The following is a 144,179-nucleotide window of genomic DNA, read 5'->3' as shown; positions in this document are numbered from 1 at the left end:
TCCCTTTACTGTACCCAACACATTCCTGTTTAGAGTGCTTTCAATTATTCACGACCATCCTTTCTTTTTGCTAGTTCCTAGGATATATCAACTTATTCCAATTTGCTTCCATATTCTATGATCCATTTCATTTTATCTTTATGTCAAAACTTGTAAAAGAGGGACAAATACATCCAGAAGTTGAGAGAGATTTTGATTGTAAAAACACCACACACATTTTTCCTCTCTATTGCAAAATAATAGTGATAATAACAATAATAGTAATAATAACAGCTAAAGTATACTGATTATTTACTATGTGCTAGACTCTCTGCTAAGCAGTTGATACATACCTCATATTAAGTCTGAGTTGGTTACTATGATATTATTTCATACATGAAAATAAAACAAGACTTAGTGGGTATAAATATAATTCATGACTGTCTTAAAATAAGAAATAGCTAAGTTGAGGCCTGACTACATGGGCATCTATTTCTAACAATTGTGCTAGTAACTCCACTCTATGCTACCTCTTCATGTGAAAATACTCTGTTTGTTTATTTATTTATTTATTTATTTCATTTTATTTTTGAGATGGAGTCTCACTCTGTCGCCCAGGCTAGAGTTCAGTGGCGCGATCTCGGCTCACTGCAAGCTCCGCCTCCTGGGTTCATGCCATTCTCCCGCCCCAGCCTCCCGAGTAACTGGGACTACAGGCGCCCACCACCACGCCTGACTAATTTTTAGTAGAGACAGGGTTTCACCATGTTAGCCAGGGTGGTCTCGATCTCCTGACCTCGTGATCCACCTGCCTCAACCCCCCAAAGTGCTGGGATTACAGGTGTGAGCCACCGTGCCCAGCCTCATTCATTTATTTTTTTCAGGACATATTACTTGAGCACCTACTATCTGTTTAGCACTGTTTTAAGTACTGAAGATTCAGCATTAAGTTGACAAAAATCCCTGCTTTCACAGAGTTATATTTTCAGTTTTATGTGAATAAATTGATACCTACTTCAATGTTTGTGTCAATTATTTTGGGGGACTAAAACAATCTTCTCCATGAAAATGTGTATTGCCATATGCAACAAAGCTGATTTTCAGCTATTTGGAGTTGCTGACATTTGGCATTGGACTATACATCCTATATTATTCAAATAATTTATCATATTACATTCCCAGTGATTTGTCAGAAGTCTGATCTGAAATTTGCTTTGATAACTCCTTTTTTTCTTCAAATAACACTCCTTTTTATAATTATTCTATCAAAGGCTTCATCCTTATTGTTAAACAGTTATTTGTATTCTATTATACTTGTGTATATTTATAATTTAATGGCAAAGTGACATAGTGGAAAGAATGTGAGCTTTGAAACTAGAAAGAGGTAGATTCCAGTCCTTTGAGGCTAGATCCTTAACCTCTCTAAGCCCTAATCTAAGTTCCAAGTATGTAAAATGGAGGAAATAATTCTTACCTGACTGGATCCTTAGGAAGGTTAATAGTGATATATGAATTGCATCAAGTTTAGTGCTTAGCACAGAGTAGATCCTCATGAATATAACTTATTATGATTATTTTTGTTGATAGCTCAGGTTTTCAGGAGCAATGATTCTTCTTTAATTGCCTGTAATATAGAGAACAATATTTATACAACTAAATATCTTCCAACGTAGATCATAAGTCAGTAAACAGCAGTATCCAGGAGGCTTTTCCATATGTACTGATGTTCTAGTTCATGAGTTCTTCTGCCTTTGCTGTGTATTTCAGCCAGAAGCCAGGGCTTTGTTATGAGGACTACTTGCTTTGAGCGTTGATCCTAGGTAAGGGAATCATTTGCTTAGGAACCAGTGAGAAATCCAGGCCCCACCTCTGTGTTTGGCACAATAGGTACAGAGCCTAGCAGCCACTAGACTATCAAGGGCTCCATGAAAATATCTTAATTTCTTTTAAAATTAAAAAAAAGTGAGTGTAATCCAGCTTATATTATAGTAGTCTTTATACCATTTCAGTAGGGGCCCATAAGAGCAAAAGTATCTAGGACCCACAAAAGTCAACTGTGGCTCTGTGGGAAAACTCATGTGTTTTCACAGAGTCACCTTCCAGGTGTCTCTGAAGTGTGTCCTGGATATGCATTCATTTATTCATTCAACAAATATGTAACAAAGGCCTACCATGTTCGAAATATTGCTCTTGATATTAGCGACACCGTAACAAAAAAAACTTCTTATCTTGTCTTTTAATAACCTTGGGTAAAATATTCCCAACACCCCAAATTCCTGACCTTAGAATAATTTTCTTGTGATCTGGGTATTGCTAGGCCCTAGTGCCTCTCTGATGATGACTTGTCTTTGCTACCAGGCTCAGAGAGCTACCTGTGGGCAGACAATGTCAGTCACTCATCCTTGTGTCTCCAAGTGACAGGTAGAGCTCTATAAGGTTGGTAGAATGATTATCGAATGTGTCTCTGTGTTTCATTTCCGGTTCATTCTGCTTTTTTTTTTCCCCACCAACTTGTCCCAAGTCAATACAAGGATTATCATCAATGGATGTACTTGTTAACAAAACATTCTTTTCTCTGTGCTTCCAAATATAAACAATGTACTAAAAATAAGAACTCCAGATATTTATATCTATAGCAATTTTGAAATTTCAGAAATAAAAGAAGCCCTTGCCATCTTATGTAATGTTCTTCGAGATAGCCCTAATTAGGAGCACACAGGCATCACACTCAGGTGTAGTAGAACTTGTGATAAGTTCTTTCACAAGTTATTGACAAGATTCTGCCACTCAAAATTTCTTCTCATCCCAAAAGTAACTAAATGGTGTCTTAAGTGAAGCTGACGGGGTGCTTTCATGCTATTTTTTCCTCTCGTGATAATTAAAATGGTCTTTGAACAAAATATGCATTGCATTTGCCCAGAAAATGGTTCAAGTTATTTTCTCTTGTTCTGTGTCTGAAAGGAGACAAGCTATTCACCAGCACATTCATCCATTCAATCATTTACAAAACATTTATTGAGCAGCTACTATGTTTCATGGAAGGAGTTTGGCGCTAGAAACAAATTGGTGCACAGACGTTGCCTTTCTCCTTAAGGAGCTTTGTGCCAGTGTGGGGAAGATAGATGATGCTGTCAGAAAGCATAATAGGAAAAAATGACTTAGTCAGAGGCCCCAAAGGAAGGAAATGGGAAGGGGAAGAGTATTTCAGATGTGAGCACTGGCTGGTCCAAGACTGCAGAGAGGAAAATGAGCTGGCATGCTGGAGGCTAGCATGCCTGGAACACAAGGAGTGAAGGGATTGTGGTCAGAGATGAGGTTGGATGAATCAGTGGAGGCCAGACCCCGAGGGCCTTGACACCTTGTTAAGGATTTTTATTTTCTTCTAATAGCAATGGAGAGTCACTAAATGGTTTTAAGCAGTGGGATGGGCTCTGAATACAGAGCAGAGTAGATTAAAGCAGAAGCAAGCAGTCAGCCTATAGGCCATGCACTGTGGTCCAGAGAAATGATAATGGCAACTTGGACCAAGATAGTGATTGTAGAAATGGACAAATGGATTCGTAGATACCGTTCACTAACTTTGGTGTTCTCTGGCAGCACCTTACTCCATGCTGATGTGATATACTGATGACACGCAAAGGCGCAGGATAAAATGCTAGGAAGCTTTTATAATTCCAGATGGCAATTTAAAAATTGTTTTATGTTAAAAAAATAGAATACAAAATAGAACAAAACATTCATTTGACATTTTAAACCTAAAACAGAAGACTTCAAAGACATTTTCTGTTTGGTCCAGGATCTGTTAGGCTAAACCTCTTGGTTTCCCTTTGTGTGTGTGTGCATGTCATTTGCCTCTGACAGTAATTTCTATGGAATAATTTGAAAAATGCTGTGTTGAGGTGCTACCATCCTCTGGACCTTGGGTGGTTCTTGTCTCTTGATAAATGAATCTTGAAAAATCCAAAGGTTTTCAAAACTCAGAGTGTCTCTTTCATGGGAAAATACCAAAAATTGGAACAGAGGACTCGAGAGTGCCACTCACATTACATTGCAGTAGCAGGTGTTCACCTTAAAGACAAATTAAAGCTGACCTTCTGCTTTACATACTTTAACTAGAGTCCTCATCTCTTTTTTTCATTGTACAAATCACCATAATAACAGCATATAGCCATGTGTTGCTTAATCATGAGGATCTGTTCTGAGAAATGCATCATTAGGCAATTTTGTTATTGTGTGAACATCACAGAATGTACTAACACAAACCTAGATGACATAGCCTTCTACACATCTAGGCTAGGCTATATGATATATCCTATTGCTCCTGGCTTATAGACCTATACAGCATTTTACTGTACTTAATACTGTAGGCAATTGCAACACAATGGTAAGTACTGTATCTAAACATAGAAAAGGTACGTAAAAATACAGCATTATAATCTTAGAGGACCTTCATTGTATAAGCAGTCTGTCTTTGACCAAAATATTGTTATGGAGCACATGACTATATTCTTGGTATTTCTCCCATTTCACTTCCTCTCTCATCTTGCTTTTTAAGACAACAAGGTCTTTATTTATTTGTTCTATTATTTAGATTTGTTTTATTTGAGGATTTTCTTTGAAGTTAATGTTTAATGCAGGTACCAATTTAACTTAATTACCTTACAGAATCAGAGACTCCTTAATAGTCATTACATCATTTAGAACTCTCGATTTTAAATGGACAGAAGTGCAACTCTAATAAACATAACCAAAGAAGAAAGCTTATTGGCTCACATAACTCAAGAATACAGGGATAATTGAGGCATGGCTAAATCTAAGAATTCAAGAAATAATCATGAAATTTCAGGATCTCTCTTTCTCTTGCCCTCTTTCTTTCTCTTTTCTCTCTCTCTTCATAGTCTAGTTGAGTTAGTTGTGTGCTTTTTTTTTTCACACTAGCAGGAAACAATGGCTCACACATGTAATTCCAGTGACTTAGGAGGCTGAGGTGGGAGGATCAATTGTACCCAGGAGTTTGCAGTTGCAGTGAGCTATGACTGCACCACTGCACTACAACCTGGGCAACAGAGTGAGACCCTCACTTAAAAAAAGATACATTAAAAGGCCAGGCACGGTGGCTGACACCTGTAATCCCAGCACTTTGGGAGGCCAAGGTGGGCAGATCAGGAGATCAGGAGATCAAGACCATCCTGGCTAACATGGTGAAACCCCGTCTCTACTAAAAATACAAAAAATCAGCCAGGCGTGGTGGCGGGCGCCTGTGGCCCCAGCTACTCTGGAGGCTGAGGCAGAAGAATGGCATGAACCCAGGAGGTGGAGCTGGCAGTGAGCCGAGATCGTGCCACTGCACTCCAGCCTGGGTGACAGAGCAAGACTCCATCTCAAACAAACAAACAAACAAAATATTAAAAAGAGAGAACAACAAACACATCTGGATGGTACAAAAGTAGCATAGAAGAAAAATTATAATTCCCATATTTATACTTATTCATTTTATATAGAAAGACAAGGAGTACAAGGGTGGAGTAGGTGAAAAGTCATTTGGAGTCTTCATTTTACCTCTCTCAGACCTGGAGATAATCTCAATTCTCTTCCCAAACATTAAGATTCTTGCAATTCTGGGTAAAGAATCTCGTAAATGTAGAATTACTCTTTCAAATAGACATCATCTTAGTAACTGATTACTTGGATAGAAAATCGTACAGTCACCTCAAATATGAAGTATTAGCATTTTATTTCTATGTAAACTTCAACTGTCAGTTTAGTTCCTCCAGGGTCTTCCTAATCTACCTCCCTCTTACCCTCCAGCAAGGTTGAGTTAGTGGCCTTTCCATGTAGAAGAGTAGTTCAGCATTTGGACTTTGGAGATAAAGATTTTAGTGTTGGAAGTCCACATTTTCCTCTTAGTGGCTGGGTGACCTGCAAGTCACTTTCTCTTCCCTTGGTATCAGTTCTCACTCCATGAGCTGAAGAGAACAACTCTTATCCGTAGGTTCATGTGGTGGACTAAATGGGAAAACCTTGGTAATATCTTAGCACCATGCTGACTGCTCAGAGCAAAACACTCAATAACAAATAGTTTTCATAATTAGTATTATTTATTTATTGTATTTTATCCTCCCCTACCATTCAAGATTTTTTTTTTTTGGAGATGGAGTCTCACTCTGTCACCCAGGCTGGAGCGCAGTGGTGCAATCTCAGCTCTCTACAGCCTCTGCCTCCCCAGTTGAAGTCATTTTTCTGCCTCAACCTCCCGAGTAGCTAAGATTACTGGTGCATGCTACCATGCCTGGCTAGCTTTTTGTATTTTTAGCAGAGATGGGGTTTCGCCATGTTGGCCAGCTGGTCTTGAACTCCTGCCCTCTAGTGATCTGCCTGCCTCGGCCTATCAAAGTGCTGGGATTACAGGCATGAACCACCGCACCTGGCCCCATTCAAGATTTGAAAAATGAAATATAGCTCTTTTCTGTTGTTGTTGTTCACAGCACAGACCCTGTCACTGGATTACATGTGAATCCCTGCTCTACTACTACAATCTATGTGATCCAGAGCAAATCACCTAATCTGTAAAGCCTCCAGTTCCTTGCCTACAAAGTGTGGGTAATAGCAGTATACACTTCTTAGGTTATTGTAAGAATGAAGTGAGGTCATATTTGTCAAGGGCTCAAAAGAGTATATGGGACATTGTACATATTCAATGTTAATTATTAATATTACTGTCGATGTTGTTAAATTCCTAATGCCTCTATCAGTGTTCAGTGAACAGTTGGGCATCAATAAATGTTTCCTGATCAATGAATGGAAATTTTATACTTACCCTGTCATATGCTTTTACTTCCAGTCTTAGTTCCCATGTTATTAGCCTAAACAGAGCACCATGAAAGCAGAAAACCTGTTCTCCAATTAATTACAACTTATGTCTAGGTTACCTGCTGTCTCCATGCCATGGTGTCCCACCTTTCAATACAAGAGAGAGAAAGCTGGACTCTTTCTCCTGCCTGTTTTCAAACCCATAAGAGGCATCAGCTTTAACATTTCAAGCTAGCGTTTCAGGAAGAGTAAATTCATCTTCAACCACACACCTAGTCATTATGCTGACATCTCATTTCCTGGTCTCTCATGACACTGGTTTTTCTCTATCAGTGATTTCTGACAGGAACAGTGAACTAGCATGTGTGGGAGGTGAGTTCCTGGGGAAACCAATTTTGTTAGCAATATTTCTTTCTGCCAGCTGTAGCTTCCAAACATTGCCTATAGTTTTGCTTTTATTTCTATATTTATTTTATATAAACATAGTACAACAATATATACATCAATAAATATATAAATACATATACACATGTATATTTAATAGCTTTATTGAGATATAATTATAATAAAAACCTTGCATATATTTAATGTATACGTTTTGATGGGTTTGCATACATGCGTACATCTGTGGAACCATTACCACCATCAGTGTAATAAACATCCATCACCTCCAAGTTTCCTCCTGCCCATTTGGTGTGTGTGTGGTGGGGGAGGGGGGCAGTAAGAACACTTAAATTGAGATCTACTTTCTTAAGAGCATTTTAAGCATACAATGAAGTATTATGGACTATAGGCACGATGTGGTACAGCAGATCTCTGGATCTTATTTTATCTTGCATCACTGAAACTTTATACCTATTGATGATGGAATATTATTCAGCCTTAAAAAAGAAGGAAATCCTGTTTTAGGTAACAATGCAGATAAGCCCAGAGGAGATTATGTTAAGTGAAATAAGCCAGGCACAGAAGGACAAATACCGCCTCCCACTTACATAAGGTATCTAAAGCAGTCAAACTCAGATGCAGGGAGGAGAATAATGGCTGACAGGAACGTTCAGGAGGGGAAAATGTGGAGTTTCTACATGCCTATTCATCAAAACTTGGTTGTCAGGTGCACTCACAGTGGTAGTACTGAGAGAAGGCATTGGATTTATTTTGGAGGAATCGCTATTAGATTCCTTGGAAGGAACAGGCCGAAAATACTGAGTGAGTTTCCCCACTTAGAGTCCCTGTGAAATGTCGACGTTGCTATTAATACATGAGCAATGGAAGAGGAGCCTGTGTTGTTCACCTCTCCTGCCTGCTGTTTCATGTCAGCACATACCAAGGGGCGATGAGACCACTCACCCAGCTCACCTGTGCTGACTGGCAGGTGCCACCTGGCCAGCCACAGCCCAGTGCAGGAGTGGAGATGAGCTGTCCCCATTTTGTCCCAGCAGCTCTCCTCAACACAGCCCCTTCTAACGCTTCCGGCATCTCCCTTCCATATGACTGGGCAGATCGCAGCTCTACCAATCTCTGAACGCTCGGTCTGCAGTATTACACTCCTGGGCTTTTTTTTGTTTGTTTCTTTTTGCTCTTTTTCCTATCTTACTGGAGAAAAAATAGATGATTTTTAAAGTGTATTTTGGTTCAGTGGAGGAAAAATGATTTCTAAAAGCATCTTTTGAAATCAGCTAGTTTCATTTTCACAGAAAATCCGCATCGCTAAGGTGGATTTAAAAAAAAAAACCCTTAATATCTGGTAGACATAGCCCCCATGTTTGCTCTTAATCTCCGGTAGACATAGCTGCCCCATTTTTGCTCCCACACCGTATTTGTTATTTGAGTACCCTTTTTCTAAGGTTTTCATTTTTGAATCAAAAATCTTGATGAAATTCTGGGTGCAATTCCTTTTTTTAATACATTGAGCAATTTTCAGGAAGAAATTTACTTTTAAAAATGTTACGTTATTCTATCCATGAATGTGATTTATTCTTCAATTTATTTAGGTATTTTCTTTATCTCTTAATATAATTAAAAATTGTGATCATCGGGCACGGTGGCTCACGTCTGTAATCCTGGCACTTTGGGAGGCCGAGGCGGGCGGATCACGAGGTCAGGAAATCGAGACCTTCCTGGCTAACACAGTGAAACCCAGTCTCTACTAAAAATACAAAAAATTAGCCGGGCGTGGTGGTGGGCGCCTGTGGTCCTGCTTGCTCAGGAGGCTGAGGCAGGAGAATGGCGTGAACCCGGGAGGCAGAGCTTGGGTGAGCCGAGATCGCGCCACTGCACTCCAGCCTGGGGCACAGAGTGAGATTCCGTCTCAAAATAAATAAATAAATAAATAAATAAATAAATAAAAATTGTGCTCATCAAGGTTAGATGATTTTCTATTATATACCAGTGGTTCTCAAGCGTAATCCAGAAACTACCAGAGATCTCTGATATCCTTTTAAGGAGTCTGTAAGATCAAAATAATTTTCATATTTACATTAAGAAATTATTTAACTTTTCATTCTCATTTTCCAGAAGCTAAATGAACCATAATGCAGAAGCAGATGCGATAGTTTAACCAAACATTAGAGATTTGCAAAAATGTAACATAATGCCATTCCTCTGTTTAATTTTTTTGGAAAATACAGTTATTTTTCATTAAATAGTGTTATTTATGTTATAGATTAATAAGTTTATTATAATTTTTGAATTAATGTACAGTTATTCTTTCTATCCCTCTTTCCATATGGTCCTTTTGGAAGGAAGTCACCATGGGCAGGCCACACAGAAATTACAGGGAGCTGTGGTTCTTCACCTTGAAGAGTGAGTATTGGTTGGTATGATTTTGCTAGTGTAAGTTATTGATTTTTTTGTTTGATTTTGTGTCCAGCAATCTTCCCAAACTTGGTTAGTACTAGTACTTTGAAAAATTCCTTTGTTTTTATTATAAATAATTATACTAATTGTAAAAATTTTATTTCTCTTTCAATCCCTTCTCTAATTTTTAAAAATATTTCAAAAACTAGCACTAATCTCAACCCTACTTCAAGTCTCATCACCAATTGACCTAAAAGTAAAATTAATTATCACATATTATCAATTCTAGAAGGAGGATGAGGAGCACTAAATCAAAAATACCTATGAAAAATCCTAACCTGTCCATCAATTGCACAAATAGACTGAGTAACAGCCATCCTAACCTACAATGCACTGTATTGGTCAGCTTTCATTATGTTATGATAAGATAACAAATCACATCACTCCCAAATCTCAGAGGTTTGCAAGATCAAAGATTTATCTATTTTTTGGTCACATTTACCTACCCCATTGGCTGTGGTTGACAGCAGCTTTGTCTCCTTTCTTTGGGATCCAGATGGAAGAAGCAACCCCTAGCGGAGGCATGGCCTTCTTATGGCAGAGGAAAAAGCATAATGGCAGAACCACAGGGTAATTGTTAATGCTTCTCCCTGGACAGCGGATGGTCATACTTGCGAACAACGGGATGGGAAGTTCACTCTTGCAATGGGGAGAGTACCAGGGAAGAGGTCTCTAGAGGTGGGCCTAGTGCAGAGGGTGGTAAGTAATTATGAAGGACGAATATTAGAATCTTCCACAAATACTAGGAAGAATAATAATTATGGGAGTCATCAACTTTGTTTGTTTCCATCCTTAAAGAAAATGAGTGAAAAGTTTTTTCATTAAGTATAATGCTTGTTGTAAGTTTTTGGCAGATAACTTATTATCATGTTACAGAACTACTATTTGCACTTTTAACTTTTTAAAACACATATTACCTTGACATTAAAATTTATTAAAAGTTTTTCCCCTCTTTATGTCTACTAAGGTGGCTATGCAATTTTTATTTTTTAGTACATTAACATGAATTAAATGGAATTTTGTTTTCTGGAGACAGAATCTTGCCTGTCACCCCGGCTGGTGCAGAGGCACCATCACAGCTCACTGTTACCTTGAACTCCTGGACTCAAGAGATCCTCTCACCTCAGCCTCCTGAGTAGTAGGGATTACAGGAGCATGCCACCATGTCCGGCTAATTTATTTTTATTGTTAATAGAGACAATGTCTCCCTATTTTGCCCAGGCTGGTCTCAAACTCTTGTCTCAACCTCCCAAGTCGCTGGGATTACAGGTGTGAGCCACTGTCCCAGTCAACAAAATGGATTTTAAAAAAGTTTGTCTGTCTTGTTTTCCTGAGTAAAAAAAAAAATCCTACTTGATCATAATACTTGATCAATAGTCCACTGAATTCTGCTAGCTAGTATTGTATTTAGGATTTTACACCTATTTTATCAAATGAAATTGGCCTATAAGTTTTCTCTATTTATATGCCCTTCCTTAATTTTTGGTATAAAATTATAGCCTCATAAAAGGAATTGGGCTGCTTTTCTTATTTTTCTGTGTTATAGAGCAATTTATCTAAGGTCAGGATTACTTGTTCCTTTGAAGTTTGGCATTAAACTATCTCAGCCTTGTTTTTAGAGGGGAGAGAGAGGATGTTGTATATTTAATTTCAATGTATTTCATAGGTTTGTGCATTTAAGATTTTTGTTTCTTGTGTCAGTATTGGCTTTTTACATTTTTTTCCAAATTTAGTATAGGTTTCAAAATTATTGGTGTATAGCTGTTCCTGATACTCTTTTATAGTTTTAAAAACATCTGTATACAATTTTTTACTAATTCTATCAACCTGTTTTATTTTTCCTTTTTGTAAGATTTTTTCAGCAAAATCAGTATCCCTGAAGCTTTTGAAGATTATTTACTCATAGAAATAAGGTTCTGCTTTTTGGGTTATTGACCTCAGGTTGGTTGTAGTAGATACCAATACAAATATATATTTGGTATTTAAGGATTGAAATTCAACTGAATTTAGGCAATGCATTTACTACAAAGCTTGTAAATAAAATATCGATGGAAAAAAAAGTCGTGATTTTTTTTCCTCCAAAGGTTATCTCTTTTCTCATGAATGAAACTTTAAAATTACTAAATGTGGATAGAACCAAGCAGTGAAGATATCAGGAGGAAAGGTAATTCAATTCTGGCATATCAGTTAGGAGCTTGAAAACTAAAGGAAACAAATTTTAAAGTGAGCATAAAGTGTTTGGCCAGATTGAAAGCATAGCAGCTGGAAACTTCTGTTTATCAAAGTTAAACAAGCTGTATTCTTTTTTTTGTTTTTGTTTTCTTTTTGACAACAAGTGCTGAACCTTGAGAAGGATTCATTTATTCAGTAAATATGAAAAAAAGGTGTAAAACAAGAGCATGTTCATGTGCATGCATACTCACACAGACATGCACAGACAGACAGACACAAACACTAGAAAAACAAGATACCTTTTTCTATGCCCAGGTGAATCAATGTATAATAAACTAGGTTCCCAAAATCAGCCACAGTGAGAAAGGGTAACAAATGAGGAATATCTATAAGAAGAATTCTAGCTCTATAGACTGAGAAATGGAGAGATTTAAATGGAGACTTCTAAGGGAAAGAAAAAAAATTATTAAGCCCTCCATATATTCTAAGTATTATATATATTTAATGCTCGCTACAAAACCTAGGGAGGTAGGGTTTACTGTTCTCAGTTTAAAGATGTACCCACAGTTAACCATCTCATCTGGGAAGGACACAGGAGCAACTGATTCCAGAGTTCCAAGTCCGTGTTTAGGAGCACAGACATCACAGATAAACTGTCTTGAGTTTGAATCCTGCTCTGCTGCTTGACAGCCCTTGGCTATATTACTTAGTCTCTCTCTGCCTCAAACTCCTTTTCTGTAAAGTAGGATTACTAACAGTACTTATTTCCTAGGGTGTTATGAAGATTAAATAAATGAGTACATAATAAAGCACTTAGAGGGGTTTCTGTCCCTGAATAAGCCCTTAGTAATAACTTTTTGAGTGCCTGAAAGGCAGAGAGGAACTAAAAAAGCAGGGCAGGGCAATAGGAGTGCGCTTGGGGGAATTTTTCTTGACCATGGACAGCACACTGAGTACTTACTGTGAGTATGTGAAAAGCACTTTTCTGCTTTCCCTCCATGGACTTTGGCTTTCTAGGTTAAATAGCCACTGTGAGGAGACCTACTGTGAGTGCATCAGTCTGAAACTGCTGACATATTAATGCTGACTCAGACCCATGAAGTCATCAAGTAAAAGACAAGGGCTTCTCTTTCTTTTTCTCTTCTCTTTCTCCTCCTCCTTTTCCTTCTTCTTTTCCCTAATTTCTGGTTTCCTAAAGTAATTTAATTGTGCTATACTCATACCGCCTTCTTCTTCTTACCTCTTGGGTCTTTAGACAAAACATCCTGTATATTAGTAAACTTGACATGGTATTAGAAATTTAAGAGTCCAGATGAGATAATACCAGGAGAGTCAGATGGTGGCTCAAGATTACGGAGTTGGTGGTGGAGGTAAAACTACATAAATGGAATGTGTCCTCTAGTAGTTGGAGTGATTTACCCTCCATTACAGTCTAAATTGGCCAATATACAATGCTGTGTTTATTCTTAAAAAAGCTATTTAAAGCAATCATTATGTTCATTAAAATTTTATTTATGGTTTTAATTATATAGTATATACGTATACTCAAGACATTCTTATGATTTTGTTATTTTTAAAAAAAATCATAGTGACCCTACATGAAAAAAGAAGGCCACATTCCTTCTTCTTTCATGAAACTGAACCTAGGCAAAGGCCTCCCAGTGGTCACCTAACAGGTCATTGGTGGATCTAGGCTGAAAATATGGATTCTAGCTCCCAGATGGTCCCAGACTGAGTCATATCAGCATAGAAAGAATGACTAATATTGTAACAGCTAAATGTCATCAGGGGTTGAAGATGTGGGAGGAAAACAACCTGTGTTAAAAATGTTCTTCTACTTCATGTCTATTAGGGAACACACAGCATAAAAATAATAACTGGAACAAATGAGCAAAGTAGTCTTTGGTGTGAATATAATGAACTTGTGATTTACTGGAAGTGGAGAGTCTGGAAAAGTACTGAACAGAAAACACACCTGGTTGACATTCAAGAGACAGAAAAGCAGATCATGTGCTAGTTAGGAGGCCTGAGCATTCCTTCTTGCCGTAGCCTCTGACTAGCTGCATGTCCTACAGACTTAAGTTAACCTGCCTCCCTGGGTCCCAGTTTTCTCCTGTGTGTTTGGAAATCTTCAGATTTGCTTGTTTCTAAATTCTCTTTAGAAAAAGAGACTTTCGGTGATTCAAAGTCTAAAGTTCTGTCTTGCACTATTTTCTTTGAGCCCATTTTCATTGAAAAAGAAACACATTACCATCTCTGTATCAGGTGTCAGAGGGAGTGCATTAGAAAATAAGGATGCTCTTTCTTGAAAATGTATTAAATGAAATCTAGCTTTCAAAACAGTTTCTCATGAGGGGCAGCTCAACATAATGGTTATGTCCTCAAGCCATGGAGGCAGATACCAGTCAGTAAGAAATCGAATGATCTTCATCAAAGAATGAAATTGTTTTATGCGCCTCAGTTTGCTCAGTGGTGCTGGGTAGGGAGTAAATAATTTTGCACAGTGCTTGCCATATGGTAAACATTAAGAGCTCCTGTCATTCCCTTTCTTGGTCTAAACATGTTCAACTGAGCAGATTGCCTGAGTGGCTCCTTTAATGCCAACATAATTATGATGCTAGAGACCTAGATATAAGGCTGCCATGGTCAATGTTTTGCCCCAGGAGAGTGTATTCCTCTTCCTACCTGTGTTTATTTCACCACGCTGTCTAAAGTAATGCTTAATTTAGTGACTCTATTTCCATATGACCTCCTTGTTCTCACCTCTTAGATCTTTAGGCATAGCTTCCTGTGTATTAATAAACTTGAGAGTTGGCCAATCATGTAAATGAGCAGTCTAGATCTTTCATTTCATAGATGAGAAAACATGCCAAAGATTTAAATGATGGGTCCACAATTACAGAGTTGGTAATAGAGCTAAAGTTACATTGTTAGCACATGCTCTCTAACAGTTGGAGTGATACATTCTCCATCATAGTAGAATGCAGCTAATATCCAGTGCTGTGTTTGTTTTTTAAATAATTATTAAAATCTGTCAGCAAGGTAAAAGCCAATCAAACCATTAAAATGCATATGTTGAAGATGAGTAATGGTTGTAGCATTTGAGTGGGGGAACAGAGGCCCCAGAGTATTATATCCCTCAGTGTCTTGTGTCCTTAGCCTTACTCTTCAGGGTCATAGCTTGCTGTCATTCTTCTAGAGCTTCCATTTACTTAACGTTTTTCTCAGCTTCCATCACAGTGCTAAGTGCTTTACCTACTGTCTCATTTACTCCTAATAAAAACCTAGGGAAATTGGCATTACTGTCCCCATTTTACAGAGGGGGCAAACTAATGTTAAAAGGGAATATCTTGCTGGAGTCACACAAGTAGTGAATGGCAGAACCAGGATTACAGTTGATAGGTCTCACTCCTTCCCATTGTACTTTCCTGCCTCTCACCCTGTATGAAAGCCACTGTCCAGGGCCTCCTGTTTGACATAGCTACATATGGAAATTCAAAGGGTTGTCTCTTCCACTAATGAAAATTGCATCTAAACATTGTATCTTCCCAAAGACAATTATTTCATAGTGGTTTGTTTGTGAGGCTGTTGTGGTTAAGCTGCTGTTGTACTTGAAGTATACAATAACTGATTCTTAACTTAGGGTGCACACAAAACACCTTAGGTGGGTAGGCGCTAAACCTCAAATCCAGAGGAGGCCTCCCAGTGCCCCACTTTACAAGGGCCACTGTGGCTTGCAAAAAGTCACACAGATGTTGCCTGATACATAGCAAGATGCTGTCCTGCTATTTTGGAGCTGTGAAAAAATTCCCAGAATTACTGCTTTGCCCCTGGCAAAGCAAATCATATAATTCATGTTTCTGGATTATTGGTTTTGTCCTCTATTTCATAATTCTTTCCTACATTGTTCTGGGAAACTGTCAAAATTATCCCTGATATTTTGATATTCTGGTATTATCATAACTGAAGAAGGTTATTATGTTATATTTTGATAAAGTGAGAACAGATTACAACTCCTTTATCAATCTGACATATTTTGGATGTTTTTCATTTTATAAGACCTAGGTGTTTTAGATAGTTAAAAACAAAAAATCAATAATAAAAATCTAAATGAAGTCTACATCGTCTAAATCAAATCAAGATTTTCTTTAGATTTTCACAGCTTTATTGAAATGTTTATAATTTTCCTTCTTTCCTTCCTTCCCTCCCTCCCCCCTCCCTCCCTCCCCCCTCCCTCCCTCCCTCCCTCCCTTCCTTCCTTCCTTCCTTCCTTCCTTCCTTCCTTCCTTCCTTCCTTCCTTCCTTCCTCCCTCCCTCCCTCCTTTCCTTCCTTTCCCTCCCCTCCCCTCCCCTCCCCTCCCCTTCCCTTCCCCCACCTACTCCTATCTAGTAGAAATGCTCTCCATTCCCTTTCTGCCTGGAAACTCCTATTGATCCTCTCAAGCTCATCTCACATGTGGCTTCCTCTGGAAGCACAGCCTTACCCTCCTCCTTTTCTGTGTTTCTCTAGTACTTAGGTCATGTTTTCAGCACAGTGTCCACTATGTTGTACTGTAAGTATTTGCTGCCAGATGCTATTTGATCATATGGCTCCCCTGCTCAAAATTCTTTAGGGACTTCCCATTAGTGTCAAAATAAATTCCAAACTCCTTAGTCTGAAACCCAGAATCCTTTGTAGTATAAACCCTGAGACTCTTTCAGTTTCATATCTTACCATCCATATGTTCATCCTGAGTTCTAGACACAAAGCTGGAAGGTTGTAAATGGCTGCGTTATTCACATCTACATCTCTAGCTCATTCTTTCCCCCGTGCCTTGAATATCCCTCTCCTCCATCCTTTGCCATTTCAGATGTCATCACTCCTAGAAGCCCTTTCCTGCACTGCCGAGCTTCTCAGGTGAGTCTTCCAAACTCTCCTGTGACACTCGTTGCATCCTTACCATAGTACTGAGCACACGGCACTGGATTTGTCCCTCTCCACTAGAGCATGAGTTTGAGGGGAGGGACTGGGTCTTCTATCTTTATATCCCAAGCACCCCGCTGAGTGCCAGGTACATTTTAGGTGCTCAAGAAATTCTTGTTGAATTTAATAAATTAGGAATAGTCCATTGCCAGTGGTGATTCCAATCGAGTCACTGATGAATATTAAACACTGATTGATCCATTTGTAATAAGATAACAGAACAATCAACCTGCAGGCAGGAGATATTAATGAAATAGACTGATTCCAAACACCATTATTATGATCATGACTATTGTTATTCTTTTTACTCTTCTGAGTTTTGGAGGATGAAACACAATATCAATATGGCCCTGTCAATGCGGTTGATCTGGGGCAGACTGCTTCCTCTAAGTAGAGCCCAGGTGCTCCCTCCAGTGAAGCTGCAGCCACACTTCACCTCTGCTTTACGTCATTTGTCTACTGACGTCATCTGCTTCCTTCCTCTGAACAGCCCCCTCTCAACTCTGATTTTTAAATTTGAGCTCAGCAGATGTAATAGAATATTTTGAGGCAGTACATGATTGTTTTAAAATAGCACTTTATTTTGTAGGTTACAAAATGAACAGAGATCCTTAAAATACTACAAAGATAATGAAGACAAAAAGTAAACATCTCTGAAGTTGTCATCAGAAGTCATTTCCCTCCTTGTTTCTGGTTACTCTCCCTCACAGTTCCTGGCAGCCCTGTGCTTGTTGAGCTCTGGTCGCCAGCACCAAATGGTAATTTATCATCTTTCTTGGCAGGTTTCCTGCTTCATCCTGCACCTGCCTTCTTGAAAGAAAACAAGACATCAGATACTTATTCAAATAATGGAATAGCTGATCAACAGGGTCTCCACACAAAAGAGAGTTATCCATGATAAAAGAACAACTTTTTCATGCATTGTATGTGACATATGCATGCTTTCTCTTAAGATTTATGAACCCATGACTATTAGTATTGTTAATATAACCAAACCTTTTACAGCCTCACTCCAAAGCTTAAACTTATTATCAATTGACTTCTAGAGGGGAGTCAATCAATTTCATAAGTGCTTAAACACCTGCACTCTCTTTGAATCGGGGAAAAATCAATACCAAATCCTCATTTTCTCCAAGTATATAGTGCAAACAAATCTTGCTTACAAGTTCAGGAGGACTTGTGATTCAACAGTCACACTTTAAAGACGTCATGAGCTTGATCCTGAGTGGTGGTGGGGTTTTGTTTTTTTTTAATGAAAAATTATTAATTCATTTCTGGATGCTAATGAAAAAACAGGTCACTGTGGGGAAAAAAATAAAACAGACTCTGCTAATACTGCTTAGGAGTAAGTCCTCTGCTTGTGGTCTGTGTAGGTGTGTTTTGCAACAAACACAAATCACATACCATTAACCAGGCATGGTGCCAGTCTCTGAATATACAGAGGTGGCTAAGAGAGGACCCCTGCCTTCAGGACGGTCATGATCTATTAATGGAAAAAGATGTAGAAACAGCTTACTCCAATTGTTATACAAAACAACAATTTAATTGCTGTGTAGGGGGATAAAGAAGAGGAGACAGAGAAAAGGAAAGAAATAAGAAAAGAAAAGGACAGTGTATTAGATGCTTATTGCTACTAGCCAGGCTAGAACTTCCAATTCTATAATCACTCTTGATTTTTACAATATGTTGTAAAAACACAGAGGAAGGCATATTTTCAAAATACTATTAATTTCTTTTTTGTTATATATGTTTCTTCTCTGTTATTTTGATACGATTTTGAAAAGTAGAGTCTAATATAGGAAGGACTGTTTATTTATCACAATAACTCAACTAAAGTTTATGTTTGCCTTCTCGGCTTTAGATTTTGTTCAAATATAAGAACTAGAAAACCACAGGTAAATTCGAAGTCACATTTGTTCCCATTTCCCATTCCATTCTACTTCCTCACTCCCTGTTAGATGTTACTCCTTTCTTTGATTTTTAAATTTATCCTTCCAGTTTATGTGTTTATAAGTTTACCCCACTTGCTCACTCCTCAGCTTTGTCATCTGTAAAACACCTTCACTGAGAAACTAAGTGTCCTTCTCATCCCATGGGGCTTTTCTGGACATCAAGTAAGATACTGATACAAAGTGTTTTGTAAGTTATAAATTAATTACTTTGAAAGGTTTATTATTATTTTATTAATTCTAATTGTATTTATAATCAATTGCTTATAATTTACATAAATTTACATAATTTACATAAACTGACATACACATATAATTTGTGTAATTTCACATTTATACATATTACATATGTATACGTGTGTATACATGTATGCTACAATTGTCTGTTTTTCTCAGAACTGAGTTTTGATACTTACATAGATTTGTAGGTATTACTAGAATAGTGCCTGGCCTACACTGAGCACTCAGTCAGTATTTGTCGAATGTGTAGGGTCTCTCTTTCCATTAGACCCTCAGCAACTTGAGGCCAATGTCTCTTTTCATTGCTGCTGATCCCTCAATTCCGGGCACAGTGTTGGTGAACAATAAATATTTATTGAATTGACTTGAACCAGAGAAAGCTTCCTGGAATTGATGGCTTTTTATCTGACACCTGAAGGGCATGCAGGATTTACACAGGTGGGTGAAGAATGGACGAGCCCTGCATGCTGAGGTATAATGTGAGCCAAAGCAAGAGATGGTGAAAATAGGTGCCCATGCTTCTGCTTTGCTCCCTGTGTGCTTGTTTCTGGATTTGGAAGCTGTGCCTAATTAGCACATATCTTCCTAATACTCATAGTTTTTTTGTAGTCAAGTTTTAAAGCAAAATGTCTGCCATAGGTTAAAATAATCACTGTCTGACCTTTCTTGGAATTTTCCCCAGATACCCTAGAAGGTTATTTTTCCACTTTTTACACCTGGTGTGCTGTTTGATAGTGTGACACCTGGTGACTGGAATTTTCTAGCTCCCCACCTGCTCACAAAATATGTTATTTCTTTAATCTAAAAATACTCTACTTTTTAAAAAAGATGTAGAACAGAAAGGAACCAAATTAAAAAGTTTAAATAGTCAAATTAAGCAAGAAATATTCAAGGTTAGCCTGGGCTCCATCTGCCTAGTTTGAGTTTTTGTACAACCTTAGATACGGTTTAAAAAAAAAATGGAAGAGATAGCTCCCACTTTTACACATGCTTACCTCGACCAAGTTGACACTCCTTTTCTTTGCTTTTTGCTATTTCTTTTAATTCTTCAGAATTTAAAAACCACAAGGGGTACAAATTTAGCTACTTTAACTGTAGAGAAAAAGGGGACTGAATAGATCAAATAATATAAAAGGTATTCTCCAATTCTCCATTTCTGACTCTTCTGATAACAGAGTTTATACACATTTTCCTAAATGATATCATCAGCTAGAAAGTCCAGGGCTGGGCCGTCCACTTTCTAAAATAAAGATACAGATACAAATACAACCAGTCTTGGGCTTTTATTTTATGTATCTTTCTCTTTTCCTTCTATTTTGGATATCTAGTTCTTGGAGTGCTGGTATCATTTCCAAATACAATTTTTCTTATACTTTGACTATCATAATTTGATATTAAAGAGACCTCTTCAATAATACACTTTAAAAAATGCTTTTAGAAGCATTTGAGGAGGCTAATAAAAAGAAGACACATTGCTTGTCCTGAGAGAGCATAAACAGTACCTCAGGTGACACTGGTAAACTTTTACAGGCAATGATTTTGTTCTCTCCTTGCAAGGGTGTCTAATCCAGGGGTAGATTATGCTGTGAAAGAGGCCTTCCCACTAAATGCCCGTGAGAAGGTTATCCATTTAAGAAGAACATCAAAGGTGAACTCGATCAACACACCTCAAGACAAAAGATTCAAGCATGGCAGGTAATAGTTATTGCAGCAGTATGTGCCCATTGCAAACAAAACAAAACAAAACAACTTAAGAAATGTCCAAAGCAATCATGAGCAGTGTGCCTGAACTCTATTTTCCCATGAGATGCTGGCTGCTACCTTCTCTCCCTGACAGTTTCCAGGTCCCCCAACCCATGTGAGTCTGTTTCTACAAGTCCTTGGAATGGCTCCTGCTAATACCATGAACATTTCAGCGTCTTGTCTTTGTCATCTGTAAAATGGCATTAGAACTAGTCCTTCTTCCTATCCTATTGAGCTTCTTTGAGCATCAAATGAAAAACTGAATGTGAAACTGCTTTAATAATTTTAAATTGCTAAATATTATTTTTATTATTATACAATTCTAATTCTATTAGAGCAGAATAAAATAGATTCAAAGTAGGTAAAGGAGTTTTCTATAATTTCCATAGAAGGAAAGCAGGTCAGGGACATGATCAGTCTTGGTTATTGTTGCATCCTCAGCACCTACCACAGTACGCAGCATGTAGAAGACATTTGATAAATACTTGCTGAAAGAAACCAAGTACTGCAAGTAATCTGTTATGGACTGAATGTCTCTCCTTTTCTCTTCCCTTATTATACATGCATATATGTTTATTTTATAAAGTTGAGTATACAAAAAATGAATAAAAAGAAGAAAATAAAAGTACTGATCATTGTAATACTCCGAAATAACTAGAGTTATAAATCTGTTTACTTTCCTCAGGTTGGAATGGACTAGTGCACACATCCAATTTCAATTTACAAAACTGGAATTAAACCATATGCAATGTACCTTTTTAAAAGTTAACATTATACTAAATATATTTTGACACATAATTACACATCTTTGAAAATGCATAGAATTCCACCATAGAGGTATATCATAATTTATGATTAGACATTTTGATTAAAGGCCAGCAATGCAAACCTTTATGTGTATCTCTGACTGTTTCCTTAGGATAAATTCCCCAAAGTAGAATTATTGAGTTGAAAGGTACAAATAATTGTAAGTTTCTTGACTGTGATCTTAAACGTTTCTAATACAGATTTATTTCTCTTCTATTAAAGTAGCACTATTGTGATAAGTAGTGACTAGTAACCATTTCCAGGTGCAAACCATGACATATTCTTATGAACTTCATATCTATAACTATACTTAAAATTTTAAAAAATAACTCATGACAGAGCAAGTCCTGGCAGCAAAGTCAACAGGTTTGGCTGTTAGTGTTAGTTCCCTTCTGCACCAACCAGCTGTTTTCCCTTCAGCTCCGCTATTTACTCTTGCAAACTTACTTTTACAAACTCTTGCAAAATTTATTCATCTTCTCTGAAATAAGTGTGTTGAATAGTAATCCTCAAGTCTCCTTCTAACTGTAAAATTCTATTATTTTACTCTTTGTAATTTTGTCATAAAAATTGTTTCAAAAGAAAAACAATGTTAATATATTTCTGAAACAAAGTACAGGCTCAATAAATATTTGTTGAATAAGGGAAAATGAAAATTATAAAATGAGATGTATAAAATTAAGTTAAATATTTAAAGAATGTAATTAAACAAATTTAATTCCACTAGAAGAATAATTTACTGAGTGTCTCCTTTGGGAGATGATCTATGTTAAGTATTATGGAAGACTGAAATATAAATAAAAAAATAGTTCCTGCCCTGAAGTATTTTTGCAAGAAAAACTATACTTTCTTTTTTTTTTTTTTTTTCAAACAGAGTCTCACTGTCACCCAGCTGGTTTGCAGTGACCTGATCTCAGCTCACTGCAATCTTCACCTCCCTGGGTCACGTGATCCTCCTGCCTTAGCCTCCCCAGTAGCTGGGACTACAGTCATATACCACATAGCCCGGCTAATTTTTGTAATTTTTTTTTTTGTAGAGATGGGGTTTCACTGTATTGCCCAGGATGGTCTCAAACTCCTGGGATCAAGGGATCTACCTGCCTTGGCTTTTCAAAGTGCTGGGATTTCAGGCATGAGCCCCTGCACCTGGCCCCATACGTTAATTTTGATGGGGGAAATTTATAATAAGTAAGAATTATACCAGTTGCTCTTAAGGTGTTTAGTCTCATAAAGAGACCCAAAGTTTGTGTACTCATATGAAATAACACTAATAAAATGTCAAGAAAAATTTTAAGCAATTTTTAGCAAAAACAATACAACTGAGAAATTTCATAGGAGGTGTTATGTTTATCATAAGTGCAAAATATTAGGATAAAAATATCAGAAAAAAATAATAGAAAAACTGTTCTCAGTTTTGGTAATGTGACTACTCAGGGGACAACTAACAGAGCCATAAATCCTATATCAGAGTTTAGTACTATTCCTGAGTCTGAAAATACACCTTCACACTTACAACTATATTAAAGTGGCAAAACTCACACTTTACGCATCTTGGAAATGGTTTCTGCGTAAACTATGCAAAAACATATATGCATTTGCATGGTATGCCTAATTGTCAGTTTCCTATTTTGCCATCACTCTGAAGATCAGAGCGATGTTTTCAGTGAAAACAACATGATATTCAGCAAATTAATCTTCTGGATGTTTTAACTTGGGCTCTTGTGGTTTATTCTTGTTGTTAATAATTTTTAATTTGCTAGGTCACTTTGTACTCTTTGTCACTAGTTAGCATATCCTAGTTTTCCCAAGAAACACTTGAGTACAAAACCATTACTTAAGACCCAGCCTTAATGCCCATGACTTAGAAGGTTCACTTGGAAGCCAAAAGAGCAGAACTAATATACAAAGCTTGGTGTATCTGGTTGCCTGGGCAAGTCGACTTGCCTTGCATATGTGAAGATATTAAATTCCTATCCAGTTAATTAAAAAGAGCTTCTTCATGTGTCAGTGCAAGACCTTCTCCATAAACACGGCATTAGGAGTTTACTCTTGTTTCAGGAAGCAGCATTCTCTCCAAGTTTCTCACACATTTCAAATTTGTTGTTTTTTAGAAGTAGCTACTGGTCCCCTGTATATTTCTTGTTAGCTGACTAAATTATAAAGAAGCCAATTTATTTTATAAATATGTTTCTGGGAGATATAATTAGTTGGTTTTAATTAATTCAGATTGTACAATTTTTTTTCTTCTATTTTAAGACTGAAAATTTACTAATTCAATTTCAAGCAGGTTAATGACAATATTTTTTAGAGAAACATTGTGGAGTAGCTATTAAGAGCTCAGGAGCTACTATTCAATAGATACAAATACAAGTCCTAGCTCTATTTTTTTTACTATCTGATTGACCTGAACCTTGGATAAAGTTATTTAACTGTTCTAAACGGGAATGTGCCAGACATGAAATGAATTGTACCTGCCTATATGGTTGTTTCCAGAATTAATGCCTACAGTCCAGGTACTGCAAGGTGTTTGGTACAGTGTCTGGAGCATGAGAAAGGCTCCAATAACAGTTATTATTATTACTTATAGAGGAGTATGTGAGGTAGAGGGGTATGTGTGAATTTTTATAGTGCTTTTATGAACATTATTCATCTTATCCTTAAATGAGAAAAGAGGGGTGGAGTCACTCACAGTGAACCACTGACAAAAGGCAACACTGACATTGACATTTCCTGCCTGCTATGCCAAGGTTTTCTCACGCTGTCTTATGAATAGTTTAAAAAAAAAAAGTGTATATAAAAACTGAACATCCTGAGATTTAATGTTAAGGTAAGATGGCCAGGTACGGTGGCTCATGCCTGTAATCCCAGCACTTTGGGAGGCTGAGGCAGGCGGATCACCCAAGGCCAGGAGTTCGAGACCAGCTGGCTAACTTGATGAAGCCCTGTCTCTACTAAAAATACAAAAATTAGCCGGATGTGGTGGTGGGCACCTGTAATACCAACTACTCGGGAGGCTGAGGCAGGAGAATTGCTTCAACCCGGGAGGCAGAGGTTGCAATGAGCCAAGATTGCATCATTGCATTCCAGCCTGGGCGACAAGAGTAAAACTGTCTCAAGAAAAAACAAAGGTAAGATAAGAAATTGACTCCAGGAGAACCGTTCTTGTTATAATCCAATTTCAGTTCAGAATCTTAGTGTAGTGAAATCTGAGCCCTGACAAAATATTGAATTAACTAAAACAAAATCTACTAAAATATAATTATGGCTTAGGCTTTAAATTTTTCAGATATGTAGTTCTCTTTCTAGGTTCTTTGCCCTATTCAAATGGTGTGTTTGCCTATCCATGTTCCAAGAACACCTTATCTTAATTACTACAACTTTCTATGTCTTATAGGGCAAGAACACCACCTTGTTTTTAAAAATTGCTTGGCCATTTTTTCTGTTATGAGAATTTTATAATCAGCATGTTAGTGGGGTTCAACTTAAAATTATGTCAAATTGACAGATAAATTTGAAGAGGACTGATATCTTTATGGTGTTGAATCTTCTCGTCCATGAACATAGTATAATTCTCACTATTTCAATCCCTTTTGTGTTTTTTGATTTTTTCTTCATTAAAATCTTGCACAACTTCAGTTATATTTGTTCCTAGGTATCATATAGGTTTTGATGCTATTTGCAAAGGTACCTTGAAAGAATACATATTCTGATTGTTTTTGTTGATATATAGAGACAAGTTTTTTTTGTTCATTGATCTTATATACAGGACTTTTTTGGATCTTTGTTAGTTCTAATGGTTTGTATAGTCTCTTGGACTATCATGTCTGAATTATAATATTTTATTCTTATTTTTTTATTTATCTATATGTTTTCATATATATATATATATAAATCAAAAAACAAGAGAAATGTTGTAATTCAATATAATACCTTTGCACTATTGTGCTGGCTTGGACCACTGGTAAAATGTTGATGTGGTGATGGGGCATCTTTGACCTGGTTATTACTTTAAATTGAATGCTTACATTATTAATTATACATTTGCTGAAAATTTTTGTTAGATGACATATCTATTTCTACTCTGATCACATTTTTTAGAGCAGGTTACAATATCTACATGATTACAGCATTCATCCATTGGCTGCTCTACTCTCTTCTTAAGCTATTATTTAGACTTAGTTCTCTATTTTGACTGTTTAAAACTTAGTTCTCTAGTTTTAAACAGTCAAAACTAGGAAGGGCTCACTAGGATAATATTCCATGTGTTCTTGAATGTTGATGATAGTTTGCGTGTTTCTTGTATTCTCTAAAGTCTGTTTTAATGAAAATAAAACCCTCAGTTTATGCTTCCTTGTTTTAAACAGCTTACTGATGCTACTCTATTTTCTTCAGAAATAAAATGTTGCTGTTAAAAGTCTGGTAGAAATCTAATTTTATTTTCTTTAAAAGCCACATGACCTTTTTTTCTAGATGACCATAGGATTTTTTAGAAATCTTTACTAATTTTACTAGAATTTTTTTGATATTGGTCATACTGGGTCAATAGTCTCAGGTAGTCAGTATGTTGTTTCAATATGTCGCTTTAAATCTTTTTTTAAATATCAGGAAAGTTTTCTTTAATTATAATTTTATTCTCTTCTTGCTTTGTTTTTTTCTTCAGGGACTCCTAGTATCTTTATATTAGATATTCTTTGCTATTTTTGTATTTGTTACTTTCTCTTGAACCCCTTTAACCTCATTATTCCCCTTTGACTTTAAGAAATGCTCCTTTCTGCCTTCTGTTTCCCTTAACTATGTGTTTTTCCACACTGTGTCCTAGTTTAGTCTTCATTTTCAAAATGATATGTTCTTTTATCTCTAATTATTTTCTATCACTTCAATTCTCATCTTTTAAAAATCTGATTTTTATTCTTTCTTCATATCTTGTATACTTTTCTTTAATGTCTTTGAATTGATTTTGAAATGGAAGTCGTATTTTGTTTTGTTTTGTGGTATAACTTTTCAGCATGCTTTAATCATCTCTGGAAATAATATTGAGTTCCTTATTGGCTCATTTCTTTTTTTAACTTTATTTTATATTCAAGGGTGTATGTGCAAGTTTATTAAGGTAAATTCGTGTCATTGTGTCATGGGGGTTTGCTATGCAGATTATTTCATCGCCCAGGTATTAAGCTGAGTACCCATTAGTTATTTTTCTGATCTTCTCCCTTCTCCCACCTCCACCCTTTGAAAAGCTCCAGTGTGTGTTGTTTCCCTCTGTGTCCATATGTTCTCATCATGTAGCTTCCACTTGCAAGTGAGAATATGCAATATTTGGTTTTCTGTTCCTGCATTAGTTTGCTAAGGATAATGGCCTTAGCAAATGCAAAAGACATGATCAAATTCTTTTTTATGGCTGTATAGTATTTCATGGTGTATATGTACCACATTTTTCTATCCAATGAAAACTACAATGAGATACTATCTCACACAGTCAGAATAGCTATTATTAAAAAGTAAAAAAAAAAAAAAGATGCTGGTGAGGTCGTGGAGAAAAAGGGAATGCCTATACACTGCTTGTAGGAGTGTAAATTTTATGTAATGTTGAAAAAAAAAAAAAAACTGCTTGTTTCTTGATATTTCTTGGTTATCTTCCCCAACCAAAAATCTTCTGTTTTAGGCTCTGTTTTCCCCAACTTGTTCATTTTTATTCTAGTTCGAGTGGTTTCTCCATAGGTGTTTCCTGTATTAGAAAGGAGCCCATTTTGGTTTTGAGATTTCACAACAGTTAACCTGCCCACCTCTTTAATCCTTACTTCATGCTCTTTGAACTTGGTATTAGGAGAGAAAAATCTATTTTCAGTTTCATAGGTGTTCTCAAATTGGCCCACTGTGGTTTTCAGTAAATAACTGTTGGCTCTTATGGGGATCCATTCACCTTCAGACATGGCACCATTTGATTTCCTCTACTTTCTCCTGCACAGATGCCAACACCATGTGGGTCCTGGGGCTCTTGGTTGTTTGTTTCCATTTGTTTGTATTAGGGCGCATACCTTGTTGCCTAGTCTTGTTGTAAACATTGCTCATGGATTTTTGGTTTTGCAATTTAATTGCTCTATTTTAAAGTGAGGATTCAAAAAGATTGGAAACTATACTGTCACTATCATCACGATCCTCCCAGAATCTCTAGATTGGATTTAAAAAGCAGAAACTACAACTACTACAATAAATTTAGTTATATATTCTTTATAATAGATATAATAATGACATAGTTAAGCAGAAACTTTTGAAGTAAAGTGATAGAAAAAATGTACTAGGCAAGTTTAAATCAAAATATGGGTGGTTTAACATATTAATTTTAGACTAGTCTCTAAAACAAATGATAAATAAGTTTTAAAAAGAAATAAAAAGAAATAGTGTTATTAAATAGAAAATATTCACTAACAGTATATATAATAATGAACTTGTGTACTCCTAGGAAAATAGTTCTTAAAAATATATAGAGGAATAAATGGATAATTTCAAGGAGAAATAAACAAATCTAAAATTTAAATGGGAGATTTTAACGTGCCATTCTTTTAATTATATATACATACACACATTTTTTTTGTTTTTGTTTTTTTTTTGGTGAGACGGAGTCTTGGTCTGTCGCCAGACTGGAGTGCAGTGGTGTGATCTTGGCTTACTGCAACCTCTGCCTCCCAGGTTCAAGTGATCCTCCTGCCTCAACCTCCCGAGTAGCTGGGACTACAGGTGCGCACCACCACACCCAGCTAATTTTTTGTATTTTTAGGTGATACGGGATTTCACCAAATTGGCCAGGATGGTCTCAATCTCTTGACCCCATGATTTGCCCTCCTCGGCCTCCCAAAGGGCTGGGATTACAGGTGTGAGCCATCACTCCCGGCCCACATATTCTTTATGATAAAAATTAGTAGGGGAACAGAGAGCTTGACAATACAATAGTAAAAGTTGATGTAATGACTATATAAACAGAATCTTGCATAAAACACTTACAGAAAATGTATTTTTTGAAGGGTGCATGAAACATTTATAATTTTTAAAATTTTTTTATTTCTATTTTAAGTTCTGGGGTACACATGCAGGATGTGCAGGTTTGTTACAGAGGTAAAAATATGCCATGGTGATTTCTTATACCTATCAAACCATCACCTAGGTATTCAGCCCAGAATACATTAGCTATTCTTCCTAATGCTCTCCCACCCCCACACAATCCCCCAACAGGCCCCAGTGTCCATGTGTTTGCATTGTTCAGCTCCCACTTATAAATGAGGACATGCAGTGTTTCGTTTTCTGTTCCTGCATTAGTTTGAGGATAATAGTTTCCAGCTCCATCCATGTCCCTGTAAAGGACGTGATCTTGTTCCTTTTTATGGCTGCATAGATGGTTGTAGATGTGCTATATTATTCCTGAGTTCCCAATTCTGTTTCACTGGTCTATGTGTCTGTTTTTGGACCAGCATCATGCTGTTTTGGTTACTGTAGCCTCGTTGTGTAGTTTGAAGTGAGGTAATATGATTCCTTCAGAGGCCAGCATCATCCTGATACCAAAACCTGGCAAAGATGGAACAAAGAAAGCAAACTTCAGGCCAATATACCCAGTGAACATTGATTTTTTTAAAATTACATTTTACTTTAAGTTCTGGGATACATGTGCTGAATGTACAGGTTAGTTACCTGATCTTTGACAAACCTGACAAAAACTAGCAATGGGGAAAGGATCACCTATTTAATAAATGGTGCTGGAAGAAGTGGCTAGCCATATGCAGAAAATTGAAACTGGACTCCTTTCCTTTCTTACACCTTATACAAAAATTAACTCAAGATGGATTAAAGACTTAAATGTAAAACTCAAAACTATAAAAACCCTAGAAGAAAATCTAGGGAATACCATTCAGGACGTAGGCATAGGCAAAGAACTCATGACAAAATCACCAAAAGCAATTGCAACAAAAGCAAAAATTGACAATGGTATCTAATTAAACTAAAGAGCTTCTGTACAGCAAAATAAACTGTCATCAGAGCAAACAGACAACCTACCGAGTGGGAGAAAATTTTTGCGATCTATCTATTTGACAAAGCCTAATATCTGGAATCTACAAAGAACTTAAACAAATTTACAAGAAAAAACAACCCCATTAAAAAGTGGGCAAAGGTTGTTTATCAGCTTAAGGAGTTTTTGGGCTGAGACCGTGGGGTAAGAATTTGACTGAGGGGAATAAGGCAGGGGAGAATGAGGCAAGTTTTAAAGCGGGAGTGAAAGTTTATTTTAAAAACTTTAACTTCAGCAAAGTCTCAGAATACAAAAATCAAAATCACAAGTGTTCCTATACACCAAAAATAGACAAGCAGAGAGCCAAATCATGAGTGAACTCCCATTCACAATTGCTACAAGTAAAATAAAACACTTAGGGATACAATTTACAAGGGACCTGAAGGACCTCTTCAAGGAGAACTACAAACCACTGCTCAAGGAAATAAGAGAGGAAATCAATGAATGGAAAAAAAGTCCATGCTCATGAATGGGAAGAATCCATATCATTAAAACGACCATAATGACCAAAGTAATGTTTAGATTTAATGCTGTTCCTATCAAGCTGCCATGGACTTTCTTCATAGAATTAGAAAAAAAAACTACTTTAAATTTCATATAGAACAAAAAAGAGCATGTATAACCAAGACAATCCTAAGCAAAAAGAACAAAGCTGGAGGCATCATGCTACCTAACTTCAAACTATACTATAAAGCCACAGTAACCAAAACAGCGTGGTACTGGTACCAAAACAGATATACAGACCAACGGAACAGAACAGAGGCCTTAGAAATAACACCACACATCTACAACCATCTGATCTTTGACAAGCCTGATAAAAACAAGCAATGGAGAAAGGATTCCCTATTTAATAAATGGTGCTGGAAAAACTGGCTAGCCATATGCAGAAAACAGAAACCAGACCCCTTCCTTATACCTTATACAAAAATTAACTCAAGATGGATTAAAGACTTAAACATAAGACCTAAAACATTAAAAAAAGTCCTGGAAGAAAACCTAGGCAACACTATTCAGGACATAGGCATGGGCAAAACCTTCATGACTAAAACACCAAAAGCGATGGCAACAAAAGCCAAAATTGACAAATGGGATCTAATTAAATTAAAGAGCTTCTGCACAGCAAAGAAACTATCATCAGAGTGAAAAGGCAACCTACCTGTTGGGTAGAATGGGAGAAAATTTTTGCAATCTTTTCATCTGACACAGGGCAAATATCAAGAATCTACAAGGAACATAAGCAAATTTACAAGAAAAAAAATAACCCCATAAAAAGTGGGCAAAGGATATGAACAGACACTTATCAAAAGAAGACATCTATGCGGCCAACAAACATATGAAAAAAAGATCATCATCACTGGTCATTAGCAACATGGAAATCAAAACCACAATAAGATACCATCTCACGCCAGTTAGAATGGCGATCATTAAAAAGTCAGCAGACACCAGATGCTGGGGAGGATGTGGAGAAACAGGAACGCTTTTACACTGTTGGTGGGAGTGTAAATTAGTTCAACCATTGTGGAAGACAGTGTGGCAATTCCTCAAGGATCTAGAAACAGAAGTACCATTTGACCCAGCAGATCCCATTACTAGGTACATACCCAAAGGATTATAAATCATTCTACTGTAAAGACCCATGCACACATATGTTTATTGCAGCACCATTTACAAAGACTTGAAACCGTCAATTATAGACTGGATAAAGAAAACATGGCACATATACACCATGGAATACTATGCAGCCATAAAAAAGAATTTTTGTGGGGAGAGAGAGCATTAGGACAAATACCTTATGCATGCAGGGCTTCAAACCTAGATGATGGGTTGATAGGTGCAGCAAACCACCATGGCACATGTATACCTACATAACAGACCTGCACATTCAACACAGGTATCCCAGAACTTAAAATAAAATAAAATAATTGTTTATAAATATATCCCCTGCCCCAAAATAATTTCTGTCTTAAAAGACACCTTGGTGGTCACTGTTAAGAAAATTTATATTTTTATTTCATTACATGGTGAGGGTCTTATATGCTTATATATAGTGTCTGATCTAGTGCAGTGTATACAGTGTGTAGCAATAAACAATCACTTGTAGCAGTTGTGAAGATTAATTGATATATATGAAAACATTTAAAAATTATAAATCCCTGTAAATGTGAAGGATTCTCATGATCAATACTGGTACTGTAAGTCCTAGTAGATGTCATACTATGCAGGCCATGTTCAAAATTAGTTAAGGTAATGAGAGTATATGGTCAAGTTCCTCTTCCTGTGTTTGAGCAATCTCTTGTCCTTTCTATAGAAGGTATAGTGGGGGATATAAAACATACTATTAATATATAAAATCCTTGGGTTACAGACTCTGCAATTTTCAATCAGGGTTCAAACAAGGAAGCAGAACACTGTATGAAGAGTACAGATTAAGGAATGTATTATAGAAATTGGAATTTCCCCAATGCAGAAAGAGCTGGGCATTAAAGTTTGTGTAGGGGAATTACAGGATCAAAGAAGAGGCACTAACCAGCCATCTTGAGGAAGAGATGTCAATGGACAAATCAAAGCTTGCAGAGAGTTCTGTAAGCTAGGCACATTTAGGTGCTATAGTGGGGTTGGGAAAGGGGGATGGTGTAGAAGCTGGTTGCTGTTTGTGGGCACTGACTACAAATTTGCAACCAAGTGTCTGATGGTGCCAGGCTTTCATGCCAGAATGACTACTCCATGAGGTCAGGAACCACTTCTTGTGTTTGCTTTGTTGTCATCCTAGCATATCAAGTAGTGAATGGCATATCACAGTTGCTTGATAAACACCAGGTGAATGAATGAATGAGTGATTGTCACTTAAGTGCCAGAAAGGGCTGGTCTTTGGGATTACCAAAGAGGGGTCTGAATTTGAAATATGAATTTGAGTAATGGTTGAAGTCATGGGAGTAGATGGACTCATTCAGACACACACACACACACAGAGTGATAAAAGAATCTCAAGGGCAGAATCCTGAAAGAACACACTTACACTCAAGGGAACAGGTGGGAAGGAAAAAGCCTGTGAAGGATTCTGAGAAGAAGCGATTAGAGAAAGAAGAGAACCAAGAAAAAGTGGCATTGGAGAAAACAAGAAAGATAGAAAATAAAACTTTCTATTGAAGTCATGTGACTGCTATAAGTCAATATCTACAGGAATAGTGATCTTTCTCACCTAACATTTTTTGAAGATCAGTTTAATTTGCTTTTACTCTCTCCCTCTGTCCTTTGGGGGAGCTCTTGAACAATATTTCATGAACAAGAGCACTGGACATTCCTTGTTTGCCTTTCCCTTCCCTGGGTTAGCAACATTTTGCATCCCAGTGGCCATAATGATTGGTTTATTCAGGATGGGCGCAGTTCAAAGCTATACCAATTGTACTGCATCTCTGTGCTTTAAAATGTAGGTGCTGTTGGAGAAAAGGTTTGTGCTTTTATACTGGATGTGAAGGTGAAAGATGTTAGCTCTGGGGCTGTGGAAGCTATCTTGCAACCACAACATGAGAAAGGAGCCAACATGGAAGACAGAAAGAAAACCAGGGTCTCGTGATGTAATTGGAACCCCCAATTAAAGCATTCCGGAAGCAAGGCCTATCTTAGTTATATGAGCTGATAAGCTTCTTTGCATTTTAATCTCAACCTAAAAAATCTTCGCTGACATTCCAAGAAGTAAAACATACTAGATTCCTTTAGAAAGTCAAACATATATATAGACATCTTTGATTTCTTAAAAGTGGAAAAAAATTATTTACATCAACCAAGATCATGAGTCTAACTGCAAAAACTGATGTTCTACAGGGAATATTGTCATAACTTGAACAAAAACCTTAGTGGGAAAAACATAACTTTCTTTTTGAATAACAACCAGCCCTGGTGAGTCAATGTTGACATTTGTAACTCTTTCCTGGAAGGTTAGAAAATCTAAGGATTGACTGGTTTGCTCACTCACCCTGGCTTTTGTTTCCTAACGAATGGGTAATATTAGTCTTTCAGCATGATAACATAAAGCAGACTGATTTGCATCACTAGGTATTGTCAGCCCTGTGTGTTTGAGTTTGTTCTCTTATTTAATATGTGCTGTACTGAAACTGGGTAGTCCCTGTTTGTTCAGCAGCCTCTTGTGAGTGCCTGCCTTCTCTCTCGGGTTGAATTGAACCAGGGAAAACAGATATGGGATAGTGTAAGAATACGAGATTTTCTTATTTATTCCCAAACTTTTCACCACTCCAAGGACTTCCAATAGGATCTTTGCTATCTTTAGAAATGTAGACTGAGTCTAGAGTTGAAACTAAAATTATTTTAGTTTCTTCCTTCACTTATGTTGAGATTCTGGACCAGCTGGTCTTAGTCAACCATCATCTTTTGCTGTTTTTGACTCATGGTAGCATACTATTGTCATCTATATTTATTTTCTGGTATTCATATGTATAAAAATTAACAATTACTCTTTAAGTCCTGCCTTTTCATTATCTGGAAGGTAAGAACAGTTATATGTAACTCGAAGGGTTATTGTGGAGTTTAAATGAAGAAACATAAGTAAAGAAAACTTGCTTACAATCTCCGCGAGTATTCACAGGCTTGGATTGGCTTCCCCAAACTCACTCCAATCCTCTGAACTTTTAAGACCCATCTTAAGCATCTCCTTCAAATATGACCTCCCTCAGGGCTCCTACTCGAGTCTGATTCCTCCCTCCACTCTGTGGTCATCTCTATGGCAACACATCTAATGTTGCATTTTATTAGTTGGTTTTCTGATCATTCTTACGCACTAAACTGTGGACCATTTTGGAGGCCAAATTCTATCTTCGATCTATGTATTCGCCAAGAAGGAACCATATCTAGAATATTAGTTGGGGTTCAACAATTGTATGTAAAACTTTCAAAGGAAAGGAATTAACATTTAAAAAAAATAGTCAACCATATACTAAACACTGTGAAAGTCACTTTCACATATATAATTGCATTTAATTCTTTCCAGAAACCATTTTTACAGATGGAGAAATTAAAGACACAAAGAAGTTAAGTGGTTTGTGCTAGGTCTCACAGCTAGAGGGTGTTGGACCAGGATCCTATTCCATTTCTATTTGGTTCCCAGAAGGCTGTCTCAAAGTACTACAAATTCACTTCCTTAATGACTTCTTTAATCTTTGGAATTTTCTCAATCACTGTCATGTCTCTATGTTTTTCAAAGGGGTCAGAAATATATTATGTATGTAATATATGTATAAATATAACATAAATATGTTTAACAGCACTTGAAAGACAACTTGATTTTTGAATTAAAAATGTTTTCTTCACATAGAACCTTTAAATGCATAATTGCCTTGACTTGAGTGGATTATCTGAATTATTGGTTGGCTCTGAACACTCTGCTTTAGAGAGTTTAAGTCAAATTATTTTGAGTACTTTACTATTGACTTGCTGTAATATCAGGCCATAATGTTTGCATTGTGAGTGTTAAAACATAATCATGTTGATTTCCATAGATGTAAACAAATAATGGTGGTGTATGCCGACAATTCATTGTATAATGGCTAAACATTTGCTAAGAAAAATGGATTTATTGTTTTACAAAGAAAAGGAAGTTGTTTTCTTCTCATAAATCCTTCTTATAAATTTCAAATTTACAACTCAAAGGAATTTTAGGTCTTAAGCACAGAATAAGACCCTAAGGAAAATAAGTGCACCACAGTAATTAAGGAAACAGACTGAAGGCAGAAAGACCTGAGTTGAAGTGCTTTCTCTCTCTGCTAATTACTTGCACCATGACTTTGGGTGTATTACTTTTCTTTTTCAAGCCTCAGTTTCCTCATTGGTAAAATAGGAATAGTAAGAGTGCCTACCCTATAGGATTATTGGGAGAATGGAATGGCATCCATGTAAAAGGGTTGAGCATAGTGCCTGGGACCCTGCTGAGCATTTAATAGCTATTAGCTACTGTTTCTCTTCCTAACTGTCTTACAGTTCAATTATGGCTACCTGATCATTTAAAAAAGCTTTAAATTCCAACCAGTATGGCCAAGCCTAACCACTAGAGACATGTACAGAGGAGTCAGGAAGTTTGACCCAGCTAGACTAGGGGCAATTAGGGTGAGTCTCGTACAGAAAGCAATGAGTAAAGTGAATCTTAAAGGGAGGAGAACTCCCTTAGAAGGGAAAAGAATAATTGGTGTGGGTGTGAGGAGGACAAGCTGGCCTAGGAATACTCCTGGGCACTAGAGGGTCAGAGATTTACTTTTGCTTATTTGTTTCAATCTTATAGCATTCAAACATTTTATCCCTAAATAGAATGATAAATAGTTCCTTTTTGAAACTGTACAAGAAATATTGATGTCATAAACAATATCTCATTATGTATAAAATTTTTGGACATAAAATGCACAGACTATTAGACAAATTTATTTACCAGCCTTCATACTGTTTTATGAGGTCTAGAACAAATAAAAAAGTTTGTTCTTGCTCTATTTTTTTCAAGCAGGAATGAGTCTGAAAAACTGCAAAGAACTTTGTTGTTTTATGTTTTTCTATAATACTTACATTCTTATTATATTTTCCCAATATGATCTTAATTAAATATTAACTCGAAATATTAAGGTGATGACTATTGATAATGATTTTTTTTGAAAAAATGGTACTTGTTGCAGTCAGAACCAACTTGAGAATTCATAGTCTTGAAATTTCTTATCAAATGTTGATTTTATACTTTGTTCCTTTTTAAAAATCATAAAACTTTTTCATTTCTTACAAAACAGATTTATAAAAATAAAATGAAATAAATTATTACAAATAGAGAAAATAAAATATGAAAATCTTATTTCAGTTTTTATGAAATTAACTATGCATATTAAAAATGAAGTATACCTACTAGGAATAAATAATATAGACTGATAAATTTCACACCCAAAGGATTTTTATGTTTCCTTCTACCTGTAATAATGAGCCTCTGGGCTCACACTGAGTAGGGAAGAAGGCTTTTAAAAACATAGTCCAATGGTCATTTTAAGCTCTGCATTTTTATTCTTCTCTGCTTTCTCCTTCCCAGATTCAAAGCCTCCATCTGTTGGGCCCCAAAGTGGATTGTTTACTCTGACCATATGAACAGATAATCCCTTTCACTCAGGTCTGTCTTTAAAAAGATATTAAATCTTTGCACGGTTGAACTACTTTTATGACTTCATTTCCAATATTTGGAATGTTTAGGTTCCAAGGGTTATATCCACACCGTAGGCAAACAGTGACATCTTTTTTTTTTGAAATCAGTTTAATTAAGTTTGTTCACATATGGTACAGAGTCATATGGCATAAGATCATTTGAATATATTTTGGTATTCTTCCAAATCCTTTAAATCCAGCCCTCTTAAAATAGAATTAATTGCTAAAGAGGTAAATTAATGTATGGGAAATGTTTATCCAGCAAAACTTCCCTCAGTAAAAGTCACTTCGATTTCCAGTTGGGTTTACTTGAAAGAAATCGACAAACAAACTTGATTTGGTATTGAAAGAGTTGATATTCTTAATGGCATGGCGTCTTTCTGCTTCAACTATTTAAGGATAACATTTCTTGGAGTTACATGGAGTGCTTCCATGTTTTGATTTTTAAAATATTAGTTTATTTCCATTTACTATTATTGAATCTGTAAGTTGGAACCAAATTAGCAACTTTGTGATAACTCATAATAATTGGTTAGCAAGCTAACTACTGCCAATCACTTCTATTCTGTAAAAAATAATGTGGCCAAATTAAATGAACTTTGCCCATTATTTTGGCTACTTTGTTAACTAATTCACGTCTGTCACCCCTGGGTGTCCTTCACTCATATGTTGGCCTGTCCAGCTCCTTCGAGGTCCAGCTCAAAGGCCACCTCTTCCCTCTGGCCTTTGTGTTGCTCTAGCTAGACACTCCTTCTAGTATCTTAATGTGCTTGGTTTGGGCAGGTATCAGGCACTTGATAGCCAACAGACTGCTTGGTCCAATAGTTAGGTGTATACGTGTCCCATGACTCATTTAATCATAACTGATTTAGGGCAAAGTAATGTTTTATACATTTGTTTATTTCTGCACATTGGCTTCTATGTATCAAGGCTTAATAAATGTTTATGGAACAAATTAAGAATTTTTTGGCCCAGTATTTGGCTCTTACAATTAGTAATCTTTGTGGCAGCTCCTAGTGTTCTGAGAAATAATAATCAATATCAATTATAAAGTGCTTAGAGTGCTCCTGGCATCTAACAAGGCATTTTATTTATGTTATCTCATTATTTTAAAAATAACTCTCTATGTTAGGGTTTATTTTCACTCTTTTTTCACATGAAAAATGTGAAGCTCAGAAAGGTTAATCGATTTGCCTATGATTACTCCTCTGGTGTTCAATGTAAGTGGAATTCAATCACACATCTTTCTGATTCCATGGCTTGTACTTATTTTGTGAACAAATAATGTCCCTTAAGAATGATTACCATGGTACAGGTAAGAGAACTGGAACTAAGAGAGTTTAATAATTTTGCCTAAGGTTATATGGAAAATAACCACCGTTGAAGCTTGGGTTCATTTATCTTTCCTAGGTGAGTTTTTCAATGCCTGTTTCCAACTGAATTTTCTTAACTCAACATAATAGTATTAGTCACCTTTAACACTGTTGGATGGGGCACAAATTTTGAAAAGTACATTATTACTGTTCATCCTTTGGGATTACTTAAACAATTCTATTCATTTTAGATGTTTATTTGTTACATTTGTTCCTGATGCTTGGTGAAAATAGGATAATACAACAATATCCTCTTTCCTTGTTTTCCGCCTTTGCTTCTGTTGACTCTTTATTATTAAGTATGTTCTTTAAAGAGATGAATTAAGATATGTGCTTCTGATGTCACCACAAATAAAAAGACCTACAGAGATGTCCATGTACCTCAGAATCATCTTTGGTTATTTAGCAGGAATATTAGTTTAAACATGGTGTGTCCATGGCACACTGGATAGATTTCAAGGAGGAAGTGGAGAGAACATTAATGACAAGATAGGGGGTCAGGAAGGAAGTGAGAAAAGAAAGTAAAAAATACATTGTGTCCAAGTGAAAAATAAGTTAGATGTATGGCCTTGGAATCAAGATAAAAAAGAGAGGAAATTCTATATGTGGTTATTTATAGTATAGTTATACATGTTCATAGCAACATTGTTGCTCAGAATGCTACTAATTTAGAGATTTTATACTAATTTAGAAATTTTTCTCTTCTTTATTTTTTTCTTCAAAGAATGTTGAACACTGCTTAGGGAAAGAGGCATATTTGCACTTGACAGAGAACTGTCAGAACAGGTCTTCAGGGACTCAGGCTGAACATGGGGGAAGATTCCTCTAGTACACGGAGTACTTAGAGTAAGTACCATCACTGCCTATGTCTAGGCATCTATTCCCGAGCCAACCTATGCATCGACAGTTGATCTCACCTTGAGATCAACACCTTGAACAGTTGATCTCAGAGATGCCATACTGTCAATGTGGGTGCTTGAAGCAGTTATCCCTTGTCTTTTTAGAGGGTATCTGCCAATCACTGCAAGAGCCCTTGTTAGGTTGACATCAGCCCAAGTCTCCAGCAGACCAGGGATTCGGACCCGTGCCTGTTATAAGACTAGAAAGTTCATGTCCAGAAGATCCAGGTGGCTGAATGCTTTCTTTGGTAACATCATAAATGTGACCTACTGGAAATGAGACATATAAAGGCAGTCTGAGGTCAGATTCCTATTTTTCTCTTGCCTACCCTGTAGCTCCAGTTCTTAACCCTGGCTGAACATTGGAATCAATCTTGGAAAATTTAACAAATGATGTTGCCTAGGCCACACTGCCGGATATTCTGATTTAATTGGAATGAGGTGTAGCTGTAGAATGGGATTTAGATAATCTCCTCAAGTAATTTTAATGAGCAATGAACACTGAGAGCCTCTGCCCTAAAGGACATCTTCCTTCCCAATATAACACACATTTATTTTGCTTACCTTCCTTGCTGGCACTGCCATGGACAGCATCCATTTTTCTGACAAAACACAAGTGACTTGACTTTGTCCCTACAGCTGAGAAAAAGGGATAAATCTGAGCATTTTCATAAAATTAAATGTAGCAACTATAAATAATTACCAGTACACTGTTAAGCTTATTGTGGATAGAGTTTTGCTAACAAAGAGAAGTATTTTGTACTTACGAGAAAGGCATCATCAAACATTAAATGTATAATTATAATATTAATATGCCTTTCAGGAAAATGCAAAAGACACTTAATAAAACAGGGCATTACTTTCTGAGTATCTAATTAAAATTATTTTTATAATTACATTGAGGATACAATTATTTTAATAATTACAATAAGGATACAGATATTGTGAATGTATTTGTGAAGACTGGGGCATATATAGCATGGGAATGTTGTCAACTACATATCACTTTGATATTTCCCCATTTTTACTTACTTTCACATACATTATATAATAATATTTTCTGGCCAGGGACAGTGGCTACCACCCTTAATCCCAGAGCTTTGGGAGGCTGAGGCTGGAGCATTGCTTGAATCCAGGAGTATGAGATCAGCCTAGGCAATATACTGAGACCTCATCTCAAAAAACAAAAACAAACACAAAAACAAAACAAAACAAAAAACAACAAATAGCTGGGCATGGTGGTGTGTGCCTATAGTCCCAGCTACTCAGGAGGCTGAGGCAGAAGAATCACTTGAGTCCAGGATTTCAAGGCTGTAGTGAGCTATCATTGTGCCAGCCACTGCACTCCAGCGTAAGCAACAGAGTGAGACCCCATCTCTTAAAAAAAAACTTCCCATGACATTCGGAGTTTAATTATGATTATATTAAAGTAAACGGCAAGTAGTAAAGTAATAGTCATGATAATAATGCTGGAGATTATGATCTCAATATTACACAAGTGCCATGAAAATTGGATTTAAGTAGAATTTTTATTAGCAAACTTCCTTTCAATGTACTAGGAAAATCTAATATGAAATATATTTTATTTTGAGTATTTTTGTAAAGTGAATTGTTAAAAATATATTTTTGCATTGATTTGAATTTCTATATACTTTTTTCAAAGTAATTATTAAAATATTGTTTTTCCTTTCTTAAAACACATGTTTAATCACCTATTCCAACTTGAATGCCATTTATTTCTATTCCAAATATTAGGGTGGCAATATCTTGTGAGTGCACATCTGATGCTTATTTTATTACAGATGGTTAGTGGGATAAAATGACTTCTCAGAAATTAGAATTTTGGTGTTTTGTGACCTTTCAAAATTTTTTTTAAGCAGAAAAAAATAATTTGAAAAGTGTAATATAGCACTTTTTAAAAAGACAGGGTAAAGTATTAAAAACAATATTTCACAGACCAATAAACTTTTTGTTCAAACCACTATTTATTTAAATAAAAGATACTGATGTGGCCTTACCAGTGCAGAAAACACAACTTAGTTATTATTCCAGTAGTTTTCACTGTAAAAATTAAGGCTGAATTGAAGTCTGAGAAAATGTTTCATAGCACAACTGAAAGAAAATAAATTTAGGCCAAACACAACTGCAATCTAGAGTGTCCTTACCTTTTCCAGTCTTACAACAGGTGGGTCTCAGAGCTGGGTTCTGGTGCTGAATTTGGAAAGTGCTTAAGAAGAAAGTTAACAATTAGTTTCTTTCTAGGCTCTCTTAGACAAGACAAGATTCATGTTCTGAGACTTGGAAGAGTAGTTGACTCCATGAGCCAATGAATGAAAAGGAAGAGAAAAAAAAGACACATCCACCGTGAGAAAATGCTCCTCTCACAGCTGTCACTTTACCTTGTCCTTGGAAGAGCTTTCCAAATTGCTTAGAATTCAGCAAGTGTTTAATTAAATAAATGTATAGGCACTAAATCTAGAGGTCTTAGTAATGACATTCAGGTTTAGTGCCTATACATTTATTTTAAAATCATTCTTTGAAAAAGACTAATAACACAGGCTAAATACACAGTCTTAAAACAAATGAGTGGAACACACATGTTTTCAGGCTTCCTTTTGATCCTCTGTTTAATCCCAAGAGGTGGGGAGAAGCCATGTTGTCTGTGCCTCTCTTTTTCCCACAATGCCTTGCAAAGTGTCTTAGACTGGGTCTTGAGAGAATATTTATCAAATGAATGAAGATACAATTTTAAGGTTGGAAGGACATTTATAAGTAACTTAGTCCAACTCTCTTATTTTAAAAGCCAAGACAATGAGACCCGGAGAGGAAAATGACATTGTACTTAAGATCAAAGCTATGGCTGTGACCTAAATTTCCTAACTCATGTTGCAGTGCTGTTTCTACTCCACCTTTATAAGGTAAATAGGAAAATTTGCCAGATATTTTTCAAATTGCCCATGGAGAGTGGTCCAAATGGCAGGTGCAGCCACCGGACGTGGTTACTCGATCTGTTCAGTTGTATTTACCTTTCAATATGTTTGCTTTCCGAACAAGAGAGGCCAGCTCCATTAGGTAAATGACTAATCCACTAAAATGGAATCTAAATAAATGAAGTGGCATCTTAGAGCTGCTTGCTGTTTTGGGGTGGGGGCTGTCAGGGACAGGAGAAGGAAGACTCAGGAAGAAAAACCTAATAAAATGTTTTTTTTTTTTTTGTAAACAAAACAGTTATGCTTCTCATAGAGGTTTGAAAACAGTGCCATTGTGTATTTTGAGAACAAATGGTTTTTATAACTTCTTTGTCAATAAGTATGCCCTCTTTTTCTAACAATGTAGGTTACTAGAAATCTAATTAGACATTTGCAATTCTTTTACAATAACTTTATCTGACTGTCTCTTTACAATGATTAAAAGATATTAGAGGATTGCATTCTGCTATGAGCAATTTGTTTCATCAACCATTCATTTATTTTTTAATTCATTCAGCAACACATGCAGGGCATCTACTGTGTTTTAAATATTATATTAAGTACTCGGGATACAGAGTCAAGAAAGTCACAGTCCCTGACTTCTAGGACCTTACAGTTTTCTTGGGGAAATGTATATTCACATAATTTTAATGCAATGTAAAGTGCTCCTTGTATTAAAGATAGTGTGACTTCAACTCTGTGTATCATGCAGGGTAGAGACACATAGGAAACGTTGCAAAAAATATAATGTTCGAGTGAATTTTGAAGTAGGAATTGATTAGCATTTTGTTTAGCCTGGGACACAGAAACAGCGGTTCTGGCATTAAATAAAGACTCCAACTATAAGCCTACACACAGTTCAACTACTCTTGTATCTGGTGAGTGCACTATTAATTCAGTTCTCATGACTTCAGGAACAAGTGTGACTCTTCGGAGCTGTGGTGTTTGTAGGTAGGCTATGAGAACTCTGAAACCAGATGGTCTGGCCTCAAATGCCCAGAACCATGACTTGCTAGCATGTGTTTCTCCTTCTGTGTTTTAGTTTCTTCATTTACTAATGGTGATGACAATAGAAGCTATGTCTAGAGCAGATGTCAAGCTCATGTGCCCTTGTATGGTCTTATGTATTTCTGGCTGGCATTTGTTTAGGTCACTTGATGTCTGGACTATATAGTTGTGAGGCATTTTGAGGATCTCTATGATTGACTCATAGAGCTACTGTGAGATATAAATAAGAAATACACGGTGAAGATTTACCTTAGTGCCTAGCACATGGTAACACCTAATAAATGTTGACTTTTATAATATTAATGGTAATAATATTTATTGTATGTAGTATATTAGTAAATGCTTAGTGGTGTTAATAATTCTGAATATGAAGAATTCCAATAAGGCATCTTTTGCACATAGTAGAAGTTCTATAATTGTTTCTGTGTTGAATGTCTCATTTTCAGAGCTGTGTTTACTGGTAATATAGTCTCTTTCCTACTTCTGATTTATTTCTACAATTCTTCCAAGATAGGACCCCAGCCAGTCTCCATCTGGAAGTTCAGGGGCACTTTGTCTCTAGTTCTTTCCTTCCTTCTGATAATAAAGCCATCACCATCTGCATTTTCAGTATCTCCTTCCTTATCCCCAGACCAACATAGTTTAGAAGAGTACTGAGTAGACCAAGTCTCAATACCTATTCATGCACACCGCCTTCAAGGGAAATCACCCCCTCTTGTCCCCCAACAGCTGACTAAACCAAATATGGATACCTGACTCATGGGGAACTGATCCCAGATTAACCAGCTAACCACCTGCAGTCTGATACAGAAAGATAGGCAGGGCCCCTGAGATTCTGTTACGGTAGGAAACATGAAGGGAATTTTCTAGCTGGTAATATAGCTGAAGGAGCAGGTTGACTCTTAGAATGGTAAGCCAAGGCCAATTGCAACAAAAATTGTGAAAGAGCAGAAAACACATGGATTGGAAGAGGTGGAAGATGATATGCAAAAACAGAAAGACATCCTGAGAGTGGTGCAGAGAGAAGACAGGTGAGACATGGGAGAAAGATAAGAAGGAGTCTGATTGTAGCTGATGGCAAGAGCTACCTGGGACCATAATGACTTTGAGTTTTTATTCTGATGGTGATCATGATGATGACAACAAAGATGATGCTGCTGACAATGATTATAACAATTTAATGAACGTTTCATGTGTTTTAGGCAGTATTTTAATACTGCCTTTATAGGGATTAACTCAGTGCTCACAAGAAATCTCTGAGGAAGATTTTATTTTATCCAAATATTATAGCGTGCCTATTTGTAGCCTTACAAAACTCCCCATATGCACTTATTCTTACTCATATACCCTTGAGAAAAAACTAAAACCTGAAGAAGAAAACTAGAGAAGAGACGGAGCCACACTCCCAAGCGCAAGCCCAATGGCCCAGCCACAGTTGCCCACAATTCTCCTCGGCTGCCAGCCATGGTCGACATCTGCAGTACCAGCGTCAATCCCTGAACTGGAATCCCTTATCCCTTTTTGACTCCATCGAGCTTGTAGAACTGGCTGCTACCACCTTGATTCAGACCATGTCACTGGCTGTTCCCTGGTCCCTCTTCCTTTAGTCTCTCAGGAATCAGAGCTCAGTCCTGGCCAACTGATTTGACTGGGGCACCCTACAGCTTCATTCTCACCGGGCTGCATTCATAGGGCCTTCATTCCCTTCTGTTTTCCTAGATCAAGGGCATAATCTCTCCCAAGGATGGACAGAGCTTCTGGAAGCAGCACAACAGTCATGCTGGCTCCAAAGAAACAACAGTTGTTGTGTGTTCCAACTGTAGTGTATCCTTTCAATAATTACCACTGGGACTCTTACACTCCTCAGATTATATCCAAGCAGTGTAGCTGCTCTCTGGTTCAGTGGTGCTCAAACTCCAGTGTGCATTTTCTGGGGAATTCTTGTTAGAATGAAGATTCTGGTACAGTAGACCTGAGATTCTGCATTTACAACAAGTTTTCAGGCAATGCCAAAGCTGCTGATCCACAGACAATACTTGGAGTATCAAAACTCTAGAGAAGACTCCTTCTCTAAAGAATCATAGTATTTTAGGCTCTGCTGGCCATGTCATCTGTGTTGCAACTACTCAGCTGTACTGTTGTAGTGTGAAAGCAGCCACAGACAGTAGATTAAAAAAAAAAAAAAAAGATGCAGCTGTGTTCCAATATAATCTTACTTACAAAATCAAGCCATGGCCATATTTGTCCCATGTTCCGCTCTACTCTGGGGAGTTCCAATAGAATTTTACTTAAAAAATCAAGCCATGGTCATATTCGTCCCATGTCCCTCCCTACTCTACTCTAGGGAGCAGATTTGTCTTTCTTTCTGGATTAGCCACAATCCACCACGTGCCTCCTGCAGTATATTAATCGCATTGATGGCCTCCCTAAATCTACATTCATTGCAGTGTGATGTTGCATATTTGTTCTTCAGGAGGTAGAATCTCTTTCTATTTTACTTGAATCCAGGATTTCCTGTGACTTTCTTTGCCCAATAGAACATGATAGAACTAACGTAGTGGGCCTCAAGAGGTCTCCCACCCTTTAGCTCTCGTGGAGTCCTTCCTTCCCCAAAGGAACAAGTCTGCACTAACCAATGAAGGATGGGAAAGCAAAGGGGGAGAGTCAAGGCACCCCAGCAACTGCAGAAGCAGAGCTGTTGACAGATGCATGGGGGAGTCCAGCCAAGACCAGAATTGCCATGCTGAGCCCAGTCTAAATTGCCACATTTCAGATTCACAAATAAACAAGTGAATTTTTATTTTATGTCACAGAGTTTGGGTTGGTTTGTTATGCAGTAAAAGCTAACCAATATACCTGCTATGTAATAAACAGGTGAATTATCAAAGATCTTCTGAACTACCCCATACATTCAGTATTATGTCTATTTTACAAATAATGAGCCAAGGTTCAGCTAGTAAACTTGCCCAAGGGAGCATAGTGGGTAAGTGACAAAGCTGGGATTCTAACTGACTGCAGACCCTGGGACCTTGTCACTGTGCCAATATTGTCTGTCATCTCAGTGAGGTGTGATACCCCCTCTTCATTTCCATCCTCAATCCCAGCATCTCCCTAACACACACCACACGCACACCATTGTTGAAGACTAGAAGTTCAAGCCCAACAGGAAAAACAGCCAACACTGATACTGAGGGAGTTTTGAAAAGCAACTCTACAGTTGTGTTATACCTCTTAGGCTGGATTGCCTGTGATATATTTCAGAGCAGGCAAGATTTAACCTCAAATATAGCCAAATGAACATGCTAACAAGCTACTTAAGAAATATTGTATACTATTTAAAACTTTAAAAAAGTATAGTGCTTCCTTGAAAGGAATATTAATGCACCTTTTGCAGAGCGCAGACATTGGATGAGGATGTAATGCTTCCCTAGACACCCTACCTACGATATGCTGCTGAATCTGCCAAGTCCATAGTCCTCTTTGTGAGCAGGATTTTTGGTCTCATAGATTTAACAAAAGATTGATTTTCTTCCTTCCTTGACAAGGATAAACCTCATGAAATGGTGATTTAATTCACAACACAAAAGCATGAAAGCCCCCCTTAAAATTAAAAAGAAGTCCTCACACAAAAAAGCAGGTTCATTCACAGTAATGGACCACTTTACTTTTTTTTAAAGGCAATAGAACTTTGCTAATTCTCACTAATGACAGAGGGGGCCCATTGTAGAGGAACCAATTTTACTGATTACTGAATCGTATAAAATATTCTGAGAAAGAAATGAAATCTTGGTCATTCAAGACCCTCCATGTGTCTTGCTGAGAAATATGCACCCACTGCTGTTTTAATAGGGAGAATAATCAGGTTTGCAGTTTAGTGAACTGAGATAATCACAAATACCATCCAAGTGCAAACCTACATTTCAGCCATGATTAAAGAAGACACTTTCAGGTGATAAAACTGAGCAGCTCGCATGGGGTAAATCAACAGCTCATTGAGTTCAAGGTAAGTGTTTTCAGAGACGTGTTTAACTTTTCAAGTCATTGAGGGAACAAGATTTTCTGTTGTTATTCAAAGAATTTATTCATCTGGCAAAATCTGACCCCCAGTAATTTATTATCTCAGTTTTACACTTAAGCGTCTGAGTGTTAAAATAGCATTCTGACATATAAGATCAAAACCAGTTGTTGACTTAGAATACACACCAGGTTCACAACGCACTTTGTAGATGACTAAGATTCTGAAAAGTGACAGGTAATTAGAATATTTAAATAAAATTTATTTGTTCATAAAATAAAGAAAAACAATAAAACATTTGGAAAATATAGAAGTTCCTAAAGTGCAATCTCAGAGCATTTCACCAATAGCAACTGGGCTATAGATGTGGCAGAGAAATTACCTTGCATGACTTACCTTATTTCCAGAACCACAAGGAGCATTTCTGAGCTATTTTGCCAACATAAAGCACCACCATAATTGGCAAGAATTTTAAACTAAGTTATTCCAAAGTTAGTGCATGCATATGTCTTAAGCTCAAATTTCTTCATGGCTTTATTTTAAAAGCATAAATTCAACGTGTAAATGGGAGGTAGTTATAGTTGGATCTCCAAGCACAATATTAATACAGTGGTAGTGGTTAAACACCTACCATGTGAAAGGCACTGCTCTAGAAACTTTGCATATATTAACTCCTTTGATGCTTATTTCAACACTATCAGACACAGACTGCAGACTGTTATTAAAGCCACTTAGAGATGAGTAAGTTGAAGCGCAGGGAAGTTACATACATACATGTAACACGATGCATAAACACATAAGGAAGTTATACAGATGGACCATATTATGAATCATAAAATATGTGTTAATAAGTTTCCAAAAATTGGTATACCAACAATGGATTAAATTAATTACATACCATGACCGATTGGTATTTACCTCAGATATGCAAGACTGGTTCAACATTTGAAAACATCTAAAATAATGGGGATGTGGAATAAGAAAATTTTAAGTTGGAAAGAAACAATGGAAACAATCATTAGGTTATAGTTTTCTTGACCCTCATATTGAATCTCTCCTGGTTTCTTTATCTTTAGTTAGTTCAAGTTAACAGAAAATAGGGATAATCTAGCTAAAAAGGAAATGTATTTTTACTTGTCCCAAAGCCTACCATGGGTGTAAACTGAGCTGCCAAATTGATTCAAGTTGTTTTAGCACAACAACTCCGGAACATCTGGGTCTTGAAATACATAACAATTAGTATAAAAATGTCAGAAGTATTTATGGAAGTCTATTCATATCCAACTATTTGCTGTAACTCAGAACATTTATGATGTTCAGGCAGATAGACAGTTTCAAAATAATTTTTAAATGATGCAAATATTGCCATGAAACATTTTGCATTTGAATATGGAAATTTGCATATTATTTTAACATTTATATATTGAATTCTTCCTCGGTAATGTTGGGACTACAAAAATGAACAAGATTAATTTCCAGACGTCAAGGTATTCAATAATCCAGTAGGAGAAAGAAAGTATGTTCATGAAGATTATCATGCAGTGTAAAATAGTACAATTCATAATTGAGCAATAAAGTAAGTGCTATAGATGTTCAGAAGGAGAAACCTGAAATGTCTCATAAAGGACCTGGTGGGTTTTAATATGTGTCTGTGGATTGCGGAAAGACATTATACTAGAAGAAGAGGAGGGAACTGAAGGAACAAAGGCAAGACAGGGTTAGCAGACAAAGCAAGTTAAGTGGTCCAATGTATTAGTGATTTTTGGAAAAAATTCCAATAAAGTAAATTTGATGTAAGATGTAGTTAGATCCATGATCCCCCAGTACACTAGGCAGTAAATGGGATGTGCTGTGTACCAGTGGAGTAGGCATTAGCGGGGTGAGGATCCATTTGGCATTGTTCTTACCCAAACAATTTTTTTTCAATGAATATAACAGTAATACTAAGAACTCTTTCCTCTGTCCTCCCGCTTCCTCAGTAGCCACAATTCACAAAAAAATCACCATGACATATCTCTTTAGAACAATAATCACACACAAAATTATAAGACATAGAAAATGAGAAGAATAAAATTGATGCACTTATTCTAATAGGCATAAATGGAATATTGTACCTAAGCACATGAAGAACAGTTATATAGATGGATCATATCATATATCATAAAGAATAAAGCAACAAACTTTTAAAAATTAGTATACCAACAATGTATAAAGAGAATTATACTCCATGACCAAGTGGGATTTATCCCAGAGATGCCAAGCTGGCTCAGGATTCAAAAATCGATTAATGTAATCCATTGCATCAACAGGCTAAAAGAGAAAATCTACATAATCTATCAATAGATTTAGAAAAAGCATTTGAAAAAATCCAATACCCATTCATCATAAAAACTCCCAGTTTCTATTTATATGAAAATATAAATAGAGAGGAACTTCCCTAACTTGTTGAAGAACATCTACAATTTAACCTATAGCTAACATTGTACCTTCTCACTAGTAGCAGGAATAAAGCAAGGATGACTCTTTTCACCAGTTCTTTTTGATATCATTAATGAAAGTTCTAGCTAATGCAATAAGAAAAAAATAAATGTATACAGATTGGGAATTAAGAAACAAAACTGTCTTTCTTTGTAGGTGACATGATTGTCTCTGTAAAAAGATCTGAAAACGTCCTGAACAAAAACTCCTGGCAAAAAACTCCTGGAACTAATAAGGTTGCAAGGTGGAAGTTTAATATATAAAAGTCAATCACTTTTTTGAACACCAGCAATGAATAAGTGAAATTTGAAATTAAAAACATGATACTATTTACATTAGCAGTACCCCTAAATTAAGTACTTAGGTATAAATCTAACAAAATATGCACAAATTCTTTGTGAGAAAAACTACAAAACTCAGATGAAGCAAATCAAAGAACTAAATAAAGAGAGATATTTCATGTTCCTGGATAGGAAGACTCAATATTGTCAAGATGTCAGTTCTTCCCAACTTGATCTATAGATTCAATGCATTCCTAACCAAAATCCTCAAAAAGTATTTTATTAATATTGACAGACTTATTTTAAAGTTTACATGGAGAGGCAAAATACCCAAAATAGCCTGCATGATATTGAAATAAAAGAACAAAGTTGGAGGGCTGACACTATCTGACCTCAAGACTTACTACAAAACTACAAATCAAGAACAGATAAACATAACAATGAAATAGGAGAGACCAAATAGAGCCACATAAATATAGTCAATTGATCTTTGATGAAGAGGCAAAGGCAACTCAATGGAGCAGAGAGTCTTGATAACAATGTTAATTTATAGTTCAAAGTCGCTAGAAGAGCAGAATTGGAAGACAGATGTTTGAGGTGACACATATCTCAATTACCAGATTAGATCATTACACATTTTGTGATGTATCAAAATATCATATGTGCCCCCGCAAATAGGTACAACTATTATGTATCAATAAAAAAACTAAAAACTTCGAAATATTTTTTTAAAGAAACAATGGTGTTGAACCAACTGGACATTCAAATGTTTTCGAATGCAAAAAAAAAAAAAAAAATGAATCTAGATGCAGACTTTACACCCTTTACTAAAATTAATTAAAAATGCGTCATATACATAAATGTAAAACACAAAATTATAAAACGTTTTTGTATTTTTAGTAGACACGGAGTTTCACCGTGTGTTAGCCAAGATGGTCTCGATCTCCTGACCTCGTGGTCCTCCCGCCTCGGCCTCCCGAAGTGCTGGGATTACAGGTGTAAGCCACCGCGCCCGGGCAAAACTTTTGAAAACTAACATGAGAGAGGCCGGCCAGGCCTCTCTCTCTCATATAAATAAATAAATAAATAACATAAGAGAAATGTACATGGCTTTGGATTTGGTGATGACTTTTAAGATAAAACTTCAAACGCACAATCCGTAAAAGAAAGAGTCGGTTAGCTAGATTTGATTGATATTAAAAATTTCTACTCTGCTAAAGATACTATAAAGAGAATAAAAAGAGAAGCCACAGACTGGGAGAAAATATTTGCTGGGAGAAAGGACCGTTATCCAAATATAGAAAAGATTCTTAAAACTCATTAATATAAACCAAACAATATTATTTAAAATTGGCCCAAAGACCTAAACAGACCTAACAGACTTATCACCAAAGATACCTAGGTGGCAAATGTGCATATGAAAAGATACTTCACATCATATGTCATCAGAGAAATTCAGATTAAAACAATGAAACACCACTACACACCTATTAGAATGGCCAAATCTGAAACACTGACAACATCAAATGCTGACAAGGATGTAGAACAACAGGAACTCTCATTCATTCCTTGTGGGAATGCAAAATGGTACAGCCACTTTGGAAGACAGTTTGTCAGTTTTCTACAAAACTAAAAATACTCTTACCATATGATCCAGCAATTGCACTTCTTGATATTTACTCAAAGGAGTTGAAAACTTATGTCCACATAAAAATCTGCACATGAATGTGTATAACAGCTTTATTCATAATTGCCAAAACTTGGAAGAAACCAAGTTATTTTTCAGTAGATGAACGGATAAACAGACTGACACATCCAGACAATTGATTATTATTGAGTGCTAAAAAGACGTGAGCTACCAAGCCATCAAAAGACATGGAAAAAACTTAAATGCATGTTACTAAGTGAAAGAAGGCTGTTTGAAAAACTGCATACTGCATGATTCCAACTATATGATACTCTGCAAAAGCAAAAACTATGAAGACAGCAAGATTATCAATGGTTGTGAGGGATAGTAAGGAGGAAGAAATGAATAGGCAGAGCACAGTGAATTCTTAAGGCACTGAAACTACTTTGTATGATACTATAATGGTGGATATATGTCATCATAAACTCGTGCAAGCCCATAGAATGTACAGCATCAAGAGTGAACCCTAATACAAACTCTGGACTTTGGGTGAAAAGGATGTGCCAATGCGGCTAATCAATTGTAATAAATGTACCACTCTGGTGGGGGATACTGATAATGGTGGAGGCTATGCATGTGTGAAGGCAGGGATATATGGGAAAGCTCTACACTTTCGGCTCAATTTTGCTATAAAACTAAAATTGCTATAAAATGTGAGGTCCATTGAAAACATTACATGTTAGATCACAACAAAATTAAGAATCAATTTTTAAAGGATAATTTAGAAAACCCCATAGATTTGTAAATTTAAAATGTGCTTCTAAATATTTCATAGGTATAAAAGAAAATATACTGGAAATTATACTGTAAACATTATATAAATAATACAAGACAGTATGTGTAAAAATTTGTGGTATACAGCTAGAGCACGGCCTTGAATGCTTAAATCTAGATAAAGAAAGGTCAAAAATTATGAACTAAAAATCCAACTCAAGTTATAAAAAGAATGGCATAATTCCAAATAATTTTTTAAAAATTATATTTAATATAAGAGCAAAAATAAATGAAATAGCAAATCAATATATAACTGAGAGAATCAACAAAGTAATTCACATGCTGTTTGCAGCCATGTGAAAACCAAGCAGAGAACCAAGCTAAGCTGTGCCCATACTTCTGGTTCATAGAAATTGTGAGATAATAATTGTGTGTTGTTTTCAGCCAATATGTTTAATAATTTAAATTCAATGTAACAGATATTTGGTAATTTAAACAAATCACTTAGCCAATAATTTGTTTTGCAGGATAGAACAGTAATATATGTTCAATAAACTCAAACTTTATCAAATTATCAGGTTTACAAACTTATTCATGAGCTCTGGCAAACTTCATGGGTGTGCCTCAAAACTCTCACTCCTCAGATGTGGTGGCTTCTTGGCATTTCCCACAGGGTTTGGCTGTAGCTAATTTGTGTAATAAAATACTATCTGTTGCTGAAAACAAATGAACTGTAGCTATATGCATTAGCATATATGAATCCTAGAATACTCTGTTAGAGAAACAAATCAAGTCATAGAAGAATAAAAGTCAAAAATGAGATATAGAATTATTCAATTTACATAAAATTCAAAGATTCACACACTTCCATACAGTCATTCCCTCTGAGAGTCTGGATGGAAAATAAAAATGTGGAAGGAAACACAAGGGACTTCAGAAGCACTCTTGATTTGGGTGTGGTTACAAATAATCATTGTATTAATGTATTTAAATCTTATGTTTCTTTTCACACAAAATGGTAAGACTAGATTAAAGTATACCCAAGTACCCACAAACCAGCTTAAATAAATAAATTATAAATATAATTGAAGATCCCTGCTTACTGTTCCATTCCCTCTCTTCCCTCACCTTCCCAAATACAACCACTGCCTAGCTTTTGTGTTTCTGAATCGCTGAGGGAATCTCATAGGAAAGCAACAAGAGCCTTGGTCACACTCTGCTTGGAGCCTGTAATATCATTGGATTTCCTGCTATGTGAAATAATACATTTCCTTATTAAGAGGCATGCTGAAACCATCCTAAGTGGTAAATGAAGACCAGAAATATCCTCCTGTAAGACAAAAGTAAAGAGGCAGGAAGGCAGGCAGATGTGGAGAATTATAATGAAGAAAGGAATACTGAAGATATTCTCATCAATTCACTTTGATCTCAGTGAGAAAGAAGAAGAGGATATCTACTTAAAGTGATAAAAACATATGTTGTTGAGGGTGATGGTTAATAATTTTATACATTGTGTATAATAGGTGTTCAATTAATGTGAATGACTGAATAAAGAAATCAATGAATGAATGGGATGAGATTATGTTTGCAGACTGAATGGAAGGAGCCAGTGAAGAAGAAGAGACTGAAAGTAGAGGAAAAGATGAGAGAAATAACAGAACAAGATTCCCAAGTGAGAAGTGAGAGTGGGGCAAAGCTCCTGGGCTTGATCTAGAATGCTTCTTATACCCTACCCAGGGTGAGATCATTATTATATTAGTGGCTTGATGTGAGACATCTGCATGGGGACAGAGTAGATCCATCCAGACAGAGATAGGAAAAATTGCTCTTATAGAAAAAATATAGTAAAATGTACTCAGTACAAGGTAAATATGTAAGTTTACATTTGTATAGAAAGTATTTCAAGATATACCAAGACGGAAGCCTCCCCTTCATCCCCAATCTCACTTCCTATACTGTCACTTGCAAGGCCCTGATGAGACTGTCCACTCCTATCTACATACCCCATGAACACGGTGGCTGCTGATAAACTCAAAAATACGCATATGACATCTTGGGCCTGCTCTCATCTTGCCCTTCCTATGGCTTACCTCCCAGGACCATGTTGATGCCTACCAAATTGTTTCCTTTTCTGCTTCACAAACTCCTAATTTGAGATCCTTTCAAGTGTGTAGACCTTTACTGCAGGACACTATGCTTGTTGACACAGGGGGTTCAATGAAGAAGACAGATCCTGTCTTCAAGGTGGTTAAAATTGGGCAGTGGTCCCTCAGCCTTGCTATTCAGCCTCCTTGCCCTGAGGTCAAGGAATCACTGACTTTGGCATTGGAAGGAACAATGGAAAAGAACTCTCCTCGCATTATAAATGCTGAAAGCCAGAGGCTTACCAGAGGATGGGTTTGTCCATGGCCATAAAATGAGGTAGAGCTGGAGCCAGAGCCCCTGATTCCAAACCAGTGCCTTTCTCTGTATCATGATGCTTAAAAGGAAGAGATGCTCTTGAGTAGCTAACATTTAGAAGATTAATACAAAATAACACAGTAAGGGATGGTAGAGAAGGAAGACATAGTCTTTGTCCTTCAGGGTCTTGCAAGTAACACAGAGTCATAAGTAATTTAATTGCTTTTTTAAAAACGATTAAATGCTGAAATGGGCATATAAGTGAATGCAATAGAAGGCTTTTGAAAACTGAGACTGGACTTGATTCTGGCACAGTACTCAGCACCCAGTAGATATTCAGTAAATGAATGCTATGAAGATTTGTAAATTACAATGTGCTCATCTCATAGAGTTTGGCATTCAAATAGACATTTACAGATTTTTCTTTGGGAAAGGCAGTTGACCAAAATATAACACTTTAAAAAATAATGGTGGCATAAAAAACAGCAGAAGTACAAGTGTTGATAGAGTTCTCAGTTGCTCATGTCAAACTCCATCTCTCTGAAATGTTCTATAATCCTCTCTGTGTGGTATCTTTCTCTCAGCTTATTTCAAACATTTATATGGCTTTGGACAAAATAAGACAAGTATTTCCTGAATCGTTTGACATTCAGCTGTTGCTGAAGATGTTAAAACTACAAGCAAACCTGCTAATCGTCAGCAACAAAGCAGCTTAATCCTGGCTGACTGGCGATTTGTTTGGGAACCTTTGGAGCAACAGAGAGATTCAAGTTTATAAAAAGAGGTAAATAGTCAGTTAGAGATTAGAAATGAAAAAAGGAAAAGACTTCTTTTCCCCAGACCACACACTGACAGGGAATCTTCCTTGAGCAATTGTTCAAGAATGTTTCATGTTCTTCCCCTCTCCCGTGCCCTTGGCTTCTCCCCTGCTCATTCCTCCCCTTCCCTCAGCCACAGAAGGCTTGATTGGCAGTTGTCACCACTGATAGAGAGAGGAAGATGCTTCAGAAAAGAGGGAGGGAGCAGGGGGAGGCCGACTCGTCAAAAGCAACGGTCGTCAAAAGATGATTCCTTCTTTCTGTGTGTGTTTTGTCTCTCTTTAAATTATTCCAATCTGGGTGGCATTTAGGATAACTGGCATTTTGACACAGCTTAAAGGATTGTCTCACGAATGCTATTGAGCTGAAGCTGCCACCATTTAAAAAAATATATAAAAAGAGATCTTTGGTATAATCTGATATGTCTACAAATGAAAGGCAGTTTCATGCAAAAGTCTGTAAATATATATATTTATTGGCCAGTCTTTTCCCCTTTTCTACCTATTTTTTATTATACTTACAGTTTTGGGATACATGTGCAGAACATACCTATACATAGGTATACATGTGCCATGCTGGTTTGCTGCACCCATCAACCTATCATCTACATTAGGTATTTCTCCTGATGCTATCCCTCCTCTAGCCCCCCACCCCTTGGGAGGCCTTGGTGTGTGATGTTCCCCTCCCTGTGTCCATGTGTTCTCATTGTTCAACTCCAACTTATGAGTGAGTACATGTGGTGTTTAGTGTTCTGTTCCTGTGTTAGTTTGCTGAGAATGATGGTTTCCAGTTTCATCCATATCCCTGCAAAGGACATGAACTCATCCTTTTTATGACTGTATAATATTCCATGGTGTATATGTGCCACATTTTCTTTATCCAGTCTATCATTTATGGGCATTTGGGTTGGTTCCAAGTCTTTGATATTGTAAATAGTGCTGCAATAAACATATGTGTGCATGTGTCTTTATAGTAGGATGATTTATAATGCTTTGGGTATATACCCAGTAATGGGATTGCTGGGTCAAATGGTATTTCTGGTTCTAGATCCTTGAGGAATTGCCACACTGTCTTCCACAATGACTGAACTAATTTACACTTCCACCAACAGTATAAAAGTGTTCCTATTTCTCCACAATCTCACCAGCAACTGTTGTTTCCTGACTTTTTAATGATCGCCATTCTAACTGGCGTGAGATGGTATCTCATTGTGGTTTTGATTTCCATGTCACTAATGACCAGTGATGATGAGCTGTTTTTCATATGTTTGTTGGCCACATAAATGTCTTTTTTTGAGAAATGTCTGTTCACATCTTTTGCCCACTTTTTGATGGGGTTGTTTGTTTTTTTCTTGTAAATTTGTTTAAGTTCCTTGTAGATTCTGGATGTTAGCCCTTTGTTAGATGGATAGATCGCAAAAATTTTCTCCCATTCCGTAGGTTGCCTGTTCACTCTGATGATAGTTTCTTTTGCTGTGCAGAAACTCTTTAGTTTAATTAGATCCCATTTGTCAATTTTGGCTTTTGTTGCCATTGCTTTTGGTGTTTTAGTCATGAAGTCTTCACCCATGCCTATATCCTGAATGGTATTGCCTAGGTTTTCTTCTAGGGTTTTTATGGTTTTAGGTCTTATGTTTAAGTCTTTAATCTATCTTGAGTTAATGTTTGTATAAGGTGTAAGGAAGGGGTCCAGTTTCAGTTTTCTGCATATGGAAACGGGCTAAATGCCCCTATTAAAAGACAAATTGGCAAATTGGATAAAGAGTCAAGACCTCCGTGGGAATGGGATCCGCTGACCTAGACCCCTTGGCTCACTGGCTTCAGCCCCCTTTCCAGAGGAGTGAATAGTTCTGTCTCGCTGGCATTCCAGGTGTCATATGAAAAAAATCTGCAGCTAGTTCAATGTTTGCCAAAAGAGCCACCCAGTTTTGTGCTTGAAACCCAGGGCCCTGGTGGTATAGGCACCTGAGGCAATCTCTTCTGTGTGTTCAGAGATTGCATAACAGGGTTGTGGTAACAATTCAAATGTAAAATGGCAGTTAATAAGATTCTTGCTAAGATTTTTTTATTATTTGATTTTTTGCAATTCTCATTCTTTAAATTGGAAAGGTCAATCTATTGTGGAAATGACCAGAAAGTACAAATAGCTTTTCTTATTTTCTGCCTCATATTTTTCCTTTATTAGTGCCTGTAACAGAGATGGTTGTATATTTTCTCCTTTTGAGCCAAAATCCTGAGCCACTTGTCACAGTCCACAGCCTGACTCCTCAATTCAAATAAAAAGTAGACACCTTGGCCTCTGCCCTCTGTGTCTGGGTAGTACCAGAATTACCTAAGACAGATGCAAGAGTCCAGTGAAGCATTGCCCAGAATACCAGGATTTTGCAGTTTGCCAGTGGTATTTAGTAGCCCCAATTCAAATCCCTATTTTCAGTACTAGAGAGGTCAAAGAGTATACAGGGATTAAATATTCATAGGACATCACTGTCAACTTGAAATTATTTTATTAAGTGCCAACATTGTGCAACCATTGTCTGTAGCTAAAACCAGGTTTAGTCTATTTTTCCTGACCTCAGGAAGTATATATTCTAGTGGGAAGAAATAAAGAATTTTTTTTTTTTTTGAAATGGAGTTCATTCTTGTTACCCAGGCTGGAGTTCAGTGGCGAGATCGCCGTTCATTGCAACTTTCGCCTCCTGGGTTCAAGTGATTCTCCTGCCTCAGCCTCTCGAGTAGCTGGGATTACAGGAGCACACCACCACACTCAGTCAATTTTTGTATTTTTAGTAGAGACGGTGTTTTCCCCAGTTGGCCAGGCTGGTCTTGAACTCCTGACCTCAGGTAATCCACTCACCTCGGCCTCCCAAAGTGCTGGGATTACAGGCATGAGCCACCGTGCCTGGCCAAGGATTTCGTTTCTGTAAGTGAAAAGGGATGATGAGCAGAGACAAATGAATGGTACAGACAAGAAATGTGTCAGGATTTCAACAGTAAGTGAGGTAACCAGGGGCTCTGATAAGAAAGATGTTAGCAAGGACACCCTGGGACCACACCAGGAAGGGATAGATTGATGCAGCATGGGAATAAGGGGGGCTCTCCAAGGAAGGAAAGGTTGTGAGCAAATATATATAGTCATATATAGAGAGGAATAGCAGTTCTTTCTTCGTGAAAAACATTTCACTGCACACTAAGCTTCGGAATGAATTCTGTAAGTAGCAGCAAGGCTCTCATGAAGGTTTTGAGTAGGAAAGTGGCTGGCACAGCATGGGAGGTGTGTCAGTGATCTGTAGGGTATTCTGGAGTAAGCAGTAACAGCAGAAAAAAGAGTTATATCTAATTTTTTGGAAGTAGCTTTTTTTTTTTCAAGGTCTCACTCTGTCACCCCAAGCTTAAGGGCAGTGGTGTGATCATGGCTCACTCCAGCCTCGACCTCCATGGCTCAAGGGATCCTCGTGCCTCAGCTTCTCAAGTAGCTAGGACTACATGCATGCACCACACCCAGCTAATTTTTTGTTTGTTTGCGTGCTTTTTTTGTAAAGACAGGATCTTGCTATGCTGACCAGGCTGGTCTTGAACTAGCCTCAAGTCATTCTTTCGCATCGGCTTCCCAAAATGCTGAGATTACAGGTGTGCGCCACTGCACTCATCTAAGAAGCAGCTTCTTTTAACAAGCATTTTTCAGCACTTCAATGTGTTCTGGACCAGAATTTTATAATCGTGTTAACCAGAGAAATAGGTCTTGTCAGCCGAGAATGGTAGCTCATGCTTGTAATACCAGCACTTTGGGAGGGCAAGGTGGGCAGATCACTTGAGGTCAGCAGTTTGAGACCAGCCTCACCAACACGGTGAAACCCCGTCTCTACTAAAAATACAAAAATGAGCCAGCAGTGGTGGCACGTGCCTGTATTCCCAGCTACTTGGGAAGCTGAGGCAGGGGAATCCCTTGAACCTGGGAGGCAGATGTTTCGGTGAGCCAAGATCTCACCACTGCACTCCAGCCTAGGCCACAGAGCGGGACTCCATCTCAAAAAAAAAAAAAAAGAAAGAAATTAGGTGTTGGCTTACAATGGAGGACTTGGTGTTTGTCCTCTGTGTGACCTTGGGGAATAGACACAATCTCTGGGTTTGGTTCTGAATCTCAAAAATGGGACCAAAATGACATACCCTGCCTTCCTTATTGGATTCTATATTGTAAAGATAAACTTCAGTGATCTTAAAAAAGTATTGTTTTCCAATCCCAGCACTTCGGGAGGCCAAGATAGGTGGATCACGAGGTCAGGAGATCGAGACCATCCTGGCTAACAAGGTGAAACCCCATCTCTACTAAAAAAATACAAAAAAAATTAGCTGGGCGTGGTGGCGAGCAACTGTAGTCCCAGCTACTTGGGAGGCTGAGGCAGGAGAATGGCGTGAATCTGGGAGGTGGAGCTTGCAGTGAGCAGAGTTCATGCCACCGTACTCCAGCCTGGGTGACAGAGCAAGATTCTGTCTCAAAAAAACAAAACAAAACAGAACAAAAACTATTGTTTTCCACCAGAGAGAATTCTGGGTCTGAAATTTCACATTTTAAAGTGTAAAAAGAAATAATAGAAGACAGATTACTATACATCTGACCCCAAACCTGCAAAGAAGCCAATCCATACTCCCTAGAGCTGTCACTTCAGAAAGAACGATATTCCTAGAATCAAATAATTGTGTTGCCAAAGACCATAGGCTCGTATTAGAGAGAAGAAGGAAAGACAGAGGGAAAATTTATCTTAGTTTCTTGGTCAGCACGTATACCAGAGAGTCCAGACTTCTCTCTGAGTCTGTGATCTGCGGCTTTGACCACAACTGGGAGAACTCTCCCTTTGAGAAATTAGGTCAACATAATTTTTGCCTTTTAATATGGTGGGCTGGCATGACATGCGAGAATGCACTCTGTTAGAATGAACTCTATTATCTCCTCTCCAAGAGGGAGACATTTGAGATAGTTCTGTCTTCTTAGAAGATTTAGAAATTTGCAGCAGAGGAAACCTTATTCCCAGGTTTTTCTTTCTCATCCAGCATGTTCAGAAAGTCTCATTTCTGTTTCCCTTTTGAGTACTGTGTTCCAAGGCTCAGGCATTTTCATTCTGTCTAAGAGTGGACATCACAGCATCAGCTTTGCTATGGATAGAGCTAGGTTGGAGGGCGCACTTTCTTGATCGTTCAGATGGGCTGGCTGGCTTTCCTCTTTGAAGGCACCAGCCCTGAAATCCTGGCCTTTACACAGAGTGTGAAGGACAGAGCAGACTCTGTTATCCAGGATTACTGCCTTTTGTAGATGGTGTCTGGGCAAAGAGAGATGAAAAGAGAATAAATCTTCAGGGATTGTTGCCTTTTAATTGATCAGAGGCTGTTACCCATCCATTAGGTTACTCATTCCTTCTCTGTGGTGAGGGATACAGAAGTGATGGGGTGAGAGGCCAGGAGGGATACTCAAGTGGAGGTCCTTCCATGCAGAAAAACCCTGAGAAATATTTTATTAGTACCAATGTAAGTATCAGATTTGTATTAATACTTGTATTAGTATATATATATATGAGCTTTGGTATTAATATTAGTATATGTATTTACATTTGTATTAGTATTGGTGTAATCATTATTATTAGTATCAGTGTCAGAGTTAGTGTCAGTATTAATATAATAATGTGTTGGTATTAATATGATAAACATCTAGGACAATATTATGGCACAAATTGGGGTTCAAGGCATGTTTATTTTTTCCCCTGCACTGAAATTTCCCCCTTTGTCTTTTGGGAAAGATTGGTACTTTCTCTTCCATGCAATAAATATGTATTACGAATCATTTTACTAAATCAAATGAACTGCCACTGCAGAGTATTGTCTTTGGTATAAAGAGAATATTCTTGCCCGAGAGGAATGTTGCATAGCAGATTTATTCCTGGGAACATGGTGCAGCCTTCTGCAGAGAAGGTAAACTACTTTGACAATTTTGGTGAGGTTTGATCTAGGAAAGATAAGAGGTCAGGATGTCAGGGGATGGTGATGGTGGCACGGCATGAACAAAAAGTCCTTCCCTCCATGGGCCAGGCTTGGAAAGATGCAACAGAAATAGTGATAGGCAATTCAATAGACTCATCCAGCGAAGTTAGAGAAAATCTCTTGGGGTTTTCAGTGGACTCCCTTAACTATGACAGTTATTTCCACACAACCAATAAGGGCAATGGAGATGTTTCCCCTTAAAATATCTCCCCTGGGGAGAACTTGCTTTTCTTGGGGTGATGTTGATTTGCTCTTACATCAGCAATCTTATTACTCAGGATAAATTTTTAAAATAACAGTTTGTTGACCCGTTTTTGGAATTAGGATGCCACTTGCTGGATAAACCAGATCTCTGTGTGGGGAGAACTGAGCTGGTCCCACTAACGTGAGGTGGGACCCAGTCAGTAGAAACTGCATTTGTCAGTAATTTGGAAAGGAGGATGTTCAGACCATTGTTCTGTGCCTCAGTTTCTTCCTCACAAAGATAGACATCATTCAACAAGCCTTCATGAAGCATCTCAATAGCCCCAAATCATCCCTACAGGACAAAAAGAAAAAGGAGAAATTACAGACTTGTACTAATGGACTGTACAATGAAATTTTTCTTTTTATCTTCTGTGATACTAGACAAAGCTAATATTCTAAGGCACAAGCATCCAGTCATGAAAGCTATGGTGTAATTATTCAGAGAACAGGCTCCTTGTTCAAACTTGATGGGACCAAGTTCAGTATTCAAGTTAAGCCACCTGAATATTAAATGGGGTATTACATACAAAGTGCTTAGAAAAGTGCCAAACTCTGTTAAGGAAGTACTTAAAGAGCATTAGTGATCGTTGTCATTGTTAATAACGATCATTGTCCTTTCATCTGATCATTGTTGAACAAACAGGACTTAAAAATAAGCTGGTCCACTTTTTCTCAGCTCATGTGCTGTGTATCAATCCATGGAAAATGAGATTCATGAAATTCTGTCCTATTGACAACCCCAGACTCAGTCCAAAGGGAGAGAACTCAGATTTTAAATACAAATTATGGGGAAACGACAGCTGGGGGACTCATAGTCCATGGTCAAACATGAAACAGTAGAACTGCAGCAATCGGAAACTCTCTGGTGAGTTTTCCTCAGCTACCTAGATTCCTCTGGACAGGTTTTCCTATTTGATTCTTGACTTTCATTTTTTTGCACCTGTGTGTTGAATCTCCTCGAGAAAGCTAAAGATGGTACAACCACACGAAGATCCAAGGGAGAGGAAGGAGTGCTGGCTTGTGTTCCTGGGATGGCTTCTCTTTTGCTGGCACTGAGGCCATATGCTTTGCTATGCTAGGGAAGCATATACACTTATGCTTTAGATACGCATGCTTCCCTTTGGACACAAGAACACATATCCCCAAATTAATTCAAGCCCCCTGGAGTCTAGCTAGCTGATTTGGGGAGAGATGCTTAATCTCTTTTCAATAAAGAGATTTACAAAAATTTTTGTGTGATTGAAAGCAATGATAATCTTGAGTAGGATCTGGAGTTAGACACCATAACTTCCAATCCTGATCCTATCACTTACTTGAGCTTGGGCAAGTCATTCTCCTGGCATCAGTTCCCTCCTCTGTGAAATGGGAATGATAGTAGCACTGTACTATTGTTAAGAGGATGAGATCTCTTATGGAAAGTACTTAGTACCTCGCACATCGTAAACCTAAGGATTCTTCAGCTTTAAGCAGTACTGCCTTTGATTGTGACCTAATTTTTTTTTTTAATTCCAGCATTTTAAATTGTGACTTCATCCTGAGATTTGGTAAAAATGTCCAAAGTTTGTATAGTATTTTCATTATTGTATAACTTTAATAATATAATCACTTAAAGTAGTATAATTATCTTTGTTATATATACACATACATACACCATATATAGTGTGTGTGTGTGTGTGTACGTATGTGTATCTAACTGCAGAATAGTAGGTTACCAATGAGTTTCAAACATATCTGGAGCCAAATGTTTATTGTTAAAGTCAGGAGGATGCCTACGATAATCATACATACTGTGTTTCAGGATAGCCAAATTTGATAGGTAGTAAGGACAAGTGTTTTTTTTAATGGAAGTATGATAATAGTGATAAATAATGATAAAATAATAGAATTAACTATGATAATAAGCATAAAATAATAGAATTAACTTTCTATTCTGTCTCAACTCCTAATGATTTAAGGAACACAGACAATAACTTTTGGTAGCACTAACATCACAAAAAGAGAGACAAACAGATGTCATTTGCCTTCTGATGGATATACCCAACACTATCCATGAAATCGTTTTGCCCTCCCCACAAAATCTGAACCTGAATCTGGTCAGCAAATTCACTAAACATATAGGGACCTGAGGAACATATTCAATACCACCAGAGAGATGTAGCCAGCAAAACTCAAACTATTTGAGACAATAAAGAACAAATAACCTGTTTCTTCAACAACATTAAACAAAAAAGGTAAAAGGAAAACATACAAATGAAAAGAGGAAACAAATACATTCGTTAACTGCATTGTATGGACCTCCTTTTGATCCCAATTTGAACAAACAAACTGTGAAAAGGAGAAACACATTTATAAGACAATCAAATATCAATGTTGACCAGATATTTGATGATATTAAAGAATAATTATATTAAGGAATAATTGTTAATTTTGGTGGATAACAAGAATATTGAACTTATGTTTTAAAAAGGCAACATATGGTTATCTTTGTGGAAAGAAAAAGTATAGGTAATAAACATTAACCCTTATCTCACACCACGCATAATATTTAGTTCAAAATGAATCAAATATTTAATTATAAGAGCTACAACTGTTAAACTTCTGGAAGAAAACTTAAGAGAAAATCTTTGTTTAGGCAAAGTTTCTTATATAGGACACTAAATGTACTCTTTATGAAAGAAAAAATTATAAAATGTACCTTAAAATTTAAAAAAAAGCTTTCAAATAATAGTTGGGAAAGCAAAAGGGACTGAGAAAAATATTTGCAACATATATATCTGACAAGTGCCATTGTGTATTAGTTATCTATTACTGTGTACCATTATTCCAGAACATAGTAGCTTAAAATAAGCATTTACTATTTCCCACTGTTGCTGAGGTCTGGGAATCTAGGAATGATTTAGCTGGGTTGTTCTGACTCAGGGGTCTTTCACTAGATTGCAAGCAGGTTGACTTCCTCAGCCTTAGCCTTGTGATTCTCAAGGCTGGAGAACTGACCTTCCTGCTCACCCTCATGGTTGGTGTCAGGCCTCAGTTTCTCTCTGGATGTTGGATGGATACCTTCATTCCTTAGCACATGGCCAGCTTCATAGGTTGCCTGGCAGCTGGCTTCTCTTGCGGCAAGTGATTTGAGAGACAAAACCTAAGATGGAAGCCACAGTTTTCATAACTTAATCTTAGTAGTAACAGCCTACTGAACAGGATTCCTCTAAAGTTTATATGTTGAAGCCTTGACTGCCAACATGACTGTTTTTGGATAGGGCTTTTAGGAAGTAATAGAGGTTAAATGAGGTCCTAATGGTGGGGTCCTAATTAAATAGGATTGGTGGCATTATAAGAAGAGGAAGTGCCACCAGAGGTTGCATTAGTTTGTTAAACATTTTTAGATAAACAAAATCTCCACATGCACAAAAAAGCTTTTTGTATACCTTCTGTTAGAAATAGAGGGTGTTACACCAAGGTGAGGATATTAACAATGGTAGCAGAAGAACAGTGTTCATGAAATGCGATATAGCCCATAAAAGAGGCAAAGGGGCAACGGGCTTTCTCAGGCAATGGCAATGAGAAGTCCCCTGATGATGACTCCGTAGAGTGAGAAAGGAGGCAGCCTCGAGGTGAGGAGAGATGCACGTGGTAGAATATGTACGTATCTAACTGTGTGGGAAAGAATATTAGGAAGTGATTTACAGTTCAGTGGTGAGTTTGGGAAGAATTACAATTATAGAAATAAAAAAAATTGCAAATGGAAAAATGAAATGGTTGCTTCAAGATAAAGGGTAGGCAAACAGAAAAATAGAATTGTTTCACAATTTGACTCAGGAAGGAACATTGACCTAGACACAACAATGTAAATATCTCATATCCATTTAACCAAAAATTGTGATAGAATTATAATTCGGAATAATAGGAGAGGAAAAATAGGCAGGAGGAACATAAAAGTGGAAAATTGTCATCTTTCACTTTAGAAACACAATAGAAAATGTCTAAAATTGACATAATAGAAGACACTTTTTTTAAGAAGTATGGAAGAAACAGCTAAGATGCCAGGGAAGTGCTGTCTTTAAAGAGTGGACTGAGAACAATAAGGCAGGAGATTTCCAGGTTTTGTTGAAGCACATTTATTCTATTTATCTTATTAAACCATGTGTGTGTGGTTCTTTGATCAAAGCAAAATGTAATTGCATTAAGAAAGAATTTGTTTGGAGGATACAAAGTGAAAATCAAAATGGAGAACACTCCTTTCCACCCTGTGCATAGATGTGTGGGTGCTGAATAGAAAGTTCCAGCCAGACCAGAAGCTTGACTGGCCATGCACAACGAGGAAGAACAAATCGGAGGGATCATCAAGGGAAAAGCTGAAAGACTGAGACTCTCGAATCTGCTGGGAGATAATTTTAGGAGTGAGTTTCGTCCCCAAGGACTGCCTTTGAGACCTCTCCTTTGAAAACAGTCCTAATCTGTGTCTCAGTGCTGGCCGTTGTGTGAGTATGAGTCAGATCAAGGGCATTTTAGAATAGAAGGCACTGGCAGAATTTTCTTGGTTTGCAAATCACCTTTTATTAATATCATACTTTAAGGAATGTGTAACACACACTAACAAAGAGCAATCAGAGAAGGAAACTTTGCTGAAAAGGTGCTGACTTACACAGCTTTCTAATTAATTATGTATATTTTAAACACCAAAGCAGGAGTCTATTTTGTTCTCTGTTGTGTCTCCTCAACCATGTTACAATTAAGACGCATGTATTTCTCACGTAATATAATCAACGAACTGGAAACTATTGACATTTGAGGGAATCCTTGTGAGTGAGGTAAACAACTTTCCTATTCAAATATACCTCATTACACATTATTTAAGTCACATCATTTTATAAATAGAGATATTAAGAGTACATTCTGAAGAAAAATTTTATTTTTTTTTCTGAAATTGACATTTCACATTCTGCTGGTAATACCTCACTCCCAAACCACATTGGAGTTGCATTAATGATGCTCAAATTTGAATGTTTATTCATTCTACTGTGCTTTTATCAAACTTGAGGAGAAGCACTGTGAAGGGAAATTTCTTGATGAAATTGGTTTAAGACATTAACAGTCAATCGGGACACTGATAAAAAAGAATTCGACTTTGTTTCTGTGAAAATGAGGAGATTAGAAAAAGGAAGAAACTGTTCATGAGGATAAGTCTCACTTTAAGAGCTGAGGGCTTTTATAATGAGGAACACTAAGCTCATTTTACATCACACAGAATTTAGCATTGCACCTGCTTAGAGTGAGAGCAAACTGAGCAAAAATAACAAAAATGAATGCAAGAAGTTACCCTAAAACACAGGCCTGCTCAAAGATTAAAGTGGGGGAAATAATAACACATTTTCTTTTACTAAAATAAGGGTGAAGAATGGAATTGCTATTGTTCTGCATGTTTTTCTAAATCAAGTCTGACCAGAGTCCAAGAAAAATTTTTCTAAGATAATGCCAAAAAATTGCTCTTTCTGGGCAAAAATCAGTCTTAATTCCCTTTGCCATAACATAACGGTTCCTCTGTTACATTTTTCTTTAGTCAACAATGTAAAAACAAATTTATTGTCGATCTGAAAATTGTTTTGTGGGGCTCAAAAACACTTTGTGGTTTATATAAATGTAGTAATTCTCTAGATTACCATTTCATGGTACACTGCACACCAAAGAAAGCAACCTGTGTCTTTTACGCAAGAGTGTGGGTGGGTGGGGAGATCTGAAGGGGGGCAGTGTGGGGAGCCATCAGCCCCAGAAATAATCAGATAAAGCTAGGGGCTTGGTATTAGTGTGTTAGCTTTGTCTAAGTCCCAGCATCTTCAATGGGCCAGCCCCTCTTCATTTGTCACCCCAGCGCACCTTTTGTGCAAATAATTTCCCATTGGTATTACCCAGAGCTTGGAGTCGATAGCCGACTAGCCTCTTTGCTTGTACCATTATTTCCAGCAAGCTTGCTACATCTGCAATAAATCCTGGAGGATTTGTGGGTGGACTGAGGAAGTGTGAGTGACAGAATGAGGTGATAAGGCCTGGATTCGGCTGAAACAAAAGCTTTTCCATTCTGGCCTGATGTGGCAGAGTCACAGCATCTGAAGATTTGATTTGATAAAGTTTTTGCCAGCTGTCACAGGGAGTTCAAGGAAGTTAAAAATGAAGCCCATGATCCTTTCTCTTGTATTCCATTAAGCTTGGCTGTAAGCACCAGTGATGAAGATCTTCCTCTTTTCTTAGCCTTTTCATGTTGTGGTAGTGATAGGGAACAACGGATCTTCAAGAGGATGGGTCAGATGTGCCAAGGAACTGTTTTAAGTGATAGGCCCAGAGGAAAAGGCAGTCTCTGTATTTAGATAGCAGTCACTGGCAATTTTCAGGTGTTGGGGCGAGAAATGTGGTTTAATCAAAATTTCTCAGCTTGGTTGCAGAGGGGCTACGATGAACTTTTCAAAGCAGGGTCGTTTTCCAACAAGATCAAATCCATGGCTGTCATTTTATGTACACTTTTGTCCTTCTGGGTTTTATTTTCTCTTTTATCCAGAAAAGCTAAACTTGGAAGTGATGTCTATTTATCAGCAGTGGCTCATTATGTCCATGAACGTGTGTGTATGTGTGTGTGTGTGTGTGCACGTGTGTGCGTGTGGGCATTTCAACATACAAAGGAAGCTTCTGAAAAGCATATTGCATGAGAATCTGGGCAGTTACTCAAATATTTCTGTGTGGTGCTTTGGTATCAGGATCCCCGGTTAGGGCTCTGTATCAGTCAGCCTAGTCTGAGTTATGTCTTGATAACAAACAACCCTAAATTTTTATTATAACAAAAAAGGTTGGTTAATCATGCTATATGTCTATCTGGGTCAGCTGTGCTCTCTGCCATCTGCCTGCACTCTAGAACCCAGGTGGAGGGAGCAACCTCTGAGACTTTACTTTCTAATGGCAGAGGGACAATGACAAATCGTGCACTGATTCCTTTTTTTTTTTTTTTTTTTTGTGAGACGGAGTCTTGCTCTGTCGCCCAGGCTGGAGTGCAGTGGCGCGATCTCGGCTCACTGCAAGTTCCGCCTCCTGGGTTCACGCCATTCTCCTGCCTCAGCCTCCCGAGTACTTGGGATTACAGGCGCCCGCCATTACGCCCGGCTAATTTTTCTATTTTTAGTAGAGACGGGGTTTCATCGTGTTAGCCAGGATGGTCTCGATTTCCTGACCTTGTGATCCGCCTGCCTCGGCCTCCCAAAGTGCTGGGATTACAGGCGTGAGCCACCGCGCCCGGCCCATGCACTGGCTCTTAAACCTCTGCTTACAGGAGGCACATATCGCATTTCCTTAATGAAAGCATGTCACAGAGCTACCTTTTCATCATTGGAATGGGGAGAGATAAGAATTCCACAAGAGGGAAACAGAACTGGTTGGAGGCACAGTGACATAATCTCTGGCAGCCCTCAGTTTCCCCTTCTGTAATGTGAGGGAGTTGAAGGTCTCTGATTCCATTCTGTGGCACTGTGAGGCAGCAGTTCTAGCTAGGAAGATCTGCTGGAGGTGCTCCAGTGCAGAGAATGCTCCATGACCATCATACTATGGATGGTGAATATGAAATTCTCACTTGGCTGGATGAAACATGTGTATCATAGCAGAGTAGTAGTTGCAGAAAAAGAAGGAAAAACTTAGTGAACCTAGGAGAAACTGTTTTCAAATATTACTTACACTTTATTTAAATTAAAAATAGTAAGCTCTGATTCTGCCACTGTACTCAGCTTGGGTGAGACAGTGAGACCCCATCTCTTAAGTTAATTAATTAAGTTTGTTTCTCTGTCTATGAGGAATGAAAGTCACTTTTTAATCATTGTGTGTGTGTGTGTAGTAAATATAGAAAAGATCCAAACAGATTAATGTATTACAGAGATAACACTTATGCAACTACCACTCAAAATATAGAACCCTGCCAATATTCCAGAAGCTCCTAAGTGTCCTTTCCCAGTAGCAGCTCCCTCATTTTTCCGCAAAAATAAGCAGTAAAAGTTGTCTTAGAGCTTCCTGCCAATAGACTATAAGATGGAAATTGCAGGCAGAGGATTTACTGGGGAAATCCTTGGGAGAAATACCTGTAAGAACATTAGGAAGGCAAGACGAGGAACACGAATAGAGGAGGTTCACAGTGGTTCCATCAGTGGCTGTGTCAATTCTACATGGGTTCTTTGATTTGGACTAGCCCTTTGGCATTGAGCGCTGGATCTTTGTATTCCCACATCAGCCAATCACTAGGCACTAGACCCTAGTCACCCTAGGCAAACCCTGAGAGGGGGTGTGGCCTTGAGTGAAGAAGTTCCCTGTGGCCAAGAGTAATTCCCTGTTTGTCACTCAGGTGTGAGCCGTCAGCAGAGAATATTCTCAGCAGCTGAGAATGGAACATGGCATGTGAAGAGGGGATCCTGGAACCACAGTATCCACAGAACTATTATAGCTCCTTGTTTTGTATACTTTTAAATTTGAACACTTAACGTATGCCTCTTATGTATGTTTTAAACACCTGGTTTGTTTTACTCAACATTGTATTAAGATTCAACATTGTTGCCTGTGGTTGTAATACACGTTCATTTTCATGTCAGCATTGTATTCTATTTTGTGATTAGACCCCAATTCACCCATTGTACTGTAGAGATACATTGGACTGCCTCCTACCTTTGGCTGTATACATAATTCTGCTATGAATACTGCTATAAATGTCTTTTGGTGCACATGTATATGTGTATGTCTCAGGTAGATAAGCAGGAGTGGCACTGCTGAGATAAGGGCTAATATGGTTTTGCTGTGCCCCCTCCCAAATCCCATCTTGAATTGTAGCTCCCATAATCCCTACAAGCCTTGAGAAGGACCCAGCAGGACATAATTGAACCATGGGGGCAAGTTTTTCCAGAGCTGTTCTCAAGATAGTGAATAGGTCTCATGAGAGCTGACGGCTTTATAAAGGGGAGTTCCCCTGCACATGCTCTCTTGCTTGCCACTATGTAAGATGTGACTTTCTCTTCCTTGCCGTGATTGTGAGTCTTCCCTAGCCCTGTGGAACTGTGAGTCCACTAAACCTCTTTTCTTTATAAATTACCTAGGTTCAGGTATGTCTTTATTAGCAGTGTGAAAACGAACTAGTACTCGGGCTATACATACTTTCAACTTTCCAAAATAACATCAAACATCTTATTTCCAACGAATAGTGTTTGTGTTTCCATTGTTCCACAGCCTCATCAACACTTACTATTTTTGCTTGTCATCTTTTTTGTTGTTTGCTTGTTTTTAATGTAGCCATATGGTAGCTATTCAGTCATGTCTCATCATGGTTTTTTCTTCCACTTCTCTGATGACTAGTCAATTTGAGCACCTTTTCAAATATAGTTGTTATTTGTTAAGATTTCCTTTTTGTGGAGGAGCCTGTTTTTGCCCATTTTTAAACTTTCGCTTTTTCTTAGTGGATTAAATAAGATCTTCATGTATTTTAGATGTATAAGTATTTTAAATTAGGTCAATATTACAAATATTTTATTCTACTTTATGGCTGTCTTTTCATCTTCTTCATCATGTGCCAAAAGTTTTTAGTTTAAGGTAATCAAAATTTAAAATTATTTTTGTCTTGTGAAATGCTGTGACCTTGAGTTTGCGTAAGTAGTTTGGATTCAGATACATTGAAATATACAGATAAAGTGAAATATACTCTCTCATTCAATTGTGTGATGAGAAGATGAAGATATCTTGTGCTACTTTTCCTAAAAAAGCATTTTGAGTGTCTGGAAAGAGAAATGATTTGCTTTGTAAGATAAATTTACCTTCATTTTAATTTTAATTCAGGTTCTTTTCATTTTGACCATTGAATATACATGGATATGGAGCTAGTTATTTAAACAAAAGAGATCTGCAAATATATAAAAATGTACAAATTCAAATTCAACTAAGTTTTCAAAGTTGCAATCTCTTTTCAGTAGACATGATCATTGCAGTAGTTGAAGAAAAAAATTAACTCGGCAGGAGGCAGAAAAGAAAATCTGTCATGTACAAGCTGGAAAAATGAAAAGGGTTTAAATGAGTTAATGGACTGATGGTTTTGTAATGGGATTATTTAAAGAAGTTGAAAGTTTTAGGTTCTGTCCATAACCTTTTAAGAACAATGTCACTTAGGGCAATGACTCCCAGCAGTTCCTTAAAGCCATCTCATTGCTCATTAGCAGGGCTATTTGACCCTGACATATTTCAAACTGCGAATTTCCCTTTCCCCTATGCATCTCCCAGGGCCAAGAATGTAGGCGCAAATTTAAGATGGTGGAGATTGAAGCTGTGCCTGCATAGTGGGAGTTTGACTTGTACATCTTGCTGGTTTTGCCAGCTGAAGAAGTGATTTTATCATCATAGAAGCTGGAACTTATAGGGGAAGGTAACCTGTTCCTGGGACTGGGCTTTTCCTTCAATAATGTCATTCCTATCAAAAATAAGTTTCTGCTCTTCTCCTTTACATCTTTGCCGTTCTCTGGCCTAAAATGTTGGGTGCTCATCTTTCCTAGCATTACATCTCAATTTTTCAGTAGACGTTTGGTTACACATATCTGCGCTGTAACCCAAAGTTGAGAGTCTCTGATATCAAGCAACCACACCTCTCCTTTTGTCGCTAGCTAGATACTTGGTACTATTTAGTGACCGGCCACAAAAGGGGAATTGCCATGCTCTTATGTTTGGGAAACCCAGTCTGTCATTGTACTGCAGTATTGCTATTTGTGATGTCTTACCTGTGTGTCCTTGTGCCAGGAGGAGGTCACATCTGAAAAGTTAAATTTCTATTTCTGTCTCAAGTAAGGATGTGAACAACCCATAGCTTCCAATTAATTAACCCAGAGAGGATGTTCTTTTTAAAGTAATTATGAGCTTTAACTGCTCAAGTATCTAAGTTTTGATAGGTTAACCCACTTGGCTTCAATAAACACTCAAAATCAACATTTTCTTAGGAACCTTCGCATAGGTCCAGTAAACATTATTCTTTTTCACTGCATAGGTTTTGATCAAAACTGAAAAAGTAAAACAAAACACTAAAGGAACTATGACAAAAATCCTGTAATAACATGCCCTATGAAACCACGGGATTGGTGGTCAGGGGTAATCCCCTGTCCAGCTCCGTCTCTCAAGTTGCAGGGGATGAGTGACACAGAGGGAAGGGCAAAGCTAGGTGAGGAAACTTCAGACAACCACATCTTGACAAATGGGGAAGTGAAAGGTGGGTCTCCATATCCCTGGTATTCTCCTGGCCCAATATCCCTGAATCAGTATGACAAAACAAGTATCAAATATCTGGGAGAGCCTGAAGTTGCTGCCACTACCCTGCAAGTCCTAGTCAGGCACAAAATCTTGAGTCAGTCATCCTCAATGGTGTAGTGCCAGAAGAGATTTAGATCACAAATTGGAACACCATAACCAGGTGCTGGGACAAATTTAGATCACAAATCGAAATACCAGCTAGCTATACAGGTGTACCTGATTATTCCATCAATCTCGTAATAAACTGACTGAAAATCCAACAACTGAATTGTTTGGCCCCCTCACCACTTACTATGTCAATGCAGGGTCTTTACTATCTGTCCCACGTTACCAGTGAAAGCTAAGTTGAAGGAAGTCACTTAGCTTGAGACAAAAAGCTTGCTGCCTGAGCCCTAGAAGGAGACAGATTTATCCACCAGACAGAAGGAATGCTACTTATATTGGAGTCAGGGAAAGGGCAACTGGAATAAAACTTATGGCACAGAAAAGCAGAAAACTTCCCGGTGGCAGCTTCTCCAAAAGGGAAAAATGGAAGAGCTGAGGCAAACATACATACACAGTTTATTCTTCCCAGATTTTCCAATTAGACTCACTGTTAACACTCAATGGTCTTCTGTTAAGTGGAGATATACTAACTCCTTTCCAAGTATTTTCAGGGTGCATGATCTCAAATCCTTGTCCCTCTACACTTACAAAATCTTGGAAAGAAGCAGTATTTGTAAAGATTCATCTGAAGAATGGGTAGACCCATTCTTTTCTCTGGGTAAATGGATCTCAAGAGGCTTTTGTTTGGACTCTTTAGCAAAATACTTTATTTCAAGTCAAGTATGTAAACAGATCCCAAGAAGATACCGTAAATGGAATGGAACTCTGGGACAGAGATCCACCTTTACTTGTCCTGATTCTTGCCAACCTTGGCAAGTTCTAGAGATCACTGGATCCTTTCAGTACTCCACAGGAAATCATAAGTTTCAAGAAACAAACATTTTGCTGGATTAATCCAGGGCTACGGAAAGCTGGATTCCCAGAGTCTGTGGCTGTAGGCCCTGGTAGAGTTACTTGGTTACTAGGTTTTTGCATTGTTGAAGTTTACCATTTGATATTGGAATATATCTTAAATAAATGTGGTAATGTTATACATTTTGATGCACATTTCTTGCTTTATTTTTTTTGCTAATGACTTATTACTTGCTTATTTTATATTTATTTTAGACTACAAAAATGATGTTAACAAAAAGCAAACTTGAGTGATTTCCTTATTCAACTTCAAAATGGGTCATAAACCAGCAAAGACAACTCACAACATCAACTCATTTGGCCAAGGAACTGCTAATAAACTTACAGTGCAGTGGTGGTTCAAGAAGCTTTGCAAAGGAGACGAGAGCCTTGAAGATGAGAAGCATAGTGGCTGGCCGTCAGAAGTTGACAATGACCAATGGAGAGCAATCATCGAAGCTGATCCTCTTACAACTACGTAAGGAGTTGCTGAAGAACTCAACCTTGACCATTCTATGGTCGTTCAGCATTTGAAGCAAATTAGAAAGGTGAAAAAGCTCGATAAGTGGGTGCCTCATGAGCTGAGTGAAAATTTGTTTTTAAATTATCATTTTGAAGTGTTGTCTTCTCTTATTCTATGCAACAACAATGAACCATTTCTTGATCGCGTTGTGACTTGAGATGAAAAGTGGGTTTTATAGGACATCAGATGATGCCCAGCTCAGTGGTTGGATGGAGAAGAAGCTCCAAAGCACTTCACAAAGCCAAACTTGCACCAAAAAAATGTCATGGTCACTGTTTGGTGGTCTGCTGCCACCCTGATCCACTACAGCTTTCTGAATCCCGGCAAAACCATTACATCTGAAAAGTATGCTCAGCAAATCAATGAGATGCACCAAAAACTGCAATACCTGCAGCCAGCATTGGTCAGCAGAAAGGGCCCAATTTTTCTCCGTGACAATACCAGATGGCATGTCGCACAGCTAATGCTTCAAAACTTGAATAAGTTAACCTATGAAGTTTTGCCTCGTCTGCCATATTCACCTGACCTCTCACCAACTGACTCCACTTCTTCAAGCACCTTGACAACTTTTTGCAGGGAAAATGCTTCCATAACCAGTAGGATGCACAAATTGCTTTCCAAGAGACCATCGAATCGTGAAGCAAAGATTTTTATGATGCAGGAATAAATAAGCTTATTTCTCACTGGCAAAAATGTGTTGATTTTAATGGTTCCTATTTTGATGAATGAAGATATGTTTGAGCCTAATTATAATGATTTAAAATTCTAGGTCTAAAACTCCAATTAGTTTTGCACCAATCTAATACTTAGTTATACTTAGTTGTAATGTCTTCCACTTCCACTAAGAGAAGTTATTGAAAAACAAACAGGCATACAAAACTAATTCTACTTATTGTAAAGATGTTATTGAGAATGTTTACTGCATTAAATAATGTCATTCTGTTTTTCAAATTCAACATACATAATTCATGTGTATAACTTGATGAGTTTGGAGCTGAGTATACACCTGTGAAGCCATCACCTCAATCTATGCCATAAACCTATCCATCACCTCTAAAAGTTTCCTCCTGCTCTTATTTATGATTTTTTGTGATTATAACACAATATAATATATACCCTTTTAGGGTATATACACCATATAGTATTGTTAACTTTAGGTGCTATGATATACAGTCAATCTCTGTAATTTGATTAAGTTGTATAACTGAAACTGTATACCTTTGGACTAATACCTCTCTGTTTTCCTGTTTCTCTGTTTCCCCAGTTACTGGCAACCACCATTCCACTTTCTACTTCTATGAGTTTTTACTATTCTAGATTTATCATATAAGGGGTATCATGTAGTATTTGCTCTTCTGTGTCTGGCTTATTTCATTTAGCATAACGTTCTCTAAGTTCACCCATTTTGTTTCAAATAAGCAGGGTTTTCTTCTTTTTAAAGCCTGATTAATATTCCACATATGTGTATACCATATTTTCTTTATCCATTCATCTATTAATGGACGTTTAGATTGTTTCCATATCTTTGCTATTGTGAACAAAACTGCAGTGAACATGGGAATGCAAATATCTCTTCCAGATCCGGATTTCAATGTGTTTGCATCCATACTCAAGAATGAAATTCCCGGATCATACGGTTGTTCTACTTTTAGTTTTTTGGGGACCTCCAAACTGTTTTCCAAATTGGCTGTATCAATTCACATACCCGTTGACATTGTAAAAGGGTTCCCTTTTCTCCAAATTTTCACCAGTGTTCATCTTCCATTTTCTAAAATAAAAGCCATCATAACAGGTATAAGTTGGTACCTCATTGTGTTTTTGATTTGTATTTCTCTGATTATTACTGATTCTGAGCAACTTTTTATGTATCTGGTGTTCAATTGTGTGTCTTCTTCAGAGAAATATTTGTTTATTATTTGTTTATTAATAGTTTCTTTGCCTATTTTAACATTAAGTTATTTTTTTTTGTTATTGAATTGTAGAAGTTCTAGAATATCCTATTTTGTGTATTAACCCTTTATCAAATATGTGACTTACAAATATTTTCCCCCATTCTGTCAGTTGCCTTCTCATTTTGTTAACTGTATCCTTGGCTGTGAGGAAGATTTTTAAGTTGACTTATCTAATTTTGCCTATATTGCCTGTGTTTTTTGTGTCATATCCAAACAATTATTGCCAATGTCAGTGTCCAAAAGCTTTTCCTTATGCTTATTTTCAGGAATTATATGGTTTCAAATATTGTGTTTATAATGAATTATTATTATAATTCATTCTGAGTTGATTTTTAGGTCTGGTGTAGGTTGAGGGTTCAATTTCATTCCTTTGATTATGGATATCCAGCTTTTCCAACACTTTATTAAAGAGACTATTCTTTCCCCATTATGTATTCTTAGTACTCTCGTGAAACATCAGTTGACAATTTATTCCTGGATTTATTCCTGTGGTCTCTATTCCGTCCCACTGGTTTATATATCTGTTTTTCCACCAGAACCATACTGTTTTGATTACTGTAGTTGTATAATATGTTTTGAAATCAGGTAGTGTAATGTTTCCAGGTTCACTTATATTGCTCAAAATTCCTATGACTATTTGGGGTCTTCTAATATTATTTTTCTATATCTCTAAAAATTGCTATTGGGGCAGCAAGATGGCTGACTAGAAGCAGCCAGGAAGAGCTGCCCCCACCTAGAGACCAGACCATCAAGAAGACTGGCACATTCTGAGTAAATCCTTGGAAGGAAGGCATTGAGAGTGGATGGAGGGAAGATGCATATCCTGGGATCATGGGGGAGGAAGCTAGGAACCTTGCATGGGATTGCTAAGCACTGGGACTTGTTCCTGGTCCTGAGCAAATCCAGGGAAGGGGTGAGTTAAGCAGGTGTGGAGTAGCACTCTTGCCACAGACCTCAGGAATCCTAGCTGCAGGGGGCCCCATGAACCCCATGGACATTTAAGCTGGAAGGGAGAGCTGCTTTCAGAGTTGGCAGGGACAGGACTGCAGCCTGTGTAGAGCCCAGATGGTTTGGCATGAGAACAGTTACAGTGGAGCATGGCCAGGAATGCCCATCTCCCAAGGATCACCATGCTCCGCTAGGTGGCTTTGGCCTTTGGTGACTGTTGGACCTGGGCAGAGTAGAGTGGTCTTGCTTGTGGAGTGGGGTCAGTCTGATCTGAGCACCAATCTGTCTGCCGGCCTCTCCCAGGGTTCCTACCTGGCTGCACTCAATTTCAGTGCAGTCTCAGATGCCCAACCACAGTGCTTCCCAGTGCCACTGCCATAGCTCCTTCACTGGCAGAGCTCACCTAACTGTCAAAGAGCTTCTGCAGGTGAACCTCCACTAGTGCATGCTTGCCTGCAGCCTCTCCCTCTGTTTTACTGGCACTCACTCACCCACGGCCATCCCCCAGTGTATTACTGGAGTGTGTATGCAGATCCTGTTGCTCCACCGCCACCATTGCATGTGTGCAGACCTCACTGCCACTGCCTGCTTCTGTGTGTGTGTATGTGCGCAGGTGCTGCTACTCTACTGCTGGCAGCATACACATGTGACCATGGATCCTGTTGCCTCTGTCCCAGTGAAACATTTTTCCTGGGACCCCTCCCCCATCGGAATGTTGTTGTCAGTGGACTGGGAACACCTGGGTCTCTTCAGTACAGCAGGTGTTCAACCTTAAGGGGCCAGAGAACAAAGCCATGAGTCTGGTCCCAGCCCCCTACAATTACATCATGCAGCCCAGGAGTGCTGAGCTGAGGCGTGGCTCACTGAAATCATCCAGAAACTAAGCCAGTTGACTGAACCTAACTCATACAAAAACCAAACCCTCACAGCCATTAAAGAGTATAAAAGCAAAAAGCTCTATCCAAAGGAAGCAACTTCAAAGATTGAAGGAACATCAGCCAAACAGATCAGAAAGAATCAGTGCAATAACTCTGTCAATTCAGAAAGCCAGAGTGTCTTCTTACCTCCAAGTGACCAAACTAGCTGTCCAGCAATGATTCTTAATCAGACTTAAATGGCTGGAATAAAAGACATAGCATTCAGAATCTGGATGGCAAGGAAGATCATCGAGATTCAGGAGAAAACTGAAACCCAATCCAAGGAATCTAAGGAATACATTAAAAAAATACAATATCTGAGAGATGAAACAGTCATTTTATGAAAGCACCAAACTGGTCTTAAAAGGCAAAAAAAAACTCACTACAAGTATTTCATAATATAATCGGAAGTATTAACAGCTGAATAGACCAAGCTGAGGAAAGAATCTCAGCACCCCACGAAGGGAACCCCATCAGGCTAACAGCAGAACTTTTTAGCAGAAACTGTACAATCCAGAACAGATTGAAGGCCTACATTCAGCATCCTTAATGAAAATCAATTCCAACCAAAAATTTTATATCCAGCCAAACTAAATTTCATAAACAAAAGTGAAATAAAATCTTTTTCAGACAAGCAAATGCTAAGGGAAATTGTTACCACCAGACCTTCCTTAGAAAAGGTACGTAAGGGAATGCTAAACACAGAAATGAAAAAACATTACCAGGTACCACAGAAACACACATAAGTTCGTAGACTGATGACACTGTACATCAACTATACAGTTAAGTCTATGTAACAACCAGCTAAGAACATGATGACAGGATCAAATCTGCACATATCAATATGAATCTTAAATGTAAATGGGCTAAACACCCCACTTAAAAGGCACACAATGGCAAGTTGGATACAGGAGCAAACCCCAACTGTATATTATCTTCAAGAGACCCTCTCACATTCAATGACACCTATAAGCTCAAAGAAAAGGGATGGAAAACAATCTATCAAGCAAACAGAAGACAAGAGTAGAGGTTGCTATTCTTATTTCAGAAAAAAACAGACTTTAAACCAACAATGATTTAAAAGGGCAAATAAGGGTATTGCATAAAAATAAAGACCAATTCAACAAGCATACTTAACTATTCTAAATATGTATGTGCCCAACACTAGAGCACTTAGATTTATAAAACAAATTCTTAAAGATCCACAAAGCGACATAAGAGTGGCAGACTTCAATATCCCACTAATAGTATTAGGCAGATCATTGAGACAGAAAACTAACAAAAATACTTGGGACCTAAACTCAGTACTTGACCAAATGGACCTAATAGACATCTACAGAACATACTGCCCAACAACAACAGAATATACATTCTTCTAATCTGTACATGGCATATAATCTAAAATCAACCACATACTCAGTGATAAAACAATTCTGAACAAATTCAAAAGAACACAAATGAAATCATATTAAACATACTCTAGACCACAGCAATAAAAATAGAAATCAACAGCAAGAAGATGTCTCAAAACAGTACAATTATATGGAAATTAAACAGTCTCCTCTTAAATGACTTTTGAATAAATAATGAAATTAAGGAAGAAAGCAAGAAATTATTTGAAACTAATGAAAACAAAGTTATAACATAACAAAACATCTGAGATACAGCTAACACAATGCTAAAAGGAAAGCTGATAGCACTAAATGCCCATATCAAAAGACTCCTTATACAATAAATGATGTTGGGATTCAATAATTGGCTACCTATGTGTAGAAGATTGAAACTGAACCCCTTCCTTTTACCATATACAAATATATACTAAAGATGGATTAAAAACTTAAATATAAAACCTACAACTATGAAAACTCTAGAGACAAATTTGGGAAATACCATTCTGAACATAGGCCCTGGCAAATATTTCATGATAAAGATTCCAAAAGCAATTACAACAAAAACAAAAATTGAGAAATTGGATTTAATTAAACTAAAGAGCTTCTGTACAGCAAAGGAAATTGTCAACAGAGTAAACAGATGACCTACAGAATAGGAAAAAATATTTACAAATGATACATCTGACAGAATCTGATAGAATTTATAAGTAACTTAAAAAATTAATGAGCAAAAAGCCACCCCATTAAAAAAATGAGCAAATGACACGAACAGACACTTCTCAAAAGAAAACATACATCTACCCAACAAGCATATGAAAAAATGCTTAGCATCAATAATCATAATATAAATGCAAATCAAAACCACAGTGAGATACCATCTCATACCAGCCTTATTAAATGTCAAAAAATAACAGGTGCTGGCAAGGTTGCGGAGAAAAGGGGATCCTTATACACTGCTGATGGGAGTGCATATTAGTTCAGTCACTCTGGAAAGCAGTTTGACAATTTCTCAAAGAACTTAAAACAGTGATTTATTACATATACAGGAGTCTCCATAAGACTATCAGTAGATTTCTCAGTAGAAATCTTGCAGGACAGAAAAGAGTAGTTTGAGTATATTCGTAGTTCTGTTGGAGGGAGAGGAACCTGCCAACAAAGAACACTATACCAAGAAAACTGTTTCTAAAAATAAATAAAGATAAAAGGTTTCCCAGAAAACCAAAAACAGAGTCCATCACCACCAGATCTGCTTTACAAAAGAAGTGTCAAATACAGTTTTTCAAATTGAAACAAAATGACAATAAACAGCAACACACACACACACACACACACACACACATATATATATATATATATATATATATATGTATGTATGTATGTATATGTACACACACACACATCCTATTGTTCTGTACCCCTGGAAAACCCAGACTAATATGAAGTAGTTACCTCTTTCCATTCACGCTGGGCTTGATAGAGAAAACCCTTCTCAACTCAGTCTGGCCAAATATTTTGAGTAAGTTGGCTGGCTAGGATTGTGGGTGGCCCTGCTGCTGAAGTCCATAGGCAGGCAGGTCTGATACCTGGGTCTGTGGGTAGGAAAGCCTGTTGCCTAGGCACATTGGCGTGGGTCCACTGGGGTGGGCCTGGTGCCTGGGTGTGTGGGTGCAGGCATGAAGCCTGAGTCCTCAGGAAGTTGGATGTTCACTTTACCCTCTTTTCCCCACTGGAGCTCCTAGGAGGAAGTTGTCTTTCTCAGGCCTACACTGTGTAGATTTGGGGAATGAATGGAGTTAAACTGTCCTTCTTACCCTCTTCAATGTTCTTTTCTTTCTGTGTCCCATTTGGAAGCTGTGATCTGTCACTTGGATTTCGGAGATCTTGTGAAGGTATTTACATGCATGGTGTTGTCAAATAGGCTCACGTTTCCTTAAGGAGATGTGAGCTAGAATCTCTTATTATGCTATCCTGCTGACATCTCCCAGTAATGTCTCTTTTGTGGAAGCCCATGAGAGAAGTTTCTCTCAGGTTCCTGTTTCTAGGAACACTTGCTCTCTTTAAAGCATCTGGCTTGTTTTATTCTACAGACACTCTGAACCCTCAAAATAACTTCATATTTCTGTCTTTGTACTGACTGCTAAAAAGCTCAGACCTAAATCAGTGGTCTACCTGAAGTAAGTAGATGCATTTTGTGTGTTAATCCCAGCCTTGTTTTTGTCTCATGTTTTTTATTTTTCTTTTGATATTTGTTTCTATTAGGAGTCATTTCTTTTGTAAGCAATATAAAACTCAGCTAAACCTATCTTAACCAATCAGACAAATGGGAAAATCCAGAAGGAATTCTCAAATGCTAAAGTGATATCAACACACTCACTTTTATACTCAGCTCTGTTGTTTTCCATGAAGCAACTACATTTTAAGACTGACTTCTCTCATATATTAACCATTTTTTGTTGCTATAAAGGATTCCCAGAGACCGGGTAATTTATAAAGAAGAGAGATTTATTTTGGCTCACAGTTTTGTAGGCATGAAGATTTTGCAGGAAGCATGGTGCTGAAACCACATCTGGTGAAGGCCTCAGGAAGCTTACAATCAGAGCAGAAGGCAAAAGAAGAGCCAGAGTATCATATGACAAGAGAGGAAGCAAGAGAGAGGTGGGGAGGTGCCATGCTTCTATAAGCAACCAATTCTCATGTGAACTACCAGAGCAAGAACTCCCCCCTTATCATGTGGATAGCACCAAGTCATTCATAAGGGATCCACCCCCATGGCCCAAACACCTCCCCCTAGGCCCTCCTGCAACACTGGAGGTCATATTTCAACATGAGATTTGGAGGGGACAAATATCCAAACCATATCACGTAGTGAAAACAGACCTGGTGGCTTTCTTGACCTAGTTCCACAGTCTATATCCTACTCTCCTCTATCAAGAGATGGTAACTATAACAAAATGTGGAAGTAATAAATAACTTCTTTTGTATGTCTAGAGCTGTAATTATAAACCTACCATGCCCTAGGACTCATTTCACATGGGTCCCACTCTGGACCAACTTAGCTTCTTAAGGAAGGGAGCAGGTGAGGATGGCCAAATAGAAGGCTTTGGCCATTTTATCACACGAGGACTTGAAAGACTATTTCTCAAGGGACATGTTGTATTAGTCCATTTTCATGCTGCTGATAAAGCATACCTGAGACTGGAAAGAAAAAGAGGTTTAATTGGACTTAGAGTTCCACATGGCTGGGGAGGCCTCAGAATCACGGCCTGAGGTGAAAGGCACTTCTTACATGGGGACAGCAAGAGCAAAATACGGAAGATGCAAAAGCAGAAACCCCTGATGAAACCATCAGATCTCATGAGAATTATTCACTACCACAAGAACAGTATTGGGGAAACCGCCCCCATGATTCAAATTCTCTCCCACCACATCCCTCCCACAATACACAGGAATTATAGGAGTACAATTCAAGATGAGATTTGGGTGGGAACACAGAGCAAAACCATATCACATATCAAAGAGGCTGAGATTTCCAAGAGCCTGGCAGGAGAAAAAAGAAGGAAAGAAGGAAGGAAGAAAGGAAGGGAGGAAGGAAGGAAGGAAGGAAGGGAGGGAGGGAGGGAGGGAGGGAGGAAGGAAGGAAGGAAAAAAGGAAGGCTCTGTAGTAGATATTGTTAATGCTCACCCATATGCCAATGGTCCACACCTAAGTTCACCTGCAAATACAGTGGACAATGAATGATCAAGCACAATCATAGCTTCCCACCTTCAGTACCTGTGACTCTGCTTATCTGCTGAAGAGCTTTCTCCAACACCATGGAAGCTAGCTTAGCCCAAGCACAGGTAGTCCAGAAATGTCAGGAATTTAACACTTCATCTAGGAGTAGCCCTTAGCCAATGAGGGACGGAAAAATTCAAGAGTAAATCCTAAATGCCTACAATAGAAAATCTCTTATGAATGCACTCTTTATTATTTTTGTCCCTGATCAACTCGTTTATCCCATTCCCTTAGTTACTGTATTAGTTTTTTAGGGCTACCTTAAGAAAATACTACAGATTGGGTGACTTAGACAATAGAAAACTATTTTCTCATAATTTTGGAAGGTAAAAATCTAAGATCAAGGTGTTAGTGGGTTTAATTTCTTCTGAAGCAACTTTCCTTGGTTTGCAGATGGCTTCTTTATTGCTGTGCCTTCATATGGTCTTTCCTCTGTACATTCACATGTCTATATCCTAATCACCTCTCCTTACAAAGACAATAGTCATATTAGGCTAACGATCACTTATATGACCTCATTTTTTCTTAGTTACCTCTTTAAAGACCCTATCTTTAAATATAGTCACATGCTGAGTTACTGGGGGTTAGAACTTTAACATATATATTTAGGGGGGACACAATTCAGCCCATAGTACTTATGTTTTGTGTAATCATCTGCCCTATGTCTTTGACTTGGGGTCTTCCTAAACTAGAAGAGAAACCAAGAATCAATCTACCACAGAATTTTCTTTGTTTCTCATATACAGAGCACTACATAGCCATTCCCCACCCTCATCTATACCTTTCAGTTCAGATCCCTGTTCTCTGATATCCTTATCCCCAATTCTGCTCTATCTTTCAAAAGGAAGTTTGACAATTATATGCTAGTTACAAAATCTTATTTCAAACTCAATGACATACGTAGGTTAAAATTAAAAGGATGGAAAAAGATATACTATGAAAACATTAATTTACAAAAAGCACGAATTTACTATATTAATACCTGATAAAATAGACTTTAAAGAAAATTACTAGAGACCAAGTGGGACATTACATAATGATAAAAAGGTTAATCCATCAGGAAAACATAAAGATCTTAACACATATGCACCAAACAACAAAACCTCAAAAGATGTGAAGCAAAAATTGATAGAACTGAAAGGAGGTAGACCAATCCTGAATTATAGTGGAGGATTTCAACACACATGTCCCCAGAAACTGATGGAATTAATAGACAGAAAATAGGCATGGTTATAGAAGACCTAAACAACATAATCACCAATGTGAGACATTATATATCAGCAGTGGCAAAATACAGTTTTTTCCAAGCATCCCAACCAAGATAGACCATATCATGGGACATATGACAAACTTCAACAAATTAAACAAAAAATGGAAATACAGAGCATATACTATAACCATAATGGAGAGAAACTAGAAAACAATGACAGAAAGACAATAGGAAAATCTCTAAATAGTGGTTATTAAAAATACATTTCTAAATAATCCATAGATCACAGAGGAAGACTCTATAGAGCTAAATAAAAATGAATATATAAAATATCAAAACATGTAAGACATAGTTAAAGCAGTGCTGAGAAGAAAATTTGTAACACTAGAAGTTTACATTAGAAAAGAGGAAAAATCTCAAATTAATAATCTTAGTTCCTGTTTCAAGAAACTAGTAAATAAAGGGAAAATCAAACCAAAAGAATAAAAGGAAATAATAAAGATAAGAGCAGAAACCAATGAAATAAAAAATGTAAGACAATAGAAACAATTAATGAAACCAAAAGCTGGTTATTCAAAAGAAATGATACATTGATAAATATCTGGCAAGACTGACAAAATAAAAATAAAGATAAAATTCACCAGTCTCAGCAATAAAATAGAAAATCTCACTATAGGCTCTATATCTATTAAAAAGAGCAAGGGCCAGGTGCGGTTGCTCATGACTGTAATCCCAGCACTTTGGGAGGCCAAGGCGGGTGGATCACGATGTCAAGAGATCGAGACCACCCTGGCCAACATGGTGAAACCCCACCTCTACTAAAAACACAAAAATACAAAAATTAGCTGAGCACAGTGGCACATGCCTGTAGTTCCAGCTACTCAGGAGGCTGAGGCAGGAGAATCACTTGAACCTGGGAGGCAGAGGTTGCAGTGAGCCGAGAATGGGCCACTGCACTCCAGCCTGGCGACAGAGAAAAGATTCTGTCTTAAAATGAAATAAATGAAATGAAATGAAATTGCAAGAGAATGCAATTAAACCAATTTTATACAATTTCTTTCACAAAATGCAAGAGGAGTACAGTGATTGTTATAAAAGGGCATCCTTGTAGTGATGGAATTGTTTCCTGACTGTGATGTTAAATACTTGAAACTACATATGTTATAAAATTAAATAGAACTAAATGCAGAAATAAGTACAAGTAGAATGGAAAACTTGAATAAGTTCAGTGGATTGTATTAATATCTATGTCCTGGTTGTGATATCACATTGTTTTACAAAATGTTACTATTGGAAGATGTCAGCAATAAGAAACAAGTTTTTGCTTTACATATTTTGAGGTTCTATTGGATCAAAGCTCTAGGGTATTTTTCTGTATTATTTCTGACAACTTCATTTAACCTACAATTATCTCAATAAAAATTTATATTAAAAATAGAAACATGGGAGGGGGGAGTTGCGGGTAGGGTATTAGTAAAACCCCTAGCGGTTAGTGTGCCATGAACTAAACCTTTATTAGTAACTGTTTCTGACCCAATTCTTGCCTTAGGGTACCCACTACTGAATTCAATGCCATCACATGGATAGAACTGGGTGAACATTGTTCTCTTGACCTTACCATTCCTGTTCTGCTCCTCCTCTGTGCCATTTTCTTCAGAATTTACCTATTCCATATCTGTTTCTTTGCAGCTTTGCCCTGAGCTAGGATGGGTCAATCAGATAACTAATCCCTTCTCAGCTGGTAACTTCCAGATAACATAATGCCTTAACCTCATTTACAAGTCCCTTAAAAGACCAATAAATGCCATGGCTCTGGTATATATTTTATTTAAGAACATAAAATGGAAGTAAGAACGAGGCTAATAAAAACACACATAGTATTGAGTCCCTTCTACTTGCTATTGGGAATGAACAAGTCTGGTTTTTGCTTTTTTAGCAGCTTAAATTAACAGGGGGGGAATAAAGACCAGCCGTATAATTCTCAGTGTCCATGAATTAAAACAAAATAACTTGAGAAAAACCCTACTATTACTAATCACCTAACAGAAACAACCACCAGAAGAGTGGTCATTCTAATTACTAGACAATGTAATGATCACACTCAACATCATTCTTACAAGTGACATGGTGGCAAAAAGGAGTCTTTCTTCCTAGGGAAATACAATATAAGCTTATGGCATTTCCCAAAGTCAGCCTAGTATTCTATTAAATGTGTCTTAACTTTTTTCCCTACCTGTGAGACAGTGTAGGGGTAGGAGTATAGGTTATAGATGAGTGGATATCTTTCAGGCAATCTCCATAAATGCTATTTCTCTGGTGAGTTTTTGATGGATATAGTATAACTCCAGAGGTTAGGCAGTACCTTCTGCAGAGTAGAATTTGTTGGGTGAATGAAGAAGATCATTCTGATACTTTCGCAGTTTATGTAAAACTAACCTTGTTGGGGCTCCCATGAGAACTGATGTCTGCCAGTGGATTCAGATTAACTTCCCCTTTTCAGCTTACACAGGCTACTGGTGTTTCAAGCTGAAACAACTACAGCCATGTTGCCAAAGCTACCTCCACCTCTGTCTTTCTTCTTTTTGTAGAGTGACATCTATTCTGTTGTTGTTGAGTGACCCATTTCAAAGTTTGGAAAGTGAGACCCAAGCTCCTAAGTTCCATTTATGGTATGCTTACGCTTTTACGATTCTTCTTCTCTTGAAAATTTCTCATCCACCATTGGAATATTGCTTCCTAATTCAATCTCAGATCCTTGAATTATTTTTTATTTTATTTATTTATTTATTTATTTTAGATGAAGTCTTGCTCTGTCACCAAGCGGGAGTGCAGTGGCACAATCTTGGCTGACTGCAACCTCCGCCTCCTGGGTTCAAATGATTCTCCTGCCTCAGTCTCCCAAGTAGCTGGGACTACAGGCATGTGCCACCACACCCAGGTAATTTTTGTATTTTTAGTAGAGATGGGATTTCCCCATGTTGGCCAGGGTGGTCTCAATCTCTTGACCTTGTGATCCGCCCGCCTTGGCTTCCCAAAGTGCTGGGATTACAGGTGTGAGCCACCGCGCCAGACCGAGATCCTTGAATTTTTGAATTAGTTAGATCAGAGTATTAAAAGCAAATTAGTGGGCCGGGCATGGTGGCTCATGCCTGTAATGCCAGCACTTTGGGAGGCTGAGGCAGGCGGATCACCTGAGGTCAAGAGTTCAAGACCAGCCTGACCAACATTGAGAAACTCCATCTCTACTAAAAACAAAAAATCAACCAGATGTGGTGGCACATGCCTGTAATCCCAGCTACTCGGGAGGCTGAGGCAGGAGAATCGCTTGAACCCAGGAGGTGGAGGTTGTGGTGAGCCGAGATGACGACATTGCACTCCAACCTGGGCAACAAGAACGAAACTCCATCTCGAAAAAAAAAAGAAAAGAAAAGAAAATTATTTTAAGTGAAGATTCCTGGGCTCTACTCATATGAAATTCTCAATCAATACCACAGAAGGTGTGAGTCCTGGAATAAACAGCAACCTGGAAGATCCTGACCCAAGAGAACGGTGCTAAGCTGTCCAGGGGCTTTTTCTCCAGTGCAAATAATTGCTCCAAACTCCATGTTAGCCAATGAAGACAACTCTCTTTGAGTTTGTAACAGCCAACAATAAAACCATAGATTTAAGTCATTGTTTCTCAATCTTTAGTTCGTTATTGCCATCCTAAGGATCATTTTCAGACATGTTTTTTTCCTACTTGCCACCTAAATTTCTCCCCTCCCAGCCATGAAACTGTAATAGCATTATAGAGATATAGGTATGTGTTTGTGACCCTTTGAAGGGCTACAAACCATTGTAATATGTAAGAGCTTTTTGCTGACTCCTCCCACCAAAAGTAAATTTTCACCTTTTCTTTTTGAGGGAAATGTTGACTCCATTGGGAAGTCATGGTTTAAATCATTGATTTTTGGAAGCTCATTCTACCTGTGTCTGACTGCCTCCTAAACTCTGTCCCACTGTTCCAGGAGGCACCAGAATTTGTCATGCTCCCTATTTACTTCTCTCCTCCTTCACCTTCAGACCATTCTCCCTGGAGGCCCTCTCGTGGTCAACAGCACTGCCACCATCCTGTTGTTTGAGCTAGAAATCTGGGAATTATGGTAGCCTCTTCCTTTTCCTGATCCCGCTAATTTTGCCTGACATAGATTTTACAAATCTGAATTTCTTCCTCAACTGGACCACCAAATCCCTCATTCTGAATTTTATTCTTTCTTCCCTAAATTGTTGTATTAGTCTGCTAACCATTCTCCCATGGACTGTTTTCAACTCCATTTACATGAAGATATAACTAAATTTAGATCTGATCCCCTCATATTTCTGATTTGGCCTTTCAGTGGCTCCCTGTTGCCCTTGAGACAAAGTAGAGATGCTTTAAAATGGTGGCTGCACTCTTCACGATACAATAATCCACTATTCTTTTTCTCCATCTCATCCCCTCTTTTTCTGTTCTCACATTTTATTCTCCAGGTCTACTGAACTGCTAATCTCACCATTTTGTGCCTCTTTGCCTTTTCTTACATGGCTCCTTCTCCAGAAATTTCTTTCTCACTATGTTAATTGGTTTATTCCTCCATATTCTTCAAATCTCAGCCCATTCTTCACTGCCTTGAAAGGTCATTCCTGAAAGTCCTGGGTTATGCTAAAAATCTCCTTTCCAATAGCCCCAAACCACTCTGGGTTTCTTTTCATGACATTACTTTAAATCATGTCTGTCTCCCACGAAATCTCAACTTTTTGATAGCAACAATCACCTCTTTTTATCTTTCTATCTCCAGAAGCCAGCAGAGTGCTTGGCACATGACAGATGTTCAATAAAAATGTTCACTGAACTAAACTGAAACCGCTTCTCAAGTTTGGGGTAAGAATTGGTATTAAAATGGGCCCCCAAAAGCAGGTGCCTAGAAAGAAAATAGAAAGCACAGGCCTTGATTATCCACCCATGGGGTAATTACTTCTAAATAATTCAGATTGAAGCAAAGTTATTCCTGAAAGATGCCCAGACAACTGGTCAGTTCATTGGAAAAGTCAGGCAGTTGGCATCATGGAGATCAAAATACTCGGAGAGTCATTTCGCAGGACTTGTGACTTTCCAGCAGGTGTCTATGCAGCCTGTGATGGAAGAAGTTACCGACCACTCTTTGTTTATTTCTACTTTCTCCTCCTCCTACCCTCTCACATCCCCCATAATTTATGCTGTTTTTTAAACACCTACTTGAAAATATAAACATTGAAAAACAGCCATATATGAGCAAGCTTCTCAAAATGCCTAGAGAACAAATATTGCCCACATGGAAAATCCCACATATGAAAAGGCAAGTTTAACCACGTTGCTCTAAAGCACTAGCCCCTTTCAGGTTTCGGACACGTGGCCTCTTTGGCTGAATGGACAGAAAGTCTGAATGTGTAAAAGCAGCTCAAAACAACAACCACCCAAACAAGACAGCCATTCTCGCTCCTCTCAGACCACTGCTCCGAGAGGCTTGCTCTCCGACGGGTCCTACATGCTAAATAACTCCTATTCTTAGTTCACGTTGACTTGGTGGCTCGAGCCAGGTGAAAAGACAATTGACCCAAACAGCCAAACCGAACTCGAAACTTCACTAACGAGGCAGCTTATTTTCTAATCCCAGTCAGCATTGTAGGGCACTGAGTGAGTGCCACTTTCTAAAAATGTGTCTTTTATGCAAAAGAAAAAAAATTATTAAAAGAAGTTGGGGGTGGGTAGAAAAGGAGTCCTTTAATGGACTGTTTTATACTTTTGTTGTGTTGTGTGCTTTCTTGCAGGCGACTTCTTGGCAGATACTGCATCTTCAGCCAGGAGAAGTTGGCTTAGTACAAAAGGGCTTTTGAAGTGGTGAGTGTAAATTCAGGCTCCTTTTCTTTCTTCCTTCCTTCCTTTCTTCGCTCTCGCTCTTCTCCTGTGTCTGGAGACCACTAACAAATAATAAGCACCATTGCTTGCAGTACACGTTTCATGAATTACCCAAACATCAAATGTAACTTTAGAAAGGAAACACGCTTTATTCTTTCCTGCAAAAGTTTCCTATCCATTCTTTATTTACATGTTGTCATGAGACTAAGTGATGCACTGCTAGTTAGCGCGCGCGCACGCACACACACACACACACACACACACACACACACACAAGGCCATTAAACAAATTAAAAGGGATGAGGATGACTAATACAGTACTCTTGGAATCCCCAATTTGATTAGTCTGAGTTTAATACACAAAAGCAGCGTCGGAGAAGGAGGGGAGGCAAACTGCTATTTAATAACCTGTACAATTAAATTATGTGATGAATTTAACTATTCTGTACTTCTTAAAGGAGTCTTATTATCTGATTGCTTGTAAAATAAAGTCAGTTTTTCAGCAGAGTTTCTGGCCATGCCCCTGGAAGGCCCATGGTGGCAGTTCTATGCTTTAACAATGATTTCTTTCCCCCATATAGAACTGCTTTTCTGTTTTTCAAGATTTGTCTCAAAAAATTATTCAAGCAGTTTTAGTTTCTTGGGGTCCCTTACCTTTCTTTAGCTCTTTGGAAACCTGGAGTCAGAAAGGGTAGTACAGTGGCTAGGGAATGGTTCTCTCTTTGGTAGTTCTAGGTAGATACTTAGGGGTAACTTTTGGTCAAAGGCCTTTACATAGCTTAGATTGTGGGGAGCATTTTGTTCTTACTTTATGGAGGCTCATTTTGTCTCAAAAATTTAATCACATCGCTGAACATCCAAGGGCCATGGTGTCAGAAAATGAAATGGTGTGGTTTGATTTTCTAGGGATCAGGCTGCCATATTTGTTTTCCTCTTGGGAGTCATCATTTTATTATAAAGCAAGGTGTGGATATCCTTCCAATAGAATTGTTTTTCCATTTGCCTTTACTTAACAGTTATAGTTCAGGCAAGTGCTATCCTAACAGAAGAATACTCTGCAGTTCAGGATACAGTCTCATAAGCTGCTGAATAATGAACTAAAATGGAGCAAGGGTCACAGACAGAAAGTATGATGAGATTTTTTTTTTTTTTATGGCTGGCTTCAAACATAGCTTCTATTAGACCTCAATTCCTTTTAGAAAATCAGATCTACCTGTTTTCACTAAAGTGTAAGTGATGAATAATAACTATTCATGGGGACATAATTTTCAACTACAAATGGTCGCTGTGTCTTATTGGCACCTAAGTTCTGAGAGAGTCCCATATGATTTTCCTATGTGGTTGCCAGATTGGACTTTGTTTTGAGGTAGTACAGCATGAAGATGAAGAGCACAGATCCTGGAGCCAAACAGCCTACCTTCAAATCCTGGTCCTGCCACAACTCTCTTCAGGACCTCACCCACGGGGTATACCTCTCTGTGCCTCAGTTTCCTTATTTCAAAATGGGGATAATAGTGATACCACAAAAGGTTGTTATGAGAGTTAAATGACACATACAATACCACAGAATGGGACCAGAAAATTAGAAATTGTGCCAGAAAATTGGGACTCCATTCATTATTGAACATTTACCAGTGTGCCAGGAACTCCAATAAACCCTTATGTGCATTATTATCTCATTTTACAGGAAACTAAAATGTAGTTGCTGTTTTCTCTGTTTTCAAGATGAGAAATTGAGGCATAGAGAGACTCGGCTGCCTTCCCCAAGGTCACAGGGATAGAAGTGGTAACTCACAGAATTAGGACTATAAATGTGGGAAGTCTGACTCTAAAACACATGTACTGAGACGTTTTTATACGATGTATGTTTGAGAATATTTTCCTGATCCCCAAGAGTGTCTAATCCAATCGGGGACAGCCAGTAAGCAATTCCAAGGAGTAGTATTGAACTGGGGGGAGGTGGAATATGGCATGGTGGGAAGAAGCAGAATAAGAGAAGTGCCACATGGTGGATGAAGCCTGCAGGACAACAGGCCTCTGGCATATGGAGCAGGAGCAAGCAATTTCAGTGGTCTCAATGGAGGATCAGTGTCCAGTGTCCAGCATCCAGTGTGCTGATCTAAGGAGGTCAAAGCTTAATCATGGGGAAATGTGCCAGCTGTAGTTATCCTGGCTGCTTTGTCTTCCCTTTCATCTCACTATGTACTTATTAATTGGCTGATTTAATCATCCACTTGGTTTGGGTCATGGTGCCCGGTCACCTTGCCAGAGATCAGCATTAAGAAAATATTGCAGGGCAGAGTCAACTGATAAATGCTGCCTCTCTCTCATTGTCATATACCCAAATACAGCCTGAAGAGTTGTGCAATGCTTTGTTAGATTTCTCACTATTTTCGTAATCCATCTGGAGAAGTTGAAAGTGGAGTGTAAAATATAATTATTCCGTTTTTTTTCCCTTTGGATTCTAAAACTTGGTGGATCCCTGAACTTCACTCCACTCTTTTTGGCAGTTGAGGCCACATAAGCTCCTTGGGCTTTATTTTCACTGTGGTGAAGATGAGCGCCCAATTTTTAGGGCATGTCTATTTTAAAACTTCTAGCTTACCAATTCTTGGCTAGGATGAGCTTCACAACATTTTCTTGTTCAACTGTCCTTTCATTGTGATTTGTTAGATGCAATGTTGAATAGTAGGTTTGTCCATGAATGGATTTTGTTTTTACCTTGTATTTATAACTTGGGATCAGAGTGACTTTGCAGCTCATCCCACCACTATTAAGAAAATAAAAGGGACAGCAGATAGACTATTTATAGAGATTATATATAGAATATGGTCTGGTCTGCCATTTTATTTTTGAATAAAACTGGTTATAGATTCTCATGCCATAGGACATATTTCTCTTTACTCCATAATAAGCTTAAAGTGTGCCTTTGATTACCTATTAGGAGAAAATATCCTATAGCATATAATATCCTTGCGTTTTGAGCATATATAAATTATAGTGCATCTAAATTGGTTGGATATCAGTAATTATTATTTTATTTGTGCTACCGATTTGTCAAATGGTAACCAGAAGAATTTCATACATTAGTGTATGTGTGGCAAATCATAATGCAATTTACTTTTCGTTGGATACATGAAGTAACTATCAGTAAAAACAATATGTACGTTATATTGGTTCATTTGGAGTAAAATTCAAAGTTCTGGGAACTTTGACATCACTTGGTGAGATTTGATAGCACTTTCTTACCACTAGTCACTGAATGTTATTAATATCATTTAAAACTGTTAGAAGATGTGAATTTGAAAATAAATTAGGTATGCCTTTTAGTTTTGCGATAGAAAAATGAACCATAATTTTGATATATTTTGATTGTTTACAAAATGGCCCTCGAATATTTTAAACATTTGAAGATTGCTGTTAACTAACAGATTTTAAGAGGGAAAGTTGATTGGTGATTAGAAGTCAGGCTAAAAAACACACTCCCTGAGTTTGAATCCTGTCTCTATTACCTACTAGCTGTGTGATCTGGGGCAATATACTTCTCTCTACCTCCACTTCCTCATCTGTAAAGTGAGAATACTGATGCTAGTATCTACATCATGGGTTGACTGAAGAATTGTGTTACTTAGCACATGTAAAATACTTAGACCAGTGCTTGGCATGTGGCTCCCAAATTAACCCTGAGACTATGTTCTTTTGGCACAGTTTGAATCACATTGGTCCTTTTGTTCTAAACAAAATCACTACTTCTGATATACATATATGTTTAGTTGACCCTGAATTCAAGTAAGGGCTCTGCCATAGGTTGTGTGACTTTTGGCAGAGCGTTAAATTTCTGAATTATTTCATCTATGAAATGGAAATCATAATAATTACTTAATGGGATTGTTATAGTAACAAAATCAGATAATGTGAATAAAGCACTAGGCAGAATGCCTGAAACACAGCAAATATTGAACATATGGTAACTGTAGCATTTATTAGCCAATAGAGGCAGTGTTGTTTCAAGAAATGAGCAGTTATCTGCAAGTCTAGAGAGATAGCCTCTAATTTGGATTCATGATCTCTTGTATGTGGGGCAAGTTGATTGAACACCTTGTCGTCTATGTTTAGGAATGCAGATAGAATGTCTTGTATTTAAATCCATCATCACTGTCCGAATCTGTGAATACCTAGAGTGAGAGCAATATGAGTAAATACAGGGTATGCTTGAGTTCCTGCAGTGAATGAGTCTGGTAGAACAAGATGAGAGAGACGTGGGTGGTAGACAAAAGTGGAGAAGGAAACACAACATTAATCAGGAGACAGAAGAAGTGAGGATCAAGCACTGTCCACCAAAGGAAAGAATCACAGGGAGAGGACTTTTAAGAGGGAAGGGTGCATTCGTTTAATGCAAGGCATTAATACAAGAACAAGGAGTGGAGGTCTAACGAAAGTTACAAAGGACCTTTGGTGATTTCTCCATAAAAGTCTAGGATACAATGAAAGACAAAAGTTGTCTTGTTACAGTATGAGGCACTCAGACCTGCATGAAAAACTTGGTAAGAACTCAGAAAGTCTGTAGGCAGGGGCTTTTAGATTCCTCAAATAACACCAGAATTCATGGTTAGGAAGTCTAGAGTGGGAAGAAGATTTTCCTTAAGACATGAAGGTGTCCACGAATCTCTATTTCGAGAAGCACTGTCCCACATGAAATCTCCAAATAGGGAATTGGGTGTTCAGCTTTTCTGCTGCTTTCCCAAGTGAACTCAGAATTATCACTTAGACTCTCTGAGCCTCTGTTTCTTCATTTATACAATAAAATAATAAACTGGATATTTTCTGATCAATTTTACTTCATGTTTCATATACAGGCTATATAGATGCCAGCAAAAATAAATAATATGGATTTAGTAAAATGCACGAACAACTCCGGGCCCCTAAACAAATCACTAAATTCTTTGGTACCTGAGATTTGGTCTCTAATTAAGGAGCCTGGACTGGCTTATCTCTAACAGCCACTGTGGTGCTAATGTTCCCCCCGCCCTACCAAAACATTTATTTCCTGGAGAGAAGTGGACACACACTTCAAAACCTTGTTTGGGAGAAGCTTTATCATTGGAGGTAAATTATTGGGCAATATAAACTAACAAAACAAACATACCTCTGGAGGTTATGTGGTAGAAACTTTAATTATTAACTCCTAGGATACGAGTTCAAGAGATACATCTGATGAAATTTAGATTCTAGGCACAAAGGAAGCTTATGTTAGCTTTAGTATTGTGTTACTACACTATGTTCTTCTTTTGGATAAAATTCCAGGAAAAAATATCTGAAACTGTTGGAAATATTTTGTAGAAATATCCTTGAAAGAGGCCGATAAAATCTGGGTATGATTTATTAGGAAATACAGTGATGTCAGCAGAGGACTTTGTGGGGTTGCCACATGACACTGCAGTGAAATAGCTCACCTCCAACTTAGAGTTTGTCTAGGGAGTGTGACACATTAGGCAAATCTTTTCCTCATCCATAAATAGTGGGGGAATATTATATACCCTATATAGCATTATGAGGAATGAGATATATCAGCAAGGGGAAAAGGTAGGCAGACCAAAGGAAACTGACAGCTCTATAAAAATATTATAATTGCTAGTATCATCATAATTGTCCTACAACTGTGGGCTGCTCATCTCTGGCTCATTCTGTCGACTTCCTGACACCATCTTGTCACTTAGTTTCTTCACCACATACTCATGAGCTAGACTTCCTTAGAGCTATTTCTTCTACCCACTCAACTCCCCACCTTTCCTGCTTTCCTTTAGGCATATTACCCTCTTCTGTTTTTCCTGCTATCACAGACTGGGAAATTTATGAAAGCAGGAGGCCTGTCTTATTCATGAATTTAGGCAGGAGGAGCCTCCCTCCTGCCTAAAATTTGGGAAATGAATGAAGGAATGAATGAATGATGCCCATTCTTAGAAACAGAGTGGACTTGGCCTTGGCCTCTGGACTCACCATTCTGCCCTATCTTGTGCCCTACTTAATTCATTCTGGTTCTTCGAGCAAACCGTTTTCTTATTGTAAGTTCCTACAGTGTTCAACATAGAGACACTGGCCTTTTACATTTTCTCCCTGAGTTATCCCCACCACTTTAGGCTTTCTGTGCCATTGATGCTGGGTTCCCTTTGTCATCCCTGGCCCACTAATTAACTCACCTTCAGTCTGGTACATTCTTCAGTCCTATAACACCAACTACAGAGAAGAGGGAAGGAAGACTTGTCTCTTCTTCCCCAAACCTAGGCATAGGTGGGCCCCAAGGCTTAATCTTTGACCTTTGTTCTTCTCCTGTTTTGTTCCCCTACTCTGAAATCTTACGGAGTCCCATACTTCAATACTACCGTCTCTCTAATGCCTTTAATTTGCTTCTCTCAGACTTACTTATGTTTCCCAACTCTTCAATTTGTTAAAAATGCTATTCTTCCAGCTCCTGCGACTCAATATCGTGGTGTCCTCTTTACCTTCCTTCTTGATTTCTCAGATCCAATCAATTGTGAGAGTTTTAAAATATTCCTTCTTAACAGTCCTTCCTTCTATTTCATCCTTTACTTATACTTTTAAGAGTTACTTCTCATGCCTATCCATTTGTTTATTCACTCACTTATCCAGTCTTTTATTCAACAAATATTTATTGAGGGCCTCTGAGTGAACAAGGCAGACAATGCCTCTGCCCTCATAGAAGTTACTCTCTAGGAAGGGAAGATAGACAATAAACAACTAATAAGCATATACTGAGGTGTTTATATAATCTCAGTTATTGATAAGTGATATAATGAAAGATTGTGCAGGGTCAGTGGATAGACGGTATTGAAATGGTTGCTATTTTAGCGGTCCTTTTGAGTTAGTGATATTGTAGCAGAAATCTCAATAAATAAAGGTGGCAATCTGGGATGAGTGTTATCTAGAAAAGCTAAGAAGTCCCAGGAGAGAAGGGACTTGGTATATCCTAGAAACAGTACAGAAATCTATGTGGCAGGAGCATATAACATAAAAGGCAATTATAACATAATGGGATGAGTATAGGGTAAAAATATAAATGATACAACTTCTTGTCCTGATGTGCAACCTCAAAAACGTCGCTTTTCTTCTCTGGATTGAAAGAGTTCCACTAGATGATCTTTAAGATATCCTGGTGCTCTAAAATATCTTATCAACTCAACCACATTGTCAGTTATTTTAAGACAAGAAGCCAATTTATATTTACTAATATATTCTTCACAGTTCACAAAGCAGTAGCATACACTGAATTGAATCGAACTGAGTATGTTGGGTGTAAATGGAGCGATGAAAAGGGGTTGGAGAAGAGAGAGAGAGATGGCAGGACACAGCTCATGAAGGAACTTGTTGAGGATCACAATAAATCTTGTATTGTACTGGGTTAGATAATCAATGGAAAATGGCAGGATTTGGCTTTTCTTTAAAGGATCATACTACTATATAGAGAACAGAGTATGTGTATGAGGAGAGGAGAAATGGACAATTAAGTGAGAAAAGTGGAAGGCTGATGGAAGCTTGCACTAGAGTATTGGGGAAGTATTTTAAAGTGGTCAAAACTTGAAAATAGATGTAATTTGCTGACAAGGGTTACGTAAGGAAGAGTCAAGACTGACCTTGAGCCACTGAATGAAGAGAGGAGGAGCAAGTTCCAGAGGAATACTAAAATGTCAGGTTTTTATCTGACTACATGTAAGGCTAGACATTCAAATGAAAATACTAAGCATGCATATGCAGGCTATTTAATGCCATGCATAAAGGTATAATTGCACATAGAGAAAAACAGAGATTTGACAATGGAAATCTGGGACACTCCAAAATTTAAGGGACAAGATGATGAAAAGTACCCTGCAAAGGAGACTCAAAGGCACAGCCAGTTGGTTGGGAAAAAAAATTAGTGGAGTGTTCACCACTCCAGCCTGGAGTACCACACTGGTGTCTTGCCTTTTAGCTTCTTGACTTTCCAAATTTTTGATGTCTTGCTTTTGGTTCCATCCATTTACAAAATTAAACATCCTTTATTCAATGTCAATTCTCAGTTCATAAAAGCTCAATGGGAGCTCCTTAGTCCAATACCAGAGCTTATTTATATTTCCCTTCTGAACCTCCTATTCCTCTCAGCATGAACCATTGCTCTAACCTTGGTCTGTTCACTAATCTATGTCTTGCACATTCACTTTACTCACGTTTATTCATGCTCTATCCTTTTTTATTTTTATTTTATCCTTTTAATTTTATTTATAGCCTTTCAAAATTTTATATGTATATCTTTTTAATGATTGATTAGAGAAGGTGTTTTGGATGAAATAGAATATATCATTAACAATGTAATTATTTTTGCCCACTATAACACTGTAGTAGCATTTATTTTCTGAGTAATCTACAGGTTTTGAAAAAAGTAATGCATCATGTTTAAGAGCACTGACACTGGAGGTGGATTTTCTAGACAAAATTCATTTCTTATACATACTAACCATATGATCTTGGATAAGTTACTTGTCTTCTCTGTACCACATTTACTAATTTGTAAAAAGCATGTTATAATAATGTCTACCTCCTAGAGATGTCCTGATTTTTTTTTTTTTTTTTTTTTTTAGTTTAAGAATGGAAGTTTAATAGGCAAAAGCGAAAAGCTCCCTTGTGCAGAGGGAAGAGGTTTGGAATGGGTCTTCCAGTTCCCAGTGAGTTGTGGTTGGTTTCATAGATGAGCTGGAGGAGGCACAGTCTGATTTACATAGGGAACAGAGGATTGGTTGGAGTAGGTGTTCCATTTACATAGTGCACAAAGAAGCTGGCTGCTCCAACCTACTGTTTTTAAATTTTATTTATTTCTTTATTTATAGTATACTTTAAGTTCTGGGATACATGTGCAGAACATGCAGGCTTGTTACATTGGTATACACAGGCCGTGGTGGTTTGCTGCACCCATCAACCCGTCATCTACATTAGGTATTTCTCCTAACGCTATCCCTCTCCTTGTCCTCCATCCCCCAACAAGCCCCAGTGTGTGATGTTCCCCTCCCTGTGCCCATATACTTTCATTGTTCAACTCCCACTTATGAGTGAGAACATGTGGCATTTAATTTTCTGTTCCTGTATTAGTTTGCTGAGAATTATGGTTTCCAGCTTCATCCATGTCCCTGCAAAGGACATGAACTCATTCTTTTTCATGGCTGCATAGTATTACATGGTATATATGTGCCACATTTTCTTTATCCAGTCTAATATTGAAGGGCATTTGGGTTGGTTCCATGTCTTTGCTATTGTGAATAGTGCTGCAATAAACATACATAGGCATGTGTCTTTACAGTAGAATGATTTATAATCCTCCAGGTATATACCCAGTTCTGATTTTTAAATGGGTTAATAAATAAACTTAGAATGGTGTCTGATACCTAGTAAGCATTCAATGAATGGAAACTAATGTTGGTTTTATAATATCTTAGCCCTCATCCTATACTGCTTTGCCATATTGAAATTTTCATGTAAGTTTAAGCTCAAAACAGAAAGCAAGTATAACATAGTGAGAATAATGTATTTAGGTAATAAGATAGGGATGTGACTCCTTATCCTGATATGCAACCTCAGGAAAGTTACTTTATCTCTCTTGATTGAAAGAGTTGAACTAAATAATATCTAAGATATCATCAGGTTCTAAAATATGTTATCAGCTCAACTAGTGTGTCAATTATTTGAGGGGAAAAACTGAGTCATATTTATATTTCCCATAGTTCACAAAGCAATATTATACACTGAATAAATTGAGTACATTGAAAATAATTTCATGTATGATTGGATGAATTGGTGTAAGCAGAAGAAAAGTGGGAGGAATCTTCTTTAGATGATATGCTCTGGGTCTTGCCTCTTAATGTACATCAACTTTATGTTTAAAGACTTCCATTGTGGCGAATAAAAGTATCCACAATAATGTAATCATTTCCTTTTTTCTCCCATTCTCACTCACCAATAAAGAGATGCATATACATATTAACATAGACACAATTAAAAACATGGAAATTATTAGAATTCAGTTGTAAGAGACTGGTATTTCTAATCATTTGCAGTACAGACACACACACACACACACACACACACACACACACACGCCCACCCCTCAGTGAGAGTATGTTACATATTTCTTTCTGTTTCCAGCTTACTTTTACCTCCATTTAAAGCACTTTTTTTTTTCATTTACTGTTGGTTTGTCTCACAACTTTAAAAGTTTCTCAAGAATAAATCTAATTTATTTTTTGTGCTGTTAAGTGCTTAAGCTAAGAAACACTTGATACTAAATGCTTCTTGAAATGAAATGTTACTATCCCTTTCAGTGGATGGAAGAAATGCAACAGGAGATTTTGGTCAATAGCAAATGAGGAGCAACATATTTTTTCCTGGAAAAAAGTCTACTTGGTTGAAACAGTAACCCAGCCAGTGGCTGGGGCTCCAGGTTGAGGGAACTGTTAAAAGATAGGCATTTATCAGGGCTTCAATGAGTTCAATAAAAGACTCAGCTTAGAGAGATGACTAGTGTTCAAATCAAGGACTGGAGATTTGTAGCCTGAGCCCAGGTAGAGGGGATTAGTGGGAGAAGCTTCAATATGGGGGAACACAAAATTGTCCAGTGAATCTCCAGGAACCCTATAGTTCAGGCTTAGGAAAGTAAGCCAAATATCTGCATGAATTTCTGGAGGAGATGCAGCTCCTAATCTCCTGCCAGACTTGGTTCTCTTTGGAACAGGACTTTGGTGATGCTGACTTGGGTTTGAAGGTCTGTGGTACCTGGGGGTGGGCCAAGTTGGAGCAGGCCAGAACACACACCTGGGAGGATCTAGATGTGAAGAACATGATTGTGCAACCACTAAGACTCTCAGGGTCAGAGAAACCTGTCTGATCCGAGATGTAATGCGACGCACAGGCCACACATACTAGTGAGAAAAGCAATTGATTTCAAAAGCATGAGCGTTTGGATAACAGCAAGGATAAATTTAATTTAGGACTGGAAATATCAAAACGTTGTCAGGTAGATGTTTTAAAAGAGTCAATAAAGATAAAGACTAATAACAATTATAATAAAAGTTAATTTTCTGAGCCATTAATAGATGCCAAGCTCTATTTTGAGCTGTTTGTATTGCAGAGCAACTTAAGGAAAAAAAAATGGATGAAATTTTGCCTTAAGAAGTTAATTTGCAGGTTGAGAAGAAAATATTTACCTGTCTCATCATAACACTAAATCAAATGGGTATGAAGAGAAAGAGTAAAGACAGTACAAGAAGAAAGAAAAGGATAAATATGAAATGAAATATCTCACTTTAGGCAAGAATTTTAAAAATGAAGAGAGGTGTTTATTGCCTTTGAATTCAATAATTTATTAAATCAGGATCGAGTAGTTGAAAGAGTATGACTTTGGGGAAGAAATAGACATGGATTCAAATTCTGACTCCATTTATTATGTGACCATAATTAGGTTTTTAAAAAATCTCTGTATTCTTGTCCATAAAATGAGAATAATAATACCTACATCATTAAGTTGTTATGAAAATCAAGTGGAATAAAATAAAATACACAGACTATTTATTAGAGTCTCATTCTTGAGAGTAAGAACATCCCCTTTCTTTAATAACAATAATAGCTAACATTTTTGAAGCATTTATCATTTAATAGGAGCTCCACTAAATTCTTCCTCTATTTATCTCATTAAATATTCAGAACAACCACCCTATAAACCGAATCCTATTTTCTTCACTGTATAACTGGAGAAAATGGACCACAGAGACATCCATATTACTTGCACAAGGACTCAGGGAAGCTAGGATTCAAACCTAGAAAGGCTGACTTCAGGGCCTGTGTTTCTACCCACCTTTCTTGTGGTTTCTTTTTCTTTTTCTTTTTCTTTTTTTTCTGAGACGGAGTCTCCCTCTGTCACCGAGGCTGGAGTGCAGTGGCGCGATCTCAACTCACAGCAACCTCCGTCTCCCGGGTTCACGCCATTCTCCTGTCTCAGCCTCCCGAGTAGCTGGGATTACAGGCGCCTGCCACCATGCTCGGCTAATTTTTGTATTTTTAGTAGAGACGGAGTTTCACCATGTTGGCCCGTCTGGCTTAGAACTCCTGCCCTTAGGTGATCTACCCGCCTCGGCCTCCCAAAGTGATGGGATTACAAGCGTGAGCCACCCCGCCCGGCCTGGTTTCTTTCTTTATGCGCACTGTGATGTCTTCAGATTGAAAGCTTTTTAAGGTCAGTGATTTTGCCTGGCTTTATGACTGCTATTTCCACAGCTCTTGATACAGTACCAGGCACATGATTGTTAAAAGACTAACCTGTGTGATTTTTTAAATGGCATTTGTTAAAGACAAACAGGAAGGAGATAGTCCATTAGTTGGCTAAGTTATGTGAGTTTGAGTCTCTACCTGGCACTGTTTCCATATGCCACCTTGAGACCTATCGTTATCTTTGGCATGTCTTTGCAATCCTCTCCCTCACTTCACAGGTAAATTTCATCATGAAGAAAATTGAACCAGAATCCACTGAAAATAATTTTCTTTTAAAAAGGGGAAAGAGACTTTATTACAGCTAACAGTTTGCAAACGTGGGAGATGCAGCCATGTTTCAAGAGAACAAAGAGAAGGCCTGTCTTTTATAGAGAAATTTCCTGTCCGGTTTCCCACTTTCGTTTGCTTACGCGGATAAAAAAATGCAAACTTGCTTAGTTTTAATTGGTTGATGCTTCTTGAGTTCTGATTGGCCAATGCAGGTCATTGTCCATTGATTGATTCCGGTGGCATAAATAGGAACAGACAGCTATACAAATCCCAAAGTTAAGCGAGCATGGGGGTTTTCCAGCAACACAGAGTATGTGTATGACCTCTAGTGAGCAAATGGCCATTTCACTCTATTTTGAATTTAGGCCCAGTTAGCCACTCAGAATCCAACTTTACAGACTGGCTCTTTCAGGGTTCACATATGTGACAATAAACCTTAATTTATTTGTCTGAAGATATTTGTCCTACCTAAGGATTATGGGTTTCATTAAATTCTCTCAACTCTGAGCATATTTTATCCTAATATCCTAATATTCCACATTTGTGAGTATACTGGTACACATGGGTTGCTTGCCAATTTGTCTCGTCTCTCTTACTGAACTGGTAATTGAATTCAACATGACAAAATCAAAGCCTACTCTTGTCCAGGGTGTTACATGGAATAAATAAGGGAGTATTCATCGTGGTTTCCACTCTCCAAGAGCTTAGAGTCTGGATGAAAACAAAAGGTTTACAAAAGTAACACAAACAACAATGCAAACTTGATCAGTATGATTATATGGAAAATATTGATATGCTATATAAATTTCTTCAGGACAATGTCTTTTATACTGGCACCTGCCCCCTGTGCCTTAGGCAGAAGTTATGCAAGCAATGCCCAATTCTTTCCTGGCAAATAAAGAAATGTACTCATTTATTCAGTAATTCATTCATTTAGCATCTATTTGCTCAGAACTTACCATGAAAATGTTAGGCAATATTTGCATCCAAGGGGTTACTGCCCAGAAGAAGAAAGAGCCATATATAAATGTATAATTTCTATGAAGGGGATAGGAAAGTCTATAAGTATACAAACAGCTGTAATGTTACAGAACAAGAAGTGGCTACTGAAAGTTTCCTAAGATTCAAGCCTGGTAGCATAAGATATATGGAGATATGAATAGGATTGTTGTTGTCTGAAGTGACACAGAGCATCTTTTGGAGACTCTTATTCCACTTATGGTTGGCACCATAAATTAGTTGCTTTTGAGAAGAGAAATGATATATTGGATTTCCTTTGCCTTTCCATTTTACAGATCTTAGAACAGAGCATACAGCACAGGGCATATAATGATTGCTTCTGATCATTGCAACATGACCTGGTGGAAGGTGCATGGGCCTTGGTGTACAGTAAATCTAGTTTGGAACCCCCAACTCTGTGACTTATTAGTAAGGACTGGGATAAATTCATCTCTCTGAGCCTTTTGCCCCAGATGAGAATAAGAAGCTCTGTAACAAGTGCTTGTTAAATAAGTATCACATTTAATCCTCTCCATGACCCTATGAAGTAGGCACTTTCACTATCCCAGTTTCACAGATGAGAAAACTGAGTCTCAGAGAGCTAAACTGACTCACCCCATATCACACAACTAATCACTGGGGACTGGGTGAACATCCAGGCAAACCTACTCAGTTATACTTGTATAACTGACTTTCCAGGCCTGCAGTATTAAAACTATTTTTTGTAAAAGATCTAGTTCAATGCCAGAAACATAGAAGGTCATCTCTGCTTTTGTTGTTTAATTAACTGGTGATGGAGGGTCAAATACAGACTTGTCAAGCTGTGGACAGAACAAAAGACACAATGTCTAGATTAGATTTCTCTAGTTCTCTCTTTCTGAGCTTACTGCCATGCAGCCCTCAGCTCAAACACAAGGGCAGTCTTGAAACACAAAATTCAAGGGCACTGGTGTTTAGGGGGTAATAAAACCAACATGAAATGGAAGCATTTTTACTCCTTAAAGCCAGACTCCTACCCTAGAATAGTTGGCTGCCTGATTCCTTCCCCTCGTTTCACATCACACCTCAATATTCCATTGATTGGATCTAGATGAACTACCCTTTCTATGAAGCAGGATCAATTTAGCCAATTTGTCCAATTTAGATGCTGCTGAGATCAGTTCCTTGAAGCCCAGGATTGGCAAAGAGCAAACTTCTTTATGTGATTTTGTATTTAATTCAACTGCTCCTTGTTCAACTAGTAAAATTCTTCCCCTAGTTGCCAGACACTGATGTGAGCAAAAAGTGAACTCTGAAGTTGGGCAATTGATGTTAAATGGTGCTACCAGGCAAAAAGAGGAGCTCCTGGGAAAAAGAAGGATTTTACCTCATTCAGTAGAAATGGATTTCAAATGTAATTTACTGTTTCTACCTGGTGAAAGCGCATCTCTCCTCATGAATCCATGGGATGCTGAGAGAAGTGCCATTTCTTTCCAGAAGGCCATGTTTCCAAATTAACTTGTTCAGATGCTAAGCAGAAAAGCACCCGGGCTGCTAGGAAGAACAATTACTTTCCCTGGGTTGCCTACAGGCTGGTTCATTCAGCTCACTTTATGTTCCAAACCTTGGCTGGGTCTGGAATGGTGGTTCAATATTGTGGGGGCTTTGAGTTTTTATTTCAGCCAAACTAGTGACACAAAAAAATGAGAGCCTGATGAGAATCTTGTAAGATGCCAGGTTTGTGCAACCTGTCTTTGGAGTCATGCAGGTTGACTTCCAAGAGGAGAGCTAAGAAATATAGGGTAGTTATTGATTGGCTTCTCTTTTCTTAGGTGTACAGATGTGTGGTTATACATGCTCCTGCACACACACACACATACACACACACACACACCGCCTTGTTGGCTTGATATCTATATACCCTCACAGTTGTAACTGAAGGTGCCTTTAAAAAAAGGGCCATTTCACTGTGGCTACAGCTTCCCCCAGCCAACCTTGCAAAATGGGCCCTGCAGGGGATTTGGACTTGAGCACTCTTTCCATGGTATTGTCTGGTGAGGCAGCAGTCTGCCCCAGTGGGTACTGAGCTCAAGGTAGAGGTTGACAAGGGTGGGGGTGGTGGAGAGGCCCCCACAGGCTTGCTCCATACTGTCACTGTCACTCCTGATGTACTAAAAAGTGCTGCCTCTTTACCGAGTGCTGCTGATGCCAATTCATCCTCAGGGGACATAGGACAAAGGCGCATGCTGGATCTTCACAATTTAGAATCAGGGTCATCAATCTTACTCTGTGTATAGAACGGAGCCAATGTTGGGGAAGAGCAATAAACCCTACCAGCTGCTCTGGGGCATTAGGAGGGAAAAGGGAAGTGGGGGCTGGGGGATTGTAGGCTTCTTTTATTCCCCAAACCTGTGGGAACAGAGTCTATAGTAGATTACTACACAAAGAGAGTGCAAGAGGCGAAAACAAACTGGTATGGAATGGAGTTCGATGATCAGTTTTCTAAGAAAGACACATTTCTTCTGAAAAATCAAAATCAAACTCAAGCTATTTGTGTTTAATAAGTACAAAAAGTTCTTCACAAACAAATAGGTCATCTTTGTGTACATGACCCTTGTAACCATGCCAGTGTGAGCAAGACCTCAGGTATGCAGGCCCAGGTAAGATCATTTTGTGAAAGGAGAACTTAATTGTGCCCAGTACTAACTACAGTGCAATTTTTAAGATATTATTTTAATTTTTTTAGAATTTGGCAAAATGGAATGCTAGGTGTTTCCAGAACCATATTTATTATTGTCCTTGACAATCTCCTCCATTTCCAATGTGTTTTTCTAAAAACACGAGTTCCAAGATATTAACAAAGTATCTGCAATGAAATAAGTGGCAGAAATACTATGTGAAATGAAGTGGAACAGGTTTTTTCTTCTGCATGATCTTTTCATACTTTTAATATGTTGATGTATATAAAAACCTATGAGAGAGGGAGATGGTAGGTGGTAATTTTTTAAAAATGTATTTGCTCATGGGAGGGTTTTTTTTTTTAGCATTTTGCAGAACTAGTGCTAGGCAGAACACACTTTGGGACATGCTAGTGAGAAGGCTGATGCCCTCAAATTACTTTAAAAGGACACTTTTCCAATCCCACCTTTCAATGCTTAACTATTTGGAAGTTATAAGTTCCCTCTTGTAGTTTGGGATTCAGGATTAAGCAGTGAAGATTTTCCTCAAGACTTGGGTATCTCCAAGAGAAACTCTAAGATTTAGAATTTGTGCAATTGCAAGAGCGGAAAGCCTGCCCCACTTTGGAAGGATATGGAATCCATCACACGTTTTGCATCTGAGATTCAGTGGAGTGGGGCAAATAATAATTTACTGAGCACTCAAGCATGCCAGACGTTATGCTCAACATTTCACACAGGTTGTCTAAATCAGTCATAAAAATAGCTCAATAAAGGTTATTTCTACCATTCCACAGCTGAGGAAACTGAAGTTAAGCAAATTACTCCACAAGGTGACTGTATAGTGAGTGGTGAAGCTGGCACTCAAACAAATCCAGCAAGTCCAGAACAAAATGAGGCAATCTGACTTTTAGCCACTACACCATGTTGGTATGTCTAGATGACCTGCCTCATCCAGGGTCACAGTTTAATTGTGCTCCAGAACTGTATTTTCCCAAAAGCATGGAAATCATCTGTGAAGTCTAGCTTAGAAGGAGTCTAACTGTCTTGGAAAGTATGAGCTGGGATTCAATAAGGGATTGGAGTGTTGCACTGTTTAGTGGCTACTCAGCAAGGGATTTTATTAGCAAATGTAGAGAGTCTGCATATGCTGTAGTCTTGAGGGCTCTTCTTTGAGGAATCCATCCCATACCTTGTAAGTGGTGATTTCAAGTCCCACTCCTGCTTATCCTTTGCTTTACTTGGCGGAAAAATTTACTTGGAGGAAAAGTTGTATTAAAGAACAATGTTCTCCAATACAGGGCATTAGATTGAAAGACATAAAGTCATTCTAAAATGTGAATACAGGGTATTAGAGAACAGGATAATTCTTATAAACCTTTCACATTGACCTCTGAAGTAACTGGACACCTTTCTAGGAAAGGAGGACTGGGAATGGAATAGCACTTGGTAGTTTTGCTCATAAGAATTCTATTTAATTCTATACAACTCTCTGTGGTTCTAGGAATTATTCCACCCTACTTTGCTGTAGAAACTCTGGAATTTTTGATGTTAGGACAGATTCTGGGAAGGATCAATGATTGAATTTTCATTTAATTCATTTGAATTTTTTTCTTACAGAATTAACTTTAGCAAGGGAAACTCAATGCTCATTATCAGTTACTCTTGGCAAACTCTTGGCCTGTGATTACACGTCAAAAACAATGAGCTAAATACCCCCATTGAATAGTGTGCCCTGTTGTTCCACCTCAGCTGACCTCATCCCAGAGAAACACTTCTGGATTAGCCAATCTGTTTTGAAATATGGAATAGGTAGTCTCAGAGTTATTGAGTTAAATAGTCAGTTGACCAATAATATTTCCTAAGCTAAACTGACTATGCAAACCAAGTCTGAACAAGGTATTCTAAGCATGCACTAACTAAAAGTGAGGGGCCCCTGTCTTCAAAGAGTTGGAGAGATGATGCATGTGCACACGCCTGTTCCTAGGATACAACTGGAGGGGCCCATGAACATAGGGACAAAAGGGACAATGAAAAGGAGAGTGTGAACTCGAGTATTGAAGGGGAAATTAAATGGATGGCAAATTGTGTTTGTTGCAGAAAACACGTGACTTGTTAAATAAAGGTGCAGGGAGGGTGGAAGTTGGGGGACTGTTGAGACAGACTCCTTCTCAAATGGCTTGATCCAAGTAAAACCAGTGATTCTGCAAGTAGTCTATGGATTCAGGCAGCTCTGAGGTGATTTTAAGGGTACTGGGCCCCAAATCCATTAGTGACAAGACTGGAAGCTTTCTGAAGGCAGGAGAAATATCCAACTTACCATTGTAGCCTCAGCATCCAATACATAGAACATCTGGTATATATGGCAGGCACTCAGTGAATTTTTTATGAAGAACTAAATTAATCTGTGTCATCACTAACATTAGCCCAGGAACTGCCTCTGTAGACATGCACCATTGGAGTGGAAGTAAAAGTCGTGTGACTGTGGGGAAGAGGTAAAGGGGAAGAAGAGGTGAGGGGAGAAAAGTTTGTCTATAATGCAATTCTATCAGTCTAATTTTTGTCTTTATGTATGTTTTAAAAAAAATCAGTGTAAGTAGCTTTACTTCCCTATCTTCTTGCAAGGAGACAAATAAATCCATCCTCTCTTTTCTCTACCAGGAAGGTTTAAAAGTTCTGTCGAGAGTTCCACATGATAGTCAAAGAGGATCTATGTTTTGTGACAGATTATTGATGAAAGATTATTTTTTCTCTTGATAGATAAAACTGTATCTTCTACCACCTTTCACTCATGTCTCTTTATTTTATTTACTGTAATTGATGTAAAAAATTAGCTTTAGGATGTCTAGACTATCAATCCATTCTTTTTCAAGTCCCGCTCTTTTGCCCAGGCTGGAGTGCAGTGGCATGATCTAGGCTCACTGCAACCTCCACCTCCCAGGTTTAAGTGATTCTCCTGCCTCAGCCTCCCAAGTAGCTGGGTTTACAGGCACCTGCCACCACGCCTGGCTAATTTTTTGTATTTTTAGTACAGACGGGGTTTCACCATATTGGCCGGGCTGGTCTCGAACTCCTGACCTCATGATCAGCCTGCCTCAGCCTCCCAAAGCACTGGGATTTCAGGTGTGAGCCACCACACCCAGCCATCAATTCATTCTTATATTTTACAAAGCAGAAGATGAAATTGAATATCCAGTACATTTTCATGGTGCTCCAAGCTCTATCTAAGTACTTAGGAGGGATATTAACTTAGGAAGATAAGGTTAAAAACAAAAACAAAAACATCCACAGCCTAAGGATTCCTTAGGAATCCCTAGAAATGGAAGCGAATGTGTCCCCAGTCTCTATAGTGCTGAGTGGTCAGCGCAGAAGCTATCTTCGTGGTATATTTCAGTGAATCGACATTGTTGTGAGAAACAGACCCATGGGCAATGTGATGTGGTCCTAAAAGAACGGCTTTGGGGATGAAACCTGACATAAATCCATGTGGACTTGGGAAAATTAAATAAAATCTCTGAGCCTCAGTTATCCCATCTGCAAGAAAAGAACAAAACTAATCTCATCAGATATTGGGAATATCAGAGATAATCCATGCAATGCTTGTGACACGTAATAAACTTTCAAAAAATGGTAGTTGCTATTTTTATGATTGGCATCCTTACCACCAGAATGAAAACACTTTTTTATTGTTTCTTAATATCCTCTTCTGGAACACAATAGAGTGAAAATTAAAACAAAAAATCCTAATCAAGCAAATATTTCTTTGTGACAGAGTAATGAATCAAGAAACTTTCAGAGTATAACAGAATTGCATGAAATTACTATTGCCAAATTTCCTTACCATTTAACATATGTGGTCATGTTTATGCAAATTACTTACAGAAAAGGACTTGAAGAAAATACTTTAAAATTGTTTCACTTTTTATTGGAGTGTAATAGTTCTCAGAGACCTCAGAAATAATACCACACATCTACACCGTCTGATCTACAAACCTGCCAGAAACAAGTAGTGGGGGAAAGGATCTTCTATTCAGTAAATGGTGCTGGGAAAACTGGCTAGTCATATGCAGACAACTGAAACTGGACCTGTTCCTTACGCCTTATACAAAAATTAACTCAAGATAGATTAAAGACTTAAATGCAAAACCCAAAACCATAAAAACCCTAGAAGAAAACCTAGGCAATACCATTCAGTACATAGGCATGGGCCAAGACTTCATGACTAAAACATCAAAGGCAATTTCAACAAAAGCCAAAATGGACAAATGGGATCTAATTAAAGAGCTTCTGAACAGCAAAATAAACTATCATCAAAGTGAACAGGTTAACCTACAGAATGGGAGAAAAATTTTGCAACCTACCCATCTGACAAAGGTCTAATATCCAGAATTTACAAGGAACTTAAACATATTTAAAAGAAAAAAACCAAACAACTCCATAAAAAAAGTGGACAAAGGATATGAACAGACACTTTTCAAATGAAGACATTTATGTGGCCAGCAAACATGAAAAAAAGCTCAACATTACTGATCTTCAGAGAAATGCAAATCAAAACCGCAATGAGATACCATCTCATGCCAGTCAGAATGGTGATTATTAAAAATTCAGGAAATAATAGATGCAGGTGAGGCTGTGGAGAAACAGGAATGCTTTTACACCATTGGTAGAAATGTAAATTAGCTTAACCACTGTGGAAGACAGTGTGGTGATTCCTCAAGGATCTAGAACCAGAAGTACCATTTGACCCAGTAATCCCATTACTGGGTATATCCTCAAAGGAATATAAATCATTCTACTATAAAGGCACATGCACACATATGTTGACTGCAGCACTATTTACAATAGCAAAGACATGGAACCAACCTAAATGCCCATCAATGATAGACTGGATAAAGAAAATGTGGTCTATATACACCATGGAATACTATGCAGCCATGAAAAGGAATGAAATCATGTCCTTTGCAGGGACATGGATGAAGCTGGAAGCCATCATCCTCAGCAAACTAACACAGAAACAGAGAACCAAATACTGCATATTCTCACTTATAAGTGGGAGCTGAACAATGAGAACACACGGACACAGAGTGAGGAACAACACACACCAGGGCCTGTTGGGGGGTCGAGGATGAGGGTAAGGAACTTAGAGGACAGGTCAGTAGGTGCAGCAAACCACCATGGCACATGTTTACCCATGTAATAAACCTGCATGTTCTACACATGTATCCCGTTTTTTTTTTAGAAAAAAAAAAATCACTTTTTATTGGAGTGTAGTATTTATTCACATAATTGCACATTAAAACACACACGTTGGCGAATTTTTAAAATCAGAACCCACTCATGCAATCAGCACCCACACTGAGAACAAAGTCCATTATAGCACTCCTGAAGCACTGCCCCCACCTTTATGCCCCTTTTCAGTCACTATCAACACCAAACGCAACCACCATCTTGACTTATAACACCATAGATTAATTTGGTCTGTTTTCACCTTTAAATAAATAAGAATCACACATTAGGTATGCTTCTGTGGCTGGGTGGAACAACTTACATTTTTAAATGTCAAGAGAAACTGTGCGGCCTGGTCACTAGAACATTCAAACTGATTCAAAAAGGATAATCTTTCAGATGTGACCTACCCAGAAGGCAGAAGGCACTAGTCTGTGAATCAATACAGAATATAAATTATAATTATAACACTACTTAATAAACTTATTGCTATCGATAATTATTCATGATTAATATAAAATAATATTGAGATGTTCATAATAATAAAATAATAAAATTTTCATAATTACTTAGAAAATATTTTACACTAAATATTTTAACTGAGTGAGGGGATATGCAGATATTTAGATACTATAGATACTCCCAAATGGTTTGCAAGATGGTTGCACCAATTTACCATCCTGATATTAGTGTATTAGAGTTACAGTTGCTCCACATCCTTGTAGGTACTGGTCCTTCTGTCTTTTTTATTTTAGTTTTCCTAGTGGGTACCTGCTAATTTTAACATGGATATCCCTGATTATAAATGAATTTGGTCACCTTTTCATAAATTTGTTAGCCATGGAAGATCCTCTTTTATAAAGTATTTGTTCATGTTTTCAGTTTCTTTTTCTATTGGGAATGCCTAGTTTTTAATTGATTTGTGGAAGTTCTTTATAAGTTTAGAATATAAGTTATTTCTTGAATATATGCATTGAAATATCTTCTCCCACTCTGTAGGTTGCCTTTTAACTGTTGTATTTATGTCTTTTGAGGAACACACCATTTTAATCACAATATAGTTTGATTTAACAATGTTTATCTTTTAGAGATATGCCTTGTGTGTCATGTTTTAAAAAATATTTGCTACACCCAAGTGAGAAAGATGTTCTGCTGTATTTTTTTTCTCCAAATGCTTTGTAGTTTTTCCTTCATAATTGAATCTGTAGTAAATCTGGAATTTAATTTGGCACACAATGTAAAGTAAGAGTTAGGACACATTTGCTTTTCTTTAATGCTATTTAATAGACACAGAACCATTTATTGAAAAGATCATTCTCTCTCTACCTAGCTGATGTGTGACGATACCTTTTTTTGCTCTTTTTGGACTTTTTTGCATTCCCATATGAGTTTTAGAACTAGTTAATTTTATCAGAAAAAGTAAAAACTGCTGGAGTTTATATTGGGAAAGCATTAAGTACATAGGTTAGTTTGTGGGGGATTTGATAGATTTACAATATTGAGCCAATTCATGAACATGGTATGACTTTCTATTTGTTTAGATCCCCTTTAATTTATTTAAATATTTTATAGCTTTTAGTATAAAAGTCTTACACATTTTTCATACTTCTCACATGTCTGTTCTTTCATGCAATCATAAATAATATTTTAAAATTTTATTTTCTACTTCGTGTTGCTTACTAGCCACAAAAGCAATTACTATATTGCATTATAAGAAAATAAAATTATTGTCATATATTGACATTGGACTCAGCAACATTGCTAAAATGGTTGTCAGTTCTTAAAGTTTGTAGATTTTTTTGGATCGTCTAGTATTCTAGAATCACGTAGTCTGTAAACAATGACAATTTTATTCATTTTTTTCTATATTTGTGCTTTTTATTTATTTATTTTGTTTATTTGTTTTGTTGCATTTGCTAGGATGGCCAGTACAGTAATGAGTGGAAATAGTGAAAATGCATTCCTGATCTCAGGAAAGTCTGCAATATTTGCCACTGAGCATGATGCTCTCTATAGATTTTTAGGTACTTGTTTACCTTAGCTCTCTATTGCTGCATAACAAATTACCATAAATTCAGCAACTCAAAACAATTCAAAGTCATTATCTCACTTTTGTATGTCATACATCTGGACAGATTTCAACTGGATACTCTGCTCAGGGTCTCACAAGGCTAAAATTAAGGTGTCAGCCTGTGGCTAGGTACTTATCTGGAGCTATTGATTCTCTTCCGAGGTCATTCATTAGCAGAATTCAGTTCCTTTCAGTTGTAGGATTGAGGTCCCTGTTGTTGTTGTTTTCCTGGCTATTGGCTGGCGTTTTCTCTAAACTTTCAGCGGCCACTCTCAATTCCTGGCCATTTGGCTTCTTCCATTTTTGAAGCCAGCAAAGGAGAATCTCCCCTGCATCAAATTTCTTGGACTTCAGGGAGGTCCCATTCCCTGTAATGACTCATCTGGTTAAGTCAGGCCTACCTGGGTAATCTGCCTTTCAATTAAGACATCAAGTGATTAGTAACTTAATCCTGGGACTGAGTGTGAGATTTTGCCCACACTCAACAAGAGAGAGTTGTACAGAGCTTGCATACAAATGTGTGGGAATCTTGGAGTTCATAGAATTCTGCTTAACAGAATATTCTTTATTAACTAATATGTCTATAACTAGGTTACCCAAGAGTTGTTACCATGGTTGAGTGTCAAATCTGATCAGATATTTTTTCTGCATCTATCAAAATGTTCATTTATTTTTCTTTTTTTGTGTGTGATTTACATTGATTTTTTTTCAAAGCTCATTTGGTTCTTAAAGATAACTAGATCCAGATTGCTATGTTGATTTGAACCACATGAAACTGCTGACATTTTACCATACTTGAACTACAAATGGCAGTTTATATATTTGAACTTAATTTTAAAATAATTTTATATTTTATACCTATTTGTATAAAATATGTTGATCTGTAATTTTTCTTTCTTGAAATGTTCTTGTTGAGTTTTATAATTGAAGCTATTCAGGCCTCCTAAGGTGTTGGGAAGTATTCTTTTTTTTTTTTTTAATACTCTGAAGAGTTTATGCAGAATTGATATTATCTCATTCTTAAATGTGTGAATTAATTCATTGGTGAAGCCATCTGGGTGTCTTCCAGTGTTAATCACTTTGAAAGATACACTCCTGGTTGGGGGCAGTAATGTCCCCTGTAATGCCAGCACTTTGGGAGGCCGAGGTGGGCAGATCACGAGATCAGGAGTTCTAGACCAGCCTGACCAACATGGTGAAACCCTGTTTCTACTAAAAATACAAAAATTAGCCAGGTGTGGTGGCGCACACCTGTAATCCCAGTTACTCAGGAGGCTGGGGCGGGAGAATTGCTTGAATCTGGGAGGTGGAGGTTGCAGTGAGCTGAGATTGCACCACTGCACTCCATTCTGGGTGACAGAGTGAGTCTCCGTCTCAAACAAAAAGATACACTCCCTTCTGATGTTCTAATTGATGCTGAGGAAATCTTCATATACAGGTTAAGACTATAATCTATGAGAATTTTCTTTAGCAAAATTGTGATGATGAAAAATATATGTATATGCGTCAGTCCAGTAGAGAAGAACTCAGATACATTCAGGGATTGCTCCAACAATGTTTTGACCATTCCAGTATTTTTTATATTAGAAATAGAGGCTCTGATCCATAAGTGAATTTTCTGAGAAGAAACAAAAACTACAGGTCACTTTGACTCAATCCTGTATCCTGGCTTCTTCTATTCACAGCAGGAATATCTTGGACCACCCTTTAGTAGATGTGTGTACTGGAACAAGTGATTCTGCTTCACTCTGCCTCAGTTTCCTCACCTGAAAAAGGAATAATAACATTGTCTATGTCACAGAATTATGAGAATTCATTTAGATTATGGATTAACCTAAATTAGCACAGTGGCTGGCCTATGGTGTGCAGTCTAAAAGCTCGTTTTAAAAATGCTTTACCGAATCACTTTGTTTTAGAAGCACTTCAGTTTTCTAGAATATGTATTCTTAAGACAAGTATCAAATTTGTGTGGATATCTCTGAAGTTTTATAGCAACTTTGACACTTTCTTGCACTTAGCTATTTCTGCTTTTGCCTATTTAACTGTGAGATTCCTGAAGGAGGGGATGTTACTTTATATTTGTATCTCTAGTGCCAACATAGACCAGGTACTCAATACTCTCTACTAAATTTTCAAATTAAAAAATAAATCAATCCCCAAATATCAGCAGTGACAGAGATTTATTGACTTATGGCATTATCTTAAATTTTAGGAACATATTTATACCTGAAATTTTTGGTTTAACAATTCGTCATGCAAAATATACTAATATAAATTTCCTAGATTTGAGCTAACTGGAAAATTTTAATACAGGTGCAAAAATAAGCTATTGTATATGGGAAGATTTTATACAAAAATAATGAACAATATTTCATTGATACATCTGTGAGATATAACATACCCAGATTTACTAATTTCAACCTTAAACATGCTTCCTCAATCGAGGAACATAGAGTGAATAAAAAAAAAATCTTAATTTCATGACTAGGTGTATTAGTCCTTCCTTATACTGCTATGAAGAAATACCCAAGACTGGGTCATTTATAAAGGGAATAGGTTTGACTCACAATTCCACTTGGCTGGGGAGGCATCAGGAAACTTACAATATTGGCAGAAGGCAAAGGGGAAGCAATATTGGACCTTCTCACATGGTGGCAGGAGGGAGAAGTGCAAGAAGAGGAAACGCCAGACGCTTATAAAACCATCAGATCTCATGAGAACTTACTCACTATCATGAGAACGACGTGGGAGAACTGCCCCCATAATCCAATCACCTCCCACCAAATGTCTCCCTTAACACCTGGGGATGACAATTCAAAATAAGATTTGGGTAGGGACACAAACCATATCACTAGGTTAGTTCTTGGACGTTTACAGAAGGCAGAGGGACATACTTTTTTTTTTAATACTAAAAAAAATTCATTGTTTATCAGAAATTCAAATCTATCTGAGTGTCCTGCATTTTTACTTGCTAAACTGGTAACCCTAAATATATTACTTTTAGTGGTAGGACCTCTTAGGGCAACCTTTATCATACAATGTTCTGTGGAAGCACAGTTTAAGAATCACTACATTTTAAGGTCCCAAATTTAGAATAAAAATTTTTGTCGTATTACTTACAGAAAACTAATTCTGAGCAAGGGAATTTTTTTGAAAATCAATGAGAGGAGGATGCAATTTAATCCCAGTCTTTGAAAATGGTTTTGCTTCCGTTGGACCCCAAAATCGATTTCTGAAAACAAGTAAATATTTAGGTATCAAGTAGTTGGGTATGTGGACCACATGACCCTCTGCAAAGACAACTTGATTTTCAGAATCAATGAGAATTAAAGATTATGCACCAACTAGTCCAACTCTACGGATTTTCGGTCTTAATATAAATTTGTATCAATAAATATTATACAAATTCCTTCATGAGTTATAATGGGTGAATAATTTTCTGGATGCATATACATCTCAGGGAGCTTGTTCTAGAGTTTTTCTAGTCTTGATTTTAGCAGGTTCAAGATTGAGCATGATTTTTTAATAACACTTGATTGACCAGAGTATGTAATAGTTTCACTTTCCATATGGATTAAGTAAATTATTCCATAATTAAGTGTTATAAAAGTGTTACATTACAGTGACAATTAAAGAAATATTGGAGTAATATGAAACTAATGCCAATTTATTTATTGGTTGTTCCAAGATAATACATTTTACTCAAACGAGCACTATGATTTACATCTGCTAGCAAATCCATTAGTTAGGATGAACTTGGTTTAACATCTGCTCACTCCATAGTCCAGAGACTCAGGGAACAATAAATAGCAATTTCTTCTAAAGGAAGAAATTGAACTAGACCGTCATGATATAAGTCTAACCATAAAAAAAGATCAGTATAGTATGGGCCAAGCTAGACCATGAGAAATCAAGGTTATAAATTAGTCATTTTAAAATGTAATTAGAACTATGGGGGTGGCTTGAATGAAAGTGAAACATACTTTGGTCTGAGATTGGTAATACTGAAGTCAAATTTAAGGACTTGACTCTATTTGATAGAGTCATAGAGTGAGAAATATAATAGTGATCCATTTTAATTGTAAGAACCTGAAATAACTGGACTTCTGGTAGACCCACACATAAATTTGACCATGGTTCTGTCACACCACCATGAGGATCCAATTCCAGAAATCTGCATTGTTTGCTTTTATTGAATGGAGCGAATCCATTTTTCCATCTGAGTTATTGTCAGTCATCAATAATGTATAGAAAAATATATGATTCTATCATCTGTGCTTGTCCTTTTAAAATTCAATGGTTCTCTTCTGTATGACTAATAAAAAAGGGAGGGGATGCTACCAACATTTATTTCTCTTACTGTTTTCCATGAGCTTTGTCCTGTGGTTTCTACTTTAAGAAAAGTTAAACCACAAAGTTGGTTAGGCTGTCTTGGCTGCTGGTCCATGTGTCTTGGGTAAACAGACTTTCCCTGCAATCTTTTCTCCCATTTTTCTGGGTATTTTGTTCTCTACTGTAATGGCTGAAGAAGGTTTCTCAAAGCCAAGGTAGAAAACGGGGCCAGGGGCCTAAACATGGTGACATGTACTGTACCAACATTCCAAGTGAACACCAGCCTCACACAATTGTGGCTTTACAGAGCAAATTTTTTAGTAGTTACTGTCGTACATTACAGAGAGAGAGAGAGAGAGAAGAGAAGCAGCAGCAAAGTACAGTGGGTCACATTCAATTCTGAGACACAATAACAACTAGCAAGAAAAAAGAGAGAGAGAGAGAAGTTTCATTAGAATGAATCAAAAAGAAAAAAAGAAAAAAAATTAAAAAAAAATTAACCTCTGCATCACTCCTGGGTCATAGCCATGGATTTCTGTATAGAAAACGCTTCGTTCACTGCAAAAGGCCAAACTTTAATTTGACGTAATGCTAGTTCTTGATTTTACAAAGTACCTTTCGTCAATTTGACCTGAAAATTCTTATTAGGCAACTGAATTAGAAAATAATCGCTTAGAAAAATGAAAACTAGAAGCCAAAATAGGGGAAAAAACTAGGCTGAATTGTTTTTCTCCTTTGAGACTTAATTTTGACCACAGCACAGAGAAATATATTAGTGCTTTTTTTCTACATTTGTATAGGCCTCCTTGTCTGTAAAAACTACTAAAAAGGCTTACTTTAAATAAAAAAAAAATGTGCAATGTTCATCCTGAGTTGCTATAGGTGAATGTGTCTTTTGCATACTTAGGGGCCTCTTAAGTATGCTCCATGGGCCTACATTGCCCTTATAGAGATAAGGATCTGGACCATTTTTCTTGCTGCTTTATCTACTGAGTTCTTGCATGGGCCATGCCTGAATGGCATTGAGGCTGAAGCATTCTTGGTGCCTAAGTAGGCTTTCTGTTAATTTGTCAAAATGCAGGAGTTTTCTCATCTTCTTCCTAAGGCCAAATGAAGCTCCCCATTTCGCATTACCCAGTGGTTTATGCAAACCACGGTTGGTAGATAATCTTTGGGGAAAAATGTGTTAGCCTCATATAGTGAACAAAGACATACGACATAACATTCTTCTTTGTCTCATAAACATATAAGGATGTTTTCAATTGTTAAAAAGCGCAACTCACTATAAAGCACACACTTCTGATATATTATCTGGGACATTGGTTTTGCCTCCGCATGCTCATTTATGTTATCCTGTGTTTACTTTACTTTTCTTTCTTTCTTTCTTTCTTTTTTTTTTTTTTGAAACAGGGTCTCAGTCTGTTGCTGAGGCTGGAGTTCAGTGGTGTGATCTCGGCTCATTGCAACCTCCACTTCCTGGGTTCAAGGGATCCTCCCACCTCAGCCTCCCAAGTAGCTGGGATTACAGGCATGCATCACCATACCTGGCTCACTTTTGTATTTTTAGTAGAGACAGGGTTTCACTCTGTTAGCGAGGCTGGTCTCAAACTCCTGACCTCAAGTAATCTACCCACCTTGGCCTCCTAAAGTGCTGTGATTAGAAGCATGAGCCACCACGCCCAGCCCTATGTTTTCTTAATGTAAAAAAACCTTATAAATAACTTTTATTATGTTTTATTTATATAATATGTATTGCAGTATACATTATCGTAGTATGTATCACATAAAGACAAAGGAAACAGAAAATACAAGTAAAAGCATAAAAACCACCCATAATCTTGCCACTCTAGATTAGTATTAGCATTTTGGTTTTCTCTCTCTCTCTCTCTCTATATATATATGTGTGTGTGTGTGTGTGTGTGTGTGTGTATTTATATACAAATTCACACAAACTCTATATACATGTTTTTAAATCAGAAGGTCACCATACTTTACATATTGTTCGGACTCTGCTTTTTTTGTTTCTGTTCAACAACATATTTTAAATATCTGAAATGTTAAACACAATTCCATAACACCTTTCAATGATTGCAAAGTACTTCATCATTTTGTTGTACCATAGTTTATTCATCCAGTTCACTTTTGTTGAATATTTTTGTGGTTTCTAATTTTTCACAATTATATACAATGTTGTAATAAACATTTTCATAACAACATCTTTGTGTTTACACTATTTTTTCCCTTTAAGGCAAATTTCTAGAGATGAAATTAATAAGTCAGAGGATGTGAACATTTTAAGGCTTTTGATACTTAATGTCAAATTGCTCATGGTATAGGCTGTATCAATTTAATCTTCTGCCAATAATGTATGAGAGTGGTTTGCTAAACCCTCACCACCACTGGTTATCACTCTATTTTTATGTTGGTTAATTTCATAGAAAAGATAATTTTAGTTCATCTTTTTCAAAGTGATGAAGGTGAATCCGAACTGTAACATCTCTGTCAATGCCCATGAATATCTCTACTTTTTCTCAAAAGCTCTTAGATTGACAAAGAGCAACTGAACTGGAACTGGAACTAGAAAAGTCGGAGCTCTAAGAATTACTTTGTGGAGTAAGAATAGGATTATTTTAAATGTGGCAAAGACAATAGCCATAATTAGAAATAACAGGGTTTAATTCTAATGATTTGGAATGCTTTAAAAAGTACAGTATAAAAGTTTGAGTGGTTTGGGGAGACGGGGACTCTCCAGTATTCAGTACTTATAGCATCCGGATTGCTTTTCTAGATAATCCCTCATTGTGTGTAGTCATGGGAACAGATGATGTCTACTGATGACAGAACAGCCCTAATATATCCAGGGTAGATCACATGACTAGGACTTTACCAATCAGATATGCTTTCCTGGGATTTGGAATCTTGAGGGAAGCACACGATGATATAAAGATGGTTGTCAATCATGCATCTCAAGCAGCAATGGTTTAGCCCTCCAGAGTTTCCATGGTTTTTGCTCATTCTAAGCCTAGTCATCCTAAGCAGTATCTATAACCTTCCCAAAATTCCCTTCTGCTTAAGTTGCCCAAGTCAGTTTCTGTTGCCAGCAGCCAACTCCAGCTACATACAAATGGATGATGTGATTTTTTTAAGTTGTGAATTCTAAGTAATTTCTCCTCCCCCCATCAAGATTATATCACCAATAAAAAGTTTCTTTTTAGCATCATTTACAAGGATGCTATTAAAGCTCAACTCTCAACTATGATAAATCCATTTTGGAAGAGTTTTCTTATTGCCTTGTGGTGATGAAAGCTGATACCAGCACCTACTTCTCCTAGCCCATGGCAACATCAGAAAACTGTACTCTCTGCCTCTAGGATATCTCATTTTTCATTAAGGGACTTACCTCATGCATTTCAAATATGGCTTATGGATGGAAAACACCATGGGACTTTCCTCAGTCTTGCTAAGGTGATTGCAAATAGCCACAAAACTCTGGAGAGAGAAAGAGGCTTTGTATTCACAGTCAAGGTTGCCTACAAATGCACTCTTTTACCTTTTTTCCTCCTCATCTCCTCTTTTTCCTCTGACTTCTTTTTTTCTATTAACAGAATGAAGCCAAAGTAACTTACTCTAAACCATTTCAAACCAAGCTACAAAAGTACTTGTCCAAGACTCTTTAACTAAGAGTCTCCCATAAATAAGCATCTCCCAAGTTTATATTTTCTTTCAGACCTGGAAGATAATAATAATGATGAACATAGAAGTAATGAAGTTATTAAGTAATTATTAAACACTTAATATCTGTGATGCACCATGATATATGCTGTATTATGTTATTTGATCCTTACCATAAATCACCCTGTGATAATAATAATGATGATTAGTAGCAGTAGTAGTATAGTATTATTATCCCCATTTTGCAAATGGGAAAGCTGAGACTAGAGATATAAAAATCCAGCTCAGTGTACATAAATGGGAAATGGCAGAGCTGGGATTAATACTTGGGCCATCTGGCTCTTAATCAGTGTTTGGTTTGTTTGTGTTTCACAGATTACAATTACATAAAATTTCCCCAAACAGTCCTGTGATTTCATTAGATAGATTCTTCAAAGTGTTGTTCTCCTATTAGAGAAAGACTTTGTGGACACTACTTAGAACTATGCAGCCTTTGGAGGTACTCATAAAATGAGGTACTCATAAAATGAGACTTTTTGTTCCTCTCACATAAATGGAGTGAGGCCTTAAAAGTCTACCATGAGTCTGCAAAAACGATCTCAGCAATCGGGGTGGGGAAGCAAGTTTCTGACACCCATAGTAGAGCGGTTTTCTAGGTTTTCTGAGTTTCTACTGTCCTGGGTTCCTAGAACCCCCTGACTCCTCAGAACTGAGGTATGACCTGAGCAAAGAGGAAAGAGGGACAAAGCCCCGGAATGCTACCGAAGATAAACTACCAGTCAGGGAGCCTGGTCTCCTGCAGATCCTCTGCCATATTTTGCTTTTATAAATGATTTCTACTTCTACCCACTGATTTTCCAATTCTAGATTCCAAGCCAGCCATTTGGTGAGCACTGAACTCCCAACACCTCCTTTCATGGGTCAGGGTATTGGAAATGCCGTCGCTGGCTTAGAAAAGAAGACTCCCCACAGTGTCTACTATTCTGCACTTGCTTTTTCAAAGGCAGAAAGTTGCTTAAGTACTTTCCCATTTTTTCCCCTTTCTATTTATTCCCTGGGGTGAAAACTTGCAGACAATAACCTTTCGCCCGTCACGTTCCAGTGTGAAATGTGCTGCTCAGAGACAGATATTTTTAAACTAACCCCAGCCTACAACCTTGCCCCCTTTGTGTGATCATGTTTTGAGCTGTGAGGCTTCCCCACAATGCAGTTTTGTATATTAAATAGAATTGCATATGTTTTCTTTGAAATTCAATGCCTTATGATTAAAAACTTGTCTTGGACATACTAGGTGGACTTGACTAAAATATATATGTTTATATTTTTACTGTTAGTTACTACTGAAAAACGTAGTTTGCTGCACAAGTTGAGTTATATGTAAAATGCTTCGAGTATGGAGATAAAGTCCTCTTTGAGACATACAGACAAATTAACATGGAGGTTTTAGATTTCCCTTAACAGTAACTGCTATCCCCTGCATTTCCTTTTCCTGTCTGATTTCTCCAATCACAGAATAAAAACTGTCATTTTATAGTTTAGTTCAAAGAGGTGGGTAAAATGAAGCTGTCACTCTCTTTTCTCTCTCTCTTTCTCTCTCTGATGCACTTAACTTTGGGGTCAGTCCTCAGTGAAAATTAAGTCTACCAAATTTAGTTATGTAGATCCACTGAAGATTTGTAAGAAAAATAAACCAGATAAAACTAATTTGACTGGGCTAAAACATTCCAAAACCATTCCAAATTAGCACCCTGAAATATATGGGGTTGTAAACTGTTCTTTGTTCTGTTATGTTTTTAAGTGGTTATCTGTAAGAAGAAGCTTGTAAGTTGTGAGAGGGAATTAAGTCCACTTGGAAGAAAGTGACAGTAAAATCTACTTTGGGCAAAATTTTCACCAAATTATGACTTTAACAGTCTCATTAATTTTAGTTTACTAGAGACAACAACTTCAAAATAACATCAATGAAATAACAGCAGCAAAACTAGTCACTCAAACTTGATAATCACATCTTTAACCAGCTTCTTTCATTGAGTTACATATTTGGAGACAATGTCATGTAAAAGGAAAACAAATGAAAGGGATACCTAGACATTTTTAAATGGCTAGGATGTTTTTAATTTCTACGGTTTTTTTTTTATTTGTGTTCATTCTATTTTAATTTTGGGATTCTCAATGTTCATTTATCTTTCCCCAACATTTTATTACAGAAAATTTCAAAATAGAGATAAGATGAAATAATTTTATGGTACATAGCATCTACTCACCACCTAGATTCTACAGTGAACATTTATCTATAACTGTTTTATTATGGGTGGGTGTGGTGGCTCATTCCTGTAATCCCAGCACTTTGGGAGGCTGAAGCAGGCAGATCATTTGAGGTCAGGAGTTCCAGACCAGCCTGGCCAACATGTGAAACCCCGTCTCTGCTAAAAATACAAAAATTAGCTGGGCATGGTGGTGGATGCCTGTAACCCCAGCTATGTGGGAGGCCGAGGCAGGAGAATCGTTTGAACCCGGGAGGCAGAGGTTGTAGTGAGCCGAGATCACACCACTGCACCCTGGCCTGGGCTACAAGAGCAAAACTCTGTCTCAAAAAAAAAAAAAAGTTATATTATGTATCGATCCTTTATCCATTCATCAATCCATTTCACTTTTTGGTGAATTTCCAAGTCAGTTGCTTATATCATTAGGCTTCTTAAACATTTCAGCCTGCATGTCATTAAATAGAGTTTAATATTTAACTCTTAATATTTGTTTGCCAACTAGCTGGTTTTTAAGACACTTTATTATTGCCTTATATTTGGAGTTCTTTACTGACATGTCTCTCCCAGATTTTCTTATCTTTCTTTCACTATTTCTTTTCTCACCCTAATTGTCCCCATCTCTTTTTTTTTCTAATTCTTTGTTACCTCCAGTTTCATTCCACTCCTTTAGAAACAGTATTTTTCAGGTCAAATGTTATAGGTCACTGCTAAAAACTAGCCTGTGTTTAGTAAAGATTACAAAGTTTACAAGTGGCTAAATCAGGGAGCATGAGAGTCTGCTAGGCAAATGCAAAGGCCTGGGCTTTGTATAGTCAAAGTAGGCCTTGAATCCTTTCACCTCATGCTGAAGGTATTTGCTTGGAAATGGTTAAGACAAAGTGCTTTTCCCAGGTCTGCAAAATTTGATATTCTAGTACAGGCTTATAATTAGCTTTTAAATACAACAGCAATTTTTCAGTGGTTTCACTCATACATCAGGGATGTTGCACGTCTATGTGCAACGTGTATATTGTATAGGGGGTGCGTGTGTGTGTGTGTGTATATGTGTGTGTGTCTCCCAATCACATCTGGGGCCTCTGTGACCTGCAGTTCAACATGGGGTTTGTCACCAAGCCTCTTTAGACTGTCAGCTTTATTGGTGCCATTTTTTTAAAGTTTGTTTTGTTCCCTATGCTAATAAAGCTTGTCTCTGCCTCAATCAAAGTATATCATCTCTCCCTTTTTCTCTTGTAAGTAAGGCAGCAATCTGTTCTGTTTAAATGCTTCATCATCTTTGCTCTCCCCCTCCCTGTTTCCCTAGATTTTCGAGATTGTTGACTATTATGTAACAGATGGCCCAACAGACCTCCGACTCTTTTGCGGTGTTGGCCAGCTTGGCTCAGGAAAATAGCAGCACTGGAGTAAGTATTCCCAGGCATGGGACGCTCATGAATTTTAACTCCTCCACAACAAAGGAATTCAAAGACGGTAAGAGCCAATCTATCAGGAGCCGAGGCAATTAAGAGACATGGGTTGGCATTCTGCTGAGGAGGACTCCCTTCCTGGGTCTGAATATTTAGACTAGAGTAGATCAGCCTGTCTTCCATTCATCTCTGCCCTGCCACAAGGTATCAAAACAATGAAAGGACTCAAAAACAGAAGCCAGTGTGTTTTTAGTTTTTAATTATAAAATGTGTGTATTGTTGTGTAAGAATTCCATGGAGGAAGAGACCAAGGAGCCATAAAGATGACACCCGAATCTTGCCAAGGACAATTCCAGTGACAACCAGGAAGAGGCCACCGTTTCTGTTTCAGATTTTATTCCTGAGGCCCTGGTTTTTAGTAGTTTAGCCACCTAGAGGTTGGGCTTAGAGCTCAGATTGTTTGTACTTTGGAGATTATTTCAGGGCATAAGGAGAGACCTACAGAGCAATGAGATGAGGAGATGGGGTGATAGTGATTTGTCTGTATTTTAACTTAAAAAGTACAGAAATGGACAAAGAAGAAAATAGCTATTTTTCACAGTACCATCACTAGAAAATATTTTGGGCATATTTGCCTTTTCTCCTTTTTTTAACCCCATGTTTACATTTTATTTTAACCTGCAAACACTGCATATGCATTGTCTATATTTTCTCTTTAAGTAATGACTGCTGCAGAAGCCGCACGGACTCAGCCCCTAAGCCCTCCAGTACCACCCAATGCCATCTTCAGCATTCTCTGGACCTCAAAGTCAGCCCATATTCATTTGTGAGTTTTCTGTGTATTGCTGCTGCTTCTTTCTTTCTTTTTGTTTTAAAGAGATGCATACACCATAACTTTTTTGGTCTTTTTGCTTTTGCTTTTGGTCCCCTTTTTGCTTTTCTTTTTGAGCCAGCCACACATAAATCAGTATCTTGAAATACTGTCTTTTATCATGTCTGTGAGAGAAGCAGAAGAATAAGGATGATTCTGTTTGTGCTCAAGCTTCCATCTGGAACATCCAGAACAAGAACTCTGAAGTTACTTTTTAACCTGGAATAATATGAATGGTGAAATCAAAAGTCAGACTTTCAATTTACTGAATAACATTGTTTTAAAATGAAGTAAATTTATATGACATCTGCATGTCTGGAAAATAATATCCAATAACAATAATAATAATTATTATTATCTGGTTTAATAATGCACTTTATTGATAAAGAAAATGAGAGCTAGAGAAGTGAACATTTCAGGTCATGCAATGGATAAAGGGCAGAGCTTGGGCTAGAAGGTCTCAGTTCTACTTTGGTATTATTTCTGTTTGTTTGGTAGTAAAGTATGGTATTCAATTAAGCATCTACTTTGTGCTGGAATCTGTGGGGAATAAAAAGAAAATACAAGACAAGGGCACTGTTCTTGTAAAGTTGAAAATCTACCAGATAAACTTACATGACACCATCAAGAACAATGCAGATACATGATGGTGCTAAACTGCGTGATATTGATGGTAAGGGAGATAAGAATTCTACCAAGGTAGAGGGTTAGCCTTGTAGAGGAGTTTGATTTTGAGATGAATCTTGAAGAATAAAAGTGTGAAAGGATTGCAGGGGATGGGTGGATGCAAGAGAGAGGCTCTCAGAGGGTGACCAAGGCAAAGTGGAGCGTGAAGTGGCTTGGAAGGGTCAAAGGAAAGAGGCGGTCTGATTGGCTCCAGGGGTGTGCCAGGACATCAACTGAAAGTGAAACTGAAGTGAGAAAAAGGATGATGACATTGATTTCTCAGAAAGTGCAGAAATTTTGTTTTCTGACTTGTTTTCTACCAGGGATTATATAGTGTATTAGTGCATTCTCACACTGCTATAAAGAACTACCTAAGACTGGGTCATTTTTGAAGGAAAGAGGTTTAATTGACTTGAAGTTCCACAGGCTATAGAAGAAACATGGCTAGGAGGCCTCAAGAAACTTACAATCACGGCAGAAGGCTAAGGGGAAGCAAGCATGTCTTCACATGGCAGCAGGAGAGAGCAAGTGAGCAAAGGGAGAAGTGATACACACTTTCAAGCAACCAGATCTTGTGAGAACTCACTCACTATCACAAGAACAGCAAGGAGGAAATTCGCCTTCTTGATCCAATCATCTCCCACCAGTCTCCTCCCCTGACATGTGGGGATGAGAATTCAACATGAGATTTGGGTGGGGATACAGAGCCCAATCATGTGATGTAGTTTCCTGAGAAAGAATTTCTAGTGAGCATCTCAGAAAGGGATTTTTTTAGTTGATACAAATATCTGTACATATTTATAGGTTACATATGTGACGTTTTGTTACATGCACTGACTGCATAATGGTCAAGTCAGGGTTTTGGGGATGTCCATCACTTCAATTATTTATTATTTTTATGTGTTGGGATCATTTCAAGTCTTCCTTTCTAGCTATTTTGAAATATACAATACATTGTCATTAACTATAGTTTCCGTACTCTGCTATCAAACATGAAAACTAATTCCTTCAATCTAACTTTATGTTTGTACCCATTAACCAGCCTCCTTTATGGCCCCACCCCCAAACACCCTGCCCAACCTCTCGTGTCTATCATTCTACTCTCTACGTCCAAGAGATCAACTATTTAACTCCACATCTGAGTGAGAACATGCAGTATTTGTCTTTCTCTGCGTGGCTTATTTCAATTAACACAATGCCTTCCAGTTCCATCCATGTTACTGCAAATGACATGATTTCTATATGTTTTATGGATGACTATTATTCCATTCTGTATATATACCACATTTTCTTTATCCATTTATCTGTAGATGTATACTTAGGTTGATTCCATGTCTTTGCTATTGTGAATAGTGCTGTGATAAACATGGGAATGCCAGTATCCCTTTGATATGTGAATTTCTCTTCCTTGGATAAATGTCCAGTAGTGAGATTGAAGGTTTATATGGTAGTTCCATTTTTAGATTTTTTGAGAAGTCTCTTTGGTGTTTCCGCAGTGGCTGTATGATTTACATTCCCATCAACACTCTGAGTTCCCTTTTCCTGACATCCTTGCCAGCATTTGTTTTTTTTTTAAATAGCCATTCTAAGTAGGAATGGGATGACATCTCATTGTGGTTTTGATCTGCATTTCCCTGGTTATTGAGCATCTTTTCATATATGTGTTGGCCATTTGTATGTCTTCTTTGGAGAAAAATCTATTCATGTCCTTTGCCCACTTTAAATGGTATTATTTGGTTTTTTTACTGTTGAGTTGTTTGAATTCCTTATATATTTTGAATATTAGTTCCTTGAATGAATAGTTTGCAAATATTTTATTCCATTCAACAGGCTGTTTCTTAACTCTCTTGATTGTTTCCTTTGCTCTGCAGAAACTTTTTAGTTTAATATAACTCCATTTATCTATTTTTGCTTTTGTTGCCTGTGCTCTTGAGGCCCTAATCTTTGCCTAGACCAATGTCCTGGAGTGTTTTCCCCATGTTTTCTTTTAGTAGCTTTGTAGTTTTGGGTCTTACAATTAAGTCTTTAATCTATCTTGCATTTATTTTTTCTAATTGGTGAGAGACAGGGGTTCAGTTTTATTCTTTTGCTTATGGCAATTCAATTTTCCCCCAACAACTTATTGAAGAGGGTGTCCTTTCCCCAATGTATGGGGCTGACACCTTTGTCAAAAATTGGTTGGCTATAAACATGTGGATTTGTTTCTGGGTTGTGTACTTTGTTTCATTGTTTGATGTGTCTGTTTTTATACAAATATCATGCTGTTTTGGTTACTATAGCTTGTAATATATTGAAGTCAGGTAATCTGATGCTTCCAGCTTTTTTATTTTGCTCAGAATTACTTTGACCATTTAGGTTATTTTATCGTTCATTATAAATTTTAGGACTGTTTTTCTATTTCTGTAAAAATTGCATTTGTATTTTGATAGGAATTGCATTGAATCTATAGATTGCCATGGACAGTGTGATCACTTTCAATTAATATGGAAGGCATTAATTATCCCAATCCATGAGCATAGAATGTCTTTTGATTTGTTTGTGTCTCCTTCAATTTCATCAGTGTTTTGTAGTTTTTTTTCTATGGAGGCCTTTTATACCCTTGCTTAAATTAATTCCCAGGTATGTTATATTTTATATAGCTTTCTTTATTTCTTTCTCAGCTAATTCATTATTAGTGCATAGAAATGCTACTGGTTTTGTATATTGATTTTGTATCCTGCAACTTTGCTGAATTTATTATCAGACCTAAGAGGTTTTTTTGGTGAAGTCTGTAGGTTTTTCTAGATAGAAGATTATGTTAACTGCAAAGAGGAATAATTTGACTTCCTCTTTCCCAATTTGGGTGCTCTTTTTTCTCTTGACTGATTGCTCTGGCCAGGACTTCCAATACCATGTCAAATAAGAGTGAGTCTCTCTTGTTTCAGTTCTTAGACAAAAGACTTTCAGTATTTCCATATTTAGTATGATGTTAGCTGTGGGTTTGTCATATATGGCCCTTATTATGCTAAAGTATGTTCCACCAACCTCTAGTTTGTTGAGAATTTTTATCATGAAGAGATGTTGAATTTTATCAAATGGTTTTACTGTGTCCATTGCAATGGCCATATGTTCTTTGTCTCTCATGCTATTGATATCAGGTATTACATTTATTTATTTGCATATGTTGAACCATCCTTGCATTTTTAAGATAAATCCCCCTTGATTATGGTCTATTATTTGTTTGATGTACTGTTAGATTCAGTTTGCTAGTATTTTGTTGAGCATTTTAACCTCTATGTTTGTCAGAAATACCGACTTATAGTTTTCCTGTTTTGTAGGGTCCTTGTGTCCTGATTTGAGTAATAGGGTAATGTTGGCCTCATAGAATGACTTAGGGAAAATCTCCACCTCTTCATTTTTTTTGGAATAGTTTGAGGATAATTGGTATTAGTTCTCCTTTAAGAGTTTGGTAGAATTTGTGAGTGAAGTCATTTTAGTCCTGGAGTTTTCTTTGTTGAAAGACATTTTATTACTGATTCATCCTCAGTACTCATCATTAGTCTGTTCAAGTTTTCTATTTCTCGTGATTCTTTCTTGGTGGATTGTATATGTTGAGGAATTTTTCCATTGTCTTCAAGTTTTCCAATTTGTTAGCATATGGTTTTTTAGAATCATCTCTGATAATCTTTTATATTTCTATGCTGTCTGTTGAAATGTCTCCTTTTTCATTTCTGATTGTGTTTATTTGGGTGTTCTTTATTTCATGATTAGTCTAGTTAGTGGTTTCAGTGTTCATCTTTTCAAATAACCAACTTTTCTTGTGTTGATTCTTTGTATTTTTTTAGTCTCTATTTTATTTGGTTCTGCTCCAATCTTTATTCTTTTTTTTCTACTAGTTTTACATTTGGTTTGTTCTTGCTTTTTCCCTCTGAAAAAGCAGCATTTGATTGTTTATTTGAAATCTTTCTGGGTTTTTGATGCAGACATTTGTAAACTTCCCTCTTAGCATGGATTTTTCTGCATAGGTTTTAGTGTGCTATGTTTCAATTTTCATTTGTTTCAAGAATTTTTAAAAAATTTTCTGCTTAATGTCTTCCTTGATGTCAGGGCCATTCATGAGCATATTGTTTAATTTCCATGTATTTGTGTAGTTTCTCAAGTTCCTCTGGTTATGATTTCAAGTTTTATCCCATTGTTGTATGAGAAAATGCTCGATAGAATTTGGAATTTTAAAAATTTGCTGAGTTTCATTTTGTAATCTAATGTATCATCTATCTTGGAGAATGTTCTATGTGCTTATGAGAAGAATATGTATTCTGTAACTGATGGATGAAAACTTCTATGAATGTCGGTTAGGTTCATTTTGTCTAATATGCAGTTTAAATTCATGTTTCTTTATTAATTTTCTCTCTAGACAATCTGTATAATGCTGAGAATGAAGTGTTAGAGTCCCCAACTAGCATTGTGTTAGAGTCTATTAGAGTCTATGTCTACCTTTAGACCTAATAATATCTGCCTTATATATCTGGGTGCTCAGATGTTGGATACATTTATTGTTATATTGTCTTAGTGAATTACCTCCTTTATCATTATATAATGACTTTCTTTATCTCTTTTTACTGAGTGTGTGTGTGTGTGGTTTTTTTTTTTTTTTACTTAAAGTCTATTTTATCTGATATAAGTATAGTTATTGCTGCTTGCTTTTGGTTTGCATTTGCATGAAATGTATTTTTCCATGCCTTCATTTTCAGTTTATATTTCTTTACAAGTGAGATGAGATTCTTTTCAGCAACATATAGTTGGGTCATGTTTTTATTTATTTATTTTTTAATCCATTCTGCCAGCATGTCTTTTAAGTGGAAAGTTTAATTTGTTTACATTCAAAATTGTTATTGATATGGCAGAATTTATTCTTGTCAGTCTGTTAACTGATTGATGGTTGTTTTGTATCTTCTTTGTTCCTTCTTTGTCTCACTGTTAATCATTGTGTTATGTGGTAACATCTATGATAGTAACATTTGAGTCCTTTCTTTTTCTTTTTTCTTTTTTTCTTTTTTTGAGATAGGGTCTCACTCTGTTGCCTAGATTTGAGTGGAGTGGATCAATTTCGGCTCACTGCAACCTCTGCTTTGGGGCTGAAGCAACCCTCCCACTTCAGCTTCCTGAATAGCTGGGGCTACAGACACCTGCCACCATGCCCAGCTAATTTTCTTTGTCTTTTTAGTAGAGACAGGATTTTGCCATGTTGCCCAGGCTGTTCTCAAACTCCTGAGCTCAAGTGATCCACCTGCCTCTACCTTCAACAGTGCTGGGATTACAGGCGTGAGCCAAGCTGCCCAGCCTTTCTCTTTCTTCATTGTGTGTTTGATCTACTAGTAGGTTGTACAATTTTGTGTTTTCATGATGATATGTATTGTCCATTAAGTTTTTGCTAGTCTGGGAAACACTTTATTTCTCCTTAATTAATGAAGGATAATTTTGCTGCATATAGCACTCTTGGCTAGCAGTGTTTTTTTAATTTGTTTGTTTTGTTTTGTTTTTTAGCTTTTGGAATATGTCATCCCATTCTCTCATGACCTGTAAGGTTTCTGCTGAGAAATACTCTGTTAGCATGATAGGGGTGTCCTCACAAGTAACTAGATGCTTTTCTTGATGTTTTTAGAATTTCCTTCTTATCTTTGGCTTTTGACAGTCTATCATGTGCCATGGAGAAGACCTTTTTTGCATTGTATCTATTTGAGGTTCTCTGAATTTCCTGTATCTGGATGTCTAAATGTATTTCTATACTTGGGAAGTCTTCAGCTACTCTTTTCTTAAATAAGTTTTCTAATGTTTTTCTCTCCACCTTCTGGGATGGCAAAATTTTGATTATTTGATCACTTTCTGGTGTCTCAGGTGTCATATAGGCTTTGTTCATCTTTCTTAATTCTTTTTTCTTTATTTTTGTCTGACTGAGCTATTTCCAAATACCTGTCTTTAAGTTCTGAAATTCTTTCTTTTGCTTGATCTACACTATTGTTGAAGATTTTACATGTATTTTGTATTTCATTTAATGAGTTATTCATTTCCAGAATGACTCTTGGTTCCTTTTTATGATATCTAGCTCTTTGATAAATTTATCATTCTTATCCTTAATTATTTTTCTAATTTCTTGGTATTGTTTTTCCTGTATTCTCTAGTATCTAACTGAACTTCTTTAATATCAATATTTTAAATTTTTTACTTGGGACTCCATATATTTCTTCTTATTAGGAATCTGTTGATGGAGAACTATTGTATTCCTATGGAAGTGTCATGTTTCCTTTATTTTTCAAGTTTTTTGTGTCCTTACACTGATGTTGGCACTCAGGTTTAACAGTCACTTCTTTGAATTTTTAAAATTTGTCTTCATGGGCAAGAATGCTTTCCTGAAGAGGTATCTATGATATTTATAGTGTTGGTTGGGTCAGTGCATTAGTTCATTCTAATGCTACTAATAAAGACATACTTGAGACTGGGTAATTCATAAAGGAAAGAGGTTTAATTGACTCACAGTTCCACAGGGCTGGGCAGACCTCAGGAGATGTACAATCATGGCAGAAGGGGAAGCAAACACATTCTTCTTCACATGGCAGCAGGAAGGAGAAGAGTGAGAGGTGAGTGAAGGGGGAAGCCCCTTATAAAACCATCAGATCTCATCAGAGCTCACTCACTATCATGAAAATAGCATGGAGGAAACTGCCCCCGTGATTCAATTACCTCCCACAGTGTTCCTCCCACCACACGTGGGGATTATGGAAACTACAATTCAAGATGAGATTTGGATGGGGATAAAGCCAAGCCATATCAGTGGGGTACTTTGACTTTGATTCTGGGTGTGTGCAGTAATGTAGTCTTCGTATGATTTCTTTGGCTGTATGTCAGTGGTATCTGTGGTTTTTTGTTTGCTTGTTTGTTTTGTTTTGTTTTTTTCAGTGGCTTGGAGTGTGTTTGTTAATGGAGGCAGTGGTGAAGTTTTGCTGGAGACAGGGATGCCAGGTGAGTCCTTGGGCCCCAGTAGTGACAGCAGTGGGCTGAGCATGCCTGTTCTTGGGCAACAGGTTTCATACGTTGGCATTGGTGTTAGTGAGTCCAAGGAGGTAGATTTTTGGGCTCCAGGCAGCTGGCTTAGGTGCCAGTAGTAACAATAGTGGACTGGGTAGGTGGGTGGGTTCTTAAGCTTCTGGGAAGTGGGTGTGTCATGGGTGATGGCAGTAGCAGTGGAGGGACTAACCTCTGGATTCGAAATGCTGGTGTTAGAAGTGGTTTTGATGGGTTAAGCAGGCCAATCCCGAGGCCCATAGGTTGTGCCTACAGATGGGAGCCCGCTGTGGTGGTAGCGGCAGGTTGGATGAGCCTAACCTCAGGTCCCTGAAGGGAGTGCTCAGGTGCTAACAGTGGTGGACTGAGCTGGACAGTCCCCAAGCACCCAGTCCCCACTCAAGCACTGGAGAATGGGGAGAGAAGGGCAAAGCCAGCCCAGTTAGACCTGTCCTGAAGCCCCCAGGGGCACATGCAGGCACTTACCATGGTAGGCAGGGGAAAGGTGAGCCTTAGGCCCAAGGCTAAATGCTTAGGTAGTGGCAGCAGCAGCTGAGCTTCAGCTCTGCTACTGGGGAGGGTGGGGCTCCTTTCAGTGGCAACAGACTTATGCCAGACATTTCGGGGAATGTGTACTTCACTTGAGCTTTGGCCCTCGCTGCAGTAGCCCACAGTGGTGGCTGCTGTGGGTGGGTGAGTTCGTCCTCGGTACACATGAAAACGTGCAGTGGCTTCACTGCTGAAGGCAGTGAAATCTTTACTAATGGTTCATGCTTCAGCTCTGAAGGTAGCAGCCAACTGTGGTGGTGGCTACAGACAAGAAATGTCAATGGGGCTCCAGAGATGTGGAGATGCAGGTGGTGTTGTAGCCTCAGGGAATATGCAGTCTGGTGGGAGTGGAGATCTCAATATAGCCTCTTGCTGTGCCTGCTTAGGGCTCAGATAGTGTCTGGGACCCAGCATAAGTTCCATCTCCGGAGCAATGTCTTCACATTGTCTCCAGGCAGCTCCCTATGTTAGTCATGAGGCCTGCTGAGGTCAAGGGGCTTTCCTGTGGCTAAGACGCAGTAGTGTGTGGTGGGAACATGGACAATTGAGGGTCACTCACCTGCTTTTCCCATATTAGGGAGCCTTTTCAGGCCCCCAGCCAAGCCCTGTCAAGTAGGCTGTCTCACTTCCTTCTCCTTTAGTGCTTTAGGTGTTTGCTATCACTTCTCGGTTGAATTCCAATATTATCTTAGGTGATCTATTGGAAATGTGATTACCTACCTGCTAATTCAGTTCTTATTTGTAGAACAAGTGCCTACCAGATGCCTCTAGCTGGCCATCTTGAAATCATGTGTCTCAGAAAAGGATTTTATCTAATACTATTCACCCCATTCTGCCTCAAATATTTGAGGAGTTGAACAAGAAACATACACATATAACTCATATTAAGTTCCTTCTTGATAGATGGTTTGAAGTGTGACTTTCTCAATATGATAACTCACCATCATCATTATCACTAGCATCAAAAACAGTATTATCTGCTGCCACTACCCCCACCAACATCACTTCTTCACTGCCGCTACTATCAGTAACATCACCCCTACTGACAACATAACTCCATCACCACCAACACCATTATCAATAGCATCACTCCACGCACTAACATCACTCCTACCCAACAGCAACATCACCCCTCAACAGCATCATCCAACAACATTATCCCACCATCAAGAACAATATTACTGCCACCACTATCAGCAGCAACCTGCCACCATAACCCTACCCAAATGACTGTAACTTTCCAATTCCCCGAGGAAAAATATTCAGAGAGGAGTCTTTCTTGATTGGTTTTTTGTTGATTTCTACTGAGAAAAAAGTATTTAGAAATCAGTGAAAATAATTCAGATAATTTAAAGAATCTTGGAAATTCAAAGAGATATGGGGCTTTAACTCAACTACAGATGATTCTGTTAAAACCATCAAAGGGAAAATCTGACAAACTATACTATATGAAGGTAAATGAAAATAAACACATTCCCAGATTGTGGCTTTTGGATTGGAATGCCGTTTGGGGTTGAAAAAGCAAAAGCTTACAAGACAATTGATCAGAAAAATATAGTAAATTCATAATTTTTAACAAGTGAAAAGCCAAGACTGATCACATTTGTGCATCAGGTTTTATATGTATTCCTCAAAAATTCAGAATCCGTCTCTTCCTATATAAATTTTCAAGGACATCAAATAATTCACCAAAGCCTCACAATTATTTCTAATTCAGGAAATTTTAGTTTTCTCTTGTAATAGATGCAATACTGTGGCACTGATTCCACTTTCACCTGTTTTAATATTCTGTAACCATTACTCCCACTAGGACACCCACCACCATCTACTTTCGGTGCCCATGTAGGCAGCTGGAAGTAGCAGCCTGATCAGCACAAATTATTGGATTCTGACTTTGCTTCAGAATCAGCTGAGAACTGTCAGTACAGAGAAAGTCTTTCCAGAGAGGTTGTGTAGTACACGGGCAAGTGTTTGTATGGGTATCTGTGGAACAGATTTTTATTCTGGGTACACCATTGACTAGTTGGTAAGTGTGGGGGACAATGCAACAACCTACTCAGGGTTTCTTTAGCTGCCAGCCTCTATAGAGATTTCAGCAGCAGCAGCGGAAAACTGACAGACACAAGGTCACACAGCCTTCCAGGATCAGTTCACATCCAATAACCCATCATTGTGAGGTAATGAGGCTCAGCCTCCTGACCTGTATTCAGGGTCATTCTACCTACAGAGCTCCTGGACTTGATGGAGGCTACCATTGAGCCTGCACCAAGCTTGACTTTTGCGTTTGCCAAATCCTGCTTCCTTCCTCTCCCCTCCATGAGTGCTGAACCACAACCCACTTCCTAATGAATGACCTGCACACTATCCTCTCCCTTAGAGTCAGCTCCCTGGAGGAACGAACCTGGGACAGTGAGACTTGTCTTCAGTTTCAGCCTGAGATTCTTCTTCCAATTCAAAGGGCTATTGTAAGGATCAAATGAAATAGTTCAATAAAATCTTTTTTGAAAACCACAATGCAAGTGTCGTTTTCCTTTCATTAGAATGATGATTAAAGATAAAGCCTCAGTCAAGCCATCTCATATGGAATTTTTAGAATATGGTCTCTGAAGGCAGACCAACTTGGCTTAGTATCTCTACTTCACTACTTATAGCTATATGACCGCAGAGAAGCTATTTTACTTCACTTCATCTCCCCTCTTGCCTCTGTAAATTGAAGACAGTAGTAGTAGTAGTAGTAGTAGTAGTAGTAGTAGTAGTAGTAGTTACTGAATTGTTTTGCTAATCAGATGAGACATACTATTTAAAGGGCTCGGTAAAGAGGTTGACTTGGAGACAGTGCAGCTACATTGTCTGCATCTGGGGGCAGCAATTATAAAATGTCAGGTGCCAACATATTTCTGGAAGTGAATAATGCAAATCTTTGGGATAGGCATTTTTTCCATGGGAGAGGGATAGGAAAAGTGTTCAGGATTCTAGCTAGTTGGCATCCTTGATGTATCCTGGAAATTTGCATGGGTCCTAGGGATGAAAGGCAGGCAGGAAAAGGTCTACACACATATGGAAGACAGAGAACTGATCAGGTCAAGGAGAACTAGTTGGTAACAGATGTCCCCACAATATGGGCAAGGAACCACTTGAACCAGGATAAGCTAGAAGGCCACTTAGTGCCGAAGGCTGGATTACAGGATTAAAAGACATACTCAGCTTTCTGGAGTATAGAGGACAGTGAAGACTGGGCTAGAATGCCCTCTAATGTTATCTGGGAAGGTGTGAACAGAGAAAAACACACCTTAAATTAGTGTTTAAACGTGTGAGAGAGAGAGATCATAACAAAGGGGGAAGATGGACTTTTAGTTTTTAGTGAAGTTATCACAAGGCAGAGGAATAATCACCTCAGATGAGTTTGACATGTAAGAAGAGTTGCTCGGGAAGGGGAACATCACACACTGGGGCCTATCATGGGGAGGGGGGAGGGGAGAGGGGGAGGGATTGCATTGGGAGTTATACCTGATGTAAATGACGAGTTGATGGGTGCTGACGAGTTGATGGGTGCAGCACACCAACATGGCACAAGTATACATATGTAACAAACCTGCACGTTATGCACATGTACCCTAGAACTTAAAGTATAATAAAAAAAAAAAAAAAAAAAGAAGAAGAGTTGCTAATACTTTGGTTGCCTGACTTATTGATTGGGAAAACTTTGGGAGGTGAATTGAATACACCAATGAAGTAAATCCAAGGAAACCCCACCCCATCCATTTGGGTTTCTTCTATTCAAGCTTCCCATCTTTTTATCTTTCCTTTGACCTGACTCAGCTCTGGGCAAGTTCCAGGGTCAACGAGCCCTGATGTTACTTCTTTCCATGTAGCATAACAGGCTGGGATCATGTGCAAGGTTTGAAAAATCAATAGTCATTCCTCCCATATCTGTTCATTATCTCTTTTCCTGTAGTGCTAAGCACTCTCCTGGGCCTTGCTTCAGCAGTTTCTCTCTCTCCGTGTTTCTACCCTCTAGTCCACTACTCAGTTTTGGCCTTCAAGCACAGTTTCCAGGAATATAGCATGCAGTCACAGTGCTTACCAAAGATCAAAGATAGAGTGGTTGAGACAGATTGCTGAGAACACTGATGACTGACAGACGCACAGGAAGGCCACCCACTGCTCCTGAGGTCAATTCAGATGATATGGCTGGGTGTTGCCTTCCTTTTCCCCACCTTCTCTGTATAATATGCCTCAGGTTCTGCAGTCAGTCAGCCAGGATGATCTTCCAAAAAAGAAGATGATATTTCTTCCTTCGAGAGTGTGTAAACAGCAGTCCTACCCTCTAACAAGCTACTAATTCGTTTGTAGAAATAGTTTCAAGATATATTTTAAATCTTACAGTTGATTAGGCTGACTAACTTATCATCTGAAAGACTTTATTGAGTGATCAGAGTTATGGAAACAATGACAATGATAATGATGAAAATCACTCCATGTATTGATCGCCTACCATGCATTACGCACCATCCCTAGCACTTTATATACATTATCACCTCTAAACTTTACAACAACCATGCAAGGTACTATTGTTCCCATTTTAAAGATGAAGAGTCAGGTCTCTGGAAACTTCATGCATTTGTCCAGTATAACACAAGAAATATTTGCAAGGTTTAGAACAGTGCTTGGCAAGTAGGAAGCACTGTATTTGCTAAATTAAAAATAAATAAAAATAAAATAGTGAGTTGCAAGAGCAAACTTTAAATCCACTTCTCTAACCCCAAAGCCAGTGCCATTTCTGCTATACCACATTACTCCCTCTACCCCCATGTAACGGTGCCTGTTCTGTGGGCTGCCCTGAGCCAGGTGCAGGGCAGGAAAGGGCAGGGCAAAGTATAAAGATTTATAAAGTCAGTAGCCTTTTCTTCTTTCTTCCCCCCTCCCTTCTTTTCTCTCTTTGCTTTTTCCTTCCTTTATTCCATGCTTTCCTTGGTAAGTACCAAGAATTTCCCATATATTGGGCTCTAGGATGGGCAACTGGAAAGCATGAATCCTCCCCTCAAATTGTTTGTGGTTCCTGAATTTAGCTGGAGAGTTGAGATGAATACACAGAAAAGTATACCATAATAAAACCAAATGAATTACAATTATCTTAAGTGATGTGATACCAACTAGAAGTATTATAGCCATTCAAAAAAAGGAGGAGAAAGGTTAGTCAAGAATTAAGAGGCAAGAAGAATGTGACTCTTTAAGGGCCACCTCCCCTAATTAGATATCATTTTATTAACTTTTCTGATTCTGAAAATAATCTAGTGCTATTTTCAAAAACACTTAAACCACAGAAAAATATAAAGGAGCAAAGACAAGTCAAACATAGAATGTTCTCATAAGTACTATAAATATAGATATATATTCACATGTATCAAGGTTTCTTAACTTCAGCATTATTAATATTTTGGTACAGATAATTACTTGTTGTGTGGAGCTGTCCTGTGCATCGTAGGATATTTAACAGCATCCCTGCCCCTACCTGTTAGATGCTATTATTACCACCCTGTTCAGTTGTGACAAACAAAATATGTCCTCAGATACTGCCTAATGTCCACTGATTGAAGAGCTAAATTGCCATGGGTTAAGAGTGATGATCAATCTCTCTCCGTCTCTTGCTCTCATATACGTATATATGTGCATGTGTGCATATATACACACACAGTTTTATTTTCATTCCAAGCATTTTCTATGCAAGCAATATACTCTTTTATGTAAAAATTTGATTATGTTATAGACCACCATGTTGTAGCCCATTTTTGTATTTGGGTAATAGCATGTGAATAATTTACTAGGTATTTTGCGTGAATGTTGCATTTTATGCCTAGTATTAGAGAGTACTGCATTTTAATCCCATACCATTAACCTATTTAGGTTATTTCTAAATTTTTCAAAGTACAGGAAACTCAACAATTAGTATTCTTATGCATGAAACTTAGTGATGTTTTCTGATAAACTTCCAGAAGTGGCATTTCTCGGCTGATGACCTTTGTAGATTTTGCTATTTTTCCTCCAGAAAGGTCGTGCCATCAAACGATGCTCCTCCCGGCTCTGTATGACAGTGCTGAATTCTCCACATCATCTTCAGCAGTTGGTGTTAGCAATATTTTAAATCTCTGATAATCTGACAAGTAAAATAATATCACGTTACACATTGGCATTTTTAATGTGAGACTGAACATCTGTTTGGATGTTTTTAACTATCTGCATTTCTTATTTTAGGAATTGTATTCCATGTTCTTTGCTTATTTTCATTTGGGTGCCATTATTGAGCACCTAGCGCTCATCATGCCCTTTATATAGTGATGCCTCCTTATCTGTCCCTCAGTAAACTTGATCCTATTTTTAGTTGTTTAGTTACTATTCAGTTATCTTATATTTTGTAGTTTTTGTGAACAGTCTTATTTCAGAAAAAATTAACTGTTATATATAGGCATCTAACTAAGGCATTTTGATCACCTTTCTTAATATTGTCTCTATTTTTTTTAGTTAATGTCATGAGGTTTTCTATCATGTCATCTGCAAACAACAAGTTTGCATCTTCCTTTCTAATATTTTTACACCTTCACATTCTTGAACCACACTGATGGTAATTTCCAGAAAATATGTTGATAACAGCTCTCATGGTGGGCATCTTATCTTGTTCCTGACATTAATAGATCTGAAAGTAACATTTTACCAGTGGGAAGGATTATTGTAATTTTTTCAGATAAATCTTTGTTGTATTAAGAAGTTACTCATTCCTAGTTACAATATGGGCTTTTCTCAGTTTTTTTAGAACCAGTAATGGGCTTTCAAAGTCTTTTAGTCTCTTCCCAGAAGTGACACGGAAAATGCCAGAGCTGTCTCCTGGTGGTGAACTGTCTTGGCATCATTTGTTTTCTGCTTTCAACAAAACAACCATCTCTAGGAGGTTAGTGCTAATGGGACTGGCCTTTGTTTTGATCCTTCCTGGGGGCAGATGCAGGCAGTGGCATTGCCTAGATTTCTTCCATGTGCTGCCATCATAACCAGGATACAACTCCTGCCATGCCATAGTCATTTCCTGCCACCACTTTCATTGGGCATAAATTCTGAAGGCAGCCCAGGAATACCAGTTTTTTCCAGTTACACTCACTGCCCTGGAGGGAGAGTGCCATTTCCAGCATAGTAACTCTGAGTTAGGGAATTGCACCAAGACCTTCTGAACTTACATCCAAAAGTGCTGCTTATTTCTCCAAGATGAGAAATCAGGAGTTGACAACGTCTCCTTCCAATGGTCTCTCATACTCTATTTCTGGCAGAAACATCTTAATGTTACTGTTATGGTGATGACATTCTTCTCTAGTTTTCAGTAAGTATTTTCTAGTTTTCAATAAAGGTCTCCTCACCTTTATTTCTGGATCATGTATATGGTTTTAATGGGAGTTGGGAAATACAGAAATGATGACTTGGGAACTCATTGTCTTCTGACCTAGGGGTCCTCATCAATTGCCTGTTCTGGTAATTGGCTTAGTATTTCCAATACAAAAAACATACTTTTTGGTATATAATATAGAAATAAGTGAAAGAAGAATTCAGGTTTCTCTGTCAGCTGTTAGCATTAATAACAAGCAGTGAATTCATTTCTTCCCTCTATCTTTTACATTTGTATAGCTTTTAAAAAAATAAGTGCAGATTTTGCAGTGCTCTAGATGTTGGTCTTCTCTACTCATAGATCGTGTATTCTTCAATTGTTTTTGCAACCATATGAGCTCACAGGAGAGGGTCCTATGGAGTCTTGATGGTGATGTGGATACCTCCCTTTCTTCTTCCTGGACTGAGGTCATAGATAATTTTATTGGCAATTTTTTTTTTTTTTAGGATCACCTATGGATCTTGGATTATTTTCAAGCTGGAGTTTCTGGCTTTGGGGTCTTAGTTTACCTTTTTTAAAAAGCTACCTTTTTCATATCCAAGTTGCTATTAACTTACACTGAATTAATTCAGTCTGTAGGCTTTCTCAAAAGTGTTTTTTGAAAAGGACCACAAAACAGAATATGAAAGAATGGTAGAGTCCAAGTCACCATGAAATTGATATAAACAAAACATTCAGAAGATATTTTTCTTGAGCCTCTCAAATGACAGCTCATAGATGAAAACCCATTTTACCAACACTTATTGACTCTGATCTCAGATATCTATCTATCTATCTATATATATCTGTCAATATTCCAACTGTTTGAATATAATGCTTTCTGATAATGAATTAAAATGTGTATAAAGGTCAATAAAGAATCAACTGCATATTCTTAGCACTGGATATAACCGTAAATAAATAACTTAAGTCTGAAGTTACTTCTAAGTGCCCTCAGTGTTTGTATCTTCATTGTTTTTAGATATTGCAATGTCCAAAATAGTCTTTGTGAGTTCTGATAGCAGGGTCTGTTTATAGATATAAGACATGTAGTGTTAAGTTTACCCAGGGATCTGCAGAGGCACTGGGGGCTGCCAGTGTCCAGAGACTGCATGATGCCAAGGCCCCTGTCTGTTCTTCTCACCCTGCTGGTTGATGGCGATGAGTTTTCTGATCCATATCCAGGCAGCCTGCTACCACCACCCATCTCTTATCTCAGCATAGGAATTCAATAAATTTTAGTTTCTTCGTTTCCACTCGGTAACCAGGCCCTGAGGAAATCAAAACCAGCCTATCATGTGAACAAGGATCTCTTGGAGTCCTGCAGAATTATACACAACCCATCCAGGTTCTAGGGGTCACAATGGGTGAAAACCCTGTAGCCAAAGATGCAGAGATGGCCTTATTGTGAGCAGAGCCACCATCAAGAAAGAAGTCCATTTCTTCAGGGAGAAGCCTTGAAGTCCTGGCCATGGTACACACTTTTCCGGCCATGGTAAACACTTTTTGGTGGACTTTTTCTGTGGACTTTTCTGTGCTTCAAGTACATCTATAATGAGGGACACCAGATGTAAAGATGGAACAGACCTCTAAAGGACAAAATGTTACATCTGGGAGCAGGGTCACTGTCTTGATCTGAAACCTGTTTCCACAAAAAACCTTATGTTTGTGTTTGACCAAATGTGAAGCGATTAAACTACTATAGCTTTTGAATATCTGTGAATTACATTCTTGATACATTGTCTTTTTATCATGACTGACAGAGTAAGAGTTTCGACCACTGGCTGGGGATTCTTTGGCAGGTATTGTTGGAACCTGGACTTCTTCAAGTAAAACAGAGATAAATTGGCATTTACCTTGAAGTATTACATGG

At 37.7% G+C, this 144,179-nt stretch overlaps 3 long non-coding RNA genes across 4 annotated transcripts in view; 1 reads left to right on the top strand and 2 right to left on the bottom strand.

Moving 5' to 3' along the window:
* Positions 1-27,975: 27,975 nt before the first annotated feature.
* LOC144332999 (uncharacterized) lies at positions 27,976-102,842 on the bottom strand. The gene is made up of 4 exons (XR_013401288.1): positions 102,471-102,842; positions 41,186-41,247; positions 39,585-39,659; positions 27,976-29,073 (listed from the first exon to the last, which is right to left on the bottom strand). It is a non-coding gene; the product is annotated as an uncharacterized LOC144332999 (long non-coding RNA).
* Positions 102,843-125,672: 22,830 nt separating this feature from the next.
* LOC107000994 (uncharacterized) lies at positions 125,673-137,410 on the top strand. 2 transcript variants are annotated; one of them, XR_013400711.1, is made up of 5 exons: positions 125,673-125,774; positions 126,498-126,585; positions 133,836-133,928; positions 134,248-134,310; positions 137,279-137,410. It is a non-coding gene; the product is annotated as an uncharacterized LOC107000994 (long non-coding RNA). The 2 variants fall into 2 exon arrangements; XR_001448181.3 differs by lacking the exons at positions 125,673-125,774; positions 126,498-126,585 and having other exon boundaries at positions 133,205-133,928.
* A 1,900-nt stretch (positions 137,411-139,310) lies between these two features.
* The window catches only part of LOC114670932 (uncharacterized), an 8,489-nt gene continuing 3,620 nt past the window's right edge, over positions 139,311-144,179 (bottom strand). Inside the window, exons 2-3 of the long non-coding RNA XR_003720777.2 lie at positions 143,372-143,577; positions 139,311-141,055 (exon numbers count right to left, since the gene is read on the bottom strand). This is a non-coding gene — a long non-coding RNA (uncharacterized LOC114670932). The remainder of the gene's footprint in view (positions 141,056-143,371; positions 143,578-144,179) is intronic.

The sequence above is a fragment of the Macaca mulatta genome, chromosome 11 (assembly GCF_049350105.2).
Source record: "Macaca mulatta isolate MMU2019108-1 chromosome 11, T2T-MMU8v2.0, whole genome shotgun sequence".
NCBI lineage: Eukaryota > Metazoa > Chordata > Mammalia > Primates > Cercopithecidae > Macaca > Macaca mulatta.
Note: the sequence above shows the minus strand (reverse complement) of the source record. Positions and strands in the feature narration are given on the sequence as shown.